We start from the raw sequence: 117432 nt of genomic DNA on the forward strand, positions 1-117432 counted from the left end.
CTTTGTAATCTTCTGTATTTTATTTTATGCATTTAAAAACATTATTCTGGGGGCAGCTAGGTGGTGTAGTGGATAGAGCGCCGGCCCTGGATTTAGGAGGATCTGAGTTCAAATCCGACCTCAGACACTTAACACTTACTAGCTGTGTGACTCTGGGCAAGTCACTTAACCCAAACTGTTTCGCCAAAAAACCCCAACCAAACAAACAAAAAAACCCCATTATTCTGGGGCAGCTAGGTGGCACAGTGCATAAAGCACTGGCCCTGGATTTAGGAGGACCTGAGTTAAAATCTGGCCTCAGACACTTGACACTTACTAGCTGTGTGACCCTGGGCAAGTCACTTAACTCCAATTGCCAAAACAAAACAAAAAAAGAAAGAAAAGGGGTTCCCAGCCTTCACCAGACCACCAAAAGGGGGTCCGTGACAAAAAACTTTTAGAACCTTTGATGTAATCTGAACTCCCTCATTTTATAGATGAGTTTAGGCATAGAGGTGGTTGCATACTTAGTATTCAAACCCAGGACTGACTCCAAATGCAACCCCCTTTTCTTTCTGGACCTGAAGTCCAGAGATATGAAATAATATCTTAAATCATATAGAAAAGTGAGGTCAATTAGAACACAGATGTCCTGATTCCAGAGCCATAATCATATTGGAACACCTGGAGGCATTTTATCCCATTGGGGGAATGAACTCTAACCATTTAGAAGTATCTACTTTTTTTAGGTCACTAACGTATTGATGTCCCTCATACATAATTATTTTTGAGACTGGGTAAAATTCATGCTCTTAGCCCTGTCTGATTCCTATATAAGTGCTCTTCCCCTAGCAGCCAGGCATTCAAAATGTAGGGCTGTTGCTTCCATTTTTGTGGTGCAAGCAATTCTTGTTTCCCAAAAGCCCAGAAGTGATCATTAATTAAATTTTCATGCTTCCTGGGGGTCGGGTATGGAAGGGAACAAACTTTTTTTTTTTTTTTTTTAGCAGGCATAGTTCAGTTTATTCAATGTAAAAAAAAACATCTTATGTGGTTGCCACAGCAGCTGCCTGGGTCCTCTGGACAGACACCCGAGTGTGAGTCTTCACAAGATGGTCGGTGAATTCCTGATAGGGAGACTTAGTAAACACAGTCTCTTTCCACAGGTCTGGGGTTAGGTAGCTGTATGTTTTGGAGATGGCATCGAAGGTAGCTTTAGCAAAGTTGCCCAGAGTGGCAGTACAGCCCCTTGCAGAAGTGTAGCAGTCATCAATTCCAGCCATCATCAAGAGCTTCTTAGGCACAGGAGCTGAGACAATGCCAGTACCTCGAGGGGCGGGGATCAGGCGCACCAAAACAGATCCACAACGCCCAGTGACCTTGCAGGGCACTGTGTGAGGCTTGCCAATCTTATTCCCCCAGTAGCCACGTCTCACAGGAACGATGGACAGCTTGGCCAGAATGATAGCACCACGAATGGCTGTGGCTACTTCCTTGGAGCACTTGACACCCAAGCCAACATGGCCATTGTAGTCGCCAATGGCCACAAAAGCCTTGAACCTGGTACGTTGTCCAGCTCTAGTTTGTTTCTGAACAGGCATGATCTTCAGAACCTCATCCTTCAATGAAGATCCCAGGAAGAAATCTATGATCTCAGATTCCTTAATAGGAAGGGAGAAAAGATAGATCTCCTCCAAAGACTTGATCTTCATGTCCTTGACGAGGCGGCCCAGCTTGGTGACAGGAACCCACTCTTTATCCTCGGCCTTTCCTCCTCGGGCCCCGTGGCCTCGGCCCCGGCCTCGACCGCGGCCCCGACCTCGACCTCGGCCCCCACTGCCGAAGCCACCACGGAAGCCCCCTCGGCCTCCGACTCCGGGGCCCCCGGGGCCTCCAGCTCCTCCTGCAGCACCGGCGTCGTCCACCATTTGGTGTTCGTTATAAGTAGAAGGGGGAACAAACTTTTATTAAGTATCTACTATATGCAAGGCACTGTGCTGCTTTTCAAATATCTCATTTGACCCTCGCAATAATCTTGTGAAGTAGGTATTTTTATTAATCCCATTTCACATTTGGGGAAACCGAGGCACACAGTCATTTAAGTGACTTGCCCAGGGTCTTACAGCTAGAAGGTGTCCGGGGCTGGATTTTTGCTCAGGACTTCCTGACTTCAGGTCCAGGGTCCTATTCCTTGTGTCAGTCAGCTGTCTCAGGACACGCGGTTATGATGCAGTAGGATAAGGCAACGTTCCAGAAGAAAGCAACTCTTGTGGTGTCTTAAATTTTTAAACAAATTAATATAGCCCATAAAGCACTAATACATTGCAATTCTTGGATTGTCAGTTGGATAGTTCCCAAACTGCCTGTCCCTTTGGCTTTGGACTAAGCCACCAAAACTCACTCTATTGGCAAAGTGATTCAAAAAGACAAGGTGTGAGTTTAGATGCTGTGTTTCAGAGGGATCAGCAACTTCAGTCTGGTCTGCTAAAAATCCTTGCCCCAGCATGGCTAGGCCTTCTATTTAAGGGAATGCCAGACTTGGAGTCAGGAAGACTCATCTTCCTGAGTTCAAATCCAGCCTCAGATACTTACTAGCTATGTGACCCTGGGCAAGTCACCTAACCCTGTTTGCCTTAGTTTCCTCATCTGTAAAATGAGTTGGAAAAGGAAATGGCAAACCACTCCAGCATCTTTGCTGAGAAAACCCCAGATGGGGTCATAAAGAGTAGGACACACCTGGAAAATAGCTGAACAACAATGATGGTCTTGCTAACTCCAATAAGAAAAACAGTTGAAATAGGTGTCTCTCCCTCTAGATTATTGGTTTATAAATTCAGGATGGCTGAATCCTTCCTACCTTTCTGGTCCTCTTGTAACTTACTCTCCTCCTTGTCCTCAGTGGTTCAGCTACATTTATCTACTAGCTGTTCTTTCTACAAGACACAGCATATTGTACCTCTATCTTTGTACCTTTCTTTGCTCTCTCTGCCCTGCTTGGAATACTATCCCTCCTCACCTTCACCTCTTACTTTCTGTGAATGTTTAAATCTCAGCTCATTTGCCACCTTCTGCAGGAAGCCTTTCCTAGTCCTCTCAACTGCTAGTGTTTCCCACTCTGAGATGACCTTCCATGTCTGTGTGTTTATTTACACATTCTCTCCTCCATTAGGACATAAGCTCCTTGGGGGTAGGAGCTATAAAAATGTAATAAAATGCTTGATTGACTGAAAGCAGGATGAAGGGAGCCTCAGAAAGAGGAATATTTCTCACCCTTTAGGGAAACCATGGAGTAAGATGAGGGTTGGAGATGTTTTCTCGGTGGGACAGGGGAAAACTGAAGAAGGGTAGGGAGTCATGTTCCAAGAGGAATCACACCCACAGCCAAAATCCTAATGGTAGTCAAGGTGACAGTAGTGCTTAATCTTATTCACAATGGGAGCTAGCAATAATGCCTGGAAATCTCTCTTTGCCAGAGTTTAGAAAAAGCGCCAGGGCAAGGGAAAGCCAATCAGCCCCACTCTAGAGAAACAGAGTGAGGGCCGAAATGGGACTCTAGGGATCATAGACCAGACCCTTTTGTTAACAGGATTTCTTTAGAGCATCACAATTTAAATCACTGAGACAACAGCGGAAACTGGTTGCAAGAGTGGGTATGGGGCAGCTAGGTGGCACAGTGGATAGAGCACCAGCCCTGGAGTCAGGAGGACCTGAGTTTAAATCCGACCTCAGACACTTAACACTTACGAGCTGTGTGACCCTGGGCAAGTCACTTAACCCCAATTGCCTTCACAAAACAAAGTCACTTAACCCTCATTGCCCTGCAAAAAAAAAAATTGGAATGATTTGGCTTATGCATTTATTATTATTATTAATATTTTTGGTGAGTCATTTTGGGTCATATAGTTAAGTGTCTGAGGCTGGTTTTGAACTCAGGTCTTGCTGACTCCAGGTCCAGTGCTCTATCTACTGTACCACCTAGCTCCCTCAGGCTTATTCATCTTTCTTTGTTTGTTTGTTTTTGTGGGGGCAATGAGGGTTAAGTGACTTGCTGGGGGTCACACAGCTAGTAAATTCTAAGGTTGGATTTGAATTCAGGTTCTCTTGAATCCAGGGTGGGTGCTTTATCCACTGTACCACCTAGCTGCCCCTAGGTTTACTCATCTTTGGATCCTTCAGTGTTTTAGCACTAAACCCCTCCCCACTTCCACCATACAAGGCATTCAGTGGATATTTATTCAATAAATTAATTAATTAAAATGGGAAGAGCCATTTAAAGGGATGGATACCCAATCTAAGATCCTATATGTTGGTTTGAATATGGTGCTAATGAAGCCAGGATTGGGAGTCTGATTCCTAGGTGGGTTAATTTATATTGTTACATTAAGTTATAATGTAATAATGATTTATATAGGAGGGTTTTTTTGTTTGTTTGTTTGTTTTGCGGGGCAATGGGGGGTTAAGTGACTTGCCCAGGGTCACACAGCTAGTAAGTGTTAAGTGTCTGAGGCCGGATTTGAACTCAGGTACTCCTGAATCCAGGGCCGGTGCTTTAACCACTGCGTCATCTAGCTGCCCCTTATATAGGAGGTTTTAAGGTTTGCAAAGTACTTCACATACACTGTATCATTTGATCCTTACAACAACCCCTTGAGATTAGGACAATGAGTATCATCCCCATTTTGCTGATGAGGAAAACAGGCTCAGAGAGATTTAGTGATTTGAATATGGAAATAGAGCTAATAATAAGGCAGAATTTGAAACCCAGATTTTTTTCTGCCTGTCTAGGGCTCTTTCCATTATTATCATACTGCCTCTCAATTATGTCTCAAAGTATTCCCCTAACCTTAGCAAGCTACCTGATTGATGACAAAGACCAGTTAAATGGCTGAAGATGATTAGTACAAACCAATAACCATTACTGGAAAAAACAAACTAAAATGAGCATGATAGTAATAGTAGGCAAGTAATGACATCTCAGTATTTAAACAATGCCCCATGCCATCATCATCATCTTCTTCTTCATTACCACTACCATCAATGTCAACATAACCATACTTCTGTAATATTGTCTAGCATTACTGTTACCATTATTCTATTTGGCTCCCAAATAAATTTTTAGTCTTCTCTCATATAACTCTCCTGTATGGACTCTCTGCTTGAACCAAATTTGTTTACTTGCCATCATCCAGACATTCCTTTCTTTCTACTTTCTTACTGGTGAATTTGCTCATTTTCCCCATGTCATTCTCTCTGCTTATAATAATCTCTCTTCTCCAAGATTTGCTATTTGCTGTTTGCTCCTCCTTCAAGGTCCACCTCAAATGCCACCTGTTTCTTGAAGCATAGTTGAGTTTAGCAAATTACTTAATTGATTTGCTTGTCCTTCAAGGTCCACTCAAATACCACCTTTTTAATGAAGCACAGTTAAGCTTAATATGTTCAATTGATTCAAAGTCTTATGTATTCAATCAGATCATAATCAAATCAAATCTCTATCTCTCACTTCACTTATTTTATATCTCTCCTATGACACCTATCACATGTTGTTTTGCATTGTAATAGTCGTGTTATCTTCCTTCATTAGATAATTCTCGGAGCCTATGTATTCCAAAAAAGACTTAGTCTTATGCATAAAGGATACTCAATAGTGGCTGAGTAAATGTATTATAAATAATAGTAAGCCTAGGTCACAGGTCATATTGGAGTAAATGTACATAGGGAAACGAATTCTATGTCTTGGTGGTGGTGGTGGTCAGAGTGCTCCCTCCTGTGGTGGTGGAATGGAGTAGCACACAAGAGGAAATGAGTAGAATTTCATTGTGTACCTTTCTCCAAGAAAATCTTTGGAGCAACAGCGATTCTGTTGTGCTCACAGAGCCTTCTTTGATGTGGGCATGCTATGATAGGCGGTTCTGTGCCAGTGTCTCCCAAGTCTTCATAACTGATTTCAAGTTCTTCAGAGAGACCTTGAAAGTGTCCTTGTATCACTTCTTCTCACTGCCGTGGGAATGTTTGACAGTTGGCATTTGAGCAACATGGCCAGCCCATCAGAGGTGTCATCTCCGAAGCAGAGTTTGAATGCTTGGCAATTTAGTTTTGATTGTTGCTGCTTGTATTTACATCATTGTAGTCATTGTGCATTGTTCTGATTCTTCTTACTTCACTCTGCATCATTTCATATGTCTTCCCATGTATCTCTAAATTCATCATTTTTTTTTTACAATGCAGTAATATTCTATGACATTCTTGTTATCTCAGTTTGTTTGGCCATTCTCTCATCAATGGGCATCTATTTTGTCTCTAGCTCTTTGCTACTAGGAAAAGTGAATATTTTGGTGCATTATAGGGCCATATAACACCTTGAGCAGGAGGCCTTTCCCAGTTACCACAGCTGCTAGTACCTTCTATAAAGTTATACATATCTATAGATATGTATAAATATGGTTTATAGGATCATAGATGTGGAGCTCAAAAAGGGACCTAAGAGGCCATTGAGTTCAACCTTCTCATCTGATCTATGAGTAAACTGAGGAACAGATCAGATTAGTAATTTGCCCAGGGTCACACAGCAAGCCTCTGCCATGGGATTTGGATCTAGGTCTTCCTAATTCCAAATTGCTTTATTGTCCTCATTAGAATGTAAGCTCCTTGAGGACAGTGACTGGGTTTTTTTTTGTTTGTTTTTGTTTTTGTGGGGCAGTGGGGTTAAGTGATTTGCCCAGGGTTACACAGCTAGTGAGTGTCAAGTGTCTGAGGCTGGATTTGAACTCAGGTCCTCCTGAATCCAGGGCCAGTGCTTTATCTACTGTGCCACCTAGCTGCCCTGACAGTAACTGTTTTTGTATTTTCTTTGTAATTTCTCCTCTTTCCCCTCCAATGCATGCACCTAGCACAGTGACTAGAACATAGAATGCACTGAATAAATGTTTGATGATTGAGTGATAGAATGCCTTTTCCTTTTTTTTTTTTTTTTAAATCATCGAGCTCTTTCTATCATTGATAATATTTTAACAGTGTGATCTCTGGGCCAAAGCATAGAAATATTTTAGTTCCTTTTGTAGCATAATTGCAAATTGCTTTCCACAATTCAATTCTACCAACAATACATTAGTGTAACTGTATTTCCACAAAGCCTCTAATATCCACTGTTCCCAATGTCAAAGGCAGTTTGACGGGTTTGTGTTTTTATTTTTATTTATTTATTTAGTGGGGCAATGGGGGTTAAGTGACTTGCCCAGGGTCACACAGCTAGTATGTGTCAAGTGTCTGAGGCCGGATTTGAACTCAGGTCCTCCTGAATCCAGGGCCAGTGCTTTATCCACTGTGCCACCTAGCTGCCCCGGATTTGTGTTTTTAAATTATGCATATTTATGTAAGTTTTTGTGTATATTTATATGAATGACTGCTCATAGTTTGCAATTCTTTTCAGGACTGTTCACATCCTTTGACTACTTGTCTAATGGAAAATGGCTTTTAGTTTTATTATATGTGCTAGTTGCTTACATTTCTGGGATAGCAGATTTTTATTGGGGCAGAGAGGTGGCACGGTGGATAGAGCATTGGGGCTGGAGTCAGAAAAATATGAGTTTAAATGTGGCCTCAGATACTTACTACTTGTGTGACTCTGAGCAAGTCACTTAATCTATTGCCTCAGTTTCCTCATTTGTAAAATGAACTATAAAAGGAAATGGCAAAACAACTCCAATATCTTTGCCAAGAAAACCCCAAATGAGTTCATGAAGAGTTGGACATGGCTGATGTGACTGAACAACAAGACTTTTATCAGATATATTTTCCTAATTAAAGATTGGAATTTTCCCCCCCTCAATTAACTACTTCTCTTCCTCTCATAGTTGTATTAATTTTGTCTAAAAGCTTTTCAATTCATGTAATCAAAATTATCTTTTATTTTTTATGATCACCTCTATCCCCTAAGACTCTTCATCTAGCCAGAACTTTTGAAATTACCTGATCTGGTACTTTTTCATGAATATTAATATTCAGGTCATTTATCTATTTTAAATTTATTATAGAATATAATGTTAATTGTTGCTCTGAGCCTAATTTCTTCCATGTTGCTTTCCAGTTTTCATAGCAATTATTGTCAAATAGAGTACCTCCACAGGTATTTTAGTTCTTCCTTATGTAGTGTATGCCTTGAACTATTTTTCTATTTTTAAAATCACTACCAAAAAGCTTTGATTATTTTCTGCTTTTAGATTTAAAGTAGAAGGTAAGCCAAAAGTCACAAAGGGGTCTGATGTTTTTTTTTGTTGTTGTTGTTTTTTTAGTGAGGCAATTGGGGTTAAGTGACTTGCCCAGGGTCACACAGCTAGTAAGTGTTATGTGTCTGAGGTCGGATTTGAACTCAGGTACTCCTGACTCCAGGGCCGGTGCTCTCTCCACTGTGCCACTTAGCTGCCCGGGTCTGATGTTTTAATAACTTTTTGAAAATTATTTTTTCTTTATTTTTCACCATTTATGGGATTTGGTTTTTCACATGGAATGTAAATTCATTTCCTACATATACTGTATATAAATTAAAAACAAAAAATAAAGGAGTTATTAAATATTCATTACTTTTGGCCCAGCCTGTAGAAGTGCTTTTCCTGTCCTTTCTACTTTTTTTCCATTTCTTGTGTTCTTTCTCTCTCCCTTTTAAATTTTATTTTCCAATTACATGTAAAGATTTTTTTCAACATTCATTTTTGTAAGATTTTGAGTTCCAAATTTTTCTCCCTCCTTGCATAACAATTGGAATGACACCACCTGCTGGAGAGCTACTGTAGGAAAGCTCCGCCATGAGAAGAAGGCTTCTGAGGGCAAGCCATGTGGTCAGGTCCTTGGCATCAGGAAGTGACGTTTGCTTGTGGGTACTGTTGATCAAAGCTATCAGCCAATTAGCTTGGAGCTGTGTGTGTATGTGTGTGTGTGTGTGTGGGGGCGGGACATTTCCAGTTTTCACAGGAGGTTCATGGGATTGAGGAAGGTGTGGTTTGCGCTTTTTTCGTGAGGACTCTTGTGGAGAGTGGAACTAAAATGCACTCTCCCTTTGGTAGATAGATGAATCTAGGCCTCTTTCTCTCTTCATAAAATTCTTATTCTCCTTAATAAATGCTTAAAAGTATAACTCTTGCTAAAGCTTATAATATATTGGTGACCACTCATTAGATATTTTAGACAGACTAGCTAGAATTTTAGCCCCTTCCACTTGCCTTCCCTCCTTCCTTCCCAAGATAGTGTGATAAAATAATGGAATTTGGCAGATGCCCAGGGGTCCCACCTGATTGATTTAGTATTGTTTGAGAAACTAAGTACCTACTTGGGATGATTAGATATAGGCCATTCCTGGCCTGCCCTGAGTGACGTATACTGCTGATGTCAGCAGGGGGACCACTCTCAGCCATCCAGCTTGAAGGACCTCCCTTGTGGGGGAGGGAGAGAAAGGGTAGAAAAGAGAACGCTGAGGCTGGGAGCTCTCTTTCCTGTTGGTGAGCTTCCGAGTGCACCAGAGAGGGGCTGCACAGCTGATTCCCATAGAAACTATGGACCCCAGGTGGTGAGTTAATAGAAACAAGGTCAGCTCTTCAAATTAGCTGAGCTAGAAGCAAGTTTGGGGATTAAGTCAGTCTTTGCTAGAGCCAGGGAGCTTATCCATTTTTCTTTTCCCTTATTCCCTTGTCCCTGGCTTTATTAATTTCACCTTTGTTGTATATTTTTTCCCATTAATAAAACCTGATTTGTTTGTGGAAAAGAGGCTGTTAATCTCCTTTCTTATTGGCCTGGGAGAAATAACTAAAAAAGGCAGTTTGGAAGGGAGGAAACTTTGGACCTAGAGGTCCCTCATTATTTTCTGAACCCCAATATTATGGCAAGCCACCCAATGAACTCTTCCACAATAAATTCGGCCCTTACAATAGTAAGCAATCAGATATGCTTTTTATATATAAAATTATGTTATACATTTTCCATATTAGTCCTGTTGTAAAAGAAGAATAAGAACAAAAGGGAAAAACCACAAGAAAGAAAAAAAAATCTTGTATTCTCTCTTAAGGTCTACAATGGAGTATACTCATTATATTATAAGTTTTGTAGCATTAGAGGATGTATGAATGGAAGGATTTTAGAGATGATTTAGCCCAACTCTCTCTTTTTACAGCTGGGAAAACTGAAGTCTAGAAAAGTGACTTGATCAAGGTCACATAGTAACAAGGAGTAGATCTAGAACTTCAAATCTAAATCCTTTCAATCCAAATCCAGGGCTCTCTCTAGGAAATTATGCTTCTGGGTCCTTTATACTATATCTTTTTCTTTCTGTCATATTCTGCATGAGTTCAGTCTCATAAAAAATGAGTCCTAAATTAGCATAAAAACTCCTATAACCCCCTTGTAAAATTCTTCAAAAATATATATCACCACTGGGGGCAGCTAGGTGGCGCAGTGGATAAAGCACTGGCCCTAGATTCAGGAGGATCTGAGTTCAAATCTGGCCTCAGACACTTGACACTTATGAGCTGTGTGACCCTTGGCAAGTCACTTAACCCTCATTGCACTGCCAAGGAAAAAAAAAGGAAAAATATACAGCACCACTAATGATGAAAACAATCTGGAGGTTATGATTTTCGGTTTGGCTTGTGAGTCTGAATTCTGCAAATTCATACCTCATTCTGACCTTATTTCTTTTTGGTTAAGGTTGGAAATCACAGTCTATTAGATTGTGAGCTCCTTGAGGTCAGGAACTGTTTTTTTATCTCCTTCTATATCCTCAGTGCTTAGCGCAGTGGCCGGCATACACAGGCACTTAATAAATGTTTATTGATTATTGATTGATTGATTGAAATGCTAAGAGAATAACCTTTTTCACTGAAGTATGTCATGTCTATGACATTTTCAGTGAAAAAAATCTGAATCAAAGTTGTCCTTGTTGTTGTTTATTGTGTATGGTTCTTACACCATTTGGGTTTTCTTGGCAAGGGTACTTGAGGCACACAGGGTGAAGTGACTTGCCCAGGATGACACAGCTAATAAGTGTCTGAGTCCAGATTCCTGACCCCAGGCCTGGCACTCTATCCACTGCATCACATACCTGCCCTTCAAAGCTCCCCTAGAACACTGTAAAACAATACTCTGTATATTGTTCTACTGATTCTGCTCACTATACTTTGCATCAGTTCATATATGTTTTCCCAGGTTTTTCTGAAACCACCCCCTTCATCATTTCTTATAGCACGATAGTATTCCATCACAACCATATACCACAACTTGTCCAGTCTTTCCTCAATTGTTGGGAGTCCCATTAATTTTTGATTCTTTGTCACCTCAAAAAGCTGCCACAAATATTTTTGTACATATAGGTTCTTTCCCTTTTTCTTTGATCTCTTTCAGATACAGATCTAATAGTGATATTGCTCTGCCAAAGGGTATACACAATTTTATAGCCCTTTGATATTCTTGATCTTTTGTTCTTCTAGGAGAATTTTGTCATTTTTTTTCCTAGCTCTATAATTCTTTGATAGTTTGATTGGTATGGCACTGAATGAATGAGTGAATTTTGGTAGAATTATAACTTTTTATCATACTGGCTTGGCCCATCCATGAACAATTATATTTCTCCAATTGTTTAGACCTGTCTTTATTTGTGTGAAAAGTGTTTTGAAACCATGTTCATATATAGTTCCTGGGTTTGAATTGGCAGGTAGCCTCCCAAGTATTTTATACCATCTGAAGTTATTTTAAAGGAATTTCTCTATCTCTTCCTTGTAGTTTTTGTTGGGGTTATATAAAAATGCTGCTAATTTATGTGGATTTATTTTACAACTTTGTAAAATTGTTAATTATTTCAAGTAGTCTTTAGTTGATTCTCTAAGTATACCATTATATTATCTGCAAAGAGTGATAGTTGTTTCTTTGTTGCCTATTTTTATTCCTTCAATGTCTTTTTTTGTTGTCTTATTGCTATAGCTAGCATTTCTAGTACAATGCTGAATAATAATAGTGATAACGGACGTCCTTGCTTCATCCCTTATCTTACTGTGATGGCTTCTGGTTTATCTCCATTATAGCTAATGCTTGTTCTTGGTTTTAGATAGATCCTAAGAAAAGGGCTGATGTTTTTTAGGGTTTTTAAATGGAAAACGGTGTTGTATTTTGTCAGAATCTTTTCCCTATATGTCTTGATATAAACATATGGTTTTTATTATTTTGCTTTTGATATGGTCAATTATACTTATAGTTTTCTTAATATTGAACCAGCCCTGCATTCCTGATAGAAATCTCCCCTGGTCATAGTACATGATCTTTGTGATACATTGTTGTAATCTCCTTACTAGTATTTTATTTAAATTTATTTTTTTTTTGGTGTTGATATTAAGGAAATTGGTCTATAGTTTTCTTTCTGTTTTTTCTTTTTCCGGTTTAGGTATGAAAACAGTTTGTGTCATTAAAAGGAATTCAGTATTCCTTTATTTTTTTTCAAATGGTTTCTTTTGGAATTAATATTAGAATTAATCATTCTTTAAATGTTCAATAGAATTCACTTGCAAATCCATCTGCTCCTGGGGATTTTTCCTTAGGGAAATCATTTATGGATTATTCAGTTTCTTTTTCTAAGATAGGGTTATTTAAGTATTTTATTTCTTCTTTTGTTAATCTAAGCAATTCATATTTTTGTAAATATTCATCCATTTAACTTAGATTGTCCATTTTGGGACATATAATTGGGCAAAATAGCTCCTGTTAATTACTTTAATTTCATCTTCCTTAGTGGTACAGTCACTCTTTTCACTTTTTTTTTTTTTTACACGGGGCAATGGGGTTAAGTGACTTGCCCAGGGTCACACAGCTAGTAAGTGTCAAGTGTCTGAGGCCAGATTTGAACTCAGGAACTCCTGAATCCAGGGCCCGTGCTTTATCCACTGCACCACCTAGCCTCCCCTCTCTTTTCACTTTTGATACTGGCAATTTAAAAAAAAATCAAATTAACCAATGATTTATCTACTTAAAAAAACAGCTCCTAGTTTTATTTACTAGTTCAATTATTTTTTCTTTCAGTTTTATTAATCTCTCCTTTGATTTTTTAGGATTTCTATTTTGTTTAACTGGGGAATTAAAATTTGTTCCAGCTTTTTTTAGTTGCATGCCCAATTCATAGATCTGCTCTTTTATTGATAGGTTTTTCCTCTATATATTGCTATATGAAATTTTCCTCTATATACCACTTTGGCTACTTTTCACAAATTTTCATAATTTTTTTGATTGTTGCCATTATTTTATTTATTTTTGTTTTGTTTTTTTGTGGGGCAATGGATGTTAAGTGACTTGCCCAGGGTCACACAGCTAGTAAGTGGCAAGTGTCTGAGGTCAAATTTGAACTCAGATCCTCCTGAATCCAGGGCCGGTGCTTTATCTACTGTGCCACCTAGCTGCCCCTGTTGCCATTATTTTAAATGAAATTATTATTTCTATGATTTGTTCTTTGACCCTCTCATTATCATTGGGACTTGTGAACAAAATTTTGCTTTTTCCTTTGAGATAGAAGTAGCTGTTCTGATTTCACTATCTTCTTCTGAGTTTTAACCCGGATCTTCTCTATCACCATAGTAGCTATCTATGGTTGGGTTCTTTTCTCTTTTGCTTTATAATAATAATTATTATAACAGCAGCTTATTTATTATCTACTAACTTTGTGCAAAGAGTTGGACCATGTCCTGAAGTATAGGGGATATCTCTGGCTTCAGGTTTTTGTGCTATTTTTTTCTGAGCTCTATCTGGGGGCCTAACTTCAGGTATTCCTCTCCACCCCTGAACTTCAACCAGGTCCCCTGTAATGCTATCCCTGCAAATGCTCTTGTTCTCTGTAGGTCCTCCTATAGCTGCAAATTTCAGCTCACCCCTCTGCCCTGGAACCCAAACTAGGGACTCTGCAAGTGTCCACAGCCAGCAGGGACCTTGACCTCTATGACTGCACTCAGTGGCATGTGCTCCTCGTTACTCATAGCCATAGCTCAGGACCACATTAAGTCAGTGCACCTGGGCCTGGCATCCAGCACTGGCAGAAAGCCCTGCAATCTTCCCTTGATCAGCCATCTGGCCCCTACACCATCCATGGGATGAAAGTTCCCGAAGCTGAGGCTGCCACCCAACACAGCTGCTTGTTGTTTGTTTATTTGGAAGTATCTGCCTGGAGTTATCTGCACTTCAATCAGGTTAAACCACCCTGGAAGGTTGAGTCTTTCCTAACCTATTTGCAAGTTGTCTTAGACTGGACAACTGTTTTACCCCAACTTTTAATTATTTCTGACACTCAAAAATCACTTTAAGGCATTTTATATTGTGGGGGAATTTAGGAAAGCTAGGTAATTTCCTGCCTTATTCTGCCATCTTCCCAGAATCCTCTTCCAGGAATTCTTGTTGGACTTATTCCAATCTTCATTCTTCTTTGAGGCTTTGCTTGTAGCTGTTTTCCACATAATTTTCTTCTTGGTTTGTATCTTGATCATCCCTGTCATCATGGTGAGAGATAGTATTACAAGATTCTTTTTTTTGTTGTTCTTCATTTTCCCAACCTACTCCTTGATTTTGAGCTTAACGTTAAAGTTGGGTTCTGCTCACCTAGGGGGTAGGGAGCAGCACCATTCCAAGTTTCAGGCTTTTTTACATTGCTGTTTTCACAGTTCTGGGATTTGTACATTCTTGGTGCTTCCAAGGTGGTATGATCTGAGGAGAGGTGTAGTGAGTGCTCTCCTGGTTTGCACTCTCCTTTTTTTTTTTTTTTTTTTAGTGAGGCAATTGGGGTTAAGTGACTTGCCCAGGGTCACACAGCTAGTAAGTGTTAAGTGTCTGAGGCCAGATTTGAACTCAGGTACTCCTGACTCCAGGGCCGGTGCTCTATCTACTGGCACTCTCCTTCTTACCCAAGAAAGGCCCCTGCTCTCTTGCAGCCATTGTGCTAGCATTTCTTTCTGTCCAGGGCCTTTGCTCCCTTGTGACCACAAGTGCTCCTCTCCACCCTGGAACTGTAACCCAGAACTGGGCATGGGCACTAGAGCTGAAAAACAGTGCCTGGTCCTATTCCCAGTGTTAGTTCAGAGGTCCCCTCTGTTTCTGACCAGTCATCCAGTCCCTTTGACTGTCTCTAGGCTAAGAGCTACTACTGGAGTCATTGCTGCTGTTGCTGTGATAGCCACTTCCAAGACCCACAGTTGGTGCTGATATTGAGTGCAATCTGGGCACCTCCCCCCATTCCCACCTGTGTCATAGCCCTTTCCTTCCAATAACCTAAGTTGTCTTTTATCCTGACATTTTGTTGGCTATATCATTTTATTATTTTTTTTTTCTTTCTTTTTTTTTTTAGTGAGGCAATTGGGGTTAAGTGACTTGCCCAGGGTCACACAGCTAGTAAGTGTTAAGTGTCTGAGGCTGGACTTGAACTCAGGTACTCCTGACTCCAGGGTCGGTGCTTTATCCACTGTGCCACCTAGCTGCCCTGGCTATATCATTTTAAAGTTGTTTGGAAGAGAATGTTGGGAGAGTTTGGCTGGAATGCTTCTTCTACTCCACCATCTTGGCTCATGAATCCCCTATTCTGAGGCCAATGCAGTACTACACTGGTCCTATCATGATATTTGGTGTGAATTAAACATAGTTACTAATCAAATACAGTTGTTAGCATTGCTATTTAGTTGCTAATACAACATTAAATAAAGAGTTCTTGTGCTATAAGTGACCAGTTTATGGGACTTCAAGGGAAACATCACATAGAATGGTCAGTATGGGCTTTTAAGGATATGGAATTTCATCATTTAAAAAATCTGCTGGAATTCAAATATTGATCTATGAACATTTTATGCATTTCCTGAATTCTTGGTCCTAGATGTTTATGCTAACAGGGTACTTAGTTATCTGTGCTAGATTTCACTGCTCTCATATTTTTTGGATAAGCTTCTAGAACACTAAGGGCTTATGTTCTGTTTGGTAAAGAAAATAAATTTAGTCATTAGTTTGTTGTTCTGTGGGTACATTGAATTCCCCCAATTAAGAGATTTTGAGAAGAGCAGCAGGTTCTAATTGCTTCTCATTCTAACATAACTGGTTTGTGCTTTCAAATGGACACTGCTGCATTGATCTAATGGCACTTGATAGTCTTAATGAATTAATGTACATCCTTAAAAGCTTAATTTCTTCCCAGGGAATTTGGGGCAGATTGTTAAGTGTCAAAGCAACTTAGAAGTTGGCATAGTGTCCTTTAATATTGGGTTTTCAAAAAATGAACTATCTGGAACCCACAAAAAAGATAGGTGAATAATAGCTACTTCATGCTAGACATTGAGGAAAATCAGGTTTGTGGGTAATATGTATCTAATCTTCACAATCTGCTAGGTACCATAACAAAATAAATATGGCTCAACTAAACAGGGTGTCCCAAAAGTCTTAGTGGACTTCTAAAACTTTAATTACATTTTTTTTTTTTTGCGGGGCAATGAGAGTTAAGTGACTTGTCCAGGGTCACACAGCTAGTAAGTATCAAGTGTCTGAGACTGGATTTGAACTTAGGTCCTCCTGAATCCAGGGCTGGTGCTTTATCCACCGCGCCACCTAGCTGACCCCAAACTCTTGTTATTGTTAATCTGGTTTTTCAAGCAACACAAATTAATCAAATTTGCCTTGAATTTATTAACTATGTGCCTGGATCACCACAGGGAGTGTTGGTATCAAGAAAATTAAACTTCCCACAAGAGAAAGAGAAGAACTTTGTTATATGGGGATCCAAAGCCTTTTCTTATGCCAACGCTCTTCATGTTCTCTTTCCTTTTCTTGGTTTACTTTGGGTCAGCCTGTCATCTTTTACTTTGCCATTGGAAGCACATTGAGGATAGATTCAATATGTTCATTAATGTTATATCCTTCATTTAGTGTATCTTATGCTTCAAGGATCCATGCTTTCATAGGTGCAACAACGGTGGTTGCATCCTCTAGGACTTAGCAGGTATGTCTTTTATAAGTTGTGTCCAAAATATGTATCATCCTGGGACCAACCTGATTGTAAGCCTCTCCCATTTTAGCTAGGTGGTTCCTTGAATTATACAGGCTGACACTGGGACTTTAAATGTCCACTATTAAAAATAATCAATTTTTAGTTAAGAATTTTAACTTTAGGCATAGTCAAATAACTACCCCGAGGTACTTTTCCAGTACATTAATTGATTCCTGTTGATTTCTGATGCAACAAGGGTATTATTAGGTAGTATTAATACACATTAAATTGAATTGAAAGCAACTTAGAAGTTGGTAAACTCTTTTATTAACATTGCTCTTTAGTCATTCAATATTAATCATAGTGGACAAAAGAGTGTTGATGATACAATGGAATACTTTTGTTAGAACACTGGTCCACTAGAATACTCTCATTTCACTCTTTATGTCTGAAGGTTCCAGTGATTTTTACAAAATAATATTGTTTTAGCATATAAGTATTTGCTTTTACTGAGATGACCTGAAAGTACAGACATTATTATAATTTTCCAATGTAGAAATGTTCCAATCACACCACGCATGATCTTTTGAAGGTAGACTGGTATAGACCACTGTCTCCTTGTGATCCCACTTTCATCCTTCATCTGAGCAAACATCAGATATTTTGGCTTAAATCATGATGGTTGCAAAGAACTTGATTTGTGAAGGTGGGCCTTAGGTGGATACCCATTAGAGGCATCTTATCCATCTATCTTATACAACACCTTATTAGGTAAGTACATGAAAAAACAGATGGAGGGCAGGGGGATAGAGACATCAGGACCCCAGGGAATTGGGTATTGTGGAGTTAATTTAATCGTGGTCTACATGGATCCTTGCTTCTAAAGTTTCCAGGGGCTAGAAAGCAGGCAAGGATCCGTAGTAATGAGTGATGACATTTACTGCTAGGCCAGGTTTTCAACTTTCTTAAGGCCTATATGGAAGCTATAATGACATTGCTTCTGCTTTCACTTCTTTTTTTTTTTTGGTGAGGCAATTGGGGTTAAGTGACTTGCTCAGGGTCACACAGACAGTAAGTGTTAAGTGTCTGAGGCCGATTTGAACTCGGGTCCTCCTGACTCCAGGGCCGGTGCTCTATCCACTGCACCATCTAGCTGCCCCCTTTGCTTTCACTTCTAAGCCCTATTTCTCCCTGCAGGATAGGCCAGGGTTTGGGGTCTGCTTCTTCTTTTCTTCTCTTTGTCCTATATTGGATAGTGAGAACTCTGTCAATCCTGAGAAAAGAATGTTGGAATGCAACAGCCACAACGATAAATCCCCAAGGAAGATAAGTATGCCTGGCTTGGAGTTCTTGTCCTAGGAAACATGGAATATAGTTGAATGGGTGGGGTCCCAGGTGGCCCTGCATCCTTTCTTCCACAGAGAATGGCTTTCTTTTGATTTTCTTATGGCTGCTGCCTACAAGACCACTTTATTTTGCTTTTTCAGTATAAAGTTAAAAGGGAATTTAAAATGATATCCTTTTAGTTAGCCACTGGTAATTAATTAAAAATGTTTTATGTTCAGAAGTACCTTCCACCGAATCTAAAAGTGGTCAGGATGGGGATAAAAGGGAATATACTGAATAGTTTTATTTATTGTGCATTCTAAGTAGTTTAAAAAAATGCTTTGAATAAAGGAAATAAAGTGCTATAATTTCCACACTGTACATATGTATCCAAGGCCCTTTCTTGAAGCATTCTAGGACTTCTCAGGACCTACTTCATTAGTAATTAAGAGAACAAAACACGTTTTTCAAAATACCAGCACAATATGGTATATGAAGGGCGTTGGAGTCAGGAAAATCTGTGTTCAAGTTCTGAATCTTAATTTCTTAGCACCCCCTGGAAGCTCCCTGAGACTATAAGTTCCAGACAGTACAAGTCTGTATTGGTAGAGGCATTTTCCCTACACTCATAGAAATAGAGAACTGGACCAAATAAGTAACAACAAAAAAGAATAAAAAGAAATGCCAATGCCATGGTCAGGAGTGTAATTTTTTTATGTTGAGCTTTCTTTAATTTTGGAATGAGTAAAAGGTGTACTGTGGTTTTTTTCATTTAGATATGAAAATCATAATGTTAAAATGGACATTAAATGAAGAGAGCATGGTAACTGATTGATTCACCAACCACAAAATATAAATCTTTACTTTTTTCTTACCCTTCCCCCCACCCAAGACAATTTTCACAATCTGTAGCTGAGTCCAGAAAACTGTTGTTAAACCTTTTCTTTTCCCAAAGCATGACAAATGATCTTCTTGAATGAAGGTCTCCTGTAAGGATACAGACATAAAATACATAAACATTTCACTCAGAGAAGGGCAGTCATATTACTGAAATAGACAACGAATCAACCAAACATGATGTTCACACTGGAGTTTCATGATGTTTTCCTGTGTAAACCACTTTTCTGAAACAGACTGAGTGATTTAAGCTAAAGGAGGGAGTTCAATGGGAATATATTAACAAACAAATAAATGGAGAGAAAAATGTGAGTGAAGTTATCTTTATACGAGTACATGTAAAACAGCATCCAACATAACTAATATTTCTCTAATCACAAATAAATATAAAAATATTTACGCTATTATCTCAATCTGCTATATTGGAGAAATTTACTACATATAAACAAGACATGTATTTGTATAGTATGCATTTAAGTATGACTTTTTGCTAAATATTACCTAAGAAAAATAACAATAAGCATTTATTAAACCCTTACTATAATGGATGCAAAGCAAAGCAAAAAATAGTTCTCAAGAAACTCAATTTAATGGAAGTTTTAAAAAAAATCTTAATGATGTTTTAGTCTTAAAGATAATTGAGTATGCTAGTATATCATATATAAAAATTGATAACTGCATTTCTTCTTGATCTATGTTTGTTCCCTCGATTTCTTTTTCTTGTCTCATTGCTATGGCAAAGAGTTGTGAAGCTCATTTTCCAAAACATGAAACTATGGTTGGGTAAACAGCAATAACAGTGAATCTAAAAATCACTTCCCGGTATATCATCTTCTTTTACTATATGAGTGATCTAGAAAATCCAATTCAATAAACACTTATTAACTTGGCACCCATTGTTAAGTGCTGAGGGCAGTGCCTGAAGACAAAAATGAAAGTTCCCTGCCCTTGGGGAGTTGACATATGACTAGATCAGATGCTCTTAACCTGGGATAGGTGAACTTTTTTTTCTTTTTAACATTCCGATAACTATATTTCGATATTCTTGGTTGCCTTTGTGACTCTACATATTTTATGTATCTAAGCAATTATTCTGAAAAAGGGGTCTCTAAGTTTTGTCAGGTTGTCAAGAGCTCTCTGCCAAAAAAGCTTAATGACCTCTATGCTAGGAGGATACAACATATACACAAGCAAATGCAAAACAATAAAAGCAAATAAATTTCATGGAGAGAAATAACACTAACAATGGGGGTGGATAGAAAGCTTTGTAAATAAAATTATTTTCCTCTTGTTTTGCATTATAATTTTATCAATACTTTATCTTATGATTGATCTGCATTTTTTTTAACAGCATCTAACACTTTGGCCCTAAAATTTTCTGTATTTTAGATTGTTATTTACCTTGAGCTTTAAGAAGGACAATTTATTTATAAATAAACACTTAAACATACATTCCAAAAATGCATTCCAATGAAGTCTGCTTCTTTTCTTCCTTGCCACAGATTATGTTGCCTGGAAGAGGAAGTCAGCCTGTTCCTTGCTCCCCATTGCCAAATGCCTATTCTACCAATAATCAACTACCTCTCTTGAAGTTCATGTCATACTACTCCCCCCATCCTCATTACAACCTGTAGTGATATGATTCTGCCCAATAGAGAAGAATGAGAATATATTGATACCATATTATACTCATGTTAAGTACATATACTTGATTACAAGATCTTTTGTCCTGAAGGAAGGGGTTTAAACATGGGCCAATAAATACATCGCCCTGAGATATGGAAGTAGTTGGAGCTTGTAGTTGAGAATACATAAAAGTGTCAAGTACCCACTGGTCCTAAGGGGAATCTGTCAGCTCAACTTGGTCAATAAGTGGGAAGCAAGGGCAGGAGCATAAAGAGGTATACATTCAGAATAAGAGAGACATTAAAGAGAAAGAAATTGAGGAAATAAATATAGTAGAGAGTCAACTAAAACATTAAGTGAAACAAGTAACTTATGCAAAGTTGCAGGATATAAAATAAACCCACACAAATTACCAACATTTCTGTATAAATACCAAAAAAACTAAGCAGGAAGAGATAGAAAGAGAAATTCCATTTAAAATAACTACAGAATGTACAAAGTACCTGATAGTCTACCTACCAAGATATACACAAGAACAAAACACTATTTACAGAAATAAAGACAGGGCAAAATAGTTGGAAAAATATTAAATCACTCTTGGGCTGAGCCAAAATATTAAAAATTTTAAGAGTATCTAAATTAATTTGCTTATTTAGTGCCATACTAATCAAACTACCAAGGGATTGGTTATTTTATAGAACTAGAAAAAATAGTGAAATCCACATGGAAGCACAAAAGGTCAATAATCTCAGGAGAAATCACAAAAACAGCTGAATAATGTATGCTATATAAATGTAATACAGTACTATCTGCTATAAGAAATGAAAAGGCAGTTTTGTTTTTTTAGTGAGGCAGTTGGGGTTAAGTGACTTGCCCAGGGTCACACAGCTAGTTAGTGTTAAGTGTCTGAGGCCGGATTTGAACTCAGGTCCTCCTGACTCCAGGGCCAGTGCTCTATCCACTGCGCCACCTAGCTGCCCCGAAAAGGCAGTTTTATAGACATCTGGAAGACCTGTATGAATTGACACAGAGTGAAGTAAGCAGAATCAGAGGAGCAATTTTTACTGTAACATCAATATTGTAAGAAAGAACAATTCTGAAAAACTTCACTCAATTACATGATCAATCACAATTACAAAGGACTGATAAAGAAGGATGCTGCCTATCTCTTGAAAGAGAGATGGACTAATATGCAAAATAGGAAACATATTTTTGGATATGGCCAATGTAGGACTTTGTTTTGCTTGACTATACTTGTACATGGTTCTGATAAATTTTCTTTCCTTTATTTTTAGTGGGTGGGGGACTGGGATGGGTGAAAGAAAAATTGCTTGCTAATTGAAAACAAAACAAAACAAAACGAAAAACAAAACAACCCCAAATATCACTGATAGTATTTCAACAATCATTATCCATCAGTTCTTTTAACACCTCAAGACATAGTTCATCTGGGTCAGCTGACTTAAATTTATCAAGGGCAGCTTAGGTACTCTTTTACAATCTCCTTCTTTATACTGGGTATCAATTCTCTTAAGGAGACATTTTTGGTGATGTCCTTTTTAGTCTAAAGTTTGTTCTCCTTGGCAGAGAAAACCAAAGCAAGATGAGAACCAAGTCTTCTGGCTTTGGTTATCATCACTCTAACTGTCCCAAGAAGCAATATTATCCCTTCCTTTGATCCTCCTCTTACATGTAACTAGGAAAACCTTCCTTGTTATCCTTAGCTTTCTTCTCTAGCTGAAGGTCACCTGCTCAACCTGAGACTGAGAATTTAGCATACAATCCTTAGAAGAGCGACCTGCTCTTATTTCTATCTTCTGTACACACCTTTGCAAAAATCTATATTTTTTGGTGATTCCTCTTTGGATTTATAAGTCTTTTCAGGTGTTTCTACTTCTCCCTCCTTCCTTAGCTCCTCGAACCATATGCTTTTTCCCTTCCCATGAAATTTATGTTCTGGGGCAGCTAGGTGGCGCAGTGGATAGAGTACTGGCCCTGGAGTCAGGAGGACCTGAGTTCAAATTCGACCTCAGACACTTAACACTTACTAGCTGTGTGAACCTGGGCAAGTCACCTAACTCCAATTGCCTCACCAAAAAAAGAAATTTATGTTCTTACCCTCCTTGCTCTTGTACATTGCTGCAACCCCTTTTGTTCATCTTATTGACTTCTACAAGACTTTATTGATGACTTTTGTTTTTATATCATAGTCATTTCAGAATATGTCCCCTCCCCTCCCCAGTGAGCTTTCCTTTTTTTTTTTAGTGAGGCAATTGGGGTTAAGTGACTTACCCAGGGTCACACAGCTAGTAAGTGTCAAGTATCTGAGGCCGGATTTGAACCCAGGTCTTCCTGACTCCAGGGCTGGTGCTCTATCCACTGCACCACCTAGCTGCCCTGAGCTTTCCTTTTTAACAAAGGGAAAAACCCCAAACAGTTAAGTAAAACCAACTTTTGATTGATTGATAAAATATGTAACATTCCAGAATCATAGCCGACCCCCCACCCCATAGCAAAAAAGGGTGCATTTTCTCATCTCTTCTCTAGGACAAAGGTTGGTCATTACAATTATATAGTTGTTTGTTTTCTTTTACATTGTTGTAGTTTTTGCTTTATATTGTTTTCCTGGTTATATTACTCTTACATCAGTTCATGCAAGTCTTTCCTATGGATGTTGCTATCATATTCCCTCTATCATGGCTTTTCTAAACCTTCTTCTCTCTTCGTAAGCCCCTGTTTAACCTTCATCCTGCTCATTAAATGACCTCATTTCCTACTTTACTGAAAAGACTGTTATCCAAAGTGAGCTCCTAATGATCTTATCTACAACTCAAAATCTTGGTTTTTTCCCCCATACTCTCCTCTTTGGTCTCAGGATAATTCTTCCTTGACTTTATTATTTTCCATTTCTTCTGGGACCTTAGACTACTGATGATCTCCCATCTTTTTCAATTCCAATCTCTGCCTCTCTGCTAGATTTCCCCTCCTTATGCCTATAAACATTGCTTATTTTCTCTATTCTAAAAACACCTTCCCTTGACTATGCTCCTCTGTCCAGCTACCAACACATCTTTCTCTATTATTTCATCACCAAAATTCCAACATTTTTTGCTTCTGTTTTTTCGTCACTTGCTACTTCATAATGTACTCTCTTTTCTGGCTCCATCTTCAACAACTCAAATGATATTTTTTTTTCTTGAAAGTCATCTGCTAAACCAATGAGCTTCATCTTTCCTTGAATTTCCTTGCAGTTTTTCACACTATTGACCACTTCCTCTTAAAAAAAAAAACCCCAAAACTCTGCCTTCAAACCAAAATTCTTTAGCTTCTGTGACACTGTTCTTTGCTTACTGAAGTTCTATCCTTCAAGACCAAGATAAATTATCATCTCCTCTGTAAACTGATGGAAAAATCTAATCTTTTTCAAGCAGCATGACAAAGTAAAAAAAAAAAGAACCCCAACAACTAACTAACAATGACTATTAGCAACTGGGTTTGAATTCCAGTTCTAGGCTTCAACATTTCCAAGCTCTATGACTGTGGTCAAGTTACTACACCCCCAAGTTAGTTTGTTAATTTTTTTGTTTTGTTTTGCTTTGCTTTTGGCGGGGCAATGAGGGTTAAGTGACTTGCCCAGGGTCACACAGCTAGTAAGTGTCAAGTGTCTGAGGCCAGATTTGAACTCAGGTCCTCCTGAATCCAGGGCCGGAGCTTTATCCACTGCGCCACCTAGCTGCCCCCTAGTTTGTTAATTTATAAAATGGGGATAAGACTTGTTATTTCATAGAGTTGTGAGGAAAGTGCTTTGTAAACCATAAAGAATTATGTAAATGTGAAGTTTTTATTATTATGTATTTGTTACATCTCTAGCACTTATCACATTTGGCCTTGTTGTATAGCTATAAGTGCCCAATTACAAGCTTTAGGAAGGCAGGCACCCAGTCTAATAATAATTTGTATTTCACAGAATCATACATTTAGAGTTAGAAGAGACTTTACAAGTCATCTAGTCTAAACCTTTTATCTTAAAGTCGTGGAAACCTAGGTTCAAAGAGGTCAGGTCACTTGCCCAAAGACCTATCAGTGGAAAGTAAGAGTCAGGATGTGAACCTAGTTCTTCTTCGTCTTTTTTTTTTTTGGGGGGGGGTGAGGCAATTGGGGTTAAGTGACTTGCCCAGGGTCACACAGCTAGTAAGTGTTAGGTGTCTGAGGTCGGATTTGAACTCAGATCCTTCTGACTCCAAGGCCAGTGCTCTATCCACTTAGCTGCCTCAAACCTAGTTCTTCTAATTCTAAACCAGAGCCCTCTGCAGTCTATCCTTCTGCCTTCCTCCCAGCATTGGCACAATGTTATATACATAGTAGATGCCCAGTGAGCACTGAATTCTACTCAAGTCAGAAGCCTCAACCACAACTACTCTTGGAGGTGTAGCAGGAGTGCCAACCCAATACCTGAGGGCACAGCTACATGTTGGGTATGACTGGCTTTTAAATATTCTTTAGTCCTGCTTGTTAAAAGTTTTCCTATGCATGTTTTTGGGCTTATATATGCCCGCTTCATCTGATATGAGTTTTTGAATGACAAATCAGAGTAGTTATAAGGGAAGAAAAAGATTATTTTTTTCAGGGCAATTGGGGTTAAATGACTTGCCCAGGGTCACACAGCCAGTAAGTGTTAAGTGTCTTAGGCCGAATTTGAACTCAGGTACTCCTAAATCCAGGGCCAGTGCTTTATCCACTGTGCCACCTAACTGCCCCCGAAAAACATTTCCAACAATGCACCAATCTACAGGATATGTTATCCTACCCTACAACCTTCAAAGGGAAGAATAAAAGTAATCAGAATAATCCTAGAGCTGAAAGGGACCTCAGAGATTATTAAACCAACTTCATTTTAAAAATGAAGAAAACTTCCTGGAGCTCCTCAGACAAAAAAAATCAATCAATAAGCATTTACTAAACACCTCCTATGTGTCAGGCGCTGGGCTAAGTACTGGGAATGCAAAGAAAGGCAAAAACAGTTCTTGCCCTCAAGGAGTTCATTTTCTAACGGGGGAGACAATATGCAAACAACAACATACAAACAAGATATATACTTGGGAAATATATCTCAAATGCAAGGTACTAGGAATGAAGGGGAACCAGAAAAGCTCCTTGTAAAAGGTGGAGATGAGGAGGGAAAGCATGGAATGAATGGCTGCTCAGGACAGCCGGGAAGCTATTCTGGTGATGAAAATAAAAATGGTATCAATAAAATTTTTAAAAATTAACTAAAAGCCAACTTAGAGTCTTGTGTTCTTTTTGTACAACTGTGCATTCAGGATTATCTCTTCCATTTAAGATGGATGGGTAGGTATGATTTTGCTCCATGTGGCACCAAATCTTGAGTTCAATTTTTCTTTCTTTCTTTCTTTCTTTCTTTCTTTCTTTCTTTCTTTCTTTCTTTCTTTCTTTCTTTCTTTCTTTCTTTCTTTCTTTCTTTCTTTCTTTCTTTCTTTCTTTCTTTCTTTCTTTCTTTCTTTCTTTCTTTCTTTCTTTCTTTCTTTCTTTCTTTCTTTCTTTCTTGCGGGGCAATGAGAGTTAAGTGACTTGCCCAGGGTCACATAGCTAGTAAGTGTCAAGTGTCTGAAGCTAGATTTGAACTCAGATACTTCTGAATCCAGGGCCAGTGCTTCATCCATTGCGCCACCTAGCTGCCCCTTGAGTTCAATTTTCAATAGAAATATTCAGATCTCCCTCCATATTATGTGGCAATATTCTGGTATTTACAAATACTAAAAGTGGAAATGGTATATTTTGAGAACCTGGCCTCTTTATTTATTTTTTTCCCCCGTTTTTGTTTTTTGTGGGACAATGAGGGTTAAGTGACTTGCCCAGGGTCACACAGCTAGTAAGTGTCAAGTGTCTGAGGGTGGATTTGAACTCAGGTCCTCCTGACTCCAGGGCCGGTGCTCTATCCATTGCGCCACCTAGCGCAGTGTTTTGCCTAGTGTTTTGCCATCTGACTGGGTCAAGGGGGCACAGCATTTGTTTCACTACTTGTGGTACAAGAGACCCACATAATCTTCAGATAGCTTCCGCTTCTTGACATGAAAATGAATTCAGATGAGGTGACAGCTTTTTCTTAGCTGATTTTATTGGAAAAATATTGCAGTTCACCTGGACTACCTAAAATTAGAATTTGGAACTCTAAAAGCAGGGTTGGCCAACTTTTTCTGTAAAGGGCCAGATAGTAAATATTTAAGTCTTTGTGGGCCTAGAGGTAAAAATAAAGATATTATGCCAGAACTTACATAACATAAGAGAAAACAAATTCCTAAAAATGGAACAGGAAATCCAATTACATTGTGGTGTTCACCAAAAGTAAACTGCAACTGAATAGTACTTTGTTTAGACTTGGCTCTCTACTGAAAACATCATATAACCCTGTTTTAAAAACACAGAAATATCTTAACCCACACTAATTAGACTTTAGTTGAATTTTACTGGTTCAAAGACCAACAATGATGGCTTCACCACATTCTTTCTTTGTCTGTTACTGGTTATGATAAAGCTGTCTAATCAATCAGTCATTGGTTATTTTGGCTCATTCACTGCAATAATTTCAAAGGGGAATCTTCAGTTACTATCTATGAAAGCATACTTTGCCCACTCTGACTCATTTTCAGGATAGACTTTATACTTAACTTTGTTGGAAATGCTGCAGAACAGTGATTGCTAATATTATAACTGTTACGACTAAATTTGAAACTCTGGATGATTTCAGTATTAGATCCAATTGATGTTAAAGTTTTAAATAACAGATATCAACATTGTTATGACTAGCAGTACCTATACAATTTAGGAATTGTTAGCACTTCAAGTATATGGTGACATGTATGAATCTACAGTTTACCTTTTGTGAAGTATAACATTAATGGATGTTTAATACTCAACTATTTGTTTTTCTAAAGCAGTTCAATAAAATATGTAGCTCAAAATACATTATTATGAACCAAGACTGCCTAAATCTTATAGAAGTAAATCAGTTAATATTCATTTCACCAATTATGTATAATTGCTATAAAATATTTTAAATAAGGTAAACTTAGAAATTCCTATCCTGTATCATTTCTGTTGTTCTTTCCCCTTTACATGCTTTTTCAATCATTTCTCAATTTCTGAAAGTAATGCATTACAGCACAAATGTCAATATTTTTAAATAATTAAATTTCAAAAGAGACTATACTATTCTGTCATCATCTTTTTGCACTCATTTTCTTTACCACAAAAGCTATATTATGGCCTGACACTTAGTAGTTGTGTGACCCTGGGTAAGTCACTTAACCCTGATTGCTTCTAAAAGCAAACCAACACACCACACACACACACACACACACACACACACACACACACACACACACACACACGGCTATATTGCTCATATACAACATAATAAGCCCAGGAAATTTTGCTGGTAGCTCTACTCCATCAAAAAAGTAATAAACTCCTTTTTTTCTTTTCTCACAATGCATAGTTTGTTGGAGCTGATAGAACCTTTGGACATAACATACCCCCACTCTCTCATTTTACAGAGGAGGAAATGGAGGCTCAGGGAAGGTGACTTGTCCTCCTAGTTTACACAGCTCATTTGTGGTTAAGTTTGAATTCCAGCCTTGGTCTTGTTTTGTGATTTAGTATTTTTGTTACTGTACAATGCACTCATCTGTGCTTATCTACATTTTTTTTTCTGTGTAAAGTAAAAAAAATTCTTAATCGTGAGTGACACAAATTTAGCAACGGAAATACATTCTTTTGATAGCTCAATGGATCCATGATCTCATCAGTGTGGATATGCCTTTCAACTGAACTTATCATAATACTTGTTCATGTCCTTCTCTTTTCTGAATGTCATTTTTTCTCTATAAAATCAAGTTACAGTCTAAAACTTTCTGTATTTTAGAACATTGTAATGTAATACACAACATGATATGTGCATTCTTTGTGGGAGTTTGTCTTCTCAGTTTCCAGGGTGACGATTATTGGATGAAATTGAAATGGAAGTGAATCTAGTGCAAAGTTATGTCTCAGAGACTTTTATAGGGGGAAATTCTAGCTTTATGGAAGGTTTATCTATGTGACCCAATTGGGAATTTCCACTTCTTTGAGTTTTTCATTAACTGCCTCAATACAAAGAGCTATTTCTTAAGAATATTTTACCTTATTTAGCATGGAAACTGCAGTTGCCTACACTGTGTTAATCAAAAACTTATTTCAGGTAACTAAGGGGAATACCTAGATAGTAACTCTTAGCTAGTCATCTTATTGGGCAACTACAATCCTGGTAAATGATTAGAGAGCATGTAATTTTCCCATGGAGTTGGTAGTTAGAAAGGAGATTTTGTATTATAGGGTAGAAGTGTTCCTTCTGGTTCTAATTGCATGGTAAATGGGGCACAGCTAGGTGGTATAGTAGATAAAGTTTTAAGTTTACAAGTGCACTAAGACTTTTGGGACACCCTGTATATAGTATGTAGAGTACCAAATAGGTTACATCATGATCTCAAATCACAGTCATGACCAACCACACGAAGCTTGGTTAGATGTATTAGCATGATGTGATGACATCACTCTCACTGCCAACAGCTCATTTTGTGCCCTTGAGTATCATTTTAATATTTCTGGGCTTCACTTTCCTCATCTATAAAATGATACTAAATTAAAATATAAGGGCCCTTCTAAGTTTCTTTTATGAAAGCCATCTCTGGTGAAGAGTGTCATGGTTCTATACTTGACCTTTTCCTTTTCTACTTTTTTTTCAATTACTTGAGTGAAAACAGAGAGGCATACTTATTAAATTTGTACATGATCTGAAGCTGAGAGGGATAGCTATTATGTCAGATGAGAGAAGTGGGATCCATAAATATCTTGACAAGTTAGAACAATGGGCAGATGGAATAAGAAGAAATTCATCGAGTCCTACATGAGTTAAAAAAAAAAACCCAACTGTATAAATATAGAATGGGGGATACAACAATTCCTGTGAAAAATATCTATTAGTTTTAGTACACTTGATAGGTATTAACAGTGTCAAGTAGTCATTGAAAAGAATTCTAATTTTTTAGGGTAGCTAGCTGGCACAGTGGATAGAGTGCTGTGCCTCAACTCAGGAAGGCCTGAGTTTGAATTTGACCTCAGACACTTCCTAGCTGTGTGACCCTGGGCAAATCACTTAACCTTGTTTGTCTCAGCTGGAGAAGGAAGTGGCAAACCACTCCAGTATCTTTCCCAAGAAAACTCCAAATGTTATCACAAAGATTTGGTCATAACTAATTGACCAAACAACAACAGCAACAAATTTCAGATTAATTTGATCCTGAGCTGCCTAGGTATGAAGACAGGACTGAAGATATATAACCTTAAAAGTTATCTACATGTAGGTTCTAGTTAAAAGCATAGAAATGTATCACCACCACCAGGACAGCAGTTATGTGATGCCAGGAGTTGTGCTAAGTGCTTTATAATCATTATCTTATTATTTGATCCTCAGGACAGCCCTGGATGGAAGGTGATATTATTATCCCTGTTTTGCAGTTGAGGACACTGGGACAAAGAGAGGTTAAGTGATTTGCCTAAGGTTTCCCAGCTGGGATGCATCGGAGACTTCATTTCAATTCAAGGTGTTCCTGACTCTAGGCCAGAAGCTCTATTCATTGTACCACCAGTCCAGGCTCTCTGAGGCTGAGAATGTAGAGAGAGAAGAGCAAAGAGCCAAAACTGGATCTCAAGGAGCAGAAGAAAAGACAGAGATAGATAATTTCTTAAGCACTTACTGTGTGCTAGGCATTTTGCTAAGTGTTGGGGATACACAGAAAAGCAAAAGACATTCCCTGTTCTCAAGGAGCAGGTCTAACGGGGAGACAAAATGCAAACAACTCTGTACAAAGAAAAGTACAAGCAATCTTTGACTTCAAGAAACTCATATTCCCATGGGGGAGACAAGATGCAATCGACTACATGCAAACAACACAGGATAAAGTGCAGACAGTCAGGGAGGAAAGGCATGAGCATTAAGGGACCTGGGAAAGGCTTCTTGTAGAAGGCAGGGCTTTTAGCTGATATGAAAGCTACAGAGACAGTCTGGACTCTGATGAAGCTGACATTATAATGGGAGAAGACAGCACATAAAGGGAGTGGTGGTGCAGGGATGGGGTTATGAGAGAGCTGAATGGTGGCAGGAAGGCCTGGTTCTAGGCAAGATAAAGCAAAGTCTTACCTATCAGACCCTGGTGTCCCCAAGGTGTTCAAGGTTCCAGGCAAAGGAAATTGGGAGTTGGCTAGAAAAAAGAGGCAGCAAAGAAAACCAAGGAGATATTTGAGACTTAAGAACCAGAAAAGTATAGTCTAATGGAAGTCAAGAGAAGAGCTAGTTTCCAAAGCGGGGTGGGGTGGGGGTGGCAAACAATATTCTAAATTAGAGAGTATTTATATACTTAACTTATGTATTCCCTATAGGAACCCTTTAAAGAACTTGCCATGGTACAAGTGTAGATTATTTGGGGTGTTCTTTAAACTCAATCTATTGAACACAATACTGTATACTCCATGAAGTCTACCTGGAGGTTTTTTTTATTAACCTTGTAGAACAGGAAATAGTGGTAATACACATAATAATGACAGCTGACATTTCTGTTGTACTTTAATGTTTACAAAGGGCTTTCCATAGTCCATCTAATTTGATTCTCACAATAAGCCTGTGAGGTAGCAACTACAGGTATTACGACAAACAGCTTTTATGATTCCCATTGTGGGTGAGGGCAGCACCTAGACCTGTGATTTCAGACAGTGTAGGGAACCCCTGGGAAAAAGTATCCTCTAGCAAAGCAAACCAGCAACTCTTCTGAAACTTTTTTTTTTAATCTTACAAGTATTTTATTATTTTCTAGTTACATGTAAAGATAGTTTTCAACATTTGCTTTTATAAGATTTTGAATTCCAAAATTTTCTCCCTCCCTTACCCCTCCCCAAGACAGAAAACAATCTAATATAGGTTATATATGTACAATTACATTAAACATAATTCTGCATTAGTCATGTTGTGAAAGAAGAATCAGAAAAGGAAAAAAAAAACCTAAAAAAAAAACAACAAAAAAAGTAGAAACAGTATGGTTTATCTGCAGATTCCACGGTTCTTTTTTTCTGGATGTGGAGAGCATTTTCCATTATGAGTCCTTTGGAATTGTCTTGGATCATTGTATGGCTGAGAAGAGCTAAGTCTATCACAGCTGATCATCACACAATGTTGCTGTTACTGTGTACAATGTTCTCCTGGTTCTGCTCACTTCACTCAGCATCAGTCCACTTAAGTCTTTCCAGGTTTTTCTGAAATCTGTCTGCTCATCATTTCTTTTCGCACAATAGTATTCCATTACATTCATATACCACAACTTGCTCAAACATTCCCCAACTGATGGGTATCCCCTCGATTTCCAATTCTTTGCCACCACAAAGAGAGCTGCTATAAATAATTTTGTACATGTGGGTCCTTTTGCCTTTTTAATGATCTCTTTGGGATATTGACCCAACAGTGGTATTGCTGGGTCAAAGGTATGCACAACCCCATAGCCCTTTGGGCATAGTTCCAAATTATTCTCCACAATAGTTGGATCATCTGCAACTATTTTTGAGCTGCCCAGGGTACTAAAAGTGCCAGCAGGTATCCAAGGCTAGCCTAATTCAGAAGCTAATCATTCATCCACATTGCTTCACATCCCCATTTCACAGATGAGGAAACCGAGGTTCAGAGGAGTGTAGTGACTTGCCCATTGTCACTAACCGAGTTAATATCAGGTCCATGGTTCTTTCTACTTTGCCATGAAGTCTCTCTAGCACAGGCCTCTATGTCCACTCATATCACAAAATCTAGAGTGAATATTGGAAAACTTGACTTCCAGATTGTCCAAACTGCTAGAGAAGTTTATTTAGAATAATATCCTTCTGCCTATAGCTCCATCCATTAATTGGAGCCAAGTTGTCTAATCTGGAAATTGTGGATTTTTCTACTTCCCTTTATATGTTCTCTCCTTGGCCTAATTCACTACTTTCTTTCACCTCTGCCATAGAACAGACAAAGGAAACTTATTATTTATAAATTGTAATTAGAATTCTATCTTTGTCTCCCATTAACTTGAGTAATAAAAAATGAGCATTATATGCCTGCAGTTAATGTTCAGTTGGGTTGTTGTCTCAAGAATTTTTAAGTGTTCTAGAAATGGGGTGTTTAGGAGAAAGACCCATAGGAACAATTATATTATAATTAGTATTTATTTGGTAAAATAAGCATTTTTCAATTGATGATTATTTATTCTACTGAAGAAATTGTTTAAGTGGTTCTACTTAGATTAAGGATATAACAAATAAAGTGCTTTCACACTGACAATTGCAATCCTACTACATTTCACACTGCATAGACTAGTTATTCCTAGCCTGAGTGTCTCCAGTTTATCTTTCATGGCACCACTCTCAAAACAAAATAAATTTTAATTCATCTTAATTTTACAAATCAATAATCTTTGACATTTTTAGGGGACTGGGAGAAAAAGCCTATGAAATCAAATGAATTTTAGGATAGTACACTAGCAAAAGGTTGAAAATTACTAATACTGACAGCCCTTACTTAGCCATACAATTGATCTTCCTAAAACACAAGTCTTAAATATCACCCTCCTGTTCAATCAACTCCAGGAACTCCCTATTACCTACAGGATTTGAATATAAGATTCTCTGTTTGTCATGTTAGTTTGTAAAGTACTGATGTTATAGAAATTATTCTTTTGATTCTGCTTATTTAATTTCATCAGGTCAAAGTTTTTCTATGTCTTCTTGATATCTTTTTCCTCCTTTTTTTAATAGCACAGCTGTTTTCCGCCATATTCACATACCACAATTTGTTTGGCCATTCCCCAAATGACGGGCTAGAAACTAGGGGGATGCCCTGGCTGTCACTGTGCAAACTCTGTTTCTGTTCCCCTTCTGCCCAGGCCTTTACTCAGGCAGGCCTCCTCAGCCACCCTCCCCCAACATCCCACTCTAGATCTACCTGGAATGCCATAATTAAGAAATTTACTTTCATCTTAAGTCCTTTCCTTTTACACTCTTTCCATCTTTTTGCAGTTAAGGAGAACTGGGTTCCTTCCTGATAACACTGCATCCCTGGCCATCCTTTCCGGCACTAGTTATAATTTTACTTTGACTTCTTCCTCTCTGGTACTGGCGCAGAAGGTGGAATACTCCTTGCTACTCACTGCTACTTTCAGACTTTCCCTATACCAACATCTTCTCCTTCTCTTTTGAAGTTCATTCCATCTACATTTAAGACCCAATTAAGATTTTGGTGTCTTTCATCTACTGACCTCTAGGACACTCTCCTTCCTTCCTCCTTCAATGAGTTCAGTGCCTGGTCAGTCTTTCCTTCCCAATGCCTTCCTTCATATTAGGGGACTTCAACATACATATTGACTCTCCCTCAAAAATCTTGACTTCCCAGTTACTCTATTTAACTCACTTCTATGGCCTTCGCTCTACTTCAGTTATACACAGAGATGGTTACACCCTTAATCTTACAATTACCCACAAATGTTCCACTTTCATGTTCATGAACTCTGAAATTTCTTTATCTAATGATAATACTTTATCACTTTCTTTCTACCTTACCATCCCTACTCCAGTTTTTCATCCTTACTATGACCTCCATTTCTTCTACCTCTTGGTTCTTTCCCAGGCCATCAACCCTACACTGGCTACATTCTCTTCCCTTCCACATCTTGACCACTTTGTGAACCCATTCAACTTTACACTATCCTTTATCTGGAGTCCCTTGAGCCTTTACACTATTGCCAATCATGCACTGCTAAGATCCAGCTTCGGATTACTGCAACCTTTTGCTGCATTCATTCCTATCCATATGTGGTTGAACAAAGTTGGACAAAATTTTAAAAAAGCAACTCTGCTGGATGAGTCTATTCCAAATTTGTGATATATGATCTAAACTGGGTCCTCACTGCAGTTAAGGCAATCTTTTTACATCTCCCTAATTGATTCACTATCCCACTCACCACACTGGTTTTTCCAAATCTCTCTATCCCTCCTCAAACTTCCCAAAGTTCCCCTCATCTTACTCTCTCAGCTGAAAGTCTCACCTCATGTTTCACTGATCAAAATGAGGCCATTTGATGAGATTTCCCTCTTCCAAGCTCATCTCACATCACTCATGTCTTCCACTACCATGTCCTTACTTCACCCCTGTCTCACATGAAGAGGCATCCCTTCTCCTTGCCAAGGCAAACTCCTCTACATGCACAAGTGATCCCCTTCCATTCCATCTTTTCTGGCAGACTGCCCCCTCTATCGTCCTTACTTTCTGACTAATCTTCACTCTTTGCTGTCTACTGGCTGTTTCTCTACTGTCTACAAACCCATTCACGTTTTCCATGATCAGTCATCTCTTGATTTGTTCATCCCTATTAGCTATTGCCCTACATCTCCCCTATCTACAATCAATACCTCCATTAACTCTCTCTTCACTCTGGCATCTGATTTCATCATTCAATTGAAACCGCTCTCTCCAAAGTTACCAATGATCTTGAAATGGCCGAATCTAGCGGTCTTTTCTCAACCCTCTTCCTTCCTGACCTCTCTACATCTTTTGATACCGGAGGAACACATTCTACTCATTGCTCCGCTCTTCTCTCTAGGTTTCATGATCTTTGTTCACTTCTTCTCAATCCCCTATGCTAGATCTTCCTCCCACATCTATAAAAGGCTGGAGGCAGTAGCACGATGAGAAATGTTTAAACAAGCAGCTCTGCCCTTCCCCCGTCTTGGTAAATTTGGTATTTTAAGTTTAATCTGCATGAGTAACATTTTCTTCATCACTTTCTTAAGTCAATCAACAAACAATAATCCAAGCCGATTTTTAGCATTTGCCATTTCCAGGGTGTGATTGCTCACACCGACAATTTAATGACCAACTCTCACAAGCTCTTCTGAGCTGGCTTGAGCTGTCTTCTCATATCTCTTACTTGAGGCCATACTAGTTCTCTGTAATTCTGAAACATTCCTGGTTGATTGTTTTGTGGTTATTACCCTTTCATCTTTTTTTTTTTTTTTGGTGAGGCAATTGGGATTAAGTGACTTGCCCAGGGTCACACAGCTAGTAAGTGTCTAAGTGTCAGGTGTTAGAGGCCAGATTTGAACTCAGGTCCTCCTGACTCCAGGGCCAGTGCTCTATCCACTGCACCACCTAGCTGCCCCTTCCTTTCACATTTTTGAAGTCATTGTGCATAGTTTTTCATTGGTTCTGCTTGCCTCATTCCACCAGACTGTATATATCTTTCTACGCTTTTCTGTATTATGTGGTCATATCACCTTATACGTATTCTTGGTTTGCAATTAAAATAATGGAATACCTATTTAATGATTTGATAAATTACATTTTTTTGAACCCAGTGAAAAATATTCAAGGGCTTTATTGCTTTTTTTTTTTTTAATTTTAGAAACAAAGAGGAGCTTTGTAAAAGGCCACTATTCTATTAAGAGAGTGGTTAATGGCTAACTGCTTCACAGGCCTGGAATGCAGCTGTGCTTCTTTATGTTCCCATATATACTGGGAAGAGAGGGGAGACCAGGAGCTGGAGCAGCTGTGTGCCCAGATCATTACTTGTACTAAAATGGTTAAATGGACCTCAAAACGAAGCATCATAAATACAAAATAAAAAAGGCAAAGCTCATCTTCATACTTCAGGTGCTGATAATTGCTACTGGATTACATCTCCAGTGACTAAAATGATTATGAGAAACAAAATGAGGAGTGACAGATATTTTTTCTAAGATGTAAATGAGTATAAAACCCAAAAGCTGAATTACATTTGTTGTGAATTTTTACTAAAATTATCAGTTTAGATTAGTGGCAAAAACTTCACATGTTCATGTGCAGACAGATTCTGTTTTTTAGCATTGTCCTTTTGGGCCTTCATTAAGCTAAAACATTTTAAAGTTATTAAAAAGATATTCAAAGTTATTTTTAATAACTTTAAAATGTTTTCATTAATTTTAATGACATTTTAAAAGTTTGAAATGCAGTTTTCATCAAATTTTTGTTTTCAATTGTTGATTGTTGTCTAGCTTATTATTTGACTAATATCATACAGACATTAAAAAATAACAGAATTATTGCCATATTGTTCACCAAGCATAGTCTAGAAGAGTTCATAAAAGAGAAAACTGATAATTTTTTTTTTTGTGGGGCCATGAGAGTTATAGTGACTTGCCCAGGGTCACACAGCTAGTAAATGTCAAGTGTCTGAGGCCAAATTTGAACTCAGGTCCTCCAGACTCCAGGGCTGGTGCTTTATCAACTGTACCACCTAGCTGCCCCCCTGATAATTTTGATTATAAAAAATTGAAAAGCTTTTGCAATAATGGAACCAATAGAGGAAGGATTAGAATAATAGCTGATGGAGAAAAAAAATCTTTGCATTATGTTTTTCAGATAAGGGTCTGATATCCCTTATATATAGAAAGAATTAAGATAACAATATTAGATGGGGGGGGCACAGCTAGGTGGCGCAGTGGATAAAACACTGGCCCTAGATTCAGGAGTACATGAGTTCAAATCTGACCTCAAACACTTGACACTCACTAGCTGTGTGACCCAGGGCAAATCTCTTAACCCTCATTGTCCTTCCTCCCCCCCCCCCAAAGAGAACAATATTAGATCAAGAACCATTCCCCAAATAATAAGCAGTTAAAGGATATAAACATTTTAAAATGAAGACATGCACACTATTAGCAAGCATGCCACTAATAAGAAAAAAGCAAATAAAACAACTCTGAGATTTCATTTCACATCTAGCAAATTGGCAAGGAGGACAAAAAATAGAAAAAGGGAAATGTTGGAGGGGTCATGGCCAGAAAGGCACCCTAATAAACTCTTGGTGATACTTCTAACCATCCCAATCATCCTGGAAAGCAACTGGGAATATGTTTTTCCAAAAAAAGGGGGCCAAAATGTTCAGTCTTCAGTCTAGAGAGCTGACTGCTAGACATATGCTCCAAGGTAGGCAATGAATGAAAGACAGATTCCATCTATGCCAAAATATTCATAGCAACACTTTTTGTGGTAGCAAAGAGCTGAGTAGAAAGTGAGTATCCATTGATCAGAGCCTGGCTAAAAAGAAAACTGAAACTCAAATGTAAAATGACCAATATGAAGAATTCAGAGAAGCATGGGAAGTCTGATATGAACTGATATTGAGTGAAATAAGTAGAACCAGGAGAAAAATATACATAATGGCTATAACAATGAATAAATGAAAAGGAAAAAATAGCTGAAATAGAATGTTGTATAATTATGATGACAAAATCTGGCATTGAAGGAGACTTGAGACAGTGTACCTCATTCTCTTCATTTAGTTTATATGATTTAAAATAAAGTATAATTATTATTTACATAAACTGAAGACAGTCAACATTTGAGCCATCTTAATAACTGACATAAATTGGTCATGTGACCTATCATGATCCCAGGTAACATGATGCAGATAAAAAGTGTTGGCCTAAAAGTCAGAGCATCTGAGTCTGAATCCTGGCACTGCCATTTACTGCATCTGTGGCCTTGTTCAAGTCATTTAACCTCCCTGGGCCTCCGTTTCTTCATGTGTTTTTCTTCAATGGGGTTTGAAACAGGTGATTATAAGGTTCCTCATAGCTCTAAATCTGGGATCCTATGAATAAATAGGTTGTGCCTAGGCCTGGTTCATGATGAGGCACAGTCATTGACCATGTGATGATGTTTAGAAGCACATTTCTAATCAATTATATTGATTATCTCCTTATTTCTGGCCCTTTGTTTTCTATTTTGACTGTTATCGCTCTGGTTTGTATACCTTTGGTCTTCTTTTTGGATTACTGAAAGAGCCTCCAAATTAATCTTTTACTCTGTCCGTTTCCCAATCTATCCTGTACATACTGCTACCTCCTAAAACACTGCTCTCATCAAATCATTCCCCTGCACAAATGCCTTCATTAACTTCCCACTGCCTAAAGAATAAAATTCAAACTCCTTAGCGAGGCATTCAAGGGACTCCACAAATTTGGTCTGAGTTTACCTTTCCAAAGTTTCTTCTACTTGTATAGTAGTAAAACACTGTTCTAATTAGGCTGGTTTACTTACTGTCCCCTCAACACACCTAATTCCCAACCCAGTTACCCTTGTCATCTAAATATTAACTTCAAGACTCAATTCAAATCACACTTCCTCCATAAAGCTTCACTTATTATTCTGATCCATATTAATCTCATCTTTTTTTGAATTCCTAGAGTAGGCAACACTCTTTCAAAAACGTTGTACTGATATGAATATATCTTGGTTTTATATCACAGTCATTCCTGGACTTAGAAAACCCTCAAAATTAAACATTAAACATCCCCTCCTTCCAAAGTGAACCCTTCCTTGTTAACAGGATATGTTAACCATATCTGACAAAGTATACAATATTCTGCCTTGAAGTAGGAGATCACATTATCTGCTCTCCAAAGACCACTGCTTGTGTTTCAGTTATTCAGAGCTCTTTTTCCTTTCAGAGATCTCCTGATTGAGAATGTTGTAGTGATTGTCCTGTACATGGTGGTTCTTTTGTTTCTGCTTATTCACTCTGACTCAGGTTATATAAATCTTCCGTGCTTCTCCATATCCCCTTGTCATGCCCTACTATCCCAAACATTCCACTTTCACTTATCAGTTTTTTCTGTCATTCTCTAATTGATGAGCACTGACTTGTTTTTTTCACTATACTTTTATTTGTTTTTGTTTTGTTTTGTTTTGTTTTTTTGCAGGGCAATGAGGGTTAAGTGACTTGCCCAGGGTCACACAGCTAGTAAGTGTCAAGTGTCTGAGGTCAGATTTGAACTCGGGTCCTCTTGAATCCAGGGCCGGTGCGGTGCTTTATCCACTGCACCACCTAGTTGCCCCCTGCACTATACTTTTGGTGCTTATATTTACTTCTGTTTTATTTAACTTTTCAGGAATTTCAAGATTATATCTTCTCAAATACTATATGTAGCTATAGAGCAAGGTTTATGACTTTTATTTTTTTTTTTGCTCCCTAAAGGTCTTATTATATTACTATATACACAGATACAATGCATATTATAAAAACCATATGCACATGTATGTATACATACATGTATATGTATATGTATATATATATGTATATATTAAACTCTTAATGAGTGAAGAAATTAACTCTGGTTGGGGGAGAAAAAAGAGAAAACTCTAGTCGGTCTATTTTGCTTCTATTTAACATCCATTCTAAGAATCTTCTGGGGTTTAAATTGCAATTACATGATTAGCTCAGATTTTTAAATTATGTTTTATTTATTCCCTGTTTTCTTCCATCAATGCAGAAAATCAAGAGTTTGCAGCTATCTTTCTTATTCTTAATCTGGCATCTGTGAATTTACAAAACATTTTCATAACTGTATTTCCTTTTTTCTCCCTTTTTTTTGGTGGAGCAATGAGGGTTAAGTGACTTGCCCAAGGTCACACAGTTAGTGGCAAGTGTCTGAGGCCAGATTTGAACTCAGGTCCTTCTGAATCCAGGGCCAGTGCTTTATCCACTGTGCCACTTAGCTGGCCCCATAACTGTATTTCAATACAGTTTTTCAGTTGCATTTCAACTGATTTCCTTTGTAATCTTATTTTTTTTACTTCATGCATTATTCTGAAAGGGATCCATAGGCTTCATTGGATGGCAAAAAGACACAAAAAGGCTAAAAACACTAGATGTGTAATACTTTTTCAAAATGTCCTGCCTCATTATTATATCAAAAAAGAAACAAAAGAACTATATTTTTAAGAGTGACATAGTGGAATATAACGTTGCTGTATGACCAGAGAAGGAGCTGAACAGGTGGTCATATTGAGGACAAGGGATAACAGATGGATAGCCAGAGTGTATCCCTGGGACCCACAAAATGTAGCAACCTAAAGGAATGACTGGGCATGACTGGGCGAATCTGCTGCAGACATATGGGAGATTATAGATAAGATATAGATAAGGATAAGAAGGCATAGATGACCTGTGGTGTATGTCAACATATGGATAAGATCAACAGAACCAATGAAGAAGGAATGAACACTGCATTGTGATCTAGGAGAACAGGGTTCTATTCCCAGTTCTGATGATGAGTTCTATATGCTTAGTCAAAATAACAGTATTTTTTCTTAACTGCTTTGTGTCTCAGCTTCCTTATCAGTCAAATGAGTAGTTTATATATATATATATATATATATATGTGTGTGTGTGTGTGTGTGTGTGTATGAATGTATACACATGAACATACACATATACATATACATGTACATATAGTATATATGTAAGATATGGTACATGTATGGTACTGTATCAATTTCTGTTTGTCAGGATGAATGAAACAAGGTACAAATAAGTATTTCAAAAAGTATTAAGTGCTATACAGAAATAAAATGTTAGGTAACTTTTTGCAGACTATGATTTGCTTCTCAAAAGTTCATTAAGCTTTAAATCCGGTTAGAAGGAAGAAAAGAGATATTTAACCTTAATTTCCAACACAAACTAGTAATCATGCTTCTCCAATTCTCAATCTGGGATACATTCTAATCTACTGGAGGTGATTAAGGCATGGTTCTACCTGAGGATTGTCTCTTTCAACCCTAGGATTTGGATAATCTAAGAGATCTTTATGAGATTTCATCCACTTTAAACACTAGAAACAAGACATCATCAGTGCCCTATCATACATCATTAACTTTACTTTTTAATCTGATAGGCTTCAAAATTCTTGCAATTTGGAATGTGAGAATTTTGTCAGTGTACCTTCACTGTAACTCACTAGAGGAAAATGCCATGTGGTAAGAAAGGTTCATTTACTGTTTGGAATGAAATGATCATGTGTACTAGCCAAAATTTTAATTTATTTTGACTTTTTGAGAATTTTTGACATAATATCTTGACATATGGAATTTTCTAAAAGACTTAAATATTTACTGAATGCCCACAATGTACCTACATATGTTGCAAAAGGAAATATGTGAAAGCTATAGTCTCACTTTAAAAATATTAAAAAAATCTTTTAAAAATATGTATAGGAGATAGAGACACTTGAATATGAGGATAAAAACAGATAAATAACCTGGCAAGGAAACTTTTCTGTTTTAAAAATATTTTTCTGTCATAATTTTAAGGAGAGTTAGATGGTTCATTGTTAGTTAAATGCTAAGTGAGTGAGAAACTCCTTTTTGGAGAGGTGTTAAAGGCAGGACTTGAACTCAAGGCCCTTGGCTTTGAGACCACCTCTTTCATCACTAGACCATGCTGCCTATCAGGCACAAGGAAAAGTAATAAGTCACAGAGTAATACTTGAGTGGGTGTACTCACAAAACCAACAACAACCATACAAGTATAATTAGAGGTAGACAACAGCTCAAATGAAAATGACTGACATTTCAGTTGCCTTAATCTTCATAGGAGTCTAGCATGTGAAATGACAGTTATAAAAGGGAATGCCTTCTTTGGCTGTATTAATGGAAGCAGCATGTCCACAGGGTGATAGAGGTGCTGCCGGTGTGTGTTCCACACACCGGGAAGGCTGGCCTTTTTCTCAGGCTTCATCCTGAGACTTGTCTGCCACCCTGCTCTCTGGGATCCTCTCCAATTTGGGTTTTTGTGATAAGTTTGGGTTTTTTTCTTCTTCTTTGATCCTTCTGTGTTACAGGCCAATTTGCATAGTTGAGTGGCTTTGTGGGTACAGTTTCACCTTTGCTTTCCAGAATGGCTAGATCAGTTCATACTCCACCCACAGTGTACCTGTGTGCCTGACTTCTAACAGCCGCTCCAACAACTATCATTTTTCCTTTTTCATCATTCTTGTCGAACTGATTGCTGCTGTGGTGAGGGGAGAGGGTGTCATTTTGTTACATCAAACGCATTTTGACTGGTCTTCAGCTTCCAAGGGAAGAAGAGAGGTACCCTTCCATTGCACCAGTGTTTTACTGTTGTAAGAAAGAGGGTACCATTACATCAGGATGCATTTCTTTTTTGGTCTCCAGCCTCCTGATGGAAGAGGAGCATTCAGTCTCCTACCTCCAATGGAAAAAGGAGAAACATAATTCTCTCCAGCCTCCCACCTGGTCTCCTCCTTAGGGAAAAGAGATTAACACCATTCCTTCAGCTCCAGGTACTTGCTCCTGCACTCCAACTGCTTACAACCATGCAAGAACTCCACCCTGAGGCCAAAGTTCTATGGACACTGAAAATCTATCCAAAATCTTAATGATTAACAAATTCTTCCCTGGTGATCTTTTTCAGTTTCAGTGATTCTGAAACCCCATCAGTCATCATTCAATTTCCCACCCTCCACCACCTGATCCCTTATAACCATTCCAGTCCCCTTCTCCTTCCTCACAATGTCCCACACAAAGTTCCATAGGCAAAAACAATTGAACAATGAAAAAAAACCACCTTGTTTTCATTTTAGATCTTTTTCTTTCCAATGCCTTCCATCTTCTGGCTCATGCTGAGACTTGGTTTTCTCTTGATAAAGCCTCCTGGTCTGCCCTCTCCAGCACTTTCTCTCATTTCCCCCCAACTTGATGGTCAATGTAGGGGAGTCAGAATTCACCCTGCACTACATTGATACTTCCAGCCTCTTCCTCTCCCAACATCACTCAGTAACCTCTCTGCCTTTGGGTTTCACCCAGTCCCTCTCTGCCACCTAATCAAAATTCCAACAGCTGCTATCTACTGGTCTCCAGGACATTCTCTTTCTTTCCTCAATGAGCTCAGTGCAGTAGTTGAGCAGCCAGGATACAAGGAAAGATTGAAGATAAGTGACAGTGGAATAATTGAGGGGCAAATGTGTTGGAGAAAACAGGATGGAATGGGATCACTTATCCATGTAGAGAGGTTGGTCTAGGCAAGGAGAAGGGCACCCTCCTTTTGTGAAACAAGTGAAGGAGAAGGAGATAAAGGTAGAAGGCACCTGGGGGTTGTAAGATCAGAAAAGGGAAAAGGGCCAGCTTTTTTTTTTGGGCGGGGGAATGGGGGTTAAGTGACTTGCCCAGGGTCACACAGCTAGTAAGTGTCAAGTGTTTGAGGCCGGATTTGAACTCAGGTACGCCTGAATCCAGGGCCAGCACTTTAACCACTGCGCCATCTAGCTGCCCCCAAGGGCCAGGTTTTAAAGATGAATGAGTTCTGGAATTTGGCTATATCCTTTTGGGATTCCTTTCAGGAGGTGATTGGTGGAGTCTTTCAATTTCTATTTTAGCTTCTGCTTCTAGAATATCAGGGCAATTTTCCCTGACAATCTCTTGGCAGATAGTGTCTAAGCTCTTATTTTGGTCATGGTTTTCAGGTAGACCAATGATTTTCAAATGATCTCTCCTGGATCTGTTTTCCAGGTCGGCTATTTTTCCATGGAAATATTTCATATCGCCCTCTATTTTTTAAAATTCAGTTGGATTTGCTTTACTGTGTCTTGGTTTCTCATAAAGTCACTAGCTTCCATTTGTTCAAGCCTAATTCTTAGGCAATTATTTTCTTGAGAGAGCTTTTCTATTTCCTTTCCCATTTGGCTTTTCAAACTGTTGACTTTTTCTCATGACTTTCCTGCATTGCTCTCATTTCTCTTTCCATTCTTTCCTCCATCTCTCCTACTTTCTCTTCAAAGTCCCTTTTGAGAGCTTCCATGGCCTGAGACCAATTCGTATTTTTCTTGGAAGCTTTAGATGTTGGAGCTTTGACTTTGTTATTATCTTCTTCTTCTGAGGGTGTATTCTGGTCTACCTTTCCCCCAAAGAAGTTTTTGATGGTCTGCTGCTTTCTCTGCCTGCTCATCTTGGCCTCCTATTTCTTGGCTTTTAAGTCCTTAAAGTGTAGCGCTGCTTCCCAGACACACTGTTCTGAGCTACAGTGTGGCCCAGGGGGTGATTGGGCATCTTCTCAGCCTGCCTGGCATGTGAGTAACCATGGCCGCTTTCTCTTTGACCCAGAAACAGAAGTCTGATTGAACTCTGATTCTCTATGGTTGGAAGCTTGGCGTGCCTGTGCCCCTCCCCCACTGGGTCACCACCACTTGATTCAGCCCGCTGGCTCAGAACCAGGGTGCTTCGCCCCAACTCCAGCAGAGACTGCCTCCACTTCACCCCGGCCTACTGCTGAACCTCCTCACCACTCCACAATCCAAGCCTCAGAAGAAGCTGCTGGCGCTGAAGACTCAGACTCGCTGGAAGCACTGTTTGTTCCTGGCTGGGTCCGGACCCCAGGCTGAGCTGTTCAGCCCGATCAGCAGGTGATCACAATTGCCCTCTTTTGCTGAAAAATAGTCTCACCCTGTTCTTATGTGCATTAGGCTGCTCTGGGTTTGTTTTTTACTGCATTATTTGGGAGTGAGTGGAAGGGTTTATCTGGAGCTTGTGGGAGTAACAGCCTCTCCTCCGCCATCTTGGTTCTGTCCCCCAAATCTCCTATGGATTCCGAAATTGAGCTCATTAGCCTTTCTCCCAAACCTTTCTCACTTCTAACTTCCCTCTTATTGTCAAGGGCACCGCCATCTTCTCAGTCCTCTAGGCTCCCAATCTAGCTGTCATCCTCAACTCCTCACTTTTTCTCACCTCCCATATTCAGTGTGTTGCCAAGGCCTGTCTATTCTATGTTTGTACCATCTCTCATATCTGATTCCTTCTCTCCTCTGACACTGCCTTCATCTGGTGCAGGCCCACATCACCTCACAACCTGGACTACTGCAAGATCCTGATGGTTGGTCTGCCTACAAGTCCCTCCCTACTGTAGTCCATCCTCCTGTGAAATTCATATTCCTAAAGCACAGGTCAATGCCTCCCTTCTGCCCCCCGCACTGCACCCTACCTCCAGTGGCTCAGTTTGATCTTCCAGAATCAAGTAGAAAATCCTCTGGCATTCAGAACCCTGCATAACTTGCCCCCCTTGCTAAATTTCTAGCTTCTTACACCTTACAGCCTGGGTCCCTCTTCTTCTTCCCATCACCTCCTACCACCCACTCACCACATCTCTATGATCTAGTGCCAGTGGCTTCCTTGCTGTTCCTCACTCCATTTCTTGACCCTGGGCTTTTTCACTGGCTCTCTCCTGTCACAGAATGCTTTTCTTTATCTCTGCCCCACTGGCTTCTCTGGCTTTCTTCAAGTGCCACTTACAACTGCACTTTTCACAGGAATTCTTGCCAAGTCTCCTAATTCTGGTACCTTCCTTGTTGATTATTTCTGATTGACCCTACAGATAACTTGTCTGTGCATAGTTATGTGCACGTTGTTTCTTCCCCGTTCAATTGTGAGCTCTTTGAGAGGCAGAACTGTCATCTGTCCTTCTCTGTATCCCAGAGGTTGGCACAGTACCTGGTACGCATAGCAGGCTCCTAAGAAATGTATACCAACTGACTGACTGACAGTTGTGAGGTGGAACCTCAGGGTAGTTTTAAATTTTAATTCTTTAATTATTCATGATTTGGAACTTTTTTCCCCATATATTCATTGACTGGATTTCTTCCTTTGCGAATGGCCTGATCGTATGTATCCATTGACCAAAGCTACTAAAGGCTTTCATATCTAGGTCATAGATCCATTTGGAGCTTACTGTGATATATGGTATGAGGCCTTGGTCTAAAACTAATTTCTGCCAGACTCTGTTCCAGTTTTTTCCTATAGTTTTTTTTGTTGTTTGTTTGTTTTTTTTTAGTGAGGCAATTGGGGTTAAGTGACTTGCCCAGGGTCACACAGCTAGTAAGTCTTAAGTGTCTGAGGCCAGATTTGAACTCAGGTACTCCTGACTCCAGGGCCGGTGCTCTATCCACTGCCCCATCTAGCTGCCCTTTCCTATAGTTTGTTACTTCCTCCTCTCAATGTCTCTGCTTTGAGACTATATTATGAAATCTATGACATGGTAGTTTATTTGACTTTTCTGAGTTTTACTGACATCTAGTGGTAAATACTCATTAAGGGACTTTACAATTTAGCAGAAAATATATGACTGTATAATCTCAAAATCTACTGCTAGTTGAACAAACCAATGACTTAATTGGTAGTAAAAAGGGACTTTTCCCAAATATATATTCTTCCCCGACCTTAGCAGGCGGCTTCATAAAGTGCTACAGTTTTAAAAAAACAATCACTAAGTGGCCAACCTGGCGATGAGCTTCCTGGAGTCAGGTTGGTCCTCCCAAACAGCCAACAGCTGGAACCACAATTGAAGCTTTGCTACCTTGCCAAAACTTGTGCCTCAAAGACAAAGCTTTCAAGAACCCAGGTTACCTTCATATTATCTGAAGGCATTTGAAATAGAACTCAATTGAAAAATTATATTAATAATTTTATTAAAAATATTAATAGCGATCACAGAAAAAAATTTTCATTTAAAAAGTCATTTTTTTTTTGCTGAAAAGGGATTGTGTCCTCTAAAAATATCAGAATTCTCCAAATTAACCTATCAAAGAACTTATAAGCAACCAAGTAACTTCTAGTATTCCATTATGCTACTTTCATCCTTTAGGTAAAACAGGAAAAAATAATTTAATTAAAACACCAATTATCTAAATTTTCATTATTCCACTTGGTTGTCTTTGACACATATAATAAAAAATGTACTATTCTTCCAAAACCAATAAGATGGTACCATCTTATCAATCAACATGTGTTTTCAGAGTTTTCTCCTCAAGTACTAGTGATGAACTATATATGTTTTTGTTTACCTTTTTGTGATCAATGACTCATTTTTGAGAAGACTGCTTGTAGTCCTGTCTATAGTTTGTGACCATCAAACAAAACAAAGCTTACAGATCTGTCCATGACCTCATTAACATATCTTCAAGTCAAATAAACTAAATCAGGTTAACAAGTCACAGCCAATTGTGATATCTGTGATATAATCTTTCTCATGTTTTACCCTCTAAGCAAGCAAAAAAAAGGATCAAATTCACCTATGTCAACTTGGTGTGGTATAAATACATTTTATACTTATATTCTCTACTTCAAGGATGATTTACTTACATATTTTAAAAGGCACAGACAAATAAAGAAAAGGTAAAGGAAAATATCCACAAAAAATTATGACTTTAAACGGTTGAAATAAAAAGCATATTTAATCTGTTGAACTATCATTAGATATGATCATACTGATGACTGATAAAAATGAAAATGTAAGTACTTAGGGCTTCATGATGGCATCTTATCTTATTTATCTTATTTAAAACAAACAAGAAAACCCCACCAAAAAAACCCCAACCAATCTTCACTAGGTTTCTTTGACAAACACAATGCCAATGATGATTATCTATAGAAATTTACTTATAGATAGATAACTAAATTTAATTATAAGGAAAGTCAATGTTTGTAGTACATAAATAAGAAAATAAATAAAAGAATCTTGATAAGCAAGAATGAAAATTAAAATGTATAAGGAAAGAAAATAACAGGAGAATCATGAGATACCAAGACATCAATAAACAACAAGAGAAAAATGTCGATTTTTGCTTGTAGGTGGAGAATAAGGTTGTATAACATGTTCCTTATGCTATAGTCATTATTTTTATTAGACTGAAATCAATATTTCATTCTGCTTCAATGTGGCATGACATTATATTTTATTTGGAAATAATTTCAAATGAACTAAATGAATTTCCAGGGCTTTTAGAACCTGGTTTAGCATCTAGTTTAGCAAGGGTGGCTGCCAGATGTATGATTCTATTCATTTCAAAAAGTATTTATTAAATGCCTATTGTGTATAAGGGGCTATGCTGAGTATGGAGATCATGAAAACAAACAATGAAGCAGTACTTGTACTAAAGCAGCTTCTATTCTGATGGGGAGATATGACAGTAAACTAAATTGAGGCAGAGGAGAGCACTAACAAGTGGGAAAATCAGCAGAGGGCCTGAACAAAGTCTAGAAGGAAGTCAAAGACTCCACGAGGCAAAAGACTGAGTTCCTTCTGGGGATGGAGGATTATTAGTGACCATACAAAAAGAAGGGAGATGCCACTGATTTTCCATGCTTTATTCCACAGGGTGGGTAATGTGGATATATTTGACTCCATACCATGTATGTAGGTCAATATAATAAAATATCAATTAAATGTCCAGCAAAGGACATTTGTAAGGTGAGGTGGTTTTTTTGTTTATTTTTGTTTTTTGCTTTTGCTTTTATCAGTCAGAAGGACCCATTTTGGGGAAAATATAGTTTATACAGTTCTGTATTGTGGAAATTTATTGTGATTTGGGGACCCTGCCTTTGGGCTGAGATTAAAAAGCCTTAGGCCCTCAGGGGTTTTTTCTGTGTAAGAGGGGTTGGGCCCCCTCCCCCTCCACTTCAGCCAAGCGGAAAAGCCCCGTGGACCTCACAAGCCGCCAGGTCGGATAGCTGGGGAAAAAGCCCCAGCTCCCTCTGCCCTGAGGGGATCTACCTCAGAGATCCTGGGCTCGTCCAGGCCCATGCCAGGCCCCAGGCGTGCAGCAGGAAGCATGGGCCCCTTGAGCCCTGGGTGTGGTCGAGCCCCGCCCTGGCCGCAGCCCTAGCATAGCTGGAGGATTAGCTTGGCGTGTGTAGGGGTGCAGGGAACCTGAGGTTTGAGGGGAGAGAAGGAAGATATATACCAGGGAGTTAGACAGTAAGGGGGAAGGGAGAAAGGAGGACAGACAGACAGAGGTTGGAGAAGACAATGATGGAGAAAGCGAGAGAGGGCTGACAGACAGGGGTTCACAACAGTAAGAGGCTTTTCAGGGGTGTTGGCAAGAGTACAGAGCAGGGGGGCTTTTCAGTGACGGGAACAATGCTAGAAGAAGGTCCGTTGGTACAGAGAGTGGAGGACGCTAAGAAAGTTGCAAGCACAGCAAAGAGGTTCGTTGGCAGAAAGTTGAAAGGATGACAGGTTGTATTTTACTTTTTTATCCTTGTTTCTACATTTAACTCTAAATTTATTCACCTAAATAAACCCTGTTTTGATTATTTAATTAAGAGGCTTCTTAATCATTTGCTTATCAATTTGGGAGGGGAGCAGTGTAGAGAAAATTTTTAAAAGGCCCTAACAGATTGGCTTAGGAAATTAATAGCAATCAGATAGTCAAAAGTCCCCAGATTAGTCCTCCAGTTAGATTAGGCCCCGCCCAGTCAGACTAGCCCCAAATTAGTAAAAATATTCTTACATTTGAATGGCAACTATGAAGGGATCTATGACCCAATTATAATTTTTCTAAAGTTATAATTTTTCATAAGTACAGTTATAATTTTTTCCAGATTTGTTATATTTAATATTTTTTACAGTATCTGGAATATGTAATTTACAAGAGATTGCTTGAAAATGTAACATTGCAGATGGGGCTCTTAGGATCCCCCCAAATCATATTTGCATACTGAAAATGACATAATCTGCTCATTTTAATGGAAATTAGGTACAGTGCTTAGGCCCTTAGAAAGAAACCATTGTGACTTTCATTCAAGCAAGATTCTATGACAAAAACTTCTGAATTAAGCACTTCTTTTGAAAAAGAGAAACTAAATGACTAGAAGCATTGATTTGTTGGTATTATAAATTACAGCTAATAAAACAGTATTAAACTGCAAATTAGAAGGATAAAGAAAAAGCAAAGCATGTTAGTTGCAGATGGTGGTAATAGAGAAGTCTGTAGATTAAGAAATTATTCACCAACAGACTTCTCCTAGATGTTCTTGCAATATCCTTCTCCCCTTAAATTTGCTAATTAAATATTTGTTCACAATTTAGTTTTTAGATTAGTTCTATTTTTTTGCTATATTTTATTTGTCCAGTTCATAATAGATAAATAGATAAGAAGACACTGACCCAATGCAATACAACTTCTACTGATGTAAGGGAAGAAAAACACTAGATTATCATTACCTGATTATTTGATGGTTTGGCAGTCACTTGGTCTCATGGCTCTTTCTTCTCATCAGATGGCACTTTCCCTATTGATTTCTTCTTCTCCAAAGACGCGCTTCTCTCCAAGGAATCCCTCTTTTCTAACGACGGTTTCTTTTCTAACGACGGTTTCTTTTCTAATGACGGTTTCTTTTCTAACGATGGTTTCTTTTCTAACGACGGTTTCTTTTCTAAAGACGGCTTCTTCTCTTGGGAAACATTTGTTTGCTCTGAATCCTCTTGGTTGACCTCCTCTGTGACTTGTTCTTCTCCTGTTGCCAATGATTCTTTCTTTTCTTTCTCATCTTCATCAGGGAAACTCTTTGACTGTTTGACTCCAAGCTGTTCAAACATATTCAACCTATTTTCAACCACCTCACGAATCAACACTACAAAGAAAAAAATATGGATGAAAGGTGGTGTAAATAGACATGACTGTGGTTTTATGTTTTCAATATTAATAAACAAAAAGTTTACCAGCTTCAATATACTTTACTTTCTTATGATAAACTCTTTTAAGGATATTTAATATAAGTAGTATTTTTTTTTCTTACTGGCCCTTACTAGTCTAAATCATAAAATCACAGAACTTGAACTACAAGGGACTTTCAGAGACCACATGCGATTATGCATAAAGGTATTTAGACATAAATCTAATATTGAATTTTATGAAGAGGCCGAGAGAACGATTTTTAGCAAGGACTGAGGCAGGATTCTCCTGACTTAATTTCCCCAATATGACCCATGGAATGAAAACTATCCCACCTGGCTGATTTTAACCCTGGCTATCTATACAACTTCTGCCTGGAGTGCACATGAAGCTTAGGGAAGCATTATTCCATGAGAGCTCTGTCCCTCTTCTTTTATGGCAAATTCCTATAATCATGTCATTTGATTGGCATGAACACAATATTGGATTTTCGTCCCTTAGGTTAGTACTGCAAATGAGTTACTATAGTGAGATGCAGGTATAAGAATCTGGCTTTGTCATCTGTCTGCTATTAGTTATGCATTTTAAAATTAAATCAGACACACCTTAAGTATAACTTATTTGACATGCACTCTTATAACCTTAAATCCTTTTGATTCTTGCCCTTGCTTCTTTAACCTCTTGTTAAAATTTCCCATCCAGCCTTAAGACTTCAACTTCATGGCAGCTGTAGCCCATGCCTATATAGCTCTTCTCAACCCTCTGGACCAGTGCCTCCCCCCTCCCGTGATTTCTTTGACCCCGTTTAGCTTGAAGCAGTTACATAAGAAGAATCTTTGCCCCCTTTTCCCTTACATACAGAGAAATGGAGAATGATATGGAGTTGAGACATATCAAGGAATTAAAGGACTATTAAAGTTTAAACTGACCAACTAGCTATCAGGACAGACACACCTAAGAAGTAATAGAAGATTAAATTCTATAGCAGGAAAGTCAGTTAGGCATGGCTACTACCTGAGCTAGGAGACAGAGATAACCCCAGAGATTAGAACTATCCTTCTTCCTGACTCTCAGGAATCTTTCCCCCAACCCACCCCCAAAGGGAACTTTCCATAGTCAGGTGGTCACTCCAGCCATCCCCCCACTTTCCATCCTCTATAAAGACTTTGGCCTCCCTCCCGGTGGAGGAGAAATGTGCCTCAAAGAATTACATTATCTCTAAGTAATTTTTTCCTCTTGAGGGAAGTCTTTGACTTACCTCTTGGTCACTTTCTCTAGTGCCCAAATAAAAGACTATTTTATTCTAATTGAATTGTGTGTGAGAGTGGTAATTCTTTAAAGAGAAAGAAATACTTATGAATCCCCCCACCCCCCACCTATTTCCTCCAGGGACAAGATGAGTTTAAATTTTTTTTTCCTGGAGGAAGTTATGAGTTTGTTTTGCTTAGGACCAATACATCCCTTCATCTATTTTTTTTCTAATTTCCCTTTCTCCCCTTTCCTTCCTATTTCCCTGTTGAGAGGACTGTATTTCTGTGTGTGTGAGTGTCTGTGAGTGTCTGTGAGTGTGTGTGTGTGAGAGAGAGAGAGAGAGTGTGTGTGTGTGTTCTTTCCTTCTCTGGCCAGCTTGAATGACAGTAAGATTTGTATCAGCTACTCCCCTTTTTTCCTTGTCTCTACTGGTGTACACTAATTATGTGACATAATTTCTCCTAACCTTTTAGCTTCCACCCCACTTCCCCCTCCCCACTCAGTGCCTCTTCCCCTATCTTTCCAGTGTTAAGATCATTACGACATAATAGAACCATTCTCAGGCTTTCAATTAGACCCTCTCTATAACCAATACCTAAGGATGATCAGAGTTGGACACAGGTATCACCTCTGTATATTAAAATGTAAGAAGTTTAGTCTTGTTTAGTCTTTTATCATCATTTGTGCAACCTTTTTTTTTGGGGGGGATGAAGTGTGGGGGGGTAATGAGGGTTAAATGACTTGCCCAGGGTCACACAGCTAGTAAGTGTCAAGTGGCTGAGGCCAAATTTGAATTCAGGTCCTCCTGAATCCAGGGTCAGTGCTTTATCCATTGTGTCAACTAGCTGCCCCCGTGCAACCTTTTAACTCTTGTGTTTGAACTTCAAAGTTTCTACTCAGCTCTGGTCTTTCATTAGGACTGCTTGGAAATCCTTTATTTCAATGCCTTGAAGTCTTTTATTTCATTTAAGGTCTATCCTCACCTCCCCCCATGATTATATTCAGTTTTTCTGGGTAAATTAATCTTAGCTATAAGTCTATATATAACTTTCATTCTGGAATATTCCAAGTTCTCTATGAGGAAATTGTGGGAATTGAGTAAATCACACTGACTCCATTTTGTGATTCAATTCTGGATCTAGCTCAGTTTCCTTTCTATTCAATTATGGGTCTAGTTCAATTTCTGTTTTGTGAGAAAACCTTATTCAGTTATGGGAATTGTAAGAAAACTTTATTGCACTGTTTAAACCTAGCCCTGAAGGACTGGGAAGAGGAACCATCTCTATCTGTTGCTTAGAGACTTTTAAGGTCCTAGGCTATGCTGACCAGAAAACCAGTCAGATCCAAAGATTGTTGCAAAGTGTTTTCTCACAATTATATATCTCAAGCAATCCATGTCTTTTTTTTTTTTTAAGTGAGGCAATTGGGGTTAAGTGACTTGCCCAGGGTCACACAGCTAGTAAGTGCTAAGTGTCTGAGGCCGGATTTGAACCCAGGTACTCCTGAATCCAGGGCTGGTGCTCTATCCACTGAGCCACCTAGCTGCCCACAATTCATATGTCTTATCTGAAAACCAGCCCCATATTGGTCCATCAGTTATTGTTTCCATGTTCTTTTGATTGAATACAGACACCTGGAAAGAGTGGGTCAGCTCTTTTTCTGATTTTAGGGAACTATGTCTGCTTTGCTCTCCCCGCTCCCAAGTCTCCAAACTCACTTATTCCCCTCCCAACTCAGAAAAGCCCCCAATCTTTACTCCAATTAGAAATCAGATGATCTAATTTTGTATTCTGGTTTGTATCCTGCTAATTGTTTGTTTTTAATGCATAAATATTTGTTTCCCCCCTGTATTTGGAGTCCAGTGCCAAGCTGAGGAGACCTGGTTTAGATTTGTTGTGCAACCGGCTTGCTTAATAAAATCACATGCTTGGAAGCTTGAACTTTGTTTCCTAAGTCATTTCAGATTTCACTCATCACATTTGCTTCTTTATAGTGCAGGCTGTTAAATCTTATGGGATTCTGACGATCACTCCTTAGTACTTGAATTTTTTCTTTTTGGCTACTTGTAGTATTTTTTCTTTCTTTGATCTAGAAGTTCTGGATTTTGGCTTTATTATTTCTTTGAGTTTTCATTTTGTAGTTTCTTTTAGGAGGCAACTATTGGATTCTACTTCTTTTTTTTTTTTTTTTTGCTCGGGGCAATGGGGGTTAAGTGACTTGCCCAGGGTCACACAGCTAGTAAGTGTCAAGTGTCTGAGGCCGGATTTGAACCCAGGTACTCCTGAATCCAGGGCTGGTGCTCTATCCACTGAGCCACCTAGCTGCCCACAATTCATATGTCTTATCTGAAAACCAGCCCCATATTGGTCCATCAGTTATTGTTTCCATGTTCTTTTGATTGAATACAGACACCTGGAAAGAGTGGGTCAGCTCTTTTTCTGATTTTAGGGAACTATGTCTGCTTTGCTCTCCCCGCTCCCAAGTCTCCAAACTCACTTATTCCCCTCCCAACTCAGAAAAGCCCCCAATCTTTACTCCAATTAGAAATCAGATGATCTAATTTTGTATTCTGGTTTGTATCCTGCTAATTGTTTGTTTTTAATGCATAAATATTTGTTTCCCCCCTGTATTTGGAGTCCAGTGCCAAGCTGAGGAGACCTGGTTTAGATTTGTTGTGCAACCGGCTTGCTTAATAAAATCACATGCTTGGAAGCTTGAACTTTGTTTCCTAAGTCATTTCAGATTTCACTCATCACATTTGCTTCTTTATAGTGCAGGCTGTTAAATCTTATGGGATTCTGACGATCACTCCTTAGTACTTGAATTTTTTCTTTTTGGCTACTTGTAGTATTTTTTCTTTCTTTGATCTAGAAGTTCTGGATTTTGGCTTTATTATTTCTTTGAGTTTTCATTTTGTAGTTTCTTTTAGGAGGCAACTATTGGATTCTACTTCTTTTTTTTTTTTTTTTTGCTCGGGGCAATGGGGGTTAAGTGACTTGCCCAGGGTCACACAGCTAGTAAGTGTCAAGTGTCTGAGGCCGGATTTGAACTCAGGTCCTCCTGAATCCAGGCCCAGAGCTTTATCCACTGTGCCACCTAGCTGCCCCCGCAGTCATCTATTTTTGCTGTGAGACATCTTACATTTTTTTCATCCTTTTGATTTTGTTTTAATATTTCCTTTTGTGTCATGGAATCACTGACTTCTACTTGGTCCATTCTAATTTTCATAGTTTTTTGCTTAAACAAGGTTTTATATCTCTTAAATTGTTCATTCCCTTTCAATTTCTTTATTCCATAGCTTTCACTTCTTTTCCAATGTTTCCTCTAGCTCTCTTACTTATTTTGAAAAACACTTTGAATACTTAAAAAAAATTCTTGCTTCAATTTTTTGAAAAATTCTAGTTGAATGTATAACCAAGCTGGTTTTTTCTTTGAAGATTTACTTGTAGATGTTTTGGGGCACTCTCTTCTTCTGGGTTTGTATCTGGAGTGTCCTGTCACTATAATAGATTTTTATGTTGGGATTCCTGATTTCTTTGCACACTGAGGGGCTTCCTGGTATCCTTATGACATTGTGTCCTTACCAGTGGAGTATGTGTGTGGTACTATGCTCACATTTCATGGTTGATCTATTTTTCTCCCAGTCATAACCCATTCCCCACTTATACTATCCTTACATTGCTTCTAAATAATCCTTTATTTGTAGCAGGTTATAGTTTACTCAAGCTGACCATGAACCTTTACATTATACTGAGATTCTCAACTTTTAAAAGACTTATTATTTTTATTTTAAAAAATAAGATCTATTGATGTTTTCTGCTATTATATCAGTCTCATACATAGTCAGAAATGACATAATCCCTGCCCTCAAAGAGCTTATATTCTCTTTTGGTGTTCTTTTGATTTTACCTCATTTCTTTCTCTTTTTTTTTTGCTGGGCAATGAGGATTAAGTGACTTGCCCAGAGTCACACAGCTAGTAAGTGTCAAGTGTCTGTCTGAAGCTGGATTTGAACTCAGGTCCTCCTGAATCCAAGGCCAGTGCCTTATCCACTGTGCCACCTAGCTGCCCCTACCTCATTTTTTTTAAAAATAATTTTTTTAGACACGACACTTACTAGCTGTGTGACCCTGGGCAAGTCACTTAACCCTCATTGCCTCGAGAGAAAAAAAAAAAGAAAAAATAATTTTTGATTTATCCTTATCTAGTCTGTCCCATGATTTACTCTTCTTCTTCTTCTTTTTTTGCAGGGCAATCAGGGTTAAGTGACTTGCCCAGGGTCACACAGCTAGGTAAGTGTCAAGTGTCTGAGGCTGGATTTGAACTCAGGTCCTCCTGAATCCAAGGCCAGTGCTTTATCCATTGCGCCACCTAGCTGCTCCCCTCTTCTATTTTTTTTTAAAACCAGTACCAAATAGGTTTCATAATTAGAGCTATATAGTATAGTTTCAGGGCTAGAAATACTATTCTCCCTTTCATTCTAACATTTTTCATTATTTCTCTTTTCTTCCTTCAAATGGATTTTATTATTATTTTGTCTTGGTCTATCAAGTATCCCTACCATTTGATATAAATAATATTAACCTATAACTGAATTTACATGGTATCATCATTTTTTGATATAATGGTCTGGTCTAGCTAGGAATGCTGCATTATTTAAGTTATTTATTTCACTAAAGAGTGTTTTTATTACTTTTATTATTAAATTTTCTTTCTTATAAATAGTTTATTGATGATTTTTGCTTTTTACACTTCAGTTATTTTCCAAACCATCATCTCTGCCCATACCTCTTGCCAGTTTGCCTCTTGACACCCCACATTCTATCTAATCTCAACTGGTCCTCACTCCAGCTGCTAATTCTTCTTTCTACTTTGTATATACTCTGTGTGTGTGTGTGTGTGTGTGTGCATGCACGCACATGTGCGCATTTATTTATTTATTTGTTTGACTATCATCTCCTCCATTAGATTGTAAGGTCCTTGAGAGCAGAAACCACTTTTACATTTTCTGTGTATCACCAGCACTTAGCCCAAGATCTGGTATATAGTAAGTATTTAATAATTGCTTGCTTATTGTTTGATATAAGTTGAACCCATCTTTACAGTATAAAAGGACAGTTCAGCAAAACCAACCAACAGTATCTGACAATACTTGCAACATTCTAAAAAGGACTTAATGAAAACTAAACAAAAATAACTTACTGTCGAGTACTAATCTTCCCACCATGTTGTATTCAATTGCCTTATCTACTTCATGCATCAACCATGGTAGGAATCCAATCTCAATATCTATAAGATAAGAAAAACAAATTCTAAAAATGCAATTTAAAAAATCAATCATTCCTAGAAGACAGAAGAATCTGTGTTTTCCTAATATATGAGTGTATACTCATCACCTACAATAACAGAATTTTCTTTAAGACAGTAAGGTTAAGCAACTGAAGATAGAAGAACAATCTTTGGATCTGATCCATCACAGCTAGGAAGTGTCTGAGATCAGATTTGAACTCAGGTCTTCCTGCCTCCAGGCCTGGTGTTCTATTCACTGAGCTGCCATTCTTACTTTATAGATGAGTAGTAAATAAGATTCTAAGAAAGACTTAGTCTTGTTTTATTTTCTTTATCCTACCTGCTTCTCCCATTGTTGCACATAGTTATTTGCATAATGAGCTCACTTAAGAAAAATGTATGCTTAAGGATATTTTTTCTTTAAATATTTTGTTGATTCTTTCAAAAAAGTCTGTTATTTCCCAGCAGTTCACCACCCCTCACCTCACCTCACTCAAAAGAACACAAGCAAAAATAAAACCAACAAAACCAGAATGGTGGAGCTATTTTTACAAGGAAGGTAACAGACATGAACCAGGGGTCACAACAAGACCCTCCAATGCTAAGATTGTTGTGTATATATTTTTTACTAAGAAATCACTGGCTTTCTCCTCTTAGTCCTGCCAGCCAAATAGGGAGGACTGCTAATCAAAAGTCAGCATCTTAAGCACGAATGGATCAGGGAAGGAAGGCAATAGAAGGATTTAATTTATTTAGACTTATTTCTCATTGTCCAAACTAGACGGAAAGGGTAGATTTTTTTCTGAGCTTGAGGGATCCTGTCCAAACCAGCCTTTTGGAGTAGATCAGAAAGTGGGGGTAAAAAGAAAAAAAAGACAAGTCTAGAAAACAGCTAGAAGGGACCTTTAATAGATTATCTAGGCCAGCTGCTTCCCATTTTATGGCTGAGGAAACTGTGGCCCAAAGATCTTATGTGACTTCCCTATGATCACCCAGCTAACCAGTCCTGGGGTCCCTGACTTAGTAATGACAAGCAGGAAGTACAGTGATGCCTTACAGGTCTATGCCACTGATGTAATTTCCTCTGCTTTTCTGGAGGAACACCAGAGTGCTTGGCAAGGGAGAGTTTACATAGATAAGAATTCTGTTTGAGTTAAAAGCTATTTGATCACATTAAAACCTGAACCATCAGGAAGACCAGTCTTCTGGCACTCTCAAGTATTTAAAACAGCTCTGAATCTTGAAATAGGTCAGGGGTGGTGGGAGTTGGCTTGGGCGAGGGTGGAGAAAGGAAGAAGAAATTTTGGTAGCAAAGTAGGTCCTGGATAGCAAACAACAAATAAATCATCAAAGAATTGAAGACCTAAAGATTATATCTCACAGTCTTTCCACTGAAAGTTGAGAAATGTGGGAGAATTAACAGAAAAGAAAAAGGGAAAAGTAGAGAGAAAAGGAAAGAGAACACTGAAGATTAGAAACAATGGCAGCCATGGCTGAAATAAGAAGTAGAAACAGTCAGGAACAGACACTATGTTAAGAAAAAAAGCATTGACTCTGAAGAGAAGATGGAAGAGCTCTGTTGTCTTGGGGCAGAAGGACTAACACCCACATCTCTGTAGCCCTTTAAAGCACAGGGAAAGGGAATCTTTCCTATATATCACAAATTATTACATAATATTATTGAAAATTGGTGCTATCTAGGAGCTGACATATCAAACAGAACTACTACAAACCTCTTTCTATAGGGTCATAGAAGTAGCCACCATCTCTGAGGTTGCTAAAGACAGATGGAAGGAGGTCAGCCAGGTAAATCTTAGCATATGCTCGAGCTGCAATTTTCTGTGAAGTCTCATTCTGTTTATGTAATACTATTAGTTGTTGTTGTCTCCGACGTTCCTACCAAAAGAATAAAAATACTGATGGAAACTTGTGTTTATCTAGTTTTTCCAGGCATACCAATAAGAGTATCGTCCTGAAATTTATTCTCTTTACTCTTATTGCTGCTCCAATGTAGAACCTGGTGAAGAAAATGCACCAAAGTGGTTAAAGCCCTACTTGTATCAAAATAGAAAGTAGGCTATCTGTTTGTTCATATTTCTTGTTAATGTTATCATGTATGGTATATGGAATCCTTATTTCAACCTTGCCTACTTTACACAAGTATGTGATATAAACTTTTAAGATGAGACTCATTACCCATGCAGGACCTATGTAGACTGGGTTCTCCTATGCATAGGGGAGAACACTGGCAAAAACCAGCTTTACTCAGTGAAAAGGAGAAAGGACTCATTCTATTTCCATTTTCTAGTTCAAACAAAGACTAATGAAACAGTCCTATTAGTTACCTGAAATGGTGCTTCATGGATCTCCACCTCCAGGACATGTATCTGTCCTATTAATATTCAGGGATGCTAGTAAAATAGTTATTACAACGTGCTTTCTGAGTGCACAGAAAGAAGGTCCTGCAAAGATCCAAGGAGAATGGGAAACATGACCCTAATAGTCACGGGTGGAAACGCTGCTCTGTTCTCTGTCCCTGCCTCTTTTCAAAGCGTGTGTCCAGGGTTTTACTTGAATGTTGGGCTATTTGACAACATGCACAATGATTCCGTAAAATAGTACTAGAGTGTTATTTAATAAATTGTTGTGTTCAGTGCACTTATGAAGTAAGCTATGGTTCTGGTGGTCAGAAAGAGGTAATGAAGGTACCAAGTGTGTATGACCACAGCAGTTTAACCAGCAGGAGAATATGATTCACTTATAAATATCTAACAAATAACACTGAATGAGTTCAAGTGATAACAAACTGAATGTATGAGAAATATTATTTAATAGATAATATTAAAAATGAAAAATTCTAGAATATGGGTCAAAATTTGATCATGATATATTTACTATTGCTTAGAGTCTCCATTGCAGCTGATTAAAAGGAGACATTATTGGGTTTTTTTGTTTGTTTGGGGTTTTTTTTTGGTGAGGCAATTGGGGTTAAATGACTTGCCCAGGGTCACACAGTTAGTAAGTGTTAAGTATTTGAGGTCGGATTTAAACTCACGTCTTCCTGAATCCAGGGCCAGTGCTCTATCCACTGCGCCACCTAGCTGCCCCAACATTATTGATATATTCAATGTCTTGGACTGTCTTTTCTGGGAATCCAAGGCTAAATTAGAGCTAAACAGAAACTCAATTCACGAGCCCTAAGTTATTAGTTCTGTGATAATGCAGTTCACAAAAGGTACTGTGGTCTAAGTATAAGAGAGTAAGCTGGCCAGTAAGTATTCCAAGTCCTTTTTTCAACCAGTCTTCAAATATTTCCATTTAACAGGAGAATCCCAAAGTAATTTAATGCACAAGAGCAGTAAGTAGGAACAACAAAGGGAGGACTCAACACTTCTGTACCTTTTCTTTCTGGTGGCGCCTCTCTTGCTCTTCAAGTCGCTGTACTTCTGCAAGTTCCAGATTCCGTAATTCTTCAAACTGTTGTTGTTGCAAATGTAGTTCAGCCAATTCTTCTTCCTCCATGACTTCCAGCAAAGCTTGTTCAATGGTCTTTCCCACCAAAACTTCTAACATTGGTTTGACTTCAATGTCAAAGTTAAACAACTTAGGAACCCAAAAGAAATCAGTTATTAGCTTCTCAAGTTCCAATCATTATATAGCAGAACAGTTATTTTAATTGCAGATACTGGAGGCATGATCATATCACAGCTAAATTAAATCCACATAGGGACCCATGAAGATATAATAATGAACCTTCATATTTTTTTTTTTTGGCAAGGCAATGAGGGTTAAATGATTTGCCCAGGGTCACACAGCTAGTAAGTGTAAAGTGTCTGAGGCCAGATTTGAACTCAGGTCCTTCTGAATTCAGGACCGGTGCTTTATTCACTGAGCCACCCAGCTACCCCCAATGGACCTTCATTTAAAAAAATTTTAAGATCCAACTATGTAATTCAAGGAAAAATATCCTTGTTTTAATACTGTTTTTCCTGAAAGATTCTCACATCTCACTAGTAGCAGGATAGAAAAGACCTCAGCAATATCTAATAGTAAATGTTTAAGTGGTTAGCTTTCTCCTCTCTTCTGTATGCCTACCCCCTGAAATATTTTTTTTTTTTTTTAGTGAGGCAATTGGGGTTAAGTGACTTGCCCAGGGTCACACAGCTAGTAAGTGTTAAGTGTCTGAGGCCGGATTTGAACTCAGGTACTCCTGACTCCAGGGCCGGTGTTCTATCCACTGCGCCATCTAGCTGCCCCCCCCCCCGAAATCTTTAACTTCACTTCTCCTATTTTCTTTTTTTTGTTTTTGTTTTTGTTTTTTTGTTTTGTTTAGGCAATGGGGGTTAAGTGACTTGCCCATGGTCACACAGCTAGTAAGTGTCAAGTGTCTGAGGCCGGATCTGAACTCAGGTACTCCTGAATCCAGGGCCGGTGCTTTAACCACTGCGCCATCTAGCTGCCCCCTCCTATTTTCTTAATAGCAGTTGTTTGAGGTTATTTTCCCAAGGGTGTATAGATCCCCTTCTAAGTCAGCATATTTATGAATTGCAAAAGAATGTGAAAACTACAATTACCTTAAGATTTTCTTAAACTATACTGGATTATTCTAATTGCAAATCTAGCTTCACTTGCATCTTTAGAGCAGAATGTTCTTCCTTATTTCATACTAGACTACTTCACTAAATTAAAAAAAATTATGCTAAGAATATTTTTGAAAATTTAGGTTTTGAATGTCATCAAAGTAAAATCAAAACTATAATAGTGGAAGCCATTTCTAGGCATGCCTGGATCAAACAGCTCTAGATAATTTGTGGAATGATATCCAATTTATTGTACTTTTCTGTATAAGAACTACTACTTGTAAAGTGTCCATACAAATACTTCTCTCTTTCAAACTTTCTTGTTACTGTTAAGGGCCCACCATCATGCTGTCATTCTCAACTCCTTTCACTTACATGTCCTACATCCACTCCACTTAGCTGCTAAAATTATTTTCCTCAAGTGTAGGTCTTAGTATGTCAGTCCTTCCCCCTTCTCTGTTGAGTACTCCGGTGATCACATATTACCATCAGGATCAAATATGAAGTCCTTTGGTTGGCACTTACAACAATCTTGGCCCTTTGCTAATTTTTCAATCTTACTGTCTCTTGTATTTTATGATCTGGCTACACTGGTCTACTTAAAATTCCTTGCAGACGTTTCATCTCCTAGCAGGTACTTGGGGTCAAGAAGACTTGAGCGAAATCCTGCCTCAAACATTAACTATTTGGGTAACTAGGCAAGTCATGTGTCCTTTTTCTGCCTTAGTTTTCTCATCTGTAAAGTGGGGATAATAATGTCACCCTTCTTACAGGGTCATTGTGAGGATAAAATGAGATTACAAAAAGCACTTAACTTTTAACATTCCAAAGAACTCCTGACGTTACAAATAAATGCCAGTCATTGTTTACCAATCTCTGTACCTTTTACTGGCTATCTCCTATGCCTGACATGTTCTCTTTCCCCATTTTCACTTTTTGGAATCTCTGGCTTCTTTTAAGACTTCCCTCCAATGTCACTTCCCACAGGAGGTTTTTCCATCTACTCTGTATATATCTTGTATGTGCTCCCTCAAATGTAAACCTCTTGAAGGCAGGAAATGTTTTGGCTTTCTTTGTATTCCAAGTACTCAGCACATTGCCTGGCGTGCAGCAAGCACTACATAAATGCTTGTTGACTTACAAACAATCACTTAATCTAGATCTCTTTTATGAACAGAAAGACATAACTGATGGAATACTGAAAAGGTTACCTTACCTCGCCTTCTAATATTTGGGTGGCTACATCTTTGCCAGTTTTGGCTGGGATAAAAAGTGGTGTTGGTGGTCTGTCCAGAAATGCATCGGTTTGACATTCCATATCAACTTCTATTATGCGGTCAGCAAGCTCTTCTAGATATAACTCTAAGAAGAAATACCACAAACACTGTTTAAGTTTTTAGCATACTCTAACATTATGTGTATTATTTGAAATTTGAATGACTAAGAAAGAATATTATCCTTAAAACCAAAATGATCAAATGTGAGATCCAGTTTAAACACCCAATTAAGGTTTCATATGTATTCTAGGGGATAACATACTTAATTTATGATATTTATTAAGTTGTATGTGCTAAGTACTATAAAGGGAACATTAATAAGGGAGGATATAGTAGTAGATAGTTAATAGTAGTAGTATAAGAGTCAAATGTATAAGTGAGGATGGAAAATTAATAAACATATAGGAATGAAGTTCCAGTGTATAGAATTATAAAACAATTCTCAATATTTTAAAAAGAACATCACTCATTAACCTACCAGATGTTATGTTTCCTCCCTGGTTCTTAAATACATAAATTTGATCAAATCTTACCTTAGAGAGATATGTGGCTCACTCTGGTATATGGTTCTCATAATGTGAATAAATTCCTAGAATTTAGCTTTCACAAAATGAAACATCAATAAATTATTTTGGTGATATAAGTACACTGAGTCTTACTCTCTGATTTTTGGGTTAAAAGCACAGACCTGGGCTTTGAGGTAAGGAAGTGGGGCAGTCTACTCAGAATGCGGTCTTTCCCTTAGAGGGAGGATTAGGATACATATAATTATTCAGAGGCTGCTGAATCAGTAAGAGGTAGAGCTACTGACCACCAAAGAAGTTATACCACTCAGGAGTGGTGTGTTAAAAGGTACCTGTGTTCTGCTTCCTCTAAAATGGTGTATTTGTAAAAGTATAAGGTTGTTTAGTTAAGTCTTAAAAAGAAAACAGTGTGGGGCAGCTAGATGGCGCAGTGGATAGAGCACCGGCCCTGGATTCAGGAATACCTGAGTTCGAATCCGGCCTCAGACATTTAACACTAGCTGTGTGACCCTAGGCAAGTCACTTAACCCCAATTGCCTCACCAAAAAACAAAAACAAAAAACAGTAGGGGGCAGCTAGATGGCGTAGTGGTTAAAGCGCTGGCCCTGGATTCAGGAGTACCTGAGTTCAAATCCAGCCTCAGACACTTAACACTTACTAGCTGTGTGACCCTGGGCAAGTCACTTAACCCTCATTGCCCCCCCCCCAAAAAAAACAACAAAAGAACCAAAAAACCCCCCCAAAAAACAAAAAAACAAAAAGAAAACAGTGCAAAGTCCAGTGTCCAGGGATCACTCTAGTTAATTTACAATCCTAGCAGAAGTGGTCAGCTCCTGTCATATGTACTGTGGCCATCCAAGATTCAGGACAAAAGATACTGGGCTAATCTTTATCACATGTTAGCAACATATTCCCTGAAGTCTCTGTTTTAACAGTAATAAATTATAACTAGTTATGCTCCTTGTGAACATAATTAAGCTGGGATTCTTTTCTGTTCCTGGAAACATGTAACTTCACTGTAAGAGCTGGTATAGTACAGTAAAATTTAAGGAACAGAATCTATTGTCTCACTTGGAAGAGGGAAAGGAGAAGTGGAGGGATTATAAAATTAAAGCTCTATAGTTCTATAATTCTAGAAATATATTTTGAAATGATCTTGTGTAATTTCCTGGAAAATAGTGTTTCTGTGCCTTTTTTCAGATTAATACTATAATTTAAATTAGCTTTCTAAGCTATATGTTCTAGTTAGCACCGTTGTTTTTTTCATTTTGTTGCATATTCTGTTACTTTTGATTTGCTTTCCAGAATGTAAATTTTATTTTTCATATATTCTCAGCTTGTATCCAAAATTTCCACCACGATCTCCATGTTGTTGATTTTCATTATGAATTTATCTTATTTTCTTTACTGACAGATCTCTAATTACAGATATCTTTCTTTACTGAAAGAACCTCCCCATTCCTGCTTTAAAAAAAAATGTATCCTTTAAAAATTGATATCATTGTTTTAACACCACATTTGTTTCCAAAAATTCTCCTCTCCATCTTCTACCCACTGAGCCATATCTTGTCAAAGAATAAAGAAGAAAAAACCCCAATAAAATTAGCCAACACATTGAATAGGCAACATTTCATAGTCATTATCCCCTACTTCTGAAACAGAAGGAGGGAAGAGCATTTTCTAACTTTTTTCCAGGGCCAAATTTGGTCATCACAGCATTTGGTTTCATTGGAGAAGTAAACAGAGTGATTGTTAAATTGGCAAAGGAGACCAAGATGTTTGGGGCTAAATCACTCCTATCTATCTGCTGCCGCTTTCTTGTACACTCACTCCAACACCAAGATCTGGGGAAAGCTTAGGGAGAGTTATTGGGATTGACAGTCACTTGAAGAATTTAAATGCCAAATTAGATGCCAATATAGATGTCTTCTCTGGAAGCCTCAGGGATAGGAGGAACAGGCCAAAATCATGACTCTGTTGGGGGTAGGTGTAGCGAGAAGCAACTGTTACTGTGCGATTCTACAAAGAAATGGTAGGTGGGTCCTAACGACCTTGATACACATGACGGGATGTGCCTCCACAGAAGATGAAGAATGAAGGGAGGAAGGGAATGGTCCCAGTTAAAGGAAAATAATAGAGTGGAGCACCTGAGTTAAAACATTCTGTGAGTGCAGAGACAGTTATATAATTTGGCACTGGCTCTTTGCAACAGATACCCAAAAGGGCAAATTCCCATTAATGTCTGCAACTTAGAGGTTCAAACACTGTTAATGAGGACTAACTAGCTGTTCTCTGATAAGGCAGATGCTTGTATTCTCCCCAGACAACATCTTTAGTTGCCATTTGACAGCTTGGAACCACTCCTTTAGCCAATAGTAGAAATTAAGGATTGTGGATAAGACAAGACAGTGATGGCATTAACTTTGGCCTTCTGATCCTAATAAAACTAATTCCTTACCAACGTCCCCCACAGAGACTATCAGTATATGTTCTTTGCCTTGGTTTTGGATTTTTCTAAGTGCTTTGTTATTAGTGTGATATACCTGAAAGGAGTCTTAGTGGCTGCAACCAAGTATATATATATATATATATATATTTTAGTGAGGCAATTGGGGTTAAGTGACTTGCCCAGGGTCTCACAGCTAGTAAGTGTTAAGTGTCTGAGGCTGGATTTGAACTCAGGTACTCCTGACTCCAGGGCCAGTGCTCTATCCACTACGCCACCTAGCTGCCCCCAAGTATATATATTTTTCAATCTTAATAGTATTTTTTTTCCAGTAACATGTAAAGACAGTTTTCAACATTTATTTTTATTTATTTATTTTTTTTAAGTGAGGCAATTGGGGTTAAGTGACTTGCTCAGGGTCACACAGCTAGTAAGTGTTAAGTGTCTGAGGCTGGATTTGAACTCAGGTACTCCTGACTCCAGGGCCGGTGCTCTACTAACTGCGCCATCTAGCTGCCCCTCAACATTTATTTTTATAACATTTTGAGTTCCAATTTTTCTCCCTCCTTCCCCTTCCCCCTCCCCAAGACAGAAAGAAATCTGATATAGGTTATATAAGTACAATCACATTAAATATATTTCTGTATTAGTCATGTGCAACCAAGTATATACTGGTCAAGGGATGGAATAAAGCAGTCTGGTTGGCCAAGAACTCCTTCCCTGAGGCAGGAGGGACATAAAGAAATAGCTAATGACTGATGAATTCAGAGGAGTAACTTCTGATGACCCAAGGAATTCTACTAGTCCACATGGGCATTTTCATTTAACACATTCAGTAATACATAGGGACTGCTTGACTTCAATTGGTGCATTTGTATAGGGTGCTAGCTTTGTTTATTCCTAAGGGTAAATAGTACAAACCTCAATGCAGTTTAGAATGTTGGCAGAGGTGGCCAGCAACTAGTTATACCTCATATGTACATGTCATGGGAGGCTGTGCCATGAAGCTGACATATGCCCTTGCTTATAACTTTTCCCCTTCAATTTAAAACTTTTTCAAATTTATGTTTGTTCTTTTACAACCCATTCATTTCTGAATATCCCTGCTTCCCTACCCAGTGAGCCTCTATTTGGAAAAGCCTAAAAAACAACAACACAAAACACCATATTGACTGCACTGACAGTATGTGCAATATATTGCAAACCCATCATTTCCTACCTCTCCAATAGCCTTGGTTCTAAAATCCATAAATGATTTGTAGGCCTGTTCCTTGTCAGTGTGGGCTGTGCTTTTGTTCTTCGAAATCCCCAAGTATACTAGAAAGGACATCATGAATAGGATCAAAAACTCCTCAAAGCAGGGATTGTTCCGTTTTGTTGTATGCCCAGTATAAAGCATGGTACTATATATATTTTAGGTAGTTATTAAATGTTTGTTGAATAAAAACAAAGAGGATCTACTGTCTCACTGTGAGAAAGCAAAGTTAGGTTCAAGAAAATCTTGATAATTGTAGATTAAAAGAATCTATGGATTATTTCAGTTTAGGTAGACTGGGGTGTGGTGGAGGTAGAGGCTTCTATATGGAGAGGAGGAGAAAGCAAGAAGAGAAGGAGCAGGAATTAGCTGGTCAGTAAAACCAGATTTGGGTCTCGACTGGAGAAGTGACAGATCAGATGAAGATTGGATCCTCCCCTATTTCTGCAACTATGGATGGGGCGGGGGGGGGGTATAGAAAGGAACATCAAGCAAAATAGAACTGTGAGGGTCTATCACATCCTGGCATATAGACTCACAATAGCTTTGTTACCTGTGAGTGTGGGCTCAGCTCCCTGAAAACCCAACTAGGTGGTAGAAGAGAAAAAGGATCAGGTTTTCTTCTTCCTTTGCCAAACTCCTTCCCTGAATTAACTGTAATAATCATATTCACAATGTGCTACATTCTAGGTCAGCTCTATTGTTTGTTCCAGTACAATAATTCAACAAATACAAGTATTTATTAAGTGCCTACTATGTAACAAATTGAAAGACTACAATCCTCTACTATACCCTAAACCAAGGCTGAGGGCCTAACAATAACTACAGAACACATACCTATCTGTAGGAAGGAGAGTCATAATAAGAACTGGTGTTGACCTAAGTTTAAGGTTATAGTCTGCCCTTCTTCAACCGGCAGGGCATTTCCTTATCCTCCACCATCTTTCAAAAATCAGCTCAGCAATCAAATCTGTTAGTTCTTTTGCTACCCTACAATGTTCTATTGTGGAAATTGATCACTTAAATCCAATGAGAGTAACTTGATGCCTTTTTGCTACTGCTTCACTTATCTTGAGATAAGCTCACTGTTTTGTTCTATATTTTCTAAAACTCATTTGAGAAAACAGAAGCAAAGTAAGAATTCAGTTGTTTATCCCCTTTCTATTTTTCCATCTACCCCAAGGAGGAATACTAACCTTTCTTTGCTCTCTTACTCTAGGAAGGCCCCAAATAATCCTTCAGTTGTCCTTAGTATTCACCTCCAGACTCAGCTCATTCTAGGCTATGGTGTTTCCGAAACTTCTTATGGGTCTAGGCTACCTTTTTGTATTCATTCCATGTGCTTGCTTTGCTTTAAGCTGGTGCATTTCCTGAGGAGTCATGTTGGTTTCTTTAGGAAGCACTTCCTTTTCCCTTGATAAGAATCATTTGTTTATATCTTCACTTTCAATTTTTAAAAATATTTTACTTTTTGTTCCAATTACATGTAAAATTTTTTGACATTCATTTTTTTAAAATTTAGAGCACCAAATTTTTTCCCTCCTTCCCTCCCATCCCCTTTCATTGAGAAGGCAAGCAACTTTGCTATAGGTTATACATGTTCAGTCATGCAAAACATTATTTTCATATTAGTCATGTTGCAAAAGACTGCCCCCCCCAAACCACAAAACCAATAAAAACAAAGAAAGTTTTAAAAAAAGGATGCTTTGATCTGTATTCAGACTTCATCAGATCCTTCTCTAGAAGTGGATAGCATTTTCATCATGATTTCTTTGAAATTGTCTTAGATCACTGTATTGCTGAGAATACCTAAATCATTTACAGTTGATCATCATAAAATATTGCTGTTACTATGTACTATGTTCTCCTGGTTCTGCGCACTTCACTTTGCATCAGTTCATGTATTTTCCAGAGTTTATTGAAAGCATCCAAATTGTCATTTCTTATAGCAGAATAGTATTCCATCACAATCACATACCACAACTTGTTCAGTCATTCTCCAATTGATGATCACCCCCTCAATTTCCAATTCCGCAAAAAGAACTCTGATACACACACACACACACACACATACACACATATGTATGTCCTTTTCCTTTTCCTTTTTTTGGGCTCTCTTTCGGATACAGCCCTAGTAGTGCTAGTGCTGGATCACAGGGTATATAGTGTCCACATTTTCTCACAGCCCCTACAACATTTACCATTTCCCTTTTCTGTCTTATTAGTCAATCTGATATGTGTAAGATGGCACCTCAGAGTTGTTTTAATTTGCATTTCTTTAATAAATAGTGTTTTTGAGCATTTTTTCATATGACTATAGATAGACAGCTTTGATTTCTTCATCTGAAAACTGCATGATCATATCCTTTGACATCTTATCAATTGGGGAATGATCTGTATTCTTATAAATTTGACTTACTTCTCTATATATTTGAGAAACGAGGCCTTTATCAAAGAAATATGAATAAACTTCCCTCCCAGTTTTCTATTTTCCTTTTAATTATGGCTGCACTGGATCTGTTTGTACAAAAACCTTTTCATTTAATATAATCAAAATTATCCATTTTACATCCCATAATGCTCTCTATCTTGTTTGGTCATAAATTCTTCCCTTTATCCATAGAACTAACAGGTAAACTATTCCACGGTTCCCCTAATTTGCTTATGGGATCACCCTTTTATGTCTAAATCATGTATCCAGTTTGACCATATCTTGGTATACAGTGTGAGATATTGGGTTTATACTTAGTTTTTGCCAAATTGCTTTCGAGTTTTCCCTGCAGTTTTTGTCCCCAAAGCTTGCAGCTATGCATTTATCAAACAGTAGATTACTATGGTCACTTATTGTGTATTGTGTACCTAATGCATTCCACCGATCTACCACTCTATTTCTTAACCAGTATCATATTGCTTTGGTGATTACAGCTTTGTAATACAGTTTGATATTAGTATGGCTAAACCACTTTCTTCACATATTTTTTCATTGATTCAAGGGATTCAATTAGGTTTCTATTGCTGTAGTTTTTTTGTTTGTATTTTATTTAAAATTTCTGCATCAGTATTCATTTGGGAAATTGGTCAATAGTTGTGTGGTTTTTTTTTTTTTTTGCTCTTCCTAGTTTAGGTATCAGCACTGTATTTGTGTTGTGTTGGGTGAGGCAATTGGGGTTAAGTGACTTGCCCAGGGTCACACAGCTAGTAAGTGTCTAGTGTCTGAGGTCGGATTTGAACTCAGGTCCTCCTGAATCCAGGGCCAGTGCTCTATCCACTGCGCCACCTAGCCGCCCCCTTGGTAGTACTTCTTTGCCTATCTCCTTTTCTGTTAATTTGGGCGATTTATATTTTTCTAAGTATTCGTCCATTTCATGTAGATTTTCTGATTTGTTGGCATATAATTGGGCAAAATAGTTCCTAATTATTGCTTTACTTCATTGGTTGTAAATTTACCCTTTTTCTTTTTGGATACTAGTAATTTGGTTTTATTTTTTCTTAAAAACAAATCAACCAGTGGTTTATCAATTTTATTGCTTTTTTCATAAAACTAGGTTCTAGTTTTACTTACTAGTTCAATGGTTTTATCTCCTTTGTTTTTCAGGATTTTCAATTTGATGTTTAATTGGGGATTTTTAATTTGTTCTTTTTCTAGTCTTTTTTTAACATGCTCAATTTGTCTATCTACTATTTCTCTATTTTACTGATACTTATAAGCACTGGGAGATATAAATTTTCCCTTAAGTACTATTTTGGCCACATCCCAAAAGTTTAAGGATGTTGTCTCATTACTGTCATTCTCTTTAATGAAATTATTGACTGTTTCTGTGATTTACTTTTTGATCCACCCTTTAGGACCCAATTCTTTAGGATTAGGTTCTTTGGTTTCCAATTAATTTTTAAAAAAATTTTTATTTTTCTTTGCAGGGCAATGAGGGTTAAGTGACTTGCCCAAGGTCACACAGCTAGTAAGTGTAAAGTGTCTGAGGCTGGATTTGAATTCAGGTCCTCCTGAATCCAGAGCTGGTGCTTTATCCACTGTGCCACCTAGCTGCCCCCTCCAATTAATTTTTAATCTATGTTTTGGAAACATGAACCTTTATTGAATTTAATTTTTACTGCATTATGATCTGAAAAGAATGTATTTACTATTTCTGCTTTTCTGCATTTGGTTGAGGTTTTCCATGTACTAATACCTGGCAAGTTTTTCTGTAGATGCCATGTGGTGCTGCTCAAAATTGATTTGAGGTGTTATTTTAGTGCTGTTTGAAGGGGAATTTGGGAGAGTGCAGGAGAGTCCCTGCTTTTACTTGTCATCTTGATTCTGCTTCCACCCTCACTTTCATTTTCAAAAACTTCCCTAGCTGCTTAGCTAACTATTTCTATAGAATCTTAAGCCATTACATCTTATTTCTTCTTTCCCTGAACATTATGAAACATGCTCCTCTAAAACCTGAAGTCCACCCCGCCCTGCCCCCCTCCCCCATGGTATGGCTGGAATTCCTTTCTTCTATTATAGTTTTAAGATAGAGCAGGTTCTTCCCCTCCAAGATTCCCATTATTTCTACTTAGGCAACCAGTTCCTCCTTGTTCATTAGAATTAGGCTTAGAAGAGCATTTCCTCTTTCACTTCCTCTACTTTTTTGAAGAATGAAATTATAGTTAAAAGTCAAGAATTTACTAGTGAGTGAGCTCCAATAGATGTCCTGATAGTTGAAATTCCACATCACTGAAATATCATGCCTTTGTGATGTGTTTGTGAAGTTTCCCGAATTCATCTAATTCTTCCTTCTGTCAACCCTATTACTTTAAAATGTTCAACTGAGTCATCGTTTGGAATGGTAGTCACATTGGCTCTATCTGGCTCATGCCCCATTCTTTGTTCTTCTTCTTAAGTTGCGGGCTCTGAGCAAATCTACTGGACACATGGGACTGAGTAGACATAGCTTTTGCCAGAAAGACAAGGGGAAAGAAAGAGAGGAGCAACGAGGCCAAGGCTAGAGGGAAGGATAGACAAGTATTGGGGATTCATCTATTCAAAACCAGAACAAGATTATAGAATTAGAATACCATTCTACATTGTTGCATCATGCTCCAAAGTATGTTTTTTTGGTTTTGTTTTGTTTTTTGCAGGGCAATAGGGTAAAGTGACTTGCCCAGGGTCACACAGCTAGTAAGTATCAAGTGTCTGAGGCTGGATTTGAACTCAGGTCCTCCTGAATCCAGGACCAGGGCTTTGTCCTTGCTCCAAAGTATGTTGAAGGAAATTCTTGGATGATTTGTGCTAGAGCGTATAGAGGTGAGCACAGGGATGTTTGGGTTTTTTTTCTTGGTCTATGCAGAAACAGTTTGAGAAGAGACTATGTAAAACGGACAGGAACATTTTTTTTTCCCCTTTTACTATAGTGCTCTCTGCACACAGTAGATGGTCAAAAAAAACCCCTGTTCATTACATGAATTTTAAGTGAACAGTGAACTGCTCTGGATATCAGATTCATAAATAATGTAAACAAGCTAACATAAATTAAGTAGATAGAGTCTCAAAACAAAACAAAACTAAAACAGTGATTTTTTTTGGAGGTGGTCTACCTGTCTGTACATCAACATGCTTTCTGCCTTCTACAGGTTCAGGACTCCTTGGTCGAAGATGTTCTCTGGCTCGCTTTCTGGCAAGAGCTTTCCTCTTGGCCTCCTGCTGCCTTTGGAGCTCAACGGGATCAGGTTGAGAAGTCTGTAAAATGATGTAAAATATTTCTACACTAAGGATTAAAATCAAGTAAACAAGAGGTGTTAGATCCCTACTTCCCTTCTTTCACTGATGAGCTTGAAAGCCTAAGTGGTATGCAATGGAAAGAACCCATGCTTGAAAACTTGTAGAAAACTGTCTCCCCCTTAGGAGGTCTGGTCACAGGCAGATTCTTAATTTGGGTGAACTGATACTCAAACCCAAGCAGTAAGCCAACGAGGGAGCAAATGAGAATGCTTTATCAACTCCTAGACATTCCCTGATCTTGCTGGGACCCAAGCCTCCTTCCCACTTCTAGCCCACGCTGCGGTCCTGCCACGTGTGGTTTCCCATTCCCTTTGCAGCTTCCCTTTGTGTACTATTTGTATTCATTAAGATCCTTGAAAGCAGGGACCCTCGCATCTGCTTATTTTGTATCCTCGGCACCTGGAACGTACTAAGAATTTAAACGAATCTCTCTTTCTTATCTATCTGATATTTAATAGTTGTGTGACCCTGGGAAAGTCAATTACCCTGTTTGTCTCAGTTTCCTCATCTATAAAATGGGGATAACAACAGCACCTTCCCTCCAGGGCTGTTGAAAGAATCAAATGAGATAATAGTAAGCATTATATAAATGTTAACTATTATCTATCTATCTACATATCTATCTACATTTATCATCTATCTTCCATCTATCCATCCATCTATCTATCCATCCATCCATCCATCTTTCTATCCATCCATCTATCTATCCATCCATCCATCCATCTATCCATCCATCCATCCATCCATCCTTCCATCCATCCTTCCATCCATCCATCCATCCATCCATCCATCCATCCATCCATCCATCCATCCATCCATCCATCCATCCATCCATCCATCCATCCTTCCATCCATCTATCTATCTATCTATCACCTATTGAAAATATTCCCTCCAAGCATTGAGCAGGAAAATATATCAACATCTTCCTCCACATATTCAAGCCTAAAGTTTCTGATGGGGATTTTTGTGAAGCTAAAGAACAATGGAAGCAGAGCTATGACAACCCAGCCTTTGGTGCAATGTGCCTACTTACCAGGACATTTTTTAATAAGTGACTTACAGTTGCTAGGTGGAATACCCCTCCCCCCAATATGGCATCCTGGGATCTCTGTCTCCTACTTCTCCTGCTAGCAAAAAATAAAACAAAAAAAGGAAATCTTTTTATAATTCTGAATAAGAGGCCTTAGGCTTGGGTAAGCTGGTCTGTATTTACAGGTACAATGTACAGTGACAGGTATAGTGAAAAAAGGGAATAATTTTAGTAAGAGAAGTCACCAGTGTATGACAGTATCACTCAAATTGTGATGTTGAAAGAAGAGTATCTTGCTAGCTGAGGACTATTGAGGAGTTCCCCTTAGTGGCAATGGCCAAGCCAAACAGAAAGGATTTTTTAAAAAGCCCTTCCTTCTAGGCTAGAAGTCAATTTTTTAGATGAATCAGAGTCACACTTGGAAATATCTGCAGGGAGCAATGGGGAACTTCATAAAGAACCACAATAGAAAATTTCTGGGGACACTCAGGAACTAAAAGGGGAAGACATTTGAGAGACAGTTGCTTATTGAAAGGTTGTTTGTTTTCTTCAACATATTAACAAAATTTTCTTTCCTCTAAGTGCTTATGTCTTATAGCATATATCCCACTCGAGGATGGGGATTAGAACACAGGCTGTCACCTACTCTGTGAGACAAGTCAGGGCCTCATCAAATATTACTTTCCTGATCTATAAAATGACTTATTTAGATTAGATGATGTCCAAAGTTCTTTCTAGTTCTGAACCCTATGATCCTATGGAGAGTTGGTAAATAGCCAATTAGGTGGTGATTTTCTCCAGATTTCCTGGGTAGGGGTTATAAGTCATTGAACAAATTTCCTAGTTTACCCAGGTCCTTTCTGTCATGATGATTCCTAAAACAAATGTTGCATTTTGATGGTTCATCTAGAATTAAAGCACATATCTTCTGCATTTGATGTAGTCATTCTTGGATTACACCTTTGTAAGCACACTATAATAAAAATGGCAGTATTATTCAAATTATTTTGTAGATTTAATGCAACATCAAAGTACCAAAGGGCTTATAACATTGGAAAAAGAGAAAAGGAGCCTGCACTGCCAGATCTTATAATACAAAGTGGTAATTATCAATAATACTATCTTATGAGATTTTTTTAAAAGGCCTTTATTTATACATTCAAGCATGAATGGGTCAGCTCCCTAATGGAAATGGCCCTTTTTTTTTCTTATGAGATTTAAAAAAAGTAGTTAAAGAGGGGCAGCTAGGTAGCACAGTGGATAAAGCACTGGCCCTGGATTCAGGAGGACCTGAGTTCAAATCCTGTCTTAGACACTTGACACTTACTAGCTATGTGACCCTGGGCAAGTCACTTAACCCTCATTGCCCTGCCAAAAAAAAAAAAAGTTGTACCAACTTGCAGCTCCACCAACAATGCACTAGTGTATCTATCTTTTGGTAACCCCTCCAATGTTGATTATTCTTGTCTTTTATCATCTTTGACAATTTACTGGCTGAGAGATGAAACCTCATGGTTGTTTTGATTTGTATTTCTCTTCTTATAAGAGATTTGGAGCATTTTTCATGTGATTGTTAATAGCTTCCAATTCTTTTGAGAATTCTGTTCATTTCATTTGATCATTTATTTAGTGGGAAATGGCTTTTGATCTCATACGTATTTCAGATAGTTGTACATTATCTCAGATACCAAATCTTTTCCCAAGAAATTTTACATAAAGATGTCCCCCCGGGGGCAGCTAGGTAGAGCAGTGGATAAAGCACTGGCCCTGGATTCAGGAAGACCTGAGTTCAAATCCGGCCTCAGACACTTGACACTTAATAGCTGTGTGACCCTGGGCAAGTCACTTAACCCTCATTGCCCTGACCAAAAAAAAAAAAAAGCTTTTCCCCCTCTCCTGTTCTCTTCTAGTTTTTTTTTTTTGTGTTTTTAAATGTGTCCTCTAATGTTCAATATTGTATTTACTTTAGTTATTCATTATTGTGGCAAATTGGATAAGAATATAGGTCTCAACTTTAGGTTCCTGCGGTTTGTTTAATAGGGAGTTCTTCCCTCAATTAAAGCTTTCCTGAACATTGGGTTATTAACTTCAGTTGTTTCCAATTCTTTCATATCTAGAGCCCTGTCTAGGGATGACTCCACCCCAAGGCCTGATCATTGATTGGTGAGTCTCTGCTCAGGATTGTCATTTTTGAGAAGGAATAGCCATGTACTTTACTACCAAGTTGATTTACTCTCCAGGCTACTCCATATTCCTGCCACTTACCTTGTCATCACCCAATTCCTCTTTCCCCTTGCTTTCTAGTCCCCCTTTATCTTTTGCCTTCTCCTTTTAAAAATGTAATACTCCTTTATAGTAAGAACCATCCTGTTCCTTGTACTTGTACCTACAGCATTTGCCATAGTAGTTAGCACGTAGCAAGTGCTTAACAAGTGTTTTATCTATCTGTCTGTTCTACTTATTTTCTTCTGTGATTTTTAATGAGTACCTAAGAGTTTTGATCATTCCTACCTGTATAGTATAGTGTGATGTTGGAAATGACAGTCCCCATATATTCTCCCCCTTTTATTATTTCTCTGGAGATTCTAACGCAGGGATTCTTACCTGTTTCTGGTATGGACCATTTTCAAAGTCTAGTGAGAACTAGGGAACCCTTACTAGGATAACGTTTTGAAATTCATAAAATACATAGAATTACAAAGGAAGCAAATAATACGGAGTTATCAATTTTTTCTTTTAAAGTTCACACACAAGGGGCAGCTAGGTGGCGCAGTGGATAAAGTACTGGCCCTGGAGTCAGGAGGACCTGAGCTCAAATCCGGCCTCAGACACTTGACACTTACTAGCTGTGTGACCCTGGGCAAGTCACTCAACCCCAACTGCCTCACCAATTAAAAAAGAAAGTTTACACACGAGATGAGCAGAACTAGGAGAACATCGTACATAGTATTATCAACATTATGTGTTGATCAACTGTGATAGACTTGATTCTTCTCAGCAATACAACGGTAGAAGATAGTTCCAAAGGACTCATGATGGAAAATGCTCTCCAAATACAGAAAAAAAAGAATTGTGGAATATGGATGCAGATTGAACCATACTATTTCTTTTGTTTTTGGTGCTATTGTTTTTCTTTTTTGAGGTTTTTCCTTTTTGCTCTTATTCTTCTTTCACAGCATGACTAATGCAGAAATATGTTCAATGTAATTGTACATATATAGCATATATCAGATTACTTGCTATCTTGGGGAGGGTACAGGGAGGAGAGAAAGGGAGAAAAATTTGAAACTAGAAATCTTATAAAAACAAATGTTGAAAACTATCTCTACATGTAACTGGAAAATAATAAAATACTTTTATAATTAAAAAAAAAAGTTCACACACCCTGGTTAAAACACACCTGTTCTAAGTGTTTTATTTCTCCAATAAGAAGGTAGGTTACATAGTTAATTAGGAAGATATGAGTTCATATCCTGTCTCAGATAGTTATTAGCTATAAGACCCTGGCCAAGTGAGTTAAACTTTCTGCCCCGGTTTTCAGATTCATCTGTAAAAAGGAGATAATAATAGTTCTCTCACAGCATTGTTGTGGGGATCAAATGATATATTTGCAAAAGTGTGTTGCAAACCTTAAAGAAGTAGATAAATTTGAAACTAGCTCTTTGAATGAACTAGTATTTTGTCTAGCTATATAAAATGTCCATTGAAAATTGGTACATTATCTAAAAACTAACAAATTATATTATAATTTTTATTATACTGGTGCTGCCTACCCCTAAACACTGAAAGGCCTTTCAATTATTATGTGGTTCTTTATTTCTTCAGAGTATTTGTAATTGAAAATTCTCATAAATTTTAGGAAGCAAAAGGTGAGTTTGATTTTAGAAAAGACTTTTGAAACAATTGGGGGGGAAAGCGTGTATCCCAAATAAAATAGAAAAAAAAGTTAGGAAATCAATATTTTGCTATAAATATTGGACAAAAATCTAACATGCCACATCTATAAATAACTGAAATAATTCTATAAGATCCATTTATTCCAATTGATTGATTCTTCCTATATTTTTTCTTAGTCATTTATAAAGTCATGCCTTTATAGAAAGTACTAAGCATTACAAGATATAATTTTTTGGTCATTATGTGTATTTCTTTTCCTATGAATTTGTCTCCTCTTCTTCTTTTTTTTTGGGGGGGTGGTGGTGGGATAACGGGGGTTAAGTGACTTGCCCAGGGTCACAAGGCTAGTAAGTGTCAAGTGTCTGAGGCTGCATTTGAACTCAGATCCTCCTGAATCCAGGGCTGGTGCTTTATCTACTGCGCCACCTAACTGCCCCCCTTGTCTCTTCTTTTTAAGGGATATATAGAAATGTTAATGATTTTTGCGGCTTTCTTACTGAAGTTTTTATTAATTATGATTTTGTTGTTGATGTCTTAAATATTCTAAATAATCATTGATTAAATATATTTAATCTTTTGTTCTTTTTTGGGGGGGGTGTTTTGTTTTTTGTTTTTTAGTGAGGCAATTGGGGTTAAGTGACTTGCCCAAGGTCACACAACTAGTAAGTGTTAAGTGTCTGAGGCTGGATTTGAACTCCTGATTCCAGGACTGGTGCTCTATCTACTGCACCACCTAGCTGCCCCCATAAAGATTCTGAAAGGATATCAGCACTAATTGTTCTTTAAAAGTTTGGTATACATGTGTAACATATTGAATTGCTTGCTTTCTCAAAACGGGGGTAGGGAGGGAGGAAGGGAGAGAATCTGGAACAGAGTTTTAAAAATGGATGTTAAAAATTGTTTTTACATGTACTTGGGGAAAAATAAAATGCTAAATAAAAAAAATTAAAAGTTTGGTAGAATTCTCCTATGAATCATCAGGATAAGCTCCACCTTGCTCTTTAGTAGTTCCTTTACAGTTATTCCAATTTTCTTTTCTGAGGCTGTTATTTAAAATCTCTATCTAGTCTTCTGGTAGTGTGGGTACTTAATATTTTTGAAAGTATTCCTATATTTCTTTTGCCTTCTGAGTTTTGTTGGCATTTAACTATGTATACATTCTGTTTATTTTTTGTTTTGTTGTGATTTAACCTTGTTCACTTGCTATTTTGATTTGATCTTTTGTCCTCTCCTTTTTAATCAGATTAGTTAAAAGTTAATAATTTTAGTCTTTTTGAAGAACCAGCTTTTAATTGATCATTTTCTATGTTTGTCTTGGTTTCCGACTTATCTATTTCTGTTAAGTTTTAATAGTTTCCCTTTTGTGCTTTTTTTAGACTTGTTTATTTGTTGGCTTTCTAATTTGTTAAAATACATATTCATTTCATTAATCTTCTCTTTTGTTAAGGTATGTTTGTAAGAATATTTTTCCTGAGATTTGCTTCATCTGCATCCCAGAAACTTTTTCATAATTACTGTTTCTGTTATTTGTTCTTGAACCCATTTATTTAAGATTTCATTGTTAATTTTCCATTTGGGTCTGTCTTTTATCTGTGGTCCTTAAAAAATTATTTTTATCGTGTTATGGTCTGTAAAAGATACAATTACTATTTCTGCCTTTTTACATTCCTTTACAATATTTTTGTATGCTAATACATGGTCATTTTTTTGAAAGTTCCATGAGGTACTAAGAAATGTGAATAATATTTTGAAGTCCCATTGAGAAGATGCCATAAATCTTTTAGCTCTAATTTCCCTGGCAATTTCAGTTCCATACTTTCCCTTTTGTTTTTCTTTTGCACTCATCCAGAAGTCAAAAAGGGACGCGTAACTCCTGTCAACATTGTGTTACTATCTATGTCTTCTCATGTTTTTTAATGTGTTTTTTGTGAATTTGGATGCAAAGGTATTTGAAATGTCTTAATTTATTACTGATACTGGTCTGTTGTCTATGGTTTCTTTCAACATAATATAATTTCCTTGTTTAACTCTTTGTTATTTTTTGAATGGTTGTTTTTGCTTTGTCAGATAACATGATTGAAATTCCTACTTTTGGAGATTCACTTGATACATAGGAAATTTTCTTCTAATCCCCTTGGTTTTACTGTGTACATGTCTTTTCAAAAGGTGTTTCTTGTTTTCTTATCTGTCACTCTTTTTCATTTTATTGGATTGTTTAATTCATTCATATTGAAAATTATGAGTTAGGTTTATATTTTCTTCCATTTGTCTCTAATATTGGGGTTTTTCATGTTATGATTTTTCCCCTATTCTACTATAAACACAGAATTATGTCTCTAGTTACTTTAGTTTAACCTTTTTTTTAATAGCCTTATTCCCACTGGCTCTCTTCCCCTCACCCTTGATCTCCCTTCCCATTTATTGATCCCATTTTTGTGTCCCTTTCCAGAGATAATTTCTCTTACTCTTTTTATTATCAATCCTCTCTATTCTATCCATCTATTCTAGACCTCCTCTATTTCATGACTCATATACTTATTTAGTCCCTCTCTATTCTCTGCATTCCTCATGGAGTCAAAACGTCCATGGTATGCATTCTGGTTTCTTTCCTCTAAGCAGTTTCTGCCATTGCTTGGTAGAAATTGCCCAGTGTATTATCCTTTGCTATTTTTCCTCAATCCCGGAAAAATACCAATTCCTACAGGCAACAGATATGATACTTCCTTCTGGCAGTCCCCTTCCCTTCAAGCCCCTGATTTAAGAGGTCTACCACTGACCTAAATCCTGCCCCACCCCCATCACCTTGTTTCCCATTTATCTCAAAATCCAACTCCCTCTTCTCTTGAGGCAAGTTGAGTATTTTCAAGCACCAAATCCCCACAGACAACACTTAGTACATGGGCCCCTCTCCCTTCACAAAACATCTCTCTCTCTCTTTTTTTTTTATTAGTGAGGCAATTGGGGTTAAGTGACTTGCCCAGGGTCACACAGCTAGTAAGTGTTAAGTGTCTGAGGCCGGATTTGAACTCAGGTTCTCCTGACTCCAGGCTCTATCCACTGAGCCACCTAGCTGCCCCCAAAACATCTCTTTTTAACCATAGGAGCATTCATTAGTGGAATCCCCTCCCATTATCAAAATAAGACCTTTCTCTTTCCTCCCATCCTTTTCAATCCTTCCACCTTTCTTCTTCAATCACTTTACTACAGGACCTTCTTTTCCAAAGAGAACATAGGAATCACCTTCCCTTTATTGCTATCCTTTGATGTAACCTAGGAATATCACACACTCTTCTCTATCCTTCTCCTCCCCTTCCTCTTTCCATGTACCCTCCCATTTTGTAAAGTAGTTCCACAAAAGGCATTGATTCACCTGTAGGAAAGGTGAGGTTCTGTCCATAATACCCCAGCGTCACTCTTCACCATTACCTCCACCTGACTTCTGCCTTCACTCCATCTGCTTGTGTACATTTAGAAAGAAGTCTCTTGCTAGTCTCTGCAGTCCTGTTGCTGCTGCATTCATTCACCCCTCCTGCATTTCTACTGGCTGAGGTATTCAAGAAGCAAGTGATCCCTTCAGGTGTGGTTTTCTTTCTAAAAACGTTTCGAACTAAACATCCATCTTTTTTCCATTTATAGTTAAGCTCAGATTTGTAGGGCAAGTCACTCTGGGCTGCATCCATTACTCTTTGGAACATATTATTCCATTCCTGAATTTTCTGATGGGTGCAAAATAGTCTTGTTATTCTAATTTCCTTTCCTCTGTATTTGAAGGTCTTTCTCCAGGTTACTTGAAGAATTTGTTGTTTCTAAATTGAATTATTAAATTTAAATACTATGTGTCTTGGAGTTTAGAGCCTTGTTTTTTGTTTGTTTTTTTCCTGGAGGTGATCTGTTCATTCTTTCAAATGGTACTTTTTCTGTGTTCAGAAGTTCTGGAGAGTCTTCTTGCATTGTGGTATTTGAGCTTTTTGAGTTGTTCTCCAATTCTAGGAGACATATAATCCTTACTTTTCTGTCTATCTTGTCTTCCTAATCAATATGTTTTGCTTGATTATCCTTCACTTCCATGTATTTGTATTCCCAATCAGTTGTCCTCTCTTTTGTTTCTTCAGTGAGATTTGCCATCACAGATTCTAGTTTTTCCTATTCCCATTATTTTTGCTATGCAAGCCATAAATCCTAATCTCATTATTCTCATTTCTTTTAAACCACTTAGGAACAGTGTGTTGTCATTCCACATTCTCAGATTCTACAGGATCTTCTGTCTCTTCTAGTGTTGAGCAATTTTTCCTTTGTTTTGTAGTATTTATCCATAGAAGCCTGAACTCATTTGCTAAATCTGGAGTCCATATTTCCTTCTGCTGTTAATAATTTCTTTGTTGATTTATCTGTTTATGCTTGAGTTTCCATCCTTCTGAGATTCTTAGTGATTTCAGTGCCTCCCCTACTTATTTTCCCTTACTGTTTACTTTCTGACTCTCTCCCTTCTGATGGTGGTTTCTCTAGGGGATAGATCTTAAAAGTGTCTGTCTCCTCCCATACTGGGCAATTCAAAGTTCATTAGCCTAGATCTCTTCCCCAAGTTACTTTTTTGGGGGGTGGGGGGAACAGAACTGGCTCTAGACTTAGTGGAGTGCCATATAGTTCTCCAGCCTTCTCTTCCCTCTGTTCCTCAGTTACCTGCCCAGGCAGTTAAGAGTACTGCTCTGCTTTGAGGTTGATTTCTGTCCTTTGTAGTTTGGATTTCTGAGCTTCTAAGAAGAGAAGGGAAGGGGTCTGGGTGTGAAATTGAGCTCTATTTTAAGCATAGACATGTGTACTGTCTGGTTCCTCTGTTCCTCTTGCTCTCCTGTAGTGATCTTTTTCAGTACAGAGCGCTACCAGGGTGCTGGCTGTTTGGATTTCAGCAAATTTCTGCAGTTTGGCACTTGGATCTCCATAGCACTGGAAAGAAGGCAAGAACGGGTTGTGTTTTGTTACAAGTCCACGGATCCAGTTGGCTAATGCAACTTCACTGCAGGGTGGGTGGTAGGGGAGGGGGTGCTAACTGAACTCAAGGTAGACACTTCTACGTGGTTTTTTTTAACCTTCTCTTTTGTTCTTAGTATCTTAGACCATGGAAGCAGTTGAAATTCCTTTATCTTTGTTGTATAATTTCTGTTTTGGAAAGGTTTGGGAGGTTATGAGCATCAGAGAAAATGTCTAAACCTCTATCTTGGTGGTCATGTAACCCTTCTCTTCTTTACCTTCTCTCGTCTTAGTGCTCTACCAACAGTCCTGTTGTACTTTCCCCTGGACAAAACAGCCTGGAATATTTTTCTTGGTGAGAATTCAGTGAAAGATATATTTAGTCTATAGAAGACAGAACTTGAGAGGAACATGAGTATTTGAAGGGCTTTCTTGCAGATGATGTATTTGACTTGTTCTGTTCAGCAGAATGAGGAGCATTAAATGGAAGTTGGATACAGATTTAAACTTGATGCACAGGAAACTTCCTCAAACTTCCTAAAAACTGGAATGGGCTGCTTTGAGAGGTAGAGAGCTCCCCTCACTGAAGTTTTTATTTAAAAAAAAAATGAACTTCTTAAACATAAATAGGAATGTTTCAACATACAAGGAACAGAAACAGACTATAAAGTGTTTGCTTCTATTAGATACTGCTTTTTCAAATATGTACTAAATTTAAAACAATAGTAACAAGAATGCCCTGTTTGTCTGTACCCCTAATACATGCATGTGGTTTTTTTTTTGGGGGGGGGCAGGGCAATGAGGGTCAATTGACTTGCCCAGGGTCACACAGCTTGTAAGTGTCAAGTGTCAGAGGCTGGATTTGAACTCAGGTCCTCCTGAATCCAGGACTGGTGCTTTATCCACTGCACCACCTAGCTGTCCCCTATGCATGTTTATATACATATAGCTCTATGTATGTATGTATGCATATGTAATACAAAATTTCTTCCTGATTATTGGCATCAAATCATTTTAGAATTGCCTATGAACAGGTATTTATGTCTTGGTAGATTCACGCATGTAACAATGTAATATAATGATCACAAATGGCATTTTTATTTCTATCAATATCTCCCTTTTTTCTTTTTTTTTTAGTGAGGCAATTGGGGTTAAGTGACTTGCCCAGGGTCACACAGCTAGTAAGTGTTAAGTGTCTGGGGCCGAATTTGAACTCAGGTCCTCCTGACTCCAGGGCCGGTGCTCTATCCACTGTGCCACCTAACTGCCCCCATCCCTCCCATTTTCTTTTAATGATTTATTTTAAAAAGCAATTTTTTGTGTATTTATCTTTTATTATATCTTTAAAAGTGATTAGTTTAATTTTTAAGTTGACTTTCTTGGCTTTCCTAAATATGTAATCATGCTCCTCTGCAATGAGAAATATTTAACTCTCAGATATAGAAATAAAGCATGAAAATGAAATTAAGGCAATAAACACTGGCAAACATTTCTAAAACTGTCAAATTGTAGTGGTGACTGGTGGCAGTGATGACAATGTTCTTTATACCTATTTTTAGTGAGAATGTCTCCCATTGTCTTTATTGAAAATGTTCTTCACTTTAGATACTTATTGTACTTAAGACAAAAATCTTCCTATCCTACCTTTTGTTTATATTTTGGGATCAGAATGTGTTTTCATTGTCATTAGGGAACTCAGAGGAAACTCCTTCCAAAGCAGATAAGGACCTCTCTCCCAACTTTGAGCAGTTGCCTCTAGCACCAAGAGGTTAAGTGACTTGCCCAGGAGGCACAAAGTGAAAGGCAGATTTTGAACCTCCTGAGGCCTTTTTTTCTTTCTTTTTTTTTGGTGGGGCAATGAGGATTAAGAGACTTGCCCAGGGTCACACAGCTAGTGTCAAGTGTCTGAGGCTGCTTGTGAACTCAGGTCCTCCTGAATCCAGGGCCCATACTTTATCCACTGCACCACCTAGCTGCCCCCCTGAGGCCTTTCTTTACTTCACATGTTATTAAAGGCCTCCTCAAATAAGATAATATCTGTAAAGAGATCAAATGAGACTTCTGGAAAGCACTTAGCACAGTGGCACCTACACATGGTAGGTGCTTAACCAACACATTCCTTTCCCCTCCTTGTCTACACCTACTGATTTAATCTCATCATTTTTGTGGATATGGATTATATATAGATTTGCTTAATATCAAGTAATTCGTTAATTCCTGGTAATTTGTCCTTCCTTGATCATAATAAATTTTTTTTAAATATAGAAAGCCATTCTGCCATTTAAAAACATTTTTTGCTTTGATAGTCGTTAATGTTATATTACATATTTGACTTGCTTTTTCATTGTTATAATGTCAATTATTTTTGAACATTACTTAAACTGTTTGTATAAAAAAATCTTATCTTGGCTTGTATTTTTTTTTATATCATCTCTTCCAGGCTTCAGTGTTACATTTTCCTCATAAAAAGAATAAAGTCCTTGTGAAGGTCTAGAAGAATTCACTTATGAACTAGTCTTTGTGAATTTTTACTTGACAATTCCTTTAATGACTTATCTAATTTCTCTTTTTGAAACCGGTCTATTAATAATTTCCTATTTTGTGACTTTGGTTCTTTTACATTTTTGGAATGATTTATTCATTTCCTTCAAATTCTTAATTTTATTAGCATAAAGCTATTATAGTAATCTATTTATAGCACTAGTCTGACAGGTTTTCCTCAAGGCACAATTTTACACCACTGACTATTCTTCTTTTAGCAATGTTGGACAGTGGAAAGAGCAATGGACTTCGAGTCAGTCAGGAAAATGAATCCTAGCCCAGAAACTTACTGATTCATTAACAAACTTCCTTTCCCCTTCAACCTCTTCCTTTTTGCTCTTTCCATCTCTTGACACATACACTCCCTACACATGGCAGTCTCCAACATCCTTTCCAGTATTGGCTACACTTTCCCCCCATAAGTTGGGGAGTGGGGAGTTGGAAAACATGCTGCCCCCTTCACAAGTTCCAGACTATGCCTCTTGGGGGTAACTCAGTGACTCCTTGTCCTTTGAGAATCAGCCTGTATTGCTCCCCCTCCCTGTTCTGTGGGGATACTGCACTACCCGATATGTGGCTTTCTTTTGGCAATACCTAATTTGCAATCCTGACCCTCCCCTCCTAATATTCCATTCTTGCTGCCCCAATCCTTCAAAAACAGAAGATAAATTTATTAGCCTCTTGACCACCTTTATTATGGAATCCTGACTAGTCTTTTCCTGGCGCTCCCTCTTTTATCGCCAACTGTTCCTGTATATGATCCGTCCGGTTTTCATGAACAATATAGATTTAATAATGAAGGGATGAGATTTCCCTCTTGAAATATTATTCACTTTTATTTCTTTTGCTTCTTAAATTCTTTAGCTTTTGATACTTTCTTCATTTTCTTGAAGTTTCTCAAACTATGAGCTTTTTTCCTCAGGAAAATGAATTAAACAAAAATATACAATTCATGTTCTTCTCAAAGCCAAGCCACCTTTTTTAAGTCTGTTATCTGAAAGCACTTAACTTTCTTTTGTTTGGTCAATTTATATGTTGAATCCCTGCTTATCTGTGTTTTTCTGAAAAGATGATTAAGAGTTCTTTCCTGGGGGCAGCTAGGTGGTGCAGTGGATAAAGCACTGGTCTTGGATTAAGGAGGACCTGAGTTCAAATCTGACCTCAGTCACTTGACACTCACTAGTTGTATGACCCTGGGCAAGTCACTTAATCTTCATTGCCTCGCCCCCCCCCCCCAAGAGTTCTTTTCTTCTTTTTTTTCCCCATATAAATATTTTATTATTTTCCAGTTACATTTAGAGATAGTTTTCAACATTTGTTTTTATAATATTTCTAGTTTCAAATTTTTCTTCCTCCCTCTGCTCCCTCCCCCGCCTTCCCCAAGACAGCAAGTAATCTGATATAGGTTATACATGTACAATCACGATAAACATATTTCTGCATTAGACATGTTATGAGAGAAGAATCAGAGCAAAAAGGAAAAACCTCAAAAAAGAAAAAAACAAAAACAATAGAAATAGTATGGTTTGATCTGTATCCAGATTCAATGGTTCTTTTTTTTTTTTCCCCAGGATTTGGAAAGCATTTTCCATCATGAGTCTTTTGGAACTATCTTGGACCATTGTATTGCTGAGAAGAGTCCAGTCTATCACAGTTGATCAACACATAATGTTGATGATACTGTGTACAATGTTCTCCTGGTTCTGCTCATCTCACTCATCATCAGTTCATGCAAGTCCTTCCAAGTTTCTCTGAAATCTGCCTGCTCATCGTTTCTTACAGTACAATAGTATTCCATTACATTCATATACCACAACTTGTTTAGCCATTCCCCAATTGATGGGCATCCCCTCAATTTCCAATTCCTTGCCACCACAAAAAGAACAGCTATAAATATTTTTGTACATGTGGGTCCTTTCCCCTTTTTTATGATCTTTTTGGGAAAAAGACCCAAAAGTGGTATTGCTAGGTCAAAGGTTATGCATAGCTTTATAGCCCTTTGGGCATAGTTCCAAAGTGCTCTTAAGAATTGTTGGATCAGTTCACAGCTCCACCAACAATGCATCAGTGTTCCAATTTTCCCACAGCTTCTCCAACATTTATTATTTTCCTTTTTTGTCATATTAGCCAATCGAATAGGTGTCAGGTGGTACCTCAGAGTTGTTTTAATTTGAATCTCTCTAATCAATAGTGATTTAGAGCATTTTTTCATATGACAATAGATAGCTTTGATTTCTTCATCAGAAAACTGCCTGTTCATATCCTTTGACCATTTCTCAATTGGGGAATGATTTGGATTCTTATAAATTTGATTTAGTTCTCGATATATTTTAGAAATGAGACCTTTATCAGAAGTACTGGCTATAAAAATTGTTTCCCAGTTTTCTGTCTCCCTTCTAATTTTGGATGCATTGCTTCTGTTTGTATAAAACCTTTTTTTTTTTTTTGTGAGGCAATTGAGGTTAAGTGACTTGCCTAGGGTCACACAGCTAGTAAGTGTTAAGTGTGTGAGGCTGACTTCAGGGCCGGTGCTCTATCCACTGAGCCACCTAGCTGCCCCTGTATAAAACCTTTTTAATTTAATGCAATCAAAATCATCCATTTTGCATTTCATAATATTCTCTATCTCTTGTTTCATCATAAACTGTTCTCCTTTCCAAAGATCTGAGAGGTAAAGTATTCCTTCCTCTCCTAATTTATGTATAGTATGACCTTTTATGTCTAAATCATGTACCCATTTTGACTTTATTTTAGCATAAGGTGTAAGATGTTGGTCTATGTCTCGTTTCTGCTATACTATCTTCCGGTTTTCCCGGCAGTTTTTGTCAAATACTGAATTCCTATCCCAGAAGCCGGAGTCTTTGGGTTTATCAAACAGTACATTACTAAAGTCATTTACTACTGTGTCTCCTGTGCCTAACCTATTCCATTGATCCTCCACTCTATTTCTTTGCCAGTACCAGGCAGTCATCAAAACTATCTGGTACTGGCTAAGAAATAGAGTTCTTTCCTTCTGCTGAAAGCACAATTATTTTCTTTAATCACTGGATCATATATTTATAGCAGAAAGGAACCTTGGAAACCTAGTCCAACTCTTTCATTTTCTGGGGCTTCCCCCCCCCATGATATGCTCTCCGCTCTATATTCCTGGGATACTTTCTTGATTCTTCTACCTGATCAAATACTCCCCAGTATCATTTGCTGGCTCTTCATTCATGTCATGACCACTGTTGGTTTCCCTTAAGGGTCTGTCCTGCACCCTCTTTTCTTCTCATACTATCCGGTCTGGTGATCTTATCAACTCCAGTAGCTAGATTATTGTCTCTATGTAAATGATTCCCACATCTATATGATTAGCCCTCACCTGGCCCACAAGTTTGAATCGCCAACTACCTACCAGACCTTTTGAACTAGATGTCCCACAGCCATTTCAAACTCAATGTGTCCAAAACAGAACTCATTATCCTCCCCCACCCAAACCCTCTCCCTCTACTCAACTTCTGATTATTGCTGAGTGTGAAACCATTCTTCCAGTCACTCAGCTTCACCTCAGTGTCATCCTTGACTCCTCAACTATCACCCAACATATACAATCCATCGCCAAATCTTGTCTCCTCTTCTTCACATTCAAACAATCACCACGCTAGCTTAGCATCCCCCAAACCCCAACGATTAAATTACTGCAGTAGTCTTTTTTGGTGGCAGTCTGCTAAATTTTATTCATGTTTATAATTTATATCTTTTATTATGAACTCAAACATCAAAAAAACATTTCCATATGTAGGAGAAGAAAAAAAGAGGATTCTAAATAAAACCGTGAATCTCCATTTCAAACCTCTTGTTCTTCCCAAAAATAGATATAATAAATTTTTCATGTTACTTTCAATACTATCTTGCTTATTTGTGCTTCCTTCTGAACTTCCTTTCTTTTCTGTGCTTTTAAAATGTTTCAATGGATCTCTTTTTGGGGATGTCATTAACTCTGTCCTTCCCCCCTTCTCTGTATATCCCCAATTAACCAAAGGAAAGGAAGGAGAAAAAAAAAACAACAAACCTTGACCAAATTAAGCATATTCAAAAAAAATACTAGCCAGCATTTATATAGTGAGTTAAGAATAGGAAAGCACTTGACATATTTTATTTTATCCTCACAACACTGTGAAGCAGGTGCTATTATTCTCCCCATTTTGCAGATGAAGAAATTGAGGCACAGAGAGTTTAAGTGACTTGCTCAGGTCACAAAGCTACAGTATTTGAGCCAAGACTGGCACTCGGGTCTGTATGACTCCAAGTTCAGTGCTCTATGTACTGCTCCACCCATCTGTCTTGGTGACCACGTCCAAAAATGTCTATTTCTGTATCTTCACCCTTCTGCTAACACATGAGTAACATGTTTCACCATAGGTTCTCTGGAGACAGGGTTGATCGGTTCTTAAGTCTTTCAAAGTCATTTTCCTCTACAATGTTGTTGTCTTCGGATATTGCACACTTCATTTTATAACCATTCAAATGACCAATTTAATCTTATTTCAATTCTGAATCTCCTCTAGCGCTTAAACAATTATAATTCAGCAGAATTCCTCAACCTTCCCACACTCCTTAAAAGAAGGTGCTTCCCTCTCGCCAGGTTTTGCCCTTGGTTCTTTTCTTCTTTCTATATATACTCTCTCTTTTGGCAATTTCATCACTTCCAATGGCTTCAATTGTCACATCTATACAGATGATTTAAAATTATATACTTTAAATTTCAATCACTCCTTGGAGCTCTAGCACTGCATTTGCACCTATTCAATTTTTCTATTTGGTTGTCTTCCAGGCACCTCAAACTCAATAGTCTATCTTCCCCCTAAACTTTCTTTTTCCTCTAACTTTTCTATTACTCTTGCTGGTACTACCAGCTCCCCAGGCACCCAGGCTTGAAACCTTGGCATCAACTTGATATCTGATCCCCCCACATCCCACAGGGCATTGCATTAGGTAGGCATGAATAAGTTGTGATCTGCAAAACTGGAGGACATATCAACACTGTTGACAACAAAGATCCAGTTGAGCATGTATGTGGACTCTACTGACAGTCATTTTACTATTTACTATATGTCAATCTAATTTAAAAGGGCAAAGGTGGGAAATAAGAAGTATATCAATGGAGGGTTTTTTTGGTTTTAATTTTTTTTGTTTGTTTTTTTTTAGGGGAAAATGAGGGTTAAATGATTTGCCAAGGGTCACACAGCCAGTAAGTGTCAAGTGTCTGAGGCCACATTTGAACTCTGGTGCTTTATCCACTATGCCACCTGGCTGCCCCCTCAATGGAAGTTTTTTAAAACTAAGTTGTAATAAGAGAAAAAACTGGTGGTTTTACTTTAAGGCCAAGACTTGTATAGAAAAAAACAATGCTTTTTAGTATTGTCACAAGAGTTAGCAATTAGCACGATCACTGGATTTTATAAGATACATTTTTTTTTTAGTGAGGCAATTGGGGTTAAGTGACTTGCCCAGGGTCACACAGCTAGTAAGTGTTAAGTGTCTGAGGCCAGATTTGAATTTAGGTCCTCCTGACTCCAGGGCCGGTGCTCTATTCACTGAGCCACCTAGCTGCCCCTAAGATACATTTTTATAAAAAAATTCATTCCCATGTTAGAAAGTTAAAATGATTGGAAAAAAACAACTTAATGATGTGTTAGGTGTCATAAAGAATGGTTAATGGACCTGAAAATCATATCCTGTGAAGACCAGTGGAAGAAACGGAGGATATTTGTTCCCCAGGGATCTGTATCTGGTCTTGTGTCATTTTACATTTTTATCAGTGACTTGGATAAGGGCATAAATCCCCTGCTTATCAAATTTTATAGATGATACAAAGGCAGGAAGAAGAGGTAACATGTTGAATGACTGTCAGTATCTAAAAAGCTAGAACATCCAACTGAATCTTTTAAGTTGAAATTGAGGATTGGGATAGGGACTAGGCCTGTGCTTTTACTGGCTGAGGAGGTGCACCCTACCAATGCAGGTTGGCCCCTTTTCTGCAGCCAGTTGTCTTAAGAGAGTTGCCTAAAGCATTAAGGGCTTAAGGGACTTGCCCAGGGTCATACAGAGTATGAAGGAAACAGGACTCAGATCCAGGCCTTCCTGGCTCTGAAATCCAACAGGGATAAATGCAGTTTTATACTAGGCTTCAAACAGTCAACGACACAAACACAATAGAGAGGAGGTGTGACTAGGTAGCAGTTCAGTGGGAAAAGATCCGGGGATTTTAGCAGACTGTACACTCCATGTAAGTAAAAAGTGTTACACGGTGGTCAGTAGGATCTAGGGCTAGGAGCTGACAGTTCCCCTGTATTCTGCCCCAGTCAGACCACATTTGGAGTTCTGGGTTCAGTTCCGGGTGACACATGCTAGTCAGGAAGGAGGCTGAAAAGTTGGGGGAATATTTAGAAAAGGGTGACCAGGAAGGGGAAGGACCGTGTAAACTTAAGATCTGTTTAAGGAAATGAAAGGTGTTTAACTTGGAGAAAAGAAGCCTTAGGGTGACAGAGCTAGAAGGCACCATATAGGTTGAGCCCCACAGTTTCATTTTATAGATGAGGAAACTGAAGCCCACAGCTGAGATGGGGCTCAAATCCAGGTCTTTCTGAGCCCCAGTGTAGCCCCTTATTCATCATGCTGCTGAGACAGCTGGCTTCAAGTGCGTGAAGGGTTGTCTTCTAGAATTGGTTTTGTTCATTCTGGTCCCTGAGGGTAGAACTAAGAACATTTTGGGAAAATTAGAAAAGCAGATTTAGGTCTGATGCAAGTGAAAACTTCCTAACAATTAAAGCCGTGCAAAGGTGAAAGGTGGTTGGATCCTTCTCAAAGGACACTCTTCAAAGGAAGAGGGAATGAGCACTTGCTGAATCTAATGTCGAAGGGATACTGTTTAGGTAAGTACTGGACAGGATGCTCTCTGGGGTCCCTTCCAACTCTGTGGTTCCAGGGCATAAAGACATAGTTCCTTACGCTTTTCAGGGTTTATAATCTAAAATGAGTAAATTTAGGCATGGATAATTAACAAAAAATATATACAATAGATATGTGAATTTTCACTAATCTTGAGGGGGGAAACCTATTGGTTGAGGAACCATACCTGTTTCAGAAAATGCAACAGTATTTGAAATTTATTTTTGGTATAAGAAATGTAAAATAGTCATAAATGAATTAAGTCGTTAACTTATAAACTTCTATTCCTTGAATGACTAGCAATGTTTTATTTGCCATGGCATAAAATAATCTAATACTGTTAAATACTAACTTACAATAATGTTAGATCATTCAAAATGCAAATTACACTCACCGGTGGATATGCATGCAGAGCATAAGTGTTGCCTCGTATAACCCTTCTGTCATACATAATGTTTCCATAGCGAATAGGTTCTTCTTCTCTAGAAAATGTCAAATGAAAAATGACCACCAATTAATAACTCTGGTTTATATACAGCTGAATTAAGTACTAATAGCATTTATTCCAGAATGAATATTTTAAAAGAATCCTTTTCTTACAACACAATCCTTTTGTGAAAACTAGCCCACTTGAAAATAGAGCCTGCTAGACATTAGAGATTTAGGGATTTGAAACAAATGAATAAAAGAACCCCTTTTATGTTTAATAAATAAATTAGTAAAGTATTCTCACTGTTGTTAAGATTTTTTTATGAATTTGATAATCTAATATCAAGTCAGTTTACTAACTGGATTAAAAATTAATTTAAAAAAATCATTAAATCACTAAAGTACTATGTCAGTGATTCATCATTGAAAAAAAATGGAGGTAACCCCTTTGAACCTTCTCAGAGGCAAAATAAAATATTCAGTAGGTCTTAATAAAGCGAAAAGGCTTTCAGTATAGGTCCAGTGACACAATGCCTGTCTTTCATTCAATTCCACAAATATGTCTTCACCACATGTGGGGACAAGAAGGAACTGTGCTAAGTGCTATAGAAACAAAACAACAAAATGAAGCAGCTCTTGCCCCTAAGGAACTTATCTACAAATGGGATACAAGATACACACAGATAAATACATGATTCTAAATCCTAAGTGCAGAAAGGGACATCAATGAACAATTAATCACCAAATAATATTTTTTTGTAAAGGCAATTCTTGAAACAGATAAAAAATCTATTCTATCTCTCAGCCCATTATGACCACTCTCTGTTTTTGAAGTGGCAGTGGCAGAATCTTAAGACTATTTACTAACATTAATTTAAGTGTTAAATTAACTTTGGAGCCATCTTGCCTTTGCTCTTCTTCCCTCTTCCCTTACCCAGACTCAAGGTTAGTAGATTCTATCTCCACAATTCCATTGTTTGCCTCTATCCCCTTTCTCTCCCCTCACAGAGCCATCATTTACTCCTAGGACCCTCATTATCACCTCTTATCTGCAACAGTCTCCTAAATGGTCTTCCTGCTCTTACAGTCTCATCTTTTTACAAGGCACATCCTTCACACATCTACTAAAATTATCTTTGCAGGCATAGATCTGACCATATGATTTCACACTGGCACTAGGCTTAGATATAAATCAGATGCATTTCAAGGGACTGATTCTCAAGGGATCTCAAAAAGGATCCCTCATTTTATCAAGGAGATTATCTTTCCGTTCAAAGAAGGCTTGGAAGTTCTTTGGCTCTTCTCATTGTGGCAAATTTTTACTATCAGTTAAGCTTTTCCAAAAAATAATATTTAGCCCTTGCCATCTTTCTTCTATGTCTCAGTTTTCAAAGTCAACAGCTCATTTTAAAAGGTTGGCTGAAAGCTGCTCTGAATTGTGCAGAATATCAGCCTTCTTTGCCTTTTAGTCCTTTTTACAGTTTGGCATTTACTTTGATTCTTTTACTCTGACCAACTACTGATCTAAGTTCCATAACTGGTTCTGAAGTGACTACAACAAATATCTTTCCCCTCAAATAGAGGCACTGAATTCAGAGTCAAAAAACCTGTTTTAGTACTGACTCAAGTGCTTATTAGCTGTGTGACTGAGGAAGTCACTTGAACATTGAGGGGCTTACTCTTCTTATTTGTCAGCTAATTTTAAAGATACTTGTGTTAACTATTTAATGGGTAACCCAGGAAGACATCCGTTTTGAGTACAAAATCATCTGCAAACACTACAAGGATAAAATAAGATTACATGCAGGATTGCCTCAAATACTCAGATGGATCTGTGATCTTGTTGATTTGGTAGCTTCTCTGACAAACTATAGCACGTCCCTGCCCCCATGTATGCTGGTGACTCTTGTTGAAATCTTGCTGTAAGTTCACAACAGATGTTCATCCCACATATTTGAAGCCGTTCTCACTTTCTCTATACATTGCAAGAGTGCTGGTGGAATGCACTAGCTTTTCACCTGCCATTTCTTAGCCCCATTTCGGCATACCTTCTCTTGGCACCAGACATTCCTTTGAGGTTCCTCACTGATAGCTTGTACCCTGCTTGAACCCATCATGCATCTCTCCACTGCTCTCTGTGTGATAGTCATTTTTACTTCCTGGAGACTTTTACTTCATGTATCACTTGTTAAACAGAAATATAGTTGAGGAAAAAATAAATAAAGGTAAGAATGTTGGTCAAACTTGGTCAAACCACTCAGCCCCTCTGGGATGCACTTTCCTCATTTGTAAAATGAGGGAGATAGAACAGAACAAACTTTAAGTTAAATTCTGCCTCTAAATCCGATTCTATGTGAACCATAGCGAGTCGGGCATGAAATTGAACAAAATAAGATTGTCTTGAGAGTATTTATAGCTGAAAGTTGAAGAACAAGAAACAGATGTGAAAAGGAATGGACTGCCTAGTGTTTTTACTTGCCTAGTGTTTACTTGTTCATAATCTTGATGTTAATAAGAATAGAAGTGTAAGTTTGGGCTCTGTCACCTCTGTACCTGATATTTATGCAAAGAAGCAGCAAGGGAACAGAAGAAGATGAAGTTGGGGAGGGTGGCTAGAAATGAAGGGATTACAAACAAAAGAAATCCTGTCTGGAGATGACAGTTTCAGATGCATTTCAAGGGACTGATTCTCAAAGGACCTTAAAAAGGGGAATAATAGTAATAATATATATACAGTATTTTGTAGTTTATAGAAAAAAATAATTAAGTGTGTTTTTAACTAGATAAAAAAGGTTGGGGAAAGAGGAAAGTGACCAAAAAGACATTAGCAGCTACAACTAACATAACATCAACAACTTCAAAAGGACACTTACTGGGGCAGCTAGGTGGCGCAGTGGATAGAGCACCGGCCCTGGAGTCAGGAGGACCTGAGTTCAAATCCGGCCTCAGACACTTAACACTTACTAGCTGTGTGACCCTGGGCAAGTCACTTAACCCCAATTGCCTCACTAAAAAAAACCCCAAAAAACCAACCAAACAAAAAAAGAACACTTACTAAGTGACACCACAAAGAGTAATTAATTAGTACAGGGCTGATGAAAGAAGATGAGAGTCTCTGGATTCACAATCCAGTAAAATAGGACACATACGTGGATGTCTACAAGACAAAATGATAAGAATATAAAAGAGATGCAAACCAAGCCATGGGACAGCAGGGAGAATTCTTGACTGGATCAGAGGAGCAAGATTCAAATGCCAATTTTGCCACTTGATTCTGTTTGACCTTGGGCAAGGCATTTAATCTAAGCTTCATGTGTCAAATTATGGGGTTGAAATAGATGACCTGTAAAGTGACCTGGATCAGCTAGGTGGTACAGTAGATTGTGTCAGGCCTGGAGTCGAGAAGACTCATCTTTCTGAGTTCAGATCTGGCCTCAGACACTTACTAGCTCTGTGACACTGGGCAAGTCACTTCACCTGTTTGCCTCAGTTCCTTATCTGTAAAATAAACTAGAGAAAGAAATGGCAAACCACTCCAGTATATTTGCCAAGGAAGTGGGGTGATGAATGGGGTCACAACTGAAACTACTGAACAACAGGGTCCTTTCCAGCTCTAAACCTATTCTTCTTCTTCTTTTTTTTTTTTTTAGTGAGACAACTGGGGTTAAGTGACTTGCCCAGAGTCACACAGCTAGTAAGCGTCTGAGGCCGGATTTGAACTCAGGTACTCCTGACTCCAGGGTCGGTGCTCTATCCACTGCACCACCTAGCTGCCCCTAAACCTATTATTCTTAAGTATCATCTAAAATCTGGAAGTCCCGATGGGTGTCTTTGCTTTCCAGGATAACTCTCACACTAAGAGCCCAAGCTAAAAGAAAAGGGGGTAAGGTGCATAAGGACAAGTTTTAAGGATATGGCTCTTGCTAAGCAAAAGACCATAAGTCATCTACCAGTGGTAAAGCGCCCAGAAGGTATCCAGACCTTCTGGTCCACATCTTCCTATACATCGCCCACAGACGTCTACCCGATGTGCTATGGAACTTTCTCTAGATCCCTTGACATTGTGTTGGATACCAATGAAGCCACAAGGTCACAACTGGTCCATCTGCTTCTAGTCATAAAATTCTTTGTTAATATCCCTTACCGGCTTTTGCTCAGGTTTTCTTTGGTAATATGTTGTTTTCTATTCATAAGTACAAGACAATTTGCCATGAAAACTTCCCTTTTAGCAAATGGTGCACGAAGTTGCTCATGACTGCAAACAGAGCCATCCTTTTAGACTGGTGCCTTGCCAAAAGCTATCTGATTGGCCGGTTTGAGGACACTAATAATCTGTGTGGAATCCATGCCAAAAGCGTCAAGTCATTCCAAAAGATATACTGCTATCCCACCCACATGGAGAACATTCTCAAATACTATAATACTATTATGATGGGAAAAAAATCTCTTGTTATTGGTAGTTCTGAATGCTAGCTATTTTTTGCCATAGGGTTAAAAGGTATTCAATTCTCTGCTGTCAATGGGAAAATAGAATATAGAATCAAGGATTTGCAAGGGTTTTTCCCATTTTCATCTGTGTGTGAATTTTGGAACGTTCCTACTTCTGCCAAAGGCACCACCATCTTTCTAGTAACCTAGGCTTGCGAGAGAGTGATTTTCAACTCTTCATTTATCCCTTGCAATTTGCTCTCATCCCATCATTTGTCAAGTTTTGTGGACATCTCTGTCAGTCAAACAGCATTTATGAAGTGTTTACTTAGTGCCAGCTCTGTGCAGATACCAAGAAGGCAGAAACAAGTCTCTGCCCTTAAGGGGCTCATACTTTAATGGAGGAGGCAACATGCAAACAACTATGTCTGTAAGAGACAGATGGTAAACTCAGAAGGAAAGCATGAGGGCTGGCTGGGGGGGTGGGGAGTGGCCGGGAAAGGACTTAGAGAAGGCTGGGTCTGAGCTGTGAAGAAAGCCAAAGATGACAGGAAGTGGAGGTGAGAAGGAAAAACACACCAGGGATGGGAAAAAGCCAGTGGAAAAAGCTCAGAGTCATGTAAGAGGAACAAGTAGTCCAGAGTTACTGAACTGAAGTACACCATAGGTAGCCAAGTATAAAAAGCCTGGAAATGTTGGAACGGACCAGGTTGGAAAGATCTCTGAAAGCCAAAGAAAGGATTTTATATCTGATCCTGGAAACAACAAGGAGTCACGAGAGTTTATTGAGTGGGGGTGGCAGCCCTCTGCTTTAGGATGATCACATTGGTAGTTGAAGATGAACTTGAGGCAAGGATACCAACCAGCAAGCTATTGTAATAGTCTTGCATCACAGTTGTGGCTAAAAGGAGAGACAAGGAGTACAGAGGATATGTTGCCAAGGTAAAAATGACAGGATTTAGCAGTGGGTTGGATGTGTGAGGTGAATGCAAGTGAGAAGTCAATCCATGATTCTACCAAGGTGGTGCCATGGACATTAAGGGCAACTGGGCAGAGAGAGAGAGAGAGAGAGAGAGGTGGGAGGAAAGATAATCAGTCTGTTTTGGACTCACTAAGTATGAGATATACAGAGGATGTCCAGTTTAAATTATCTTGTATGCAATTAGTGACGAACTTAGGAGCAAGAATAGGACTAGTTATATCGATCTGGAAATCATCTGCTTGGCCATGATCATGAGAACCTAAGGGAGTAGATGAGATCACCAAGTGTTAGTATAAAGAAGAGTACTCCAGGACAGAGCTTGGAGGAGCACTCACAATCGGTGGGAGCAAAATGGAGGAAGATCCAGCGAAGGAGCAGCCAAAGAAGTAGGAGGGAAACCAGAAGACAACAGGGTCTCGAAAGTTTAGGGAAGACAGAGTGTCCAAGAGAAGAGAGTGGTCAACAGTATGCAAGGATGTAGTACGAGAAGGATAAGGATTGAGAAAAGGACATTAGATCTGGCAATTGAAAGATCATTGATAATTTCTGTGAGAGCAGTTTCAGTTGAACATGAATTTGGAAGTCAGATTGTAGAGGGTTTAGAAGAGAGAGGAAAGGAAGGAGGCTTGTAGACAGTTTTCTCCAGGAGTTTAGGCACATTCTATTATCTCCATTCACAGAGCGACCAGGATCTCTGGACTACAGCATGAGTCTCCTAATTGGTCTCCTTGCCTCCAGCTTCTTTTCCTCTCTTCCACAGCACATAGATCTGACATCACTCCCCTGCTCCATAAATTCCACTGGCTCCCCGTTACCTCTTGAATCAACTATAAACTCCTCTACTTGGCATGTAAATCTCTTTACAACCTTGATTCAACTCATCTTTCAGGTTTATTATAATTACTCCCTTTCACAGACTCTACAATCCAATCAAACGGCTTTTCTTTCTTCTTTTCTTTTTGTTGTTGCTCTGACATGACAACTCTATTTTCCATCTCCATGCCTTTGCAGAGGCTGGCTGTCCCCAGTGACTGGGATATACTCCTTCTTCACTTCTGCCTCTTTGAATCTCTAGCTTCTTTCTTTTTTTTTTTTTTTTTTTTTGCGGGACAATGGGGGTTAAGTGACTTGCCCAAGGTCACACAGCTAGTAAGTGTCAAGTGTCTGAGGCCGGATTTGAACTCAGGTACTCCTAAATCCAGGGCGGTGCTTTATCCACTGCGCCATCTAGCTGCTCCGTTTTTTGTTTGTTTGTTTTTTTGTCTAGCTTCTTTCAAAGCACTGCTCAAGTGCTACCTCAGAAATGAGACCTTTCCTCCTCACAGGCCAGCTTAGTGTCTTCCTCCCTCCACCAAAGAGGCCTTGAATCACATCACATGTCCTTCACATCAAGCATATTTATTAAGCCACAACAAAATCAACAGTCAAATAGCCCCTTCTATCAAGGAACTTTCACACTGTGTCTGACCCCTGGAACACAAAGTCCTTATGGGTAAGAACTTTAATTTTTTTCTTTATACCTCTTTCACCTACAGAGTGTCTTGGAATACAACATGAGTTTAATAAATACTTGTTGGTTGAATGGTGACCTGTATCTGGGTACAATTTAGATCTGAACATTCATATATCTATTTTCATTAAAAAAAAACCAACCCAGGCTTATTTAGAAATTCAAACTACAGATTTCTCAGAGCAGGGAATCTTAATGTGGGGTCCATAAATTTGTTTTTTATTCTGATGATTGTATTTCAATATAATTGGTTTCCTTTGTTATCCCATGTATCTTACTTTGCAAATTTAAAAACATTATTCTAAGAAAGAGTCGAGTCAACAAGTCAATAAGCATTAGTCAGGTGCAGATTATATGCCAGGCACTGATCAAAGGCTTACCAATACAAAGAATGGCAACAAAACAGTCCCTGTTCACAAGCTAGTCAATAAACATTTATTAAGCACCTGCTATATGCTATGAACTGTGCTAATGCTAAGCCCTTACAAATATTATCTCATTTGAGCCTCATAACAGTCCTGGGAGGTAGGTGCTGTTTTTATCCCCAGTTTACAGATGAGGGAATTGAGGCAAACAGAAGTTAAGTGAGCTAGTAAGTGTCCAAGGCAGGGTTTGAACTCAGGTCTTCCTGACTCCAGGCTATACTACCTGTTTCAATAATTATAGGAGAGTAAAGTGTAAGAAAACTAGAAAAGCAGGTAGGGACAAGATTGTGGAGGACTTTAAAAGCCAGAGAGAGGATTTTAAATTTGTTTCTGAAGTTAATTAGGAGCCACTGGAATTTACTGAAGAGGAGCGGTAATAGGTAATGACCCTCATTTAATAAATTCCGGTGGTTCCCTATTACCTCTAGGATCAAACGTAAAACCTGTTTGCTGTTCAGAACCAACCTAGCCCCTATCTTTCCGGTCTTCTTTCACCTTCCTCCTCTTCACATACGTTGATCCAGTGACACCAGAAGATCTATAGGAAGATCAATTTGACAGCAGAATGGAGGCTGCACTGGGGAGAGACTTCAGTCAGGGAGAACAAGCAGCCGATTACTGCAATAGTCCTGGCATGAGAGATGAAAGCCTGCACCAGGGCAGTGTGAGAGGACAGGAGTGTAACTAAAGCAGAATTGACATGACCTGGCAATAGATTAAATACTGGGGGTGGGGGGGAAGGTGAGAGTGAATGAGCAGTCAAGGATAACACCTAGGTTAAGATCCCTGGTCTTAAGAGTGCTCTTTTCTTGGAGCCAAAATACTGTATTCTGCGGTACTTGGCCACTTTTGCATCATCAGCTTTGATTTCCTGTGAGGCTAGATTAGATTACCTCTAAAATTCCTCTCAGCTCAAAATCTAAATTCTAAAGACTTCCTGATACTTATTTCAAAGAGTAGAAACACTAGACCCTACAAATAAACCTTCCCATATAAATGTGCCCCACCTTAAGAAAACCTAGAGATAAATATCTATATTTATAAGAGCAGATTAGCTAGGTAGTAACTATTCATATCACAAAAAGATTCTTTTACTTAAGAAGTAGTGTTTCTAAAACATTAACAACTCTCAAAACTAGCCAAATCCAGAAACTCCAATTTGTGAGGGGCAGCTAGGTGGCACAGTGGATAACGCACGGGCCCTGGATTCAGGAGGACCTGAGTCCAAATTTGTCCTCAGACACTTGACACTTACTAGTTGTGTGACACTGGGCAAGTCACTTAACCCTCACTGCCCCCCCCCAAGACTCTTCTGCTTTTCTGAACAGCATCTCAACCAGTGTCTAAAGCCAAGCTTTGTCCCCTAATCCTACACTTCTTTCTGACTTCACTATTTTTGCCCCAAGTCTCCCGGCCACATTCCAATCCTTCTTCCATTATTCATCTGTCAAAGTGATCTTCCTAAGATTCAAGTCTGACCAAATCACCCTCTTACTCAATAAATTCCAGGGGCTTCCTATTACCTCTGGGATCAAATGTAAAATCTGTCTGCTGTTTATAAACAATTCCTCCCAACCCAACTTTCCAGTCTTCTTTCACCTTCCTCCCCTTCACATACTTTGATCCAGTGCCACTGACCTCCTTGCTATTCCATCAATGATACACTTGTCTCTCCACTCTTGGCATTTTCACTGGCTGTCCCCCCTGCTTGAAACTTTCATTTCCTTGGCTGTTGCCCACTCTTAAAACTTTCTCCCTCTTCATCTCTGCCTCTTGGCTTTCCTGCTTTGAGTCTGTACTGAAGTCCCACTTTCTGCAAGAAGCCTTTTCCATTCCCTTTACTGCGAACACCTTCCCTCTGTTGATTATCTCCATCAATTTTGTTTGTACACAGTTGTTTACATGGCCTCTGCCATGAGACAGTTCCTTAAAAATAATCAATCAATAAGCACTGAGGGACAGGGAGGTATTGTAGTGGATAGAGCGCTGGGCCTGGAGTCAAGAAGATTCCTCTTCCTGCCTTCAAATTTGGCCTCACACACTGTGTGACCCTGGGCAAGTCTCTTAACCCTTTTTGCCTCAATTTCCTCAGCCATAAAATGAGCTAGAGAAGGAAATGGCGGACCACTCCAATATCTTTGCCAAGAAAATCCCAAAAGGGATCACAAAGGGTCAGACACAACTGAAAGGACTCAACGACAACACACATTTATTAAACACCTATTATTTGCCAAGCCCTGTGCTAAGTGCTGAATATATGAAAAAGAGGGAAAAAAAAAGCCCCTACTCTCAAGGAGCTGATAATCTAAGATAGATAGACAGATATAGATAGATGATAAATAGAACATAAATAAAAGAGGGAAGGCACTGGAATTAAGAGAAGTTGTGGAAGGCTTCCTGTAGAAGGTGGAATTTTATTTGGGACTTTAATGAAGCCAGAGAGGTCTGCAGTTGAGGGTGGCAGAGGGAGAGCATTCCAGACATGGGAACAGCCAGGGAGAATGTCTGGTGCCCAGAAATGGAATGTCTTGTGCATGAAACTGCCTGGAGGCCAGTGTCACTGGATCAAAGATTATGTGGCAGGGAGTGTGGCGAAAGATATCTAGAAAAATGAGAGAGGGCTGAGGCATGATACAGCACCTCACATATTGCACTTAATGACATTTGACTGACCTCTGCATTTACTTAACATGTATACATGTAACTGTTTCCCCCACTGACTGTAAACTCCTTGAGGTCAGGAACTGTTTTGTTTTTTTTTTTGTATCTCCAGTGCCCTACACAGTACCTGATACCTACCCAGTAGGCTAGGCATTAAGCATCTCTATTAATTCGGCAGTATAACCAACTTTAGTCCTTCCTCCCCTTCACATATTTCAGGTTTTTGCCAAACTGAACAATGCTAAGTTTCCTCATTAACCATCCCGTCTTCTCCTCTCTCTTTGGCTCATGCCAATGACCACATTTGGGACAAGTTTACCACCCCCTCAATTTCTCTGCTGATGTTCCTCTGTTCCTCTGTTCCTTAATGCTCCGACTCAGGTTACTACCAACTCATTCAAGAAGCTTACTCTAAAATACCCTAGAAAAAATGAATCTCTCCTTCCTAAAATTTTTGTCCTTACTTCATAGTCTTCAGTTTTCATCATAATTTGTATACATGTTGTCTCTCCCCCGTGACAAGGTAAGCTCTTTGAGAGCAAGGTCTGTGATATATAGGGACAAGAACTGTGATTTCTTGAATATAGGAAACTCTAGTCTTGCAAGTCAGAGCTTTTTTCTATAATTTAAAGGCTTAAAGAAGTAGTTCTTGATCAGGAGTCCCTGACGTTGGTTTAAAAAAAAATCTTTTTTAAGGGGCAGCTAGGTGGCGCAGTGGATAGAGCACCAGCCCTGGAGTCAGGAGTACCTGAGTTCAAATCCGGCCTCAGACACTTAACACTTACTAGCTGTGTGACCCTGGGCAAGTCACTTAACCCCAATTGCCTCACTAAAAAAAAAAAAAATCTTTTTTTTGGATAACTTTTCAATACAATTGGTTTCTTTGGCAAAGCCCCCCCCCCCCTCCTTTTTTTTTTTTTTTTTGCAATGCCCTTTTATTTTATGCAATTCAAGAAAACATTCTGAGAAGACATCCACAGGCTTTGCCAGGCTGCCAAAGGGGTTCATGACACAAAAAAGGGTAAGAACCTCTGCTTTAGAGTTGTCTAGAACACAAAGAGGTTAAGTGACTTGCCCAGGGTCGCACAGTTTAATATATGTGAGAGACTGGATATGAACCCTGTTCTTGGTTCTCTCCTTAGTCCCAAGCCCAGGGCTTTATCCCATGCTGCAATAAATAATAGTGCGTGATTTGGATAGGGCTACTCTGCAATTCTCCGGTATTGGATTCCCGGCTGTTCCTCTGACAAGACACTTAATCTCTCCACATTCTGCATGTCTACTGGCTGTCTCCTGTGCCTGGACTGCTCTCCCTCCTCATTTCCACCTGTTGGCTTCCTTTGAGTCCCAGGTAAAGTTTCATCTTCCTCTTCTAGAGGAAGCACGTGGAGGGGAGGTGGGGGGACAGGGCTGAGGATTGGGGGACCGGGGTAGGCGAGGAGCCAAGGGCTCGGTTACTCACGACGCCCCGAAGCAGTCCCGGTAGCGACGGCGCTGGCAGGTCAGGGCTCGGGGCCGGCTGGAGAAGGTGTAGGTGCCGGCAGGTCTGGGGCTGGAGTCGGCCACGGTGGAGGTCATGGTGGCTGGGGTAGGCCGCCGACCGGTCGACGGGCTTGGCTGGGAAGCAGTAGAAGGCTGTCGAGCTGGGCGGCCCCGTGAGCTACAACTGGTGCCAAGAGCAGCAGCTCAGTGGCCTCAGAAAATGGGCCGGGCGGAGCGGGAAGCGGCCCGGGGAGGTGGTCGGGGCTCCGCTCCACTCCAGTGACCCTGCAGATGCCGCACAATGCTCGCCTGTAGCGACCGGCATGGTTGCTCGGCAACGGAGAGTTGTCTTTTGCCGGCGTCTCCAAGGTAAGCAATCCCGAGAGTCAGGGGAAGAGGGGCGGGGCTCCCTACCGTGCGTCACTTCCGGGCGACTTAGTCAATCTCGGACTCCTCTCTAGCCTCCGCTCTGCTCCGCTCTTCCAGGGTTTGCACGGCGGAGTGAGCCGAGTCACGTGCTCGTGTGCTGCCCCCCGCTGTGCTTCCTGTGTTGTTTGCATAGCACCTTACCCTCTCTACGTGGAGCCGCCTCCATTTCTATTTCTCTCCACTCTTCCAGTCCCACTGCAGACTCTCCTCATCCCCCTGCACAAGGGATACTCTTTGAGTGGAGGGGCTTTCATTTTTGTCTTTGCATTTCCTTGCATGTCCTTTGAATTTCCAATGAAACCAACACTTATTAAACAAGGTACCTAGGGGCGTTTAATAAATGTTGGTTGAATGGGAGACCCTCTTTATGATCCTTTGAGTTCAATTTTTGGACATTATTGGCTTTGGGAATTTCTTTTTCTTCTTTTTTTTGGGGGGAGGGGCAGGGCAATGAGGGTTAAGTGACTTGCCCAGGGTCACACACCTAGTAAGTGTCAAGTGTCTGAGGCTGGATTTGAACTCAGGTCCTCCTGAATCCAGGGCTGGTACTTTATCCACTGCGCCACCTAGCTGCCCCCTCATGCTGTTCTAAGTGTAATAGTGCCATGTTCTAGCCAAAGTGGTCTACTTTGGGTTCTGTAATGATTGGAATGACGCCACCTGCTGGATACTTACTGTAGAAGAGTTCTGCCCATGAAGCGAAGGTCTTTGAGGGCAAGACCAGGAGTCTTTTCTTTGGCGGGAGGAAGTGACGCGGACTAGTGGGAGGAGGAAGGAAGAGACTGGCGCTGACTCTGGGGCTCTTTCCTGAGGACGCTGGCGGAGAAGGGAGCTAGAAATGTGCTCTCCCTTTAATAGATAGGAATCTAGGCCTTTCTCTCTCTCTTTACCAAATTCTTATTCTCCTTAATAAATGCTTAAAAGTCTAACTCTTGCTAAAGCTTGTAATTGATTGGCGACCACTCATTAGATATTTTAGACAGTTTAGCTAGAATTTTAACCCTTAACAGTTCCATTTCATCTTCTCTTTTATGTTACTGTGACTTTATACTCACTGCCTCTCAGAACAAAATAGCCTCCTCATGTCCCATTCCTTCTCTTCCTTCAAGGCTCAACTCAGAAACATTTCTTCACAGCCTTCTCTGACCTCCTCCTGTGAAAACTATTCTTTCCCTCTTTGTACTTATAACATTTTGCTTGGCTTTCCTCTGGGCTTATTTAATTCTCCTTTGTATCAGAGTCATTTCTGTAATTATTGTTCCACTCCTAAGATGGAAAACTGTGAGAGCCAAGTCTGCATGATATTCCTCTTTGTAATCCCCAAATATTGCACATACCAGGTACACAATAAATATTTGCAGTTTCTTCTTGGGTTTGGGTTGGATTGGATTGAATGTGTTGGTAGATAGTAGAACAACATTGGATTTGGAGTCAGAAGAAAGTTTGAAATCCTCGCTTGGCTACACATGTAATCATTGGTTAGTTCCCCTCAATTTTCTGTTCCTCAGTTTCCTCATCTGTAAAAATGAAGGGACTCGATACTAGATGATCCTCTAAGGTTGCTTGCAGCTTGAATCCTATGTTCATGAAAAATGCCACGAATTATATAACCAGTGACTCTGAGGTATTAATTCAATTTAAGCTCTTGCCACAAGGTGTCAGTAATTCTTTAGGAACTTTTGCTAAACCTAGCATTAGTCAGTAGTTACACCTTGCTTTTGAGAAAATCAGATGTGGGAAAATTCAGATGTATGAAATACTTTATATCATGTAGATTGCATCCCTTTATCACATAATAAGCATGTATTATATGAATATAATTATAGAATGTGAATACTTTTAAAGTTTCTCTTTAAAGAGTCAGTTTCTAGTACATTTGACATATTTTGGTTCTTTTTTTTTAATGATTCATATTACTGATCCAACCATTCTGGAGAGCAATTTAAAACTATGCCCAAAGGGCTATGGGATGGTGCATACCTTTTGACCCAATAATTCCACTACTAGGTCTCTATCCCAAAGAGATCATAAAAAAGGGGAAAGGATCCATATGTCTAAAAATATTTATAGCAGCTCTCTTTGTGGTGGCAAAGAATTGGAAATCGAGGGGATGCCCATCAATTTATGGTTTATGAACGTAATGGTATACTACTTGGGCTGTAAGAAATGATGAGCAGGCAGATTTCAGAAAAACCTGGAAAGACTTAAGTGGGCTGATGCTGAGTGAAGTGAGCAGAACCAGGAGAACATTGTACACAGTAACAGCAACATTGTGTGATGATCAACTGTGATAGACTTAGTTCTTCTCAGCAATACAATGATCCAAGACAATTCCAAAGAACTCATAATGGAAAATGTTCTCCACATCCAGAAAAAAGAACTGTGGATTCTGAATGCAGATTGAACTATACTGTTTCCACTTTTGTTTTTGTTTTTGAGACCTTTCCCTTTTGTTCTGATTCTTCTTTCAAAACGTGATTAATGCAGAAATATGTTTAATGTGATTGTACATATATAATCTATATCAGATTGCTTTCTCTCTTGGGGAGGGGGGAAGGAAGGGAGGGAAGGAGAAAAAATTGGAACTAAAAATCTTATGAAAACAAATGTTGAAAACTACATGTAACTGGAAAATAAAATACTTTTATGATGTAAAATTGATTCATATTATTTTTCTAGGAATATGCAACCAGATAACAAACATTTAGGTTTTAATATTTACTGTTATTGCTACTAGCGAGCCATTCTTAGGATCAAAAACCTTGGTTCAAGTCCCATTTCTGATATATATTGTCTTTGTGGGGAGGCAGCATGGTATGGTAGAGTACTGGAATAGGAGACAGAAAACCTTCATTCTGTGTCATTCTGGGCAAATCACTTTACCTCTCAGTGTTCTAGGCATCTCTTTAAGACTGGAAGCTGCAGAGAAAGTGCCAGTCAGCATTAATAGATGGAGTTTCTTCACCAGCAAAATCTAGGAAAACTCCAAATCTATTCCTTATCCTTAGATAGCCTATGTGAACTGGACCAAGTTAATAATACTCAGCATATCCAGGCATCTCTTTAAGATGAGAACGTATGTGGTAGAGGGAGTTTTCATACATCCCTGTAAGCAATCCCCACCAATGAAATTACAGATGGAGGCTTTAAAAAAGAAAATTACTCCTACTACTATTAAATGGGCAGTATAAGGCAGGTGGATCTACATGCTGGGACTATATAGGCAGGATGAGCATCGGTGTGCTACCTATAGTGTAGTAAAACCAGTGATATTGAACTTGCTTAGTTTCAGTGGAAACTTGCCCTACTGGGAAACCAAGCCCCCTCACTCTTTTTAATAAGAGAATCTTCCTGGTTGTAGGGTGGAATGACTAGCAAGAAGCTGGGCTAAAATTGAACATGTGAGGAGGGTTCATTGATTTTCAGAGTCATAAAGGTTGATTCACTAATGACCAATATTCTCAATAATCTGCCATTGACTAGAAAATGGATACAAGATAGTTTGCAAACTTGGTGGATCTGTGACTAAATGCATGATGGGATCTGAATGGAGTGGAATGTTGTTGTTTGTCCTTCTTTCTCGAAGAGGACCATGACATCAGGAGATGATGTCATGACTTGCAGTGAATTGTATTTTAGTGAGGGAAGGCTGTACAAAGTCACCAGCCTCACTTTCTCCTCCAGAACCATCTTGGGTTAAGTGATTTTCCCAGGGTCACACAGGTAGTAAGTGTCAAGTGTCTGAGGCCAGATTTGAACTTAGGTCTCCTGACTCCAGGGCCAGTGCTCTATCCACTGCAATACTTAAGCTGCCCTGGAACAAAATGAATGCTATTTAAAGAAGCCTATGCCTGTGCTCTTGGCATAGAGGTGATAGTGATGGTGAAAGCAGAAGGGACCGCTGGGTTGCTAGACAACCCAAAAGGTGAGTTGGGCTAACTCATATATCTAGGGAGCTGCCAGTATAGCGTTGGTTAATTTTCCTTTATATATGAAAAATTGGAAAAAAAAAAGAATTGGAATATTTTTCAGCACTGCCACAAAAAGAAAATAGAAGGTGATTAAGACTTGTACTTCAGTGCTTCATTTTTATCAATACTGTTTTGTTGTGTTTTGTTTTACCACAAGACAAAGGTAGCATTGAAATGGAAAGAACACTACCTCTTGAGAATACCTGGGTTCAAATCCTACCTCTGACCTTGATAACTACAAATTTACTGAGAACTGATTGATTCCCCACCTAATCCCCCTTCCCAGGTCAATGAATTGCCTGGGGCTAACCAATCTTTGTCAATTCTGGACTCTTGATTGACATATGGATCTTCCCCAAGAAAACTGTCCCCTCCCAATGATTCCCCATCTTACTCCCTGGACTTTATGTTATTATTAAAAGGGTCCACCTACATTAAGTAGTTTCTATTTTGAGTTAAGTAGTGTCTATACTTAACTCAGGAGTAGTTCTATAGTTTCTTTTGTTAAAGGTTCGTTTACATTAAGTGGTTAGTAGTTTCTGTGCTTGACTCTGGAGCAGTCTTTTGGTTCCCTTTGTTCTGTTACCCCATAAAAACCCTGTCCTCGGTTCCCATCTTTGGATATTCCTAGCTTCTTGCTTTGCGATACCACGAGCTGTAGTTCCTCTGCCCTGATTAAAGACCTTATGTTCTCCTATATTGATTTTCCTTAATTTCCAGGTTAACACCCTTAATACATGTCTGTCCATGGGCAAATCATTTAACCTGCCCAGGTCTAAGTTTCCTCATATATAAAATGAGAGGGTTGGATTAGATTGCCTTTGGGGTCCCTTCCAGCTCTAAATCTATGACTCTGAGTTATTTTTTAGACATTATAGGATATTGATGCATTTTCTAATAGTAATATGCTTTAGACCACTGGGTTTAGCCAGAGGTTGAGAAGACAAGGCTGGAAGTATAGGTAATACAATATTCCTTTTTAGACAAGAAAATTATTTGTGAAAATGTACAAATTTACAAAAATATAAAAGTGTATCAGAATTTCTCAAAATCACTGATTTTTGAAATAACCAAAACAATGGTATTTCATGGGAGCTGGGGGCATGGATACAAAAGCAAAGACTGACACAAAACAAGGAGAGGGAGCTGGGCAGGAAGGTTACAGAACAAACTATGAATTATTATCATTCTACATATTGTTTAAATAGCAAAACATCTGGCACATATTAAGCTCTTAACTGCTTATTTCCTTCCTTCCTTTAAAAAAAAGAGTATAAATCCTGTAGAAAAGTCTGGAGAGTAGGGCTTTTTAAAAAGTTGGTATTTGAAAAAAAAAAAAAGTTGGTGTTTGTTTCTATGTCATATAAGAATATTCCATTTGGCATCCTTTGGTGTCTCTGTTATCATTTTTCAGACTGTATTTACCTATAGTAAAGATATTTTTTAAAAGTACAGGTATATATCACTTTGAGAAATCTACCTATTAAAAAGATGGGAATTATAAGATAGTACTGGATTGTATTTCACTTTATAGAAGGATTCACTATGGAATTTCTTGGAATAGGGAGCTTCCTTAAATATAAAATACAGTTTGATTTATAGCATATAGATGTGCATAGTTTTCTAGGAAATCTATTGTGTAATAACAGCTTACTCATGTAAAGAGGAAGAGAAGGAAACAAACATTTAGTGAGCTTCTACTATGTGCCTAGTATTGTGTTAAACACTTCACGAATATCATCTCATTTGAGACTTACAACAACCCTGAGATAATAACAGGTGCTATTCTTATCTCCATTTTACAGCTGAGGAAACTGAGGCAGACTGAGCTTAAGTTATACTTGTAGAGTACATAAAATACTTTCCTCAAAATAAACCTCTGATGTAGATAATTCTTCCAACTAATAGTTGAAGAAATAGTCCCAGATTAGTTAAGTAATTTGTTCTAGGTTCTCAACTTAATAAATGGAAGAATCAGGATTTTAAATCAAATTGAGTCAATTAAGCACTTAATAAGTGTTTACTATTTGCTAGACACTGTTAATCATCTGAGATAGCAATACAAGCAAAAAGAAAAAATAGTCTTTGTCCTGAAGTAGCTTATGTTTCAATGGGGGAAAACAAAACATAAAAGAAGTCACAGGGTGAGGGGTGCTGCTGCCTTTAAATGGAAGTTCTGAGAGAAATGGGGAAGGGGCCATTGAGTAAGAGGGAGATTTTAGGGAACTTCTAACGGGAGAAGGCTGCCAAGGCGTCTGGAGAGAAGTCTGGAGAGGGAGAAGCAGAACCCGGAGAAAAATCCAGACTTTCTGATGCTAGAAATGACCCCACCACACATTTATCCAAAGTGGATTGCTGGGGCAGCTAGGTGGCACAGTGGATAGAGCACGGGTCCTTAGAGTCAGGAGGACCTGAGTTCAAATCCGACATTAGACGATTGACACGTACTAGCTGTGTGACCCTGGGCAAGTCACTTAACCCCAATTGCCTCACCAAAAAAACCCCCCAAAACCCAAAGTGGATTGTCCATGATTCTATGTATGTGTACATAAAGGTATGTGTAGGTACATGCATATATACATATATGCAACATATTTACAAATCTCACAACTGTTAATTCCTCAAATTTTAAAAACTGAATCATTCATAAATTCCTCTCCCCTAACATTCCCTTTTAGCTCCATTTATGACTCTCTTGACTTTCTCCATCATGCCCTGGAAGTTCATTCCATCCCTTCCTCTGATTGGTTGGATTTTCCCAGAACCTCAGTTTTAAGAAAGGTGCCCAGGCCAGCCATGTCTTGATTGTTCTCAGCCTCTACTCCTGAGTCTCTGAACTTTCTCCATCATGATTCCCCTCCCACTCTAGTACTCTCCTCTATTTTTCAGTTTCCTTTTATGTGTTGTCTTCCCCTTATAGAATATAAACTCCTTGAGGACAGGGGCAGTCTTACTGTTTGTATCTGTATTTCCTGTGTATAGTTCAATGCCTGGCCCATAGTAAGTGCTTAATAAATGCTTGTTGACACGACTTAACTAACATTGACTCATAACTTCTTAAATTTAGAGCTGGAAGGGACCTTAGAGATCATGGAGTCCAATTCTCTAATTTTACAGATGATGAAACTGAGGTACCTAATGATTAGTAACTTGTGTATCATACATTTAATAAATGGTTAAGGGGACAGGATTTGAACTGAGGTCTTTCTGACATTAATGATAATCACAAGTAAAGTCCTTGACCATTTCACCACGTGTGAGAGCTGATTAGATAATCAAGGTCTCTTAACTCTCCCTAAGCAACCATTTGTATAAGGTAGTGGTGTATTGGTAAATGTTTAATAGGAAATGCAGTTTCCTCATGTGTGAAATGAGAAGGTTGGAATTGATGACTGCCAAGATTTCTTCTCATTCTCTGTCCCACTTGCCCTTGTTTTGAATATCTTGAGACCAATACTACTTCCACTCTCAAATAGAAAAAGAATGCTGGATTTGGAATAATCTGTGTGATTTACAACACCCTAAAGATTTGGGTCCCAAAGAAGATTTAAATATTTCAGGTGCCACTTTTTTAAGTGGCAAATGAAACTAGCTGACCTGATGGTAAACTAAGAAGATTTTTTAAAAATAGCCTACAATAATTCTTATTCATGGAGTGATTCTTTGAGCTTAAATATGCTAATAATAATTTCATAAGCTACAGCATCAGCATTTTAAAATGTAGCTTTCTGGGTTTTTTTCCCCATTACCTAGAGAGGGAATTTAAATCAGAGGTGCTTTTCACTGGATATCTTTTTTTTTTTAAATAATTAAGTGTTTTAGTAAAGAGTTGATGTTGAACATTTTCATAACCAGCTACCCTTTCTTGGTGACTATTACATTTCAATTAATTTCAACATAGAAAGCAACCTTACAATTTTTTCAGTCACTCTTTAGTTCCTCATCAGGATTCTTTGTCAATACCTTCTTATTAATTTTTCTTCTTCAAGGGTCAGAGTCATTGTATGCTCTGTAATTCTCTATAATTCTGGTTCTGCTTTTTTTTCCTCTTTGCATTATTTCATAAACTTCTTCCTAGATTTTTTGTGTTCCTCATTCTCGCTGGTCTCAACTGCACTGTAGTAATGTATCCCATTACATTAATGTTCCACAGTTTATTTATTTGCTTGTTCTTCCACCTCTGTCTTCCTATCCCCAAAGACCAGGTCTTCTTCTCTTTCCCAGGCTGGAAGTGCAGAAGCTGGAAGTAGTCATTGACTGTTCTCACTCTGATTGACATGTTAACTTTGTCTTGCTCTGTTTCTACCATGGGCCAGTTGCCACCTTGGGCAACCTGTTGATCTCCTCTCCCACTGGGGCTCACTATAGTCATGCCAAACTTATGGCCATCCAATAGGCATAGCTCACTGCTGCTCAGAACTTCTGAACTCAAGACCAGCAGTCAGCCTTTTGATTACTTGGGATTATAGGTGTGACCATCAGGCCCATCTACCCAATTTATTTAACCCATTTCCCTATTGGGCATTTAGGTTGTTTCCAATTTGGGAAAATTAACGATAACACTGCTATGAACACATTTGAACAGATAGCTTTTGTATGTGTGATTCTGATAGCCCTTTGAAGCTATACTGAATATTTCCTCTTGATAAAAAAAGTTAGAGTGACTCACTCTAGTGGAAGTCAGGGCTCAGATTCTTTCTAGTCAGAACGTAACTAGGAGTCAGAATGTGAGAAACTTACAGAGGTTACAATGTTCCTAAGAAGTATTCAACATGCATTAAACTTTTAAAAAAGAAATTGAAATGTAAAAGTCAATTGATGGAAATTTCCTGTAAGTGGAATAAACACCTAATGCTTTTCAAATTTTAAAGTGTGAAATGGTGTAGCCAAAGGATCTGAGAACAACTGAATGCTTTCAGGAATGAGTGCGATAAAGCTGTTTTGAAACCTCTCCTATGGTGAGGTTGCTCAGCTGCTCTTCTTTTCTGGATTTATTGTGCTTCTCTTTCTAGTAGCAGAGAAACAGTAGGAAGTATTAGTACCTGTTAATAATTAAATAATATTCTCTCCACATCACATGCATAAAATGTCCAGTTTTGTGCAACTGATTCCCTGTCTGTCTGTCTGTCTGTATCCCTACAAGACCAAGCTTCTTCTCTTTCCCAGGTTGGAAGTGCAGAGGCCACTCATTGACGGGATCTCACTCTGACTGACATGGAAGTTTTGACCTGCTGTTTCTATCCTGAGCCAGTTGCCACCTTAGGTCAACCTGAGTCCACATGTTTATTTCTTTGCTTTTATCTTTGAAACACAGACTTTACCAGTGCTGAGCATTCAGTGTTTTTTTCCCCCTTCAATATAGGATAAAACAGGAAGAAGTGCTTCCCACTAGCAAAAGAACCTCAATCTGTGGGGTCTAACAGCAATCATTCAGCCTTGGGGGTGCTGAAGCTAGCTTGGGAGAGCAATTGTTAAATTTCCAGTATGAGTGTTTACACCTCAGAAATCAACGATTGCTATAAACTAGGGCTTAATTTCATTGTTTCCTTGATTGTCTGGATTTAAGAAAGTGTTAAACTTAAAAGGGTGTGCGTGCATGTTTTTTTCCCCACTAGAAGGCTGTTTGTTAAACATTTACCGGCACATTGCTGCATTGATGTATATGGCTTATGCTAAACAGGAGTACAGTAGAAGATTCCAGTAATGACATCATCACCAGACTGGAGGCCTGATGACTAAGTGTAGACTAATAATAATAACTGGCACTTTAGGATTTGCAAAGTGCTTTACATCTGTTATTTGAACCTCTCAACCCCTCTGCATCCAGCCTACATTTACAGTGTTGAGTGTCTATTCTGCTGAGCTCTGCTATTGACATAATTGGGAAGGAGAGAAGGAGGCAAAAATCTTTTGTTAAATGTCTCCTATGGGCCAGTCTCTGTGCTAAGGACTTTATAAGGGATCATCTCTCTACTGCATGGAAAAAAAAAGACAAAAACATCACATAAATGTAAACAATTGGGGGCTGGACATGTTTTTTCATCACCATAGGGATATACTGGATGAAGAAGCTTACCTGTCAAAGTAGGTTAGCAACTTGGGCAATTTACAGTTTTAGAGTATTGCCTTGGACTATGAGAAGTTAAGTGACTTGCCCAGGATGTAGAGTCAAGGAGCTGAAAAGAAATCAATTATGGGAAAAAAAAAACATATAACCTTCTCTGAATTGGTGAGCCCATGTTAGAGAAATACAAGCTAAAGGAATCCATGGAACAGATGAGAAATCAGGTGGGCAGGACTTATAAAGGCCAAGCAAGGGAAATGGTTTTGAAAGTATTTGAGTAGGGAAACCATTCCATATCAGGTGAAACCACTGAAATTTCTTGAATGACATGATGACAAAGTATTTTGAGGAAGAATATTCTAGCAGGTGAATATAGTATAAATTGGAGGGCAGACACTGGAGATAAGCAACCACCTTCAGTTAATGCTCTCCCTCTCCCTATATCACTTTGTATTTATTTATTTATTTGTTTGTTTTTTAGTGAGGCAATTGGGGTTAAGTGACTTGTCCAGGGTCCCACAACTAGTAAGTTTTAAGTGTCTGAGGCCGGATCTGAACTCAGGTACTCCTGACTCCAGGGCCGGTACTCTATCCACTGTGCCACCTAGCTGCCCCTGTATTTATTTATTTTGTATAACTTTTTTGTGTATGTATTGTTGACCCTAATCAAATGTAAAATTGGAATTCAGGAAAGAGACCAGGGCTGGATATATAGCTCTGGGAATCACCTAAACAGAGAGGATAGTTTGAAACCACAGGAGTTCATGAGATCAACAGAGCCCAAGGTGCAGTCCAAGACAATGCCCCCATATATCAGGTGGGAAATGGATGACCCATCAAAGGAAGCAGAGAAACAGTGGTCAGACAGGTAAGAGGAGAACCAAGAGAGCAATAGCACAAAGACCCAGAAAAAAGGAAGTGTCGGGAGCAGCTAGGTGGCGCAGTGGATAAAGCACCGGCCCTGGATTCAGGAAGACCTGAGTTCAAATCCAGCTTCAGACACTTGACTCTTACTAGCTATGTGACCCTGGGCCCTGCAAAAACAAACAAAACCAAAAAAAACCCAATTAAAAAGGAAGTGTCTGCAAGGAGCAGGTCTTCAATAGTGTTAAATGGAGAGTCAAGAGGAATAAGTATTGGATTTGGTAATTAAAGATCATTAGTAAGCTTGGAGGGAGAAATTTCATTTGAGTGATGAGGTCAGAAGCTAGATTTGCAATGGGTTGAGAAATGAATGGGAGGTTAGAAAGTGGAAGCAGTTAAATGTTCAAGACAGCCTTTTTCTAAGGCATTTGGCTGTGAAAAGGAGGAGATATAGAGCAAAACCTTGAGGGCCTGGTTTTTGTTTTGTTTTTTTTTTTGCTGGGCAACGGGGGTTAAGTGACTTGCCCAGGATCACACAGCTAGTAAGTAAGTGTCAAGTGCTTTATCCACTGCTCCACCCAGCTGCCCCCCAAATAAGTTTTTAAAGAATGGGGAAGATGTAGGTATGTTTGAAAGCAGAAGGGAATGAATAGAAAGATTGAGATACCAACCCCTCTCCCCTCCAAAAGAAGACTACAACTGTCTCTTGCATGTAGGTGAATGAGTTTTCCCTTTTCATATTTTACTTTTATTTGCTTCAATGAAGCTGTGATCTCAGCAGGTACCCCTCGACTATATAGTTGTCAGTACATCCCAAATGGAAAGCACACTGTAAGGGTTTAGATGGAAGCCCATCAATGCGTTTTCATGTAGGTAATCCTCATATCTTTGCATATATCCAAAAATGCATTTACTTAGTGCCCTAGATGCTTTCCTCCATTTTAAATTTTTGGTCATTTCAGAGGTATCAGTTCAATACTTGGCCTAATCAGTTATCATTCCTCACTTTTACCAACCCAACTCCGTTTTTGGTCATACATGTCCTTGCTGATATCTTTTATGCCACTTCTCACATCCTAGTCATCACATACACAAGTAATGTGTCTAGTTTCTTATGCCTACCTTCCATCTTTCTAGTGGTAGGATGATACAATGGATAGAGTGCTGGCTATGTATTCAGGAAGATCTGAGTTCAGATCCTGCCTCTGGCAGTTACTGGC

The 117432-nt window shown here is 38.6% G+C and overlaps 2 protein-coding genes across 3 annotated transcripts; both read right to left on the reverse strand.

Annotated features, from left to right (window-relative positions):
* Nucleotides 1-966: 966 nt before the first annotated feature.
* LOC122725974 (40S ribosomal protein S2-like) lies at nt 967-1918 on the reverse strand. The gene has a single exon (XM_043963370.1). The coding sequence runs from the start codon at nt 1905-1907 to the stop codon at nt 1026-1028; it is 882 nt and encodes a 293-aa protein (XP_043819305.1). The 5' UTR covers nt 1908-1918; the 3' UTR covers nt 967-1025.
* Nucleotides 1919-17293: 15375 nt separating this feature from the next.
* On the reverse strand, nt 17294-105277 carry RSPH3 (radial spoke head 3). Of its 2 annotated transcripts, XR_006356193.1 has the most exons (10): nt 104865-105277; nt 93362-93449; nt 73414-73555; nt 63548-63693; nt 61151-61354; nt 59485-59647; nt 57665-57751; nt 50761-51170; nt 31056-31116; nt 17294-19264 (listed from the first exon to the last, which is right to left on the reverse strand). XR_006356193.1 is itself a non-coding variant. In XM_043999354.1 (9 exons), exons 1-8 carry the CDS (start codon nt 104978-104980, stop codon nt 50794-50796), a joined length of 1323 nt encoding a protein of 440 aa, XP_043855289.1. In that variant the 5' UTR covers nt 104981-105277; the 3' UTR covers nt 17294-19264; nt 50761-50793. The 2 variants fall into 2 exon arrangements, 1 of the variants encoding a protein (XP_043855289.1); XM_043999354.1 differs by lacking the exon at nt 31056-31116.
* Nucleotides 105278-117432: the final 12155 nt, after the last annotated feature.

Source organism: Dromiciops gliroides, chromosome 4, assembly GCF_019393635.1.
Source record: "Dromiciops gliroides isolate mDroGli1 chromosome 4, mDroGli1.pri, whole genome shotgun sequence".
NCBI lineage: Eukaryota > Metazoa > Chordata > Mammalia > Microbiotheria > Microbiotheriidae > Dromiciops > Dromiciops gliroides.

Excerpts from the sequence above, each read along its gene's own strand:
- LOC122725974 (XM_043963370.1), bottom strand. The coding sequence starts at position 1,907 with ATGGTGGACGACGCCGGTGCTGCAGGAGGAGCTGGAGGCCCCGGGGGC.
- RSPH3 (XM_043999354.1), bottom strand. The coding sequence starts at position 104,980 with ATGACCTCCACCGTGGCCGACTCCAGCCCCAGACCTGCCGGCACCTAC. Across the intron at positions 59,648-61,150 it reads GGCGCCACCAGAAAGAAAAG|GAACGTCGGAGACAACAACA; the intron begins GTACAGAAGTGT and ends TTCTTTTGGTAG. Across the intron at positions 57,752-59,484 it reads CTATGACCCTATAGAAAGAG|ATATTGAGATTGGATTCCTA; the intron begins GTTTGTAGTAGT and ends CTTATCTTATAG.